This window comes from Bombina bombina, chromosome 2 (genome assembly GCF_027579735.1).
Source record: "Bombina bombina isolate aBomBom1 chromosome 2, aBomBom1.pri, whole genome shotgun sequence".
Lineage (NCBI taxonomy): Eukaryota > Metazoa > Chordata > Amphibia > Anura > Bombinatoridae > Bombina > Bombina bombina.
In genome coordinates this window covers 760,604,144-760,723,789 of record NC_069500.1, presented here as the reverse complement: position 1 = coordinate 760,723,789, position 119,646 = coordinate 760,604,144, and the positions used below count along the sequence as shown (strand labels likewise).

Here is a 119,646-nt window from a genome sequence, read left to right as displayed (position 1 = left end):
TTTCGGCCTGTGGGCATATTTCAGGATGGCTTTTGATGACTAGCCTGGAGTCATCGATGGAGAGACGCCGCCCGGATTCATCTTTGGTGAGTACCATCTTCGGGGGTTTAGTGTTAGGTTTTTTTTGGGTGTTTTTTAAAAAAAAATAGGGTTTGTTTTTTTCTGGGCAGCAAAAGAGCTAAATGCCCTTTGTAAATGTGTGTCTTTGTGTTGGGGGGTATCTCAGCATATAAGTGTCTGTGTGTGAGAGAGTGTTCAAATCTACCCATCTTTCTATGCACTTATAGCTAGGAGATTACAGTGGCTAAGAGGTTAAAGTAATATGGCACTTACTGAACAAATGAAAGATTTTGAGCCTGATACAGATTCATGGGCTTTATGGGTAGAACATTTATAGCACTAGTTAACTGCTAATGATATTTCTGTGGGAAAAAAAAGAAGCAGTTTTCCTGAGAAGCATTGGTGCAAGATTTATGAGACACTGAGGGCTAGATTACAAATGAACGCTATTGATTGCGTTCAAGTGATATCGAGTTTTCGAATCCGTTTGTGCGCAAGTTAAATTCCACCTGTATTACAAGCTGAAAGTAAATGTTTACTCGTGAGCGGGATCATGATTTACTTTAGAACAGAGCTTTCCAAACTTTTCATGTTGGTGACACACTTTTTAAACCTACATCAATTCGCGACACAGTAATTCAGTTGTAACTAACTTGTTTTAAGAGATACGGACACATACATAAATTATATAATAACGAAATATATTTACAAGTAACAGTATTAGTCAAAGGGAAAATTAAACTCATTTTTCTTATGTTCTTTTTTCCTGTGGCTGCCCATATTTCCCTCTCCCCAATGGGTGCACGCAAACAAATCTCCCCAAAACTCCAAGAGCCAGAAGAGCATTTGAATGAATCCCTTCACTAGATTACAAAGAATTTGTCATAGGAAGAACATTGAAGGGCTACAGTTACTTAATAAAGTCTATGGGGGATATTTATCAAAGGTCCGCCAGACCTCGCTGAATGCGGAGAGCAATACGCTCTTCGTATTCAGCATTGCACCAGCAGTTCTTGTGAGCTGCTGGTGCAACACCGCCCCCTGCAGATTTGTGGTCAATGGGCTGCCAGCAGGGAGGTGTCAATCAACCCGACCGTACTTGACCAGGTTGATTTTCGTTGATGTCTGTCCGCCTGCTCAGAGCAGGCAGACAGGGTTATGGAGCAGCGGTCTTTATGCAGGCTCGCCAGAAACACAGGCACTCAAGTTCCATCCGGGGCTTGATAAATGGGCCCCTATGTGATTATCCAATAATACCATACCAATAGATTTAAACATTGTGTGCTGTTCTCTAAAGTAAAGGATAATCATAAGACAAAGGAATGGAAATGGAATTGACAAAATAATTCTTTAAGATTCTTCCGTCTGACTCTTAGAAGCTTTCTTAGAATTTTAAATTAAATTTCAAGCCTTTTTAGGAATCAAACAGCTCCTAGTGCTCCCACATAATTATTAACATACATAGTGGCCAAATTATTAATCCCCAAATGCATCTGTTTCCTTCAGGCTCGCCGGAAACAGGACTTAAGGAGCAGCAGTCTTAAAGGGACAGTATACACTCATTTTCATATAACTGCATGTAATAGACACTACTATAAAAAATAAGATGCACAGATACTGATATAAAATCCAGTATAAAACTGTTTAAAAACGTACTTAGAAGCTGTCAGTTTGGCTCTGTTGAAAAGGTAGCTGGAAAGCCCACTGCAAGTGGCAAATAAGACACTTCCCCCTCCCCCTTCTTTTGCATATGAAAAGACCCTTTACACAAACAGGAGCAAGTTGGAGAAGGTAGCTGACGGTATTCTCATAAAACTTTGGGGCTTGGTTAGGAGTCTGAAAATCAGAGCAATGATATTTAAAAATAAGCAAAACTATACATTTTTTAAAAATGTCCCTTTAAGACCGCTGCTCCTTAACTCGTCCACCACCTCTGAGGCGGCAGACAACAATCCACCCGATCACATACGATCTTGCTAGCGACCAATTGTGGAAGGGACTTAACCGACTATCTCTCGGTAGACAGCTACTTACAATTATTGCAAAAAATGTACGGGCTTGTAGTTGCTGATAGGTACCAGATACATCAGTATTAGTTTGCATACTTGATCGTTATACTGATGTATCTGGTACCTATCAGCAACTACAAGCCCGTACATTTTTTACAATGATTGTAAGTAGCTGTCTACCGAGAGATAGTCGGTTAAGTCCCTTCCACATCCCCCATTTGTGGGCATCATGTAATCATAGTCAGTAGTTTATTAGGGATCCTTTTTCTACTCGGTGGACATCTTACAATGGGCCTCTGACATTGCTTGTATCTGCTTAATTTTTGGAAGCCACGATCTAATGTTTCATTGTATCATTTTTGAACTGACACATTGAAGTGTATTAATATCCAGATTCTCCGACAGTACCACTTTGATTTTAATGTTTTTATACTCATCCCTTGTAGGATGCTGTTTTTTACATTTGTGAATTAAATGTTAAGTTTTATTTTCTTGGTCCCTCTTAGCGGATTTACCTATGTGTTTAAGTGTGTGCCCATAAAGTGGTTACTTTTTTTTTTACAGACCACTAGAGCACCCCCCTCACTCCTCAGTGGGATATGAGTGTATGGGTCAACTATGAGATATTATCTGAATATATGAAATAGTTTTGTGCCATGTTGATAGATATATATTTAACTATATCTGTAAGAATAAATAGAACATATTCTGCTATGTGCAAAATATTAGATTATGAAATATGCAATATTACGTTCTTATGTTGCACTTTAGAATAACCGCAATTGTGTTTGCGTGACTTGGGGATGTTAATTTTTTTTCCAACTTTTAATGCTCCATTGAAGTCTATGAGGAAATGTTTGCTTTTGCGACTTCTCAAAGTCTATTTGCTACCTTGCCTTTGCGAGCGCGAGAGTGCAAACTTTTTTCTTTCATCTCGTAATATGAGGGAAAATCAGCGAGCGCAAAAAAATAATTCTAGTGGTTTTAACACTTGAACGAGAGCGCAAACTACCGCTCCTCTCGTAATCTAGCGCTAAGAGATTTATTACACCCTGATAAACCTGCTTCAAAGAGTCTCTCATATTTACTATCAAGACTCATTTCCAACCCAAACCTTTAGAGATATTTGAGAGATTTAATTTTACAGCAGATGACAGGAGCAGAGAGAGATTATTTCTAGTTATGTCATCTTATTAAGGAAACTTTCCAGTACATGCAGATTTGGCCAACATCCGCCCATTGCCCTATGTGAACAGTTTGTAATGGGCATCGCCAATGAAGCAGTTCTAAAAGGTATTCTCTGAGGAAGACTGAACAATTAAGAGGGCAGTGGACATTACAATAATTATGGAACAGGCATCAAGGGATGCCAACGTCTTGCAAATAAGAACAGTTCAAAGTTCAGAAACAGTTTTAGTCATATTTAAATCAGTGGTTACACAGTATTTAAATGGATACTAAACCAAAACATTTTCTTTATTGATTCAGATAGAGCATGCAATTTTAAGCAACTTTCTAATTTAATTCTATTATCAATATTATTCATTCTCTTGCTATCTCTATTTAAAAAGCAGGAATGTTAAGCTTAGAAGCCGGCCCATTTTTGGTTCAGAACCTGGGTTATGCTTGCTTATTGGTGGCTAAATGTAGCCACCAATAAGCAAGCACTATCCAAAGTGCTGATCCTTAAATGGTCCTGCTCCAAAGCTTTATATTCCTCATTTTAAATAAAGATAGCAAGATAATGAAGAAACATTTAAAATAGGAGTAAATTAGACAGTTACTTAAAATTGCATGCTCTATCTGAATCATGAAAGAAAAAAATAGGGTTAGTGTCCCTTTAAGAATTTCAAAGTACAAAGGACTGTCAAAAACAGTGATAGAAAGAGAAACACAACAATTTGCATGCTATGGGAGTGGAGATACCTCTCATAACGCAAGATCTTTACATGTCATAACAAGGCCACTTACAAAGAGTTTGTAAAGGTAATTCACAAAAAAGTGTAAAAACGTCACAACCAGAAAGGAAAAACACATACTGTGTACAATTGTTGACTCAGATGAACAGTCACCAATATAGAACTTAAAGATTTACAAATTAGGCACTACACAATCAGTTTGTACAATGTATGTGCAAGTAGAGGGTAGCTAGTTCACTAAGGATATTCATACAGGTACAACAGTCTCTGTAATACATTTAAAAGACTGGAAAAATTTGAAACGAAAAGTTATTATATATGAAACGTACATTCGTCTGCAGGCGTATTTAAAGGAATTATTAGCACCTGTGGGATGTGTTAAGGTGAATGTCTTTTTGAATGGAGAATCTAAGATTTTGTCACTTTATGTGTTGAGAGAGGGAGGACCTCCACTTTATGAATGGATCCATGCTTTAGGAATGCCCGATATTTCAACAAAGCTATGAAATAGTCTTCAACATTCTACAACATCTAAAAGTTGAGTAAGAGAACTGAGGAAAAAAATTGGTCCAGTATTTGATGGACAATTGGGTACCATAAAAGATAAATATGTAACACTGAAGCTGACGAAAGGGGCCACCCCTTCATTTTTCAAGGCAAGCACAGTTCCATTTACGTTAAAAGCTGGTGTTGAGGCAGAATTAAAAAGACCGTAAGAAGTGGGTATTATCACCAGAGTGCACAGGAACAAATGGGCCTCACCTATCAAAGAAAAAACCCTATTAAGAGAATAGGGAAACGTATGCTCTTTCTACACATAAAGTATATATTTTTCCTCTTAAAATGTAACTTTTACTAGTTGTAGTTAAAAGGCAGCAGAAATAGAAGTTGTATCTAGCGTGCCAGAAAAATAGTTAAAAACACAACTCTGTAACTGTGACTTGTATAAGGTACTTCAATGTTGCTGATTTTAGGTTGTCTATCACATATGTGCACCCCTCTGAGGAAGCGTATAAGTAAAACGCGACCGCGTCAGGGGCTTTGTGTTTATTTTAACTGCACTCTGTTAATTTCAGACTGTCTACTAATTTATATTTTTATTTGTTGTTGTAACATTTGGGGCATATTGTGGGAAGGATGGGGAAGGGATATATAGCATATTTAGTGTAAAAAAAAGTGGCTCATCTACCCTAATATAGGGCAATACAGGACACAGTTCCTAAATAGAGGCTCTTACATTTACCTAATATCGTTTATTTTTCCCCTCCTCCTCATATGTGATACACTACCTAAAATCAGCAACATTGAAGTACTTTATACAAGTCACAGTTACAGAGTTGTGTTTTTAACTATTTTTCTGGCACGCTAGATACAACTTCTATTTCTGCTGCCTTTTTAACTACAACTAGTAAAAGTTAAATTTTAAGTGGAAAAATATATACTTTATGTGTAGAAAGAGCATACGTTTCCCTATTCTCTTAATAGGGTTTTTTCCTTGATTTAAATGTTGTAATATGCTCTAAGCACACTCCCAGCCAGTTACCTCCTTCTATAATATAGACAACAAGGTCAGCTGGGAGACAATAGAATCTTTGCCTTTTCCAGCAAAATCTGGAATCGCTTCCCTTTGTTTTATTATTGGGCCTCACCTATCGTTCCAATACTCAAATAAAGAATACGAAAATAAGAATCTGTGGTGATTTTAGGATGGTTTTAAATACACAGTTAGAAGTGGATAAATGTCTCCTAAAATTGAGGATTGGGTTGCTTCTTTGGCAGGTCTAAAATAGATCTAAGGCATGCTTATCTCCAGTTACAAGTACATCCAGATTGTTGTCATCTGCTGACAATCAACACACACACAGGGGCTTGTTTCAATACAAAAGAATGGTATTCGGCATAGCATCAGCCTCAGCTATATGGCAGAGAAGGACAAGTTGCTAGCTGGCATCCCTGGAACACTGTGTCTCCTAAATGATATGCCTGTTATAGGGCGAACACAAAGGGAACATAAGAAAAATCTGGATGCTGTTATAGAAAAACTAATGGAAGATGGATTAAAAATCAACCTGGAAAAAAGTGAATTCATGAAGGTCAGGTTAAAATTCTGTGCTCATGTAATAGATATGACAGGGCTGGATACAACTGATGAGAAGATACAGGCCTCTATTTATCAAGAATAAAAAAAGAGAAGCGCTCAACCTGGAAACGAACAATAGCATAATAGCTTGTTCTATGGCTAGTTACCACCCAAGAAGCAGCCTCTTTTTGCTCAACATGTGCCTTTCACAGAGAAAAACTTTCCTGAAGCATATCAGTCTGATCCTGACTTCACAGTACAGTCTAGCCCCGAAATACCAGGCAATCCTTCTCTGAACGAGAGAAACAGCAAAACCCCAGACGTACGTTTCGGCCTATTGTGGGCCTCGTCAGTGAGGTGCAGCCATATCCCTCTAGGCACACTGAGCAACGGGTCCACGTCTGGATTCCCGCATCACACTTAGGGAGACTTCCCAAAATGTCATAATTTGCATAAATAAAAAAAAAGAAGCGCTCAACCTGGAAACGAACAATAGCATAATAGCTTGTTCTATGGCTAGTTACCACCCAAGAAGCAGCCTCTTTTTGCTCAACATGTGCCTTTCACAGAGAAAAACTTTCCTGAAGCATATCAGTCTGATCCTGACTTCACAGTACAGTCCAGCCCCGAAATACCAGGCAATCCTTCTCTGAACGAGAGAAACAGCAAAACCCCAGACGTATGTTTCGGCCTATTGTGGGCCTCGTCAGTGAGGTGCAGCCATATCCCTCTAGGCACACTGAGCAACCGGTCCACGTCTGGATTCCCGCATCACACTTAGGGAGACTTCCCAAAATGTCATAATTTGCATAAATAAAAAAAGAGAAGCGCTCAACCTGGAAACGAACAATAGCATAATAGCTTGTTCTATGGCTAGTTACCACCCAAGAAGCAGCCTCTTTTTGCTCAACATGTGCCTTTCACAGAGAAAAACTTTCCTGACGCATATCAGTCTGATCCTGACTTCACAGTACAGTCCAGCCCCGAAATACCAGGCAATCCTTCTCTGAACGAGAGAAACAGCAAAACCCCAGACGTACGTTTCGGCCTATTGTGGGACTCGTCAGTGAGGTGCAGCCATATCCCTCTAGGCACACTGAGCAACGGGTCCACGTCTGGATTCCCGCATTACACTTAGGGAGACTTCCCAAAATGTCATAATTTGCATAAATAAAAAAAGAGAAGCGCTCAACCTGGAAACGAACAATAGCATAATAGCTTGTTCTATGGCTAGTTAGCACCCAAGAAGCAGCCTCTTTTTGCTCAACATGTGCCTTTCACAGAGAAAAACTTTCCTGAAGCATATCAGTCTGATCCTGACTTCACAGTACAGTCCAGCCCCGAAATACCAGGCAATCCTTCTCTGAACGAGAGAAACAGCAAAACCCCAGACGTACGTTTCAGCCTATTGTGGGCCTCGTCAGTGAGGTGCAGCCATATCCCTCTAGGCACACTGAGCAACGGGTCCACGTCTGGATTCCCGCATCACACTTAGGGAGACTTCCCAAAATGTCATAATTTGCATAAATAAAAAAAGAGAAGCGCTCAACCAGGAATTCGAACAATAGCATAATAGCTTGTTCTATGGCTAGTTACCACCCAAGAAGCAGCCTCTTTTTGCTCAGCATGTGCCTTTCACAGAGAAAAACGTTCCTGAAGCATATCAGTCTGATCCTGACTTCACAGTACAGTCCAGCCCCGAAATACCAGGCAATCCTTCTCTGAACGAGAGAAACAGCAAAACCCCAGACGTACGTTTTGGCCTATTGTGGGCCTCGTCAGTGAGGTGCAGCCATATCCCTCTAGGCACACTGAGCAACGGGTCCATGTCTGGATTCCCGCATCACACTTAGGGAGACTTCCCAAAATGTCATAATTTGCATAAATAAAAAAAGAGAAGCGCTCAACCTGGAAACGAACAATAGCATAATAGCTTGTTCTATGGCTAGTTACCACCCAAGAAGCAGCCTCTTTTTGCTCAACATGTGCCTTTCACAGAGAAAAACTTTCCTGAAGCATATCAGTCTGATCCTGACTTCACAGTACAGTCCAGCCCCGAAATACCAGGCAATCCTTCTCTGAACGAGAGAAACAGCAAAACCCCAGACATACGTTTCGGCCTATTGTGGGCCTCGTCAGTGAGGTGCAGCCATATCCCTCTAGGCACACTGAGCAACGACTCCTTGCCCAATGTGCTTAGAGGGATATGGTTGCACCTCACTGACGAGGCCCAAAGGAGGCCGAAACGATCGTCTGGGGTTATCATGTTCCTTGTTCAGAGGAGAATTGCCTGGTATTTCGGGGCTGGACTGACCATGTCGGCGGGATCAGACTGATATACTACAGGAAAGTTTTCCTCTGTGAAAAGCACAATTGGTCAGAAAGAAACTACTACCAGGTGGCAACCGGGCCAATGAACAAGCTATTGATGCTGCTGTTCGTTCCTGGCAGACTGCTTCTCATTCTGTTTTGCATATGTAAATATGACCCTGGGGATAGTCTCCCTAAGGGTGATGGGGGAAACCAGATGTGGACTCCTTGCCCAATGTGCTTAGAGGGATATGGCTGCACCTCACTGACGAGGCCCAAAGGAGGCCGAAACGATCGTCTGGGGTTGTCATGTTCCTTGTTCAGAGGAGAATTGCCTGGTATTTCGGGGCTGGACTGACCATGTCGGCGGGATCAGACTGATATACTACAGGAAAGTTTTCCTCTGTGAAAAGCACAATTGGGCAGAAAGAAGCTACTACCAGGTGGCAACCGGGCCATAGAACAAGCTATTGATGCTGCTGTTTGTTCCTGGCAGACTGCTTCTCATTCTGTTTTGCATATGTAAATATGACCCTGGGGATAGTCTCCCTAAGGGTGATGGGGGAAACCAGACGTGGACTCCTTGCCCAATGTGCTTAGAGGGATATGGCTGCACCTCACTGACGAGGCCCAAAGGAGGCTGAAACGATCGTCTGGGGTTGTCATGTTCCTTGTTCAGAGGAGAATTGCCTGGTATTTCGGGGCTGGACTGACCATGTCGGCGGGATCAGACTGATATACTACAGGAAAATTTTCCTCTGTGAAAAGCACAATTGGGCAGAAAGAAGCTACTACCAGGTGCCAACCGGGCCATAGAACAAGCTATTGATGCTGCTGTTCGTTCCTGGCAGACTGCTTCTCATTCTGTTTTGCATATGTAAATATGACCCTGGGGATAGTCTCCCTAAGGGTGATGGGGGAAACCAGACGTGGACTCCTTGCCCAATGTGCTTAGAGGGATATGGCTGCACCTCACTGACGAGGCCCAAAGGAGGCCGAAACGATTGTCTGGGGTTGTCATGTTCCTTGTTCAGAGGAGAATTGCCTGGTATTTCGGGGCTGGACTGACCATGTCGGCGGGATCAGACTGATATACTACAGGAAAGTTTTCCTCTGTGAAAAGCACAATTGGTCAGAAAGAAGTTACTACCAGGTGGCAACCGGGCCATAGAACAAGCTATTGATGCTGCTGTTCGTTCCTGGCAGACTGCTTCTCATTCTGTTTTGCATATGTATATATGACCCTGGGGATAGTCTCCCTAAGGGTGATGGGGGAAAGTAGACGTGGACTCCTTGCCCAATGTGCTTAGAGGGATATGGCTGCACCTTACTGACGAGACCCAAAGGAGGCCGAAACCATCGTCTGGGGTTGTCATGTTCCTTGTTCAGAGGAGAATTGCCTGGTATTTCGGGCTGGACTGACCATGTCGGCGGGATCAGACTGATATACTACAGGAAAGATTTCCTCTGTGAAAAGCACAATTGGGCAGAAAGAAGCTACTACCAGGTGGCAACCGGGCCATAGAACAAGCTATTGATGCTGCTGTTCGTTCCTGGCAGACTGCTTCTCATTCTGTTTTGCTCTATTTATCAAGGTCTGGCAGACCTGATCCGACAGTGCGGATCAGGTCCGCCAGACCTCGCTGAATACGGCGAGCAATACGCTCGCCGTATTCAGCATTGCACCAGCAGCTCACAAGAGCTGCTGGTGCAACGCCGCCCCCTGCAGACTCGCGGCCATTCGGCCGCCAGTAGGGGGTGTCAATCAACCCAATCATACTCAATCGGGTTGATTTCTGGCAATGTCTGTCCGCCTGCTCAGAGCAGGTGGACAGGTTATGGAGCAGCGGTCTTTGAGACCGCTGATTCATAACTGCTGTTTCTGGCGAGCCTGCATCAAGCTCCATATCAAGCTCCAGATCTTATTGGGACTTCTTAACTATTATCATATATTTCTGCCCAATTTAGCAAGCATATTGCATCCTCCTCAATGCCCTTTTGAACCAGAAACTACTAAAGATAAGGAACTGGGGGAAGTAATACAGTATGTGCAGAAGGGATGGCCTAAGTCAGTAAGATTAGAAATCAAACCATACAAAAATAGAGCTTGTGAATTAACATTGAGAGAAGGCTGCTTGTTTTGGGATGACAGAGCAATTACACCTGTTAAAGGGACACTGAACCCAATTTTTTTTTCTTTCGTGATTCAGATAGAGCATGATATTTTAATCAACTTTCTAATTTACTCCTATTATCTATTTTCTTTTGTTTGCTTGCTATCTTTATTTTAAAAGCAGGAAAGTAAATCTTAGCAGCCAGCACATTTTAGGTTCAGCACCATGGATAGTGCTTGCTTATTGGAGGCTTACATTTACCCACCAATAATCAAGCATAACCCAGGTTCTCAACCAAAAATGGACCGGCTCCTATGCCTCACATTCCTGCTTTTTAAATAAAGATAGCAAGAGAACGAAGAAAAATTGATAATAGTAGCAAATTAGAAAGTTGCTTAAAATTGCATGCTCTATCTGAATCCTGAAAGAAAAAAATTGGGTTTAGTGTCTTATTATATGAAGGGCATCCTGGCATTGTGCTAATGTGTGGTAGCCAACCATAGATGAGGATATAACTTAAAATGCTCAAGGTGTGCACAAACACAAAGGATGATGACTAGGGGAGCAGTGCAGCCTTGGAAATGGTCACTAAACCCTTGGGAAAAGATCAATGTGGACTTTTCTGACCATATTGATGGAACTTACTATCTTGTCATTATAGATGCCCACTCACAATGTCCATAAGTATTTCAGATAAAGCAAACAACATCACAGGCTACAATAAAAGTTTTAGAACACGTTTTTGCAACATTTGGATTTCCAAGGAAATTGGTCTCAGACAATGGACCACAGTTTGGGCTAGATTACGAGTGGAGTGCTAACTGTTGCATATGAGGGAAAAGGGGTTTATCACGGCTCTTTGCGTGCATCTTAATTAGCATGCGTAATATGAATTGAAAGTAAACGTGTTTGCTTAAACGCAATTAAATGTAACGTTTATGTGACATCATCAACCATAAAAACTTTCACGTCAATCACATATTTGGCGACGTGCACAAAAACCAGCGTCACCATTTTTTCTCAAAAACGATCACAAACCCGGAGCAGCACACAAGTTATGCACGTTTTTTACTCCCATAGACTAACATAGAACTGGCGTCTGCAGTCAGTATCACAAAGGCAGCGCATGAACTTATGCTCGCAGACTGGATATATTTTACCCAGGAAGGCTGGACAAACACCTAACGCAAGTGCACTCACATACATTCAGGTGCACAAACATTTAACCCTTGCATGGCGACTTAATAAATCCAACCAGTAGCCTTCCTCACATCTGCAGCCTTAAAACACCTGAAAGCCAATGAAAACCCTGATTACCCACCATGTTTCCCTTGCTGTTTCTGAAACGTGAGAGGGATCGTTTGGAAAGGCACTTTTTGAATTTTTACATGTGAAGTTAACACAATCACTCCTACTCTTTGATCTCCAATTACGTGTGCAATATACTGGCATAAAGTACTGGCAAACCCCAGAAATGTGGAGTTGGGCACATTTTTGAACATCGCCAGTTTGGCCTACTTACGTTAGTATATCATATGGCGGCGTGTGTTATGTGATTCATCCGATGTGAGAAGTAAACTTACGGCGACGTGGGTTTCAGCAGTTAGCTGAAACGTACGTGAACTATGTGATCAGACTGATATACTACAGAAAAAGTACAGCAGTTCCACCCCTTGCTCTCTCTCTATCCCCCCTCACTTTTGCTCTCTCCCCCTCTCTTTTGCTTTCTCTCTCCCCCCTCTCTCTATTTTGCTCTCTCTCTCCTCCCTCTCTTTTGCTCTCTCCCCTCTTTCTTTTGCTCTCTCTCTCTCCCCCTCTCTTTTCCTTCCTCTCTTTTGCGCTCTCCCCCCTCTCTTTTGCTCTCTCTCCTCCCCCCTCTCTTTTGCTCTCTCTCCTCCTCTCTTTTGCTGTCTCTCTCCCTCTCTTTTGCTCTCTCTATCCTCCCTCTTTTGCTCTCTCTATCCCCCCTCTTTTGCACTCTCTCTCTCCCTCTCCACTTTCTTTTGCTCTCTTTCCCCCTCTCTTTTGCTGTTTCTCTCCCTCTCTTTTGTTGTCTCTCTCCCCCACTCTTTTGCTCTCTCTCCCCCGCTCTTTTGCTCTCTCTATCCCCCCTCTTTTGCTCTCTCTCCCCTCTTTTGCTGTCTCTCTCCCTCTCATTTGCTCTCTTTATCCCCCCTCTTTTGCTCTCTCTCTCCCCCTCTCTTTTGCTCGCTCTCTCCCCTCTCTTTTGCTCTCTCTATCCCCCCTCTTTTGCTCTCTCTCCCCCCCTCTCTTTTGCTCGCTCTCTCCCCCTCTCTTTTGCTCACTCTATCCCCCCTCTTTTGCTCACTCTATCCCCCCTCTTTTGCTCTCTCTCTCTCCCCCCTCTTTTGCTCTCTCTCTATCCCCCCTCTTTTGCTCTCTCTATCCCCCCTCTTTTGCTCTCTCTCTCTCTCTCTCTCTCTCTCTCCCCCTCTCTTTTGCTCTCTCTCTCCCCCTCTATCTTGCTCTCTCCCCCCTCTATTTTGCTCTCTCTATCCCCCTCTTCTGCTCTCTCCCTCCTCTTTCTTTTGCTCTCTTCCCCCTCTCTTTTGCTGTCTCTCTCCCCCTCTCTTTTACGCTCTCTCTCCCCCTCTCTTTTGCTTTCTTCCCCCTCTCTTTTGCTGTCTATCTCCCCCTCTTTTTTGCTCTCTCTCCCCCCTCTTTTTTGCTCTCTCTCCCCCCTCTCTTTTGCTCTCTCTCCCCCCTCTCTTTTGCTCTCTCTCCTCCTCTCTTTTGCTGTCTCTCTCCCTCTCTTTTGCTCTCTCTATCCTCCCTCTTTTGCTCTCTCTATCCCCCCTCTTTTGCGCTCTTTCTCTCCCTCTCCATTTTCTTTTGCTCTCTTTCCCCCCTCTCTTTTGTTGTTTCTCTCCCTCTCTTTTGTTGTCTCTCTCCCCCACTCTTTTGCTCACTCTATCCCCACTGAATTAGAATAAAAACACTCTTGTATCACAATAAAAGCTACAAAATGAAGGGGGAATAGTAACATGTAGAAGAAAAAAATACAGTGCAGTAAAGTAATGATAAGTAAATTGAATAACCAGCAAAATGCACTCAATGTTACGTAGGTTATTCAAATAATCTTTACTTCAAATGTATTAAGTGGTCATTTTTTGAGGTACTCCGTCATCATGCAAATAAAGGATAAATAGTAGTATTTTGAAATAGTAAATAAAGGAGCTTATAAAGGAGCTTTCTAGTTAGGTATGTAGACCAGGCCTGGCCCTGAAGCTATATATAGCCTAATTGTCAGTGAAAATAAAAATAAATAATAATATAAATAAAAAAATTAAAAAAAATTATTTTTTTCAATGCATCTCGGAGGAAACCATAGCACTAAGACAAATGGATACCCCGTACACATGTGCAATAATAAGCCATTTTAGCTAACACTCAGGAGTTTTAAATAAAATGGACATTTAAGTATCCAGTATTTTTGTGAAGATTGTACTGGAGAACCTGCAAAAATACTGGGCTGTCCGGTTGAATACTGGAACCTGGCATTCCTAATCTTGTTTGCTGTCGAGATCACATATATATGGCTATTATATATATTTATATATATAAATATTAGGACTGCCCACTAGTAATCGAGTATACAAGAGCAATGAAGAAAGGCTTGATGAATCTAGACCATATATACATACGTACATCCAAAACTTTTAAAGGGACACTCAACTCAAAATTAAACTTTCATGATTCAGATAGAGCATGTAATTTTTAACAACTTTCCAATTTTCTTCCTTTAACAAAATGTGCACAGTATTTTTATATTTACACATTATGAGTCACCAGCTCCTACTGAGCATGTGCAAGAATTCACATAATATACGTATATGCATTTGTGATTAGCTGGTGGCTGTCACATGATACAAAGTGTGGTCCAAAAACAATAGAAAAAAAAGTGACTGTGAATGGCTAGAATTTGACAAGTACTTATCTGAGGTTGAAAACAGGCAGAAAAAGATCATAAAGTAATAAACCACTAAGTTAGAATGAAAGATACAAGCAATTGTGAAATTCCTACTTTTAGATTCATTTAATCCAAATAAACTGAAAACTTACTTTATAGATATAATTTATTTGCAGCAGTGTAAACAGAATACATTCATCAGAGAGAAAGGTACAGCTGAAGGAACTTAGGAAACCGGATTCCAGGCACTCTTTAAGCTCTTCTCAGAATCTAAAAGAAACTAATGAGATGTAAAGACTACAGATGAGATAGGGAGAGACTTAGAGTTCAATGATCTAAAGCCTTCTTCTATTGCAAGTTGATCTAAGACAGTGTTTCTCAACCGCGGACCTCAAATACACCTAACAGGCCAGGTTTTCATTATAGTTGAACTAGAGTACAGGTGAAATAATCAGCTGATGGTTGAGAGTAGGTTAGTAACCATGGTTACTGATGAGCTGATTATTTCACCTGTGCTCTAGTTCAGGTATAATGAAAACCTGGCCTGTTAGGTGTACTTGAGGACCGAGGTTTAGAAGCACTGATCTAAGACAAGAGGTCCCTCAAAGAATTTTAGAAAGGCAAATTTTATCTTGAGAGCTGTTTATCTCGCTATGCAGAGTTCTTTATATAAAGGAGAGGTATGTGCAATATAATGCTAAAAAAAAGCCCCCAAAGAGTTTGCATGAGTTCTCTCCATGCTGGGATGCTTTTTTAATCACCAGGCCTTTAGTTTTATTAAAGCATAATGGTAAGGGAGAATATAATTTTTTTAATTTCCTCTTCCTGGAAATAATTTATTGACCTAACTAGTCCGGAAGTTTCTTTAATATTATCGGAAAGGAAGTTATGACCAATGTTAATAAATAGATAGAATGATGATGATACCCAAATGTAGAAGTCCACAAATTATTTGAAGAGAAAATATTTCACATTTCATTTTGTAATACAGAATCAAGTAAACATAAAATCACTAGAGTTATTGAATCTACTAAGTGCATCATTATAAAATTACAAATGCAATGTACTAATTGGGTAATCGTAATACATACATACAATATATATAAATATATGCTATAATGATCACAAATATATAATACTTTGGAGCCGGTTTATGGAGTCATAAGGAACACCCATGAACCTATGGGCTTGCTAGATTTTCCAATAGTTTTATATGCACAGAGGCAATTTTCAGAAGTACACTGAGCCGTCCTTTTGATCAAATGCCTGGATCTGTTGTTTGATGTGGGTTAGTTTCTCCTTTAAATATCTGCAGCGTTCTTGTTTCTCCTTAAATGCTGGATTCTAGGGGAAAAAATAAATAGTATTGTCCATGGATTACTAAAATGTCCTTATTCCTAGATCATACAAATCAATAAGCATTATTAAAATAACATGACAAGCAGTGTTTCTCGTATTACATGAAACACCTTGTAATTACAAGACATTTCTATTGAGTCGCTAAAGAATAAAATATTAGCCAAATGTAAACATTTTTAAAACAAAGTAACATCTTGTTTGCTATGATTGCTTTTCAATAGCCAGACTCTACCCCCACGTGCTTTATGTGGAGCAGTCAATACGTTACTGGAATAGATATAGCTAGCTACAGTCATTATGGGGTTGATTATTATCTATCTGTGATTTGCTTCCAAAATGAATTTTTGCTTTCTATCAGAATTGGTTGTTAATAAACTAGAAGATCACTTGAAACTAACAATATCCCTTTCACACACTGAACCCATTTTTTTTCTCTTTAGTGATTCAGATAGAGCATGCAATTTTAAGCAACTTTCTAATTTATTTCTATTATCAATTTTTCTTCGTTCTCTTGCTATCTTTATTTGAAAAGGAAGACATCTAAGCATTTTTTGGTTCAGACCCTGGACAGCACTTGTTTATTGGTGGGTGAATGTATCCACCAATCAGCAAGAACAAGCCAGGTTGTTCACCAAAAATGGGCCGGCATCTAAACTTACATTCTTCTATGCAGGTACAATATTGCAGTGGAGTGGGTTTACACTTTACAGTTTCAGAAATTTTAAAATCCATTATAAGAAGATAAAGTAAGCTAGGGGTAGATTTATTAAGCTAAGACCACTGCTCCGTAACTTCTCTGCATCTGATCAGGATGATTGACACCCATGCAAGCGGTCGATTGGCCGCAAATGTGCAGTGGGCAGCATTGCACAAGCATTTCACAAGAAATGCTTGTGCAATGTTAAATGCTGACAGCGTATGCTGTCAGCATTTAGCTATGTCGGACGGACATGATCTGCTACAGCGAATCATGTCTGCTCAACATATGATAAATCTACCCCATGTCTCCATTTTGTTTTTAAGATCACACCAAACCAGAAACTGCACTTTAACAAACAACGAAGATAAATATCGAAGAAAATAATACTTGTCAAACGTTAAAAGCAGTTTGTGGATGATGGTGAAACTTTACTTTCCTGGACAGCTTTCAAGGATCTTGATTGTAACTGCAACTCAGAAACAAGGAGAACCAAAATGGTGTGATATATTCAGAGCAGTTGTAGGCACTACATGGAAAGAACTCCCTAGAGATAGTAGATGTACAGGCAGTCCCCAGGTTACGAACAAGATAGGTTCTGTAGGTTTGTTCTTAAGTTGAATTTGTATGTAAGTTGGAACAGGCACTTTTTTTAGGTGAAACTCTAGCCAAACATTTTTTTAGTTTTGGATAGCATAGGATAAAGTTTGTTTTGCTATCTGTGCCCCTGTTCAGAAAATTTCACATCACTTTCTGTCCTTGTGACAACTCGATTTTCAGTCATTTGGATTATCCTGGAAAGAAGGATTGTCGATAAAGCTCTATTTTCTTTGTTTGTAAGTACGAGTTGTACTTAAGTCGGATGTCTGTAACCCGGGGACTGCCTGTATATGCTTTATTTGTCTTCGGAATCATCCAGGATGACCACAGACGGACAGCAAAGTCTATGTCATTAAAAGGTTCTTTAATAAAAACAGATCCCAGCTTTGAAATAAAATCTATGCGCGTTTTGGCAGATAATCAGCCTTTTTCAAGAGCACATAAAATGGTAAAAGAGCTGTATCACCAGAAACAATAGCAATCCGTATTTATACCACCTATCACCTTTAGGGGTCAATTTGTGATTGACCCCTATTTTAGAAAATCCTTTAAATATCTGTAGTGTGCACTTGCAGTTATCAAAAACAAACCATTTTCAGAGTTAAGTTACAAGAAAAGGGGCAAAAATAACTAATACAAGTATATAGTAAAGTTTTTTAACTACAGATAATTATTTTTTATATTGCAATTGCAAACTATATAAAACTATATAAAAGCATGATATGTAAATAATCTGTAGATAACAAAAGGAAACAGAAGTGTCACATGGCCTATTATTGTTTGATTAGGTGATAAAATATATGTATATGTGGTATATTGCACTCACATTAAATAAAGCACCCCTTGTGGTGCAAGTGAAGCAGACTGGGATCACAAAAGTCACCCAGCAGACTGACCTCCGGTGTTAGTACTGTAATCTGTACATGATGTAAAAAGACACACACGCCAATATGGCCTAGTATTGTAGGGTACAACAGGAAATAGTATAATAAAGGTTGAACTCACATGTGGTAGAGCACCCCTCTTGGTGCAAATGTAGCAGGCTGGGATCAAACAGTCACCCAGCAGACTGGCCTCCGGTGTAACAGGAAACTTTAACAGCTCATCAGTGGAGTCCAAAAATTGTAAGAAACATCAAATAAAAATAATAATAAAAGTATGGCAGCAAGTGGTAAGTTTACAAACTTACTTTATTAAAAATTGATAAAATCGGGGGGCGAATCTGCCACAAAATGGAGAGGACGTGATTCCTTGCAGCTCCGCAGTTATTACCTAATAAACCCTATCTGGAGAGCCTCTACTCCCTATCTATTTCATGGCACCTAGTTGATATGTTTCTACCTACTTAGGAGAACACTTCTTGGACTCCCATCTACTTCCACCACTGGACATATTGTCTATGGGCCCGCCGGCCTTTAGGCCTGGATAACGCTCCTTCAACTAATAAGAGGACCCAGAGATCTCGGATAGGTGATTCCTCATTTACCTACTTTTTATCCCTCACTTGTTTGGTGGTTCATCGTAGAGAATGATCCTGTTCTCCTAACATGCACCGGAGCGGTTGGACTATCCACACCCGACACCTAGGAAGATAGTCACAAGGCCTGGGCTGCGAGTGGCAGTAAACTAGCAAGATTACAATCTCCGTTCACACTGCTGGGCTATTAGATACAGTGAAAAGGAGTCTGCTCTTTACCGCTTCTTGATCCACAGCTCTGTTTATCTCCCCCAACGAATATTGTGATCCAGCACGGTTCAGATTGGGGAGAAGCCTCAGGAGCCCTATTACCCACATGGCCCAGGAAACATCACTCTTACCCTCCTCGCAACTGAGACACAGATCCAGATCCCAGACCAGAGGCTATAGCAGCTTGGCTTTGTCTCCTACAATAGTCTACAGCACTATATAGGACACGCTTACACCGGAACGTTTATCACTTAGTTTAGATGGCATCCCACAATGATTACAAGTGGTCCTATCAAAGAGGTTAAATAATAAAGGGGACAACTAAGGTTGTACTATTGTCACACTTTATCTTGCATGACTCAAATCCAACTACCTTGCCACAATTACCATCCACTATGGAGGCTTGCATCATTAACATGCTACACAGCTTAATCATCAAGCTTGACCATCACCGGCACGCTCTCACTCAGGAGATAAGATCTGCCTTCAGGACATGTCAGAAGTAAAAATGATAGATGACAGCAGCCAGTTTGCTTCTGATTCCTCAACCCAAAGTCAGCTATGTGAAGTTGCTCAATCTAAAGGAGACACAACTGTTCCTGAGTCATATGAGGCACAAGTACCCTCTAATAAATAAAGCTCTAAGAGTTCCTGGCCAGATCCTCAAGTGACATCTCCAGAAAGATCACATTCTTGGCCCAATTACACCTCTTCAGCTGAACGAACAACTTGGCTCTTGCTTATATGGAAGGACTTAGATCTTCACACATTATATCACTCCCAGAAAAAATGGTCTTCCTGGCATTACCAAGAAACTATGCTGGACAAGAACTTTCAATGAATGTTGGAGATCTCTTATGTGAGAGCAGGAGTTGGATAGCTAATTAGACGCTAGACTAGCTCAACTACTAGAGGATAGAGTCATAGTTTTCATGTTAGTAATTGATTACGTAGTTTTATTAAATAGGCCTGTTATATGTTATGGTCTTGGATGGGGGATTTTTTTTTTACATAGTTGTTATCTACCTACTATAACCCACAAGTCTGGTAGCGGTTAAGTCTTAGAGACATGGGCTTGATCATTGTTAAAATGCGAGTACATTATAAGCCAGCTACCTTGTCTTTGATATTTTCTGTTTTGCATAGTCACCATATATTTGAAATGCCCTTGCAGTGACCGATCACATATAGGATCTTTTTATGATGACAGAGATGTTGGAAACCCCAGACCTGTAAATGTGTACGGGACAAATACTTTTAGTCAGTTATGTGTATGTTTGTTTCAGTATTAATATAAGTATACCTCCACATATGATAATGCCTAAAGTTTATTGTATACATGCTGAATGGGTATATTTACAATACTTACACTGTTCCTTTTAATAATAGGGCCTTTCAACTTGCTGTCTCTCTCAAGTATGGAGGTATATGTCGTAATACAAAGTGGGATCATGCATCATAAACTTCTATATATCACTAGATATCACTAGATGCTTACAGGTGTAACAATAATGTTTTTACCCATTCCACATAACTAATCCAACATTGGTGTAAGCAATAAAGGTATTCTCCTAATAGCCCATAAATACCTACTCCAATCCTGCGGTTGGCTGCCGTAATAGCTGGTCTCTGAAATATTTATATAACTGTATCAATAATAATCTGGATCCTGATATCTAATTTATTTAGGTACTCCCATCAGTCAGCACTCTAGTCCTATTTTTAACTTGCCCTATGACATAGCTTGGATCACTTTAGCTCCAGTATTAATGGGCAAACAATATAGCAGCTATATTTAAACTCATTTTTACGCAAATGTTAACAGCACCCCTTTTTTGCCATATCATAGTAGCCTCATATGTGATATATGATTTTTAAGACTTATCACGTATATATTCACAACTTCAGAAAGTCCACTACTTTACCTATTCTATTGCTGCTTAGTATGATGGACCCTCACTCTCTTAATGCCCAATATTCTACCTATCTTAGGTTATACTAGCATCCTACTACACTTTACCTTTCAAAGGGGTTTATCTACTGAGCTTTATGTTATATGATCCCATATATCACTCTATTGTATTGATAGTTTTACAATCTAGCTATATTTAACATTATGAGCTAGTCCAAAGTTTCACGTCTTAACCTTTACCCATTAGCCCTATGCTCTTAAGATGGAACGTATGTAAACTCATACACCATGCGTATCACCATACAATGTTTTCTAGCTTATACATTAATTCTTGTACCACACAGAAGGCAATTAACTACCAGGGAATTATTCTGAAACATAGATTACGAGTCTTGCGTTAGCCTTAAAAAGCAGCGCTGAGAGGTCCCAACGCTGCTTTTTAACGTCCGCTGGTATTACGAGTCTGGCAGGTACAAGCTCACCGCTCACTTTTCTTCTGCGACTTGAGCTTACCGCAAATCCCCTTATGTCAATTGCGTATCCTATCTTTTTAATGGGATTTGCCTAAAGCTGGTATTACGAGTCTTGGAAGAAGTGAGCGGTAGACCCTCTCCTGTCAAGACTCCTACAGCATTTAAAAGTCAGTAGTTAAGAGTTTTATGGGATAACGCCGTACATTAAGGTAGGAAAAATCCTGATTGGAACAGCCAATAGAAAGCGAGCTCAATCCTATTGGCTGATTGGATCAGCCAATAGGATTTTTCCTACCTTAATTCCGATTGGCTGATAGAATCCAATCAGCCAATCGGAATTCAATGGACGCCATCTTGGATGACGTCATTTAAAGGAACCTTCATTCTTCGCTTGGACTTCGTTTGAAGAGGATGGCTCCGCGTCGGCTGGATTGAAGATGGACCCGCTCCGCTCCGGATGGATGAAGATAGAAGATGCCACCTGGATGAAGACTTCTGCCGCTTGGAGGACCTCTTCTGCCCGGATCGGATGAAGACTTCTGCCCCTCTGGAGGTCCACTTGTGCCCGGCTGGGTGAAGACGGCTCAAGGTAGGGTGATCTTCAGGGGGGTAGTGTTAGGTTTTTTTAAGGGGGGATTGGGTGGGTTTTAGAGTAGGGTTGGGTGTGTGGGTGGTGGGTTTTAATGTTGGGGGGGTATTGTATTTTTTTTACGGGTGAAAAAGCAGATTACTTTGGGGCAATGCCCCGCAAAAGGCCCTTTTAAGGGCTATTTGTAATTTAGTATAGGGTAGGGAATTTTATTATTTTGGGGGGCTTTTTTATTTTATTAGGGGGATTAGAGTAGGTGTAATTAGTTTAAAATTCTTGTAATTCTTTTTTTTTTTTAATGTAATAATTTAGTTTAATTTAATTGTAGTTAATTGTAGGTAGTTTAGGTAATTAGTTTAATTATAGTGTAGTGTTAGGTGTAATTGTAACTTAGGTTAGGATTTTTTTACAGGTAAATTTGTACTTATTTTAACTAAGTAGCTATTAAATAGTTAATAACTATTTAATAACTATTGTACCTAGTTAAAATAAATACAACGTTGCCTGTAAAATAAATATAAATTCTAAGCTAGCTACAATGTAACTATTAGTTATATTGTAGCTAGCTTAGGGTTTATTTTATGGTTAAGTATTTAGTTTTAAATAGGAATAATTTATTTAATTATGGTAAATTTATTTTGTTTAATTTAAATTATATTTAAGTTAGGGGGGTGTTAGGGTTAGGGTTAGACTTAGATTTAGGGGTTAATAAATTTATAATAGTTGCGGCGACGTTGGTGGCGGCAGATTAGGGGTTAATAAATTTAATGTAGGTGTCGGCGATGTTGGGGGGGGCAGATTAGGGGTTAATAAATATAATGTAGGTGTCGGCGATGTTGGGGGCAGTAGATTAGGGGTTCATAAGTATAATGTAGGTGGTGGCGGTGTTCGGAGCGGCAGATTAGGGGTTAATAATATAATGTAGGTGTCAGCGATAGCGGGGGCGGCAGATTAGGGGTTAATATGTGTAAGATTAGGGGTGTTTAGACTCGGGGTTCATGTTAGGGTGTTAGGTGCAGACATAAAATGTATTTCCCTATAGGAAACAATGGGGCTGCGTTAGGAGCTGAACGCTGCTTTTTTGCAGGTGTTAGTTTTTTTTTCAGCCAGCTCAGCCCCATTGTTTCCTATGGGGAAATCGTGCACAAGCACGTTTAGCCAGCTCACCGCTGACTTAAGCAACGCTGGTATTGAGGTGAGATGTGGAGCTAAATTTTGCTGTACGCTCACCTTTTTGTGGCTAACGGCAGGTTTAAAAAAACCTGTAATACCAGCGCTGTCTTAAGGGAGCAGTGGGGAAAAAAAGGCTTGTTAGCACCGCACCCCTGTTACCGCAAAACTCGTAATCTCGGTGATAGTTTCCTAATAACTAGGATATACTCTCATCCTATTACTAAGGGTACCTACAGTATATGTCCAGTATCTTATTGGTCTTCTTGTTTTACAGTGACTGGTACTTACCCCATGGTTAATTTCTATCAAAGAGGAATACTACTTAGTCCTATATCTGGAGAAAATTTTAACTAGTGGGCTTACTCTTAATCATTATAACATATTTATCTATGTATGCATATTATAACTTTGTATTTTAACAATCCGTTTGCCTGAATATGATGTTGTATCTGATACTTGAGTAGTCAAAGTCGTATGGTGACACCCTTTTCTCTATGGAAATGTATTAATGATGACCTTTAGGTTTAATTAATGTACCTCAGGAAAATGCTACTAGGAGAGTTATCTTAAATGGCATTTAGCCTTCCCTAATTCCGAAACATAATACGGTTTAGTAGAGTTTTATTTGTCATCTTCTATTTACCTTCCGTACCCATAGTAAATGCCCTCCTCTCACTCTCCATAATACTCTACCATTTTATCTTTATAGCTCCGCCCCTCCTACTCCTTCTCCCCTCTATTTTAAGAGGCTTTTGCCCGCTGAATTCTCCCACTCCCCCATATACTATGGCCTAGGTGTGGCCAAAACAAAAGCTATTTACCCACATATTGCCATCATTAGTTCAGATAAAAAAAGAACATCTCTTCTGGCGATATGGGGAACATATGTCATATAAAATATTATAAACTGAAGTTCCATCCTATTCAGCCCAAACCCTTCCCAACGCCTCATTGCAGCATGATATGTGATAGTAATGTATACTTGGCTTTAATCATCATTGTTTTTGGACAAACCTTGTATGTTATTTTATTTTTGTCTTTCTCACAACTTCAATAAAAAATTATTTAAAAAAAAAAATTGATAAAATCAAGCAACACATTTCTCAACCAAACAGTGGCTGTTTCATCAGGCTTCATACAAACAGTAAAAAAACCCACTTGCCATATATACCATATAGAACAAGAACAAAGAGCAACACCTGGTGCTGACCAATTAAAGGTGTCATAGTAACCAAACTAAACAACCCATAATAACATATTAAATAGAATATAAGTATACAGTTCACCTGGAAATATACAAAATGAATATAACAAGTTGTTAATATAATAGACATTCAAAACAGAAAAGCAATCAAAATACATTCTGTACAAAAAGCCTCCATCCCATCTACTACCAGAAAAATATTACTATTAAAAAACGCCATATATAAAAAGTGTTTCATATTGCTACATGTCAATATATAACACAATGCACCATAATTAAACCATTAGTTTAAAGAGAGGCAACACAGTGAGCTTATGTTATCACTATAAATGGATAAGGATTTTGTAATTACTTACACCATGTCAAAATGTTTGTTGGTGTAGTCACTAACCGTGGCACTTGTTTCTAAACATCCAAAGATTGTTTGAACTATACTAGAAGTGTGATATTTCATGATGGATTACCAGTGTGCACTTTTACTTCAATACATAAGTGCCAGTAAATGGAAACATGTATATATGTGTATATTTTATCTGTGTTACGGGACTGGAGGGGACGGGACCATATGTAGACCATATGTAGAAGAGATCTGTATTTTGATAGGGTGCAATGAAAGACGTCACCTTCACCAGCTGCAATAATAACATTGTGGTGTCTTACACGCCCATTTCAGTGACGTGTTAGCAGTCAAATCAATGGTTAGGATACAAAAAGGCTTTGTAATGGTAAAAACAAAATCTGACGTAAACACTTAAATCGGTCTATAAAACCTTACTATTATTAGAAATGATTCAATGATGATAGATAGTAACTCTATCTTAAATGTTACGGTGTGTAAAAAGGGCGGGACCATATCTCTGTGGGGTCTGCATTCTAATAGAGAAAGTGATTGGAACGTTAATGTATAAGAAAGAAAAATTAGGAGAAAAATATGAGGTAGTATAAACACACATGATTATATGTGAAAATGTTAAGACATGAGTGTGATGGAACTAAGACAAAGAATGAGATAAAATAGATAGCTTAGTAAAACTGGTATCTGACATACCTATTTACAAAAGTGAGTACACCCCTCACATTTTTGTAAATATTTTTTATATCTTTTCATGTGACAACACTGAAGAAATGACACTTCGCTACAATGTAAAGTAGTAAGTGTACATTGTCCCCTCAAAATAACTCAACACACAGCAATTAATGTCTAAATCGTTGGCAACAAAAGTGAGTAAACCCCTAAGTGGAAATGTCCAAATTGGGCCCAAAGTGTCAATATTTTGTGTGGCCAACATTATTTTTCAGCACTGCCTTAACCCTCTTGGGCATGGAGTTCACCAGAGCTTCACAGGTTGCCACTAGAGTCCTCTTCCACTCCTCCATGATGACATCATGGAGCTGGTGGATATTAGAGAACTTGCGCTCCCCCACAGTTGCTCAATAGGGTTTAGGTCTGGAGACATGCTTGGCCAGTCCATCACCTTTACCCTCAGCTTCTTTAACAAGGCAGTGGTAGTCTTGGAGGTGTGCTTGGGGTCGTTATCATGTTGGAATACTGCCCTGTGACCCAGTCTCCGAAAGGAGGGGGATCATGCTCTGCTTCAGTCTGTCACAGTACATATTGGCATTCATGGTTCCCTCAATGAACTGTAGCTCCCCAGTGTCGGCAGCACTCATGCAGACCCAGATCATGACTCTCCCACCACCATGCTTGACTGTAGGCAAGACACACTTGTCTTTGTACTCCTCACCTGGTTGGCGCCACACACGCTTGACATCATCTGAACCAAATAAGTTTATCTTGGTTTCATCGGACCACAGGACATGGTTCCAGTAATCCATGTCCTTAGTCTGCTTGTCTTCAGCAAACTATTTGCGGGCCTTCTTGTGCAAGAGGCTTCCTTCTGGGACGACAGCCATGCAGACCAATTTGATGCAGTGTGTGGCGTATGGTCTGAGCACTGACTGGCTGACCCACCACTCCTTCAATCTCTGCAGCAATGCTGGCAGCACTCATACATCTATTTCCCAAAGACAACCTCTGGATATGACGCTAAGCACATGCACTCAACTTCTTTGGTTGACCATGGAGAGGCCTGTTCTGAGTGGAACCTAACCTGTGAAACTGCTGTATGGTCTTGCCCACCATTCTGCAGCTCAGTTTCAGGGTCTTGGCAATCTTCTTATAGCCTAGGCCATCTTTATGTAGAGGAAAAATTCTTTTTTTTCAGATCCTCAGAGAGTTCTTTGCCATGAGGTGCCATGATGAACTTCCAGTGACCTGTATGAGAGAGTATGAGAGCGATAACACCAAATTTAACACACCTGCTCCCCATTAACACCTGAGACCTTGTAACACTAACAAGTCACATGACACCGGGAGGGAAAATGGCTAATTGGGCCCAATTTGGGGCGTACTCACTTTTGTTGTCAACGGTTTTGACATTAATGGCTGTGTGTTGAGTTATTTTGAGGTGGCAGCAAATTTACACTGGTATACAGGCTGTACACTCACTACTTTACATTGTAGCAAAGTGTCATTTCTTCAGTGTTGTCACATAAAAAGATAAAATAAAATATTTACAAAACTGTGAGGGGTGTACTCACTTTTGTGAGATACTGTATTTGTGAATAAATGCCTAAAATGCGTGCATATATATAAAATAATAAACACATATATATATATATATATATATATATATATACAGTATATATATATATATATATATATATATATATATATATATATATATACACACACACACACATACACACAAGAAACATCTGCACACATATACATAACACACATAATTATGATTAATATAATAGTAGATAATGTGAAGTGATGTCAACTACATAAGTGTTGTGCCTATGGGCTTTATAAATACATAATTGCTGTGATATGATAGATTGGTATAGATAAATAACCTATAAATACATGTAAGTGAGACATGTCTCTATTGAATGAGGCATATTAGTGTCTATTGCAAATATATATATATATATATATAAAAATGTATAGATTAACCCCTTAGTGACCAGAGCACTTTTCCATTTTCTGTCCGTTTGGGACCAAGGCTATTTTTACATTTCTGCGGTGTTTGTGTTTAGCTGAAATTTTCCTCTTCCTCATTTACTGTACCCACACATATTATATACCGTTTTTCTCGCCATTAAATGGACTTTCTAAAAATACCATTATTTTCATCATATCTTATCATTTACTATAAAAAAATTATAAAATATGAGGAAAAATGGAAAAAAACACACTTTTTCTAACTTTGAACCCCAAAATCTGTTACATATCTACAACCACCAAAAAACACCCATGCTAAATAGTTTCTAAATTTTGTCCTGAGTTTAGAAATACCAAATGTTAACATGTTCTTTGCTTTTTTTGTAACTTATAGGGCCATAAATACAAGTAGCACTTTGCTATTTTCAAACCATTTTTTTTTTCAAAATTAGCGCTAGTTACATTGGGACACTGATATCTTTCAGGAATCCCTGAATATCCATTGACATGTATATATTTTTTTTTAGAAGACATCCCAAAGTATTGATCTAGGCCCATTTTGGTATATTTCATGCCACCATTTCACCGCCAAATGCGATCAAATGCAAAAAATCGTTCACTTTTTCACAATTTTTTTCACAAACTTTCAGTTTCTCACTGAAATTATTTACAAACTGCTTGTGCAATTATGGCATAAATGGTTGTAAATTCTTCTCCGGGATCCCCTTTGTTCAGAAATATTAGACATATATGGCTTTGGCATTGCTTTTTGGTAATTAGAAGGCCGCTAAATGCCACTGCGCACCACACGTGTATTATGCCCAGCAGTGAAGGGGTTAATTAGGGAGCATGTAGGGAGCTTCTAGGGTTAATTTTAGCTTTAGTGTAGTGTAGTAGACAACCCCAAGTATTGATCTAGGCCCATTTTGGTATATTTCATGCCACCATTTCACCGCCAAATGCGATCAAATTAAAAAAAACGTAAAATTTTTCACAATTTTAGGTTTCTCACTGAAATCATTTACAAACAGCTTGTGCAATTATGGCACAAATGGTTGTAAATGCTTCTCTGGGATCCCCTTTGTTCAGAAATAGCAGACATATATGACTTTGGCGTTGCTTTTTGGTAATTAGAATGCTGCTAAATGGCGCTGCGCATCACACGTGTATTATGGCTAGCAGTGAAGGGGTTAATTAGGTAGCTTGTAGGGAGCTTGCAAGGTTAATTTTAGCTTTAGTGTAAAGATCAGCCTCCCACCTGAAACATCAGACCCCCTGATCCCTCCCAAACATCTCTCTTCCCTCCCCTACCCCACAAATGTCCCCGCCATCTTAAGTACTGGCAGAAACTCTGCCAGTACTAAAATAAAAGGAAAATTTGGGCTTTTTTGTGCATTTTTTTTTGCATATTTACATATGCTTCTGTGTAGGATCCCCCTTAGCCCCCAACCTCACTGATCCCCCACCAAACAACTCTCTAACCCTCCCCCTCTGACTTAATGTGCGCTATCTTGGGTACTGGCAGCTGTCTGCCAGTACCCATTTTAGTGAATAATATGCTTTTTTTTTTATTAAAAAATTTCCCTTTTCTGTAGTGTAGCTTCCCCCCCCCCCCCCCAATACCAACCCCCCCACCCCTCCCAGATCCCTTAGATGCTTTGGAAAAAAAGTATTTAATTTTATTTGACAATTTACTTTTAAAAAATTTTCTGTAGTGTAGCGGTTCCCACCCGCTCCCGCCCCATGCACGCGCCCGCCCGCCACCCCCCGTGCACGCGCGCGCGCCCGTGCGTGCCCCCGAAGGCTCCGCCCCCGATCCCACCCCCTCCACCTTCCAGATCTCACCGATGGCCGCCCACCCGCCTCCCAAGTCGGCTCCCACCCACCAACGATACCGGCCATCGATGCATCGGATGGCCAAGGGGGGTTATTGCAGGATGCCTCCATATCGAGGCATCACTGCAATAACCGGAAAGCAGCTGGAAGCGAGCAGGATCACTTCCAGCTGCTTTCCAGACCAAGGACGTACGCCACACGTCCTCGGTCATTAACTGCATTTTTTTTGAGGACGTGTGGCGTACGTCCTTGGTCGTTAAGGGGTTAAATAGCATATATAAAAGTGAAGTGGTGTATTAGTGAGAAAATGGAGTGTGTGTGGGAGTGAAATATATCACCAATAAATGGGGCGTAATAGTGTTAAAAATTAATAAATTAATTAATAAATATTAATAAATATGTATGCTTAAGCAGAGTGATGTATAAAATCTGATAGAAATGTGCAAGATAATAAATATACAGAGTGTGTAAGTGGTAAGACCAATGTGGGGTAGTCGAAGAACAAAGAACAAAAGTTGCTAAATCCACACATTCGTTTAAACCTTCTGGGGTCAGGGTATGTAACTTGTGGATACAGTATGTCTCCCTGTGTCTCAGAAGCAGCATAGGATTATGAGTATTTCTGGAAATTTGTTCAATCTGAAAAACAGATAATGTTTTGGTGCTTCCCGTATGGGCATATGTACAATGTCTTGAGACACTATGTTTCAAAAATTTATTTTTAACATTGAGAATGTTAATCAGATTTTTCTACCTTAATTCTGATTGGCTGATAGAATCCTATCAGCGAATCGGAATTCGACGGACGCCATCTTGGATGACGTCATTTAAAGGTACCTCATTCCTCGTTCAGTCGTCGTGCCGGATGGATGCTCGCGGCGGAGGAGCCAAGAAAGAAGATTGAAGATGCCGCTTTGCTTGAAGACATCGCCGGATGGAAGAAGACTTCTCTGCCGCTTGCTTGAAGACATCGCCCGGATGGAAGAAGACTTCTCTGCCGCTTGATTGAAGACATCGCCCGGATCGGATGAAGAGTTCTGCCCGGCTGGGTGAATACAAGGTAGGGAGATCTTCAGGGGGGTAGTGTTAGGTTTTTTTAAGGGGGTTTGGGTGGGTTTAGAATAGGGGTATGTGGGTGGTGGGTTGTAATGTTGGGGGGTGGTATTGTGTGTTTTTTTACAGGCAAAAGAGCTGTTTTCTTTGGGGCATGCCCCGCAAAAGGCCCTTTTAAGGGCTGGTAAGGTAAAAGAGCTGTTAACTTTTTTAATTTAGAATAGGGTAGGGAAATTTTTTTATTTTGGGGGGCTTTATTATTTTATTAGGGGGCTTAGAATAGGTGTAATTAGCTTAAAAATCTTGTAATCTTTTTTTATTTTTTGTAATTTAGTGTTTGTTTTTTTGTAATTTAGTTTAGTTTATTTAATTGTATTTTAGTTTAGATATTTGAAGTTTATTTAATTTATTGATAGTGTAGGTGTATTTGTAACTTAGGTTAGGATTTATTTTACAGGTAAATTGGTAATTATTTTAACTAGGTAGCTATTAAATAGTTATTAACTATTTAATAGCTATTGTACCTAGTTAAAATAAATACCAAGTTACCTTTAAATAAATATAAACCCTAAAATAGCTACAATGTAATTATTAATTACATTGTAGCTATCTTAGGGTTTATTTTATAGGTAAGTGTTTAGATTTAAATAGGAATATTTTAATTAATAATATTAATATTAATTAGATTTATTTTAATAAGAATTTAGTTAGGGATGTTAGAGTTAGATAGGGTTATTATACTTAATATATATATATAATATAATAACGATATTAACTATATTAACCCTAATATAATTAGGGTTAATATAGTTAATATATATAATATAATAACTATATTAACTATATTAACCGTAATATAATTAGGGTTAATATAGTTAATATAGCTGGTGGCGGTGTAGGGGGATTAGATTAGGGGTTAATGTGTTTAATATAGGTGGCGGCGGTGTAGGGGGATTAAATTAGGGGTTAATATTTTTAAAATAGATGGCGGTGGGGTAGGAGCTCACTTTAGGGGGTAGGTAAGGTAGATGGCGGCGGTGTAAGGAGCTCACTTTAGGGGGTAGGTAAGGTAGATGGCGGCGGGGTAGGGGCTCACTTTAGGGGGTAGGTAAGGTAGATGGCGGCGGTGTATGGGAATCACATTAGGGGGTATGTAATGTAGCTGGCGACGGTTTAGGGGGATCACATTAGGGGGTTATACTTTTAATGTAGGTGGCGGCGGGGTCCAGGAGCGGCAGTTTAGGGGTTAAATACTTTATTAGGGATTGCGGCGGGGGATCGCGGTTGACAGGTAGATAGACATTGCGCATGCGTTAGGTGTTAGGTTTTATTTAGCAGGTAGTTTAGGGAGTTACGGGGCTCCAATAGACAGTGTAAGGCTTACTACGGCTGCATTTTGTGGCGAGGTGAAAATGGAGTAAGATTTCTCCATTTTCGCCACGTAAGTCCTTACGCTGTATATTGGATACCAAACTACGCGGGTTTGGTATACCTGTCTATGGCCCAAAAAACTACGGGCGAAGGCAGAAATATACGAGCGTAACTTCTAGGTTACGCCGTATATAGGATACCAAACCCACGCAAAATTCGGCGTTGACGGCTTTTGTGGGCGACGCTGCATATCGGATCGGGCCCCTGGTGTTGTGACACTTAAATATACCACAACTGGGTACTTTGGACGAACGTCTAAAAGACGGTTGCATGGTATATGAACCTGATACTCTTTTAGATCAATTGATTGAAAATTACCAACATATTGACTTTAAACCTAAATCCAGTTTCAATCCTCCAAGAATTAAAAATTCACTTATTAGTATTTTTCAATCAATGGTTCTGAAAGATTTAGAAAAACTCCCCAAAAAACTCAAATACAGACAATGAGGCCCATTTATCAAGCTCCGAATGGAGCTTGAAGGGCCGTGTTTCTGAAGAGTCTTCAGACTCGCCAGAAACAGCAGTTATGAAGCAGCTGTCTAAAGACCGCTGCTCCATAACCCTTTCCGCCTGCTCTGAGCAGGCAGACACACATAGCCGGAATTCAACCCAATCAAGTACGATCGGGTTGCTTGACACCTCCCTGCTGGCGGCGTGACACCTCCCTGCAGGGGGCGGCGTTGCACCAGCAGCTCTTGTGAGCTGCTGCTGCAATGCTGAATACGGAGAGCGTATTGCTCTCCGCATTCAGCGAGGTCTTGCGGACCTGATCCGCACTGTCGGATCAGGTCCGCAAGACCTTTGATAAATTGGCCTCATAACCTTAGCTCTGGTGAACAACATGCTATAAATACTTTAAAAGATAACAAACATATAGTAATCGCCAGGTAGATAAATGGGGCGGTATAGTCCTTCAAAACACTGTGGACTATATAGCAGAAGCTGACCGTATCCTTAATGATACCAGCTATTATAGGCGCTTACCTAATAACCCAACTGCTGTCTTTTCCAAAAAATGACATTCCCTGCTACAAGAAGGCCTCGAGGAGGGTATTCTCACAAAAAAGAAAGAGATTATTTATATCCTAAATATCCTAATACAGCTTTTTACTATCATTTACCAAAAGTGCACAAAAATGCACAAAATCCTCCTGGACGCCCTTTAATAGCTGGTATTGGAAGTCTTACAGATAATTTATCTGCTTATATTAATTTCTTTTTGCAAAAACATGTTATAGCTTTGCCGTCCTTTATTAAAGATTCTACAGATCTATTAAATAAACTCACCAATCTAGGAATTATGAAAATCAATGAAGCAGTGTTAATTTCGTCAACTAAAACTAGACTAAAATGACTATAAAACTAAAGAAATTCTAATGACTAAAATACGACTAAAACTAAAATGGCATTTTAGTCAAAAGACTATAACTAAAACTAAATCAAAATTACATTTTAGTCAAAAGACTATGACTAAAACTAAATCAAAATTTGCTGACAAAAACATTTTATGCAAGGTGTTATAATCAATCCATATCCAATTTCTGCTCTTTTGTAAAATTTACAAAACTTAATTTTATTAAATTTTAAGAAAAATAAAGATGTGTTATATACCACAACAGTTAAATCTGTTAAATCTATATTGCATGTTCAAACCTTAATACCATAAATAAAAACAGGTTAATAAACCTTTACTCCGGGAGTAAATAATGAGTTTGGAAGTTCTAGAGCAGTGCTAATATCGTTGCTGAAAATTTTTCGAATTTGTGAACAATCAATTGATTCTTCCTATAGAAATAAATATAACCTATGAATTTGGGTTTAAGTTATGCTGTGCCTGTGCTAGCTGCAGAAACATTTTGTTGAGTTACTTGATACTTGTTTTAATTATTAACAGAGAACTGTTAAAGTTTTAATATTGTTTAAATAATGCATTACACTTTAACTACACCCCTTAGATTTTAGTCAACTAAAATCTACTGGAGATTCAGTCAACTAAAACTAGACTAAAACTAAAACAATTCAGATGACTAAAATACGACTAAAACTAAAATGGCATTTTAGTCAAAAGACTAAAACTAAGACTAAATTGAAACTTGCCATCAAAATTAACACTGCAATGAAGATCTATGGTGGATTACTAGTGATGTGAGTTCCTTATACTCTAATATCCCTCATGATAAAGGCCTATTAACTATCCTATCTTATTTAAAAACTGATATATATATGCCAGCCAAACAACAAAATTACATCAGTGAACTCATTCATTTCATTTTACATCACAATTATTTCAAATATCAGGGATGTTTTGATTTACAGATCAAGGGTACGGACATGGGCACCAGATCTCAGCATAAAAGGCGTTATCATCAGCCATATTGATTCTACCAGTATTTATAATTGTTTTTATTATTATATTGTATTGTATTTTACCCAACACTGTAATTTGCTATCATTTGTAACATGGATCCATGAACTACTATCAGTGTATATTGTTTTTTTATTATTTTAATTATTGTGTGGAATAAATAATTTTTAATTTCATATTCTACCAGCTTATCTTAGCCTATTTTGGCGTTCCCTACCCTATCCTCAGCCTTCTTTTTGCGCTCACCTCTACCTTGCATACACCAGATTTGCCCTCAGATTTGCCAACCTTTATATGGGTCACTTTGAGGACACTTGTATCGAAAATTCCTCTGTGGGGGCAAGTCTGGTGTTCTATGGCCGCTACATTGATGATTTGATTTTTTTGTATAAGGGGTCTCACAAAGAAGCAATTAGATTTAGCAACTCTCTTAATTCTAACGATTATGCTTTGGAGTTTACAAGTAATATTCAATCCACAAGGATTGATTATCTTGATTTGACACTATCATTCTCATCGTCTGGCCACATTATGTCTGAAACTTGTGGATTGCAATAGCTTCTTAGATTTTAACAGCACCCATTATCTAAGCTGGAAGAGGAATGTCCCGTATGGACAATTTAGGCGAATACGAAGGAACTGCAGCACTAGGGAGACTATATATCACAAGCAATTATTCTTAAAGATAGATTTCTTGAAAAGGGATATCCTTTAGACCTTATACAAAAAGGCTATCTTAGAGCATTACATGAAGATAGAACTAAATATTTCATTAAAAACACAAATAAGAATATTAAACAGAATCCAACAACTAAGAAATCATCAGATGAACAAAATACTCCTTTGTTTATAACTGGCTTTAGCAGCCATCATTGTGAAATTAAAAGAATCATCTCAAAACATTGGTCTATCATATGTGATGATCCTTTTTTGAAAAATCAAATTTCTGTTAAACCCAAAATAGTTTTTTAGAAGAGCCCCTACAATTAAAAACAAATGGGCACCAAGCAAAATAGTTAGGGACAAAATATATCTGAATAAAACGATGACCACCAATACTAGTATTAATAAAAAAAACTTATTGGGGGAATTTTATACCCAGTTGTGGTATATTTAAGAGTCACAAATCCAGATGTAATATGTGTAAAATTGTCAAAAGTGACACTAAGATTTTTCAGTCTAACATCACAGGAGAAAAGTTTGCTATTAAGAAGTGCCTCACATGTGAGTCTACTTATGTTATATATTTAATACAGTGCTTATATGGGGCCCAATATGTAGGGCGTACAAGCCGCAAAATGAAAAAACGTTGGAGTAAACACATTCTCAATGTTAAAAAGAAATTCTTTAAACATAAGTGTCTCAAGACATTGTACATATGCCCATATGGGAAACTCCAAAACATTATCTGTTTTTTCGATTGAACAAATTTCCAGAAATACTCATAATCCTATGCTGCTTCTTAGACACAGGGAGACATACTGTATCCACAAGTTACATACCCTGACCCCAGAAGGTTTAAACGAATGTGTGGATTTAGCAGCTTTTGATCTTTGTTCTTCAACTAGCCCACATTGGTCTTACCCCTTACACACTCTGTATATTTATTATCTTGCACATTTCTATCAGATTTTATACACCACTCTGCTTAAGCATGCATATTTTTTAACACTATTATGCCCCATTTATTGGTGATATATTTCACTCCCACACACACTCCATTTTCTCACTAATACAACACTTCACTTTTATATATACTATTTTATCTATACATTTATATATATATATATATATATATATATATTTTTTTTTTTTTTACCCAAGACACCAATATGCCTCATTCAATGGAGACATATCTCACTTACATGCCAATCTATCATATCACAGCAATTATGTATTTATACATAATTATGTATTTATAAAGCCCATAGGCACAACAGTTATGTAGTTGACATCACTTCACATCATCTACTATTATATTAATCATAATTTTGTGTGTTATGTATATGTGTGTAGATGTTTCTTGTGTGTATGTGTGTTTATATATATATATATATATACAGTATATATATATATATATATATATAGATATATATATATTTATATAATATAATTTATATATATGCACACATTGTAGGCATTTATTCACAAATACATACATAGGTATGTCAGATACCAGTTTTACTAAGCTATCTATTTTATCTCATTCTTTTTCTTAGTTCCATCACACTCATGTCTTAACATTTTCACATATAATCATGTGTGTTTATACTACCTCATATTTTTCTCCTAATTTTTCTTTTTTATACATTCTCATATACGTGCTAATGAGCATCTATTAATATTATGCTAGCTTTCTACCTTATGTATGTTATCTTGTTTTTAGTTATTGATTACTCATCACACAACACGTCTTAGAGAGGGACATTTGTAATAGGATCATCTATTCCACGAACATCTGTTTACATCATGCTATATTTGTTTTTAGCCCCCTATCACATAATATGTCTCAGAGATGGGCGTATACCACATTACGTTCTATTCACCTATTGTTATACTGATACAGAACACGTCACAGGGATGGGCATGTATAGTGAATATTAGTAACGTTCCAATCACTTTCTCTATTAGAATGCAGACCCCACAGAGATATGGTCTCGCCCCTTTTACACACCGTAACATCTAAGATAGAGTTACTATCTATCATCATTGAATCATTTCTAATAATAGTAAGGTTTTATAGACCGATTTAAGTGTTTACGTCAGATTTTGTTTTTACTATTACAAAGCCTTTTTGTATCCTAACCATTGATTTGACTGCTAACACGTCACTGAAATGGGCGTGTAAGACTCCACAATGTTATTATTGCAGCTGGTGAAGGTGACATCTTTCATTGCACCCTATCAAAATACAGATCTCTTCTACATATGGTCCCGCCCCCTCCATTCCCGTAACACAGATAAAATATACACATATATACATGTTTCCATTTACTGGCACTTATGTATTGAAGCAAAAGTGCACACTGGTAATCCATCATGAAATATCACACTTCTAGTATAGTTCAAACAATCTTTGGATGTTTAGAAACAAGTGCCACGGTTAGTGACTACACCAACAAACATTTTGACATGGTGTAAGTAATTACAAAATCCGTATCCATTTATAGTGATAACATAAGCTCACTGTGTTGCCTCTTTTTAAACTAATGGTTTAATTATGGTGCATTGTGTTATATATTGACATGTAGCAATATGAAACACTTTTTATATATGGCGTTTTTTAATAGTAATATTTTTCTGGTAGTAGATGGGATGGAGGCTATTTGTACAGAATGTATTTTGATTGCTTTTCTGTTTTGAATGTATTTTATATTGACTACATGTTATTTTAATTTTGTATATTTCCAGGTGAACTGTATACTTATATTCTATTTAATATGTTATTATGGATTGTTTAGTTTGGTTACTATGACACCTTTAATTGGTCAGCACCCACAACAGGGGTTGCCCTTTGTTCTTATTCTATATGGTATATACGGCAAGTGTTATTTTACTGTTTGTATGAAGCCTGATGAAACAGCCACTGTTTGGTTGAGAAACGCGTTGCTCGATTTTATCAATTTTTAATAAAGTAAATTTGTAAACTTGATATTTTTATTTGATGTTCCTACCATATTTTTGGATAAACTGATGAACTGTTAAAGTTTCTTGTTACACCGGAGGCCAGTCTGATGGGTGACTGTTTGATCCCAGCCTGCTACATTTGCACTAAGAGGGGTGCTCTACCACATGTGAGTGCAACCTTTATTATACTATTTCCTGTTGTACCCTACAATACTAGGCCATATTGGCGTGTGTGTCTTTTTACATCATGTACAGATTACAGTACTAACACCGGAGGTCAGTCTGCTGGGTAACTGTTGTGATTCCAGTCTGCTTCACTTGCACCACAAGGGGTGCTTTATTTAATGTGAGTGCAATATACCACATATACATATATTTTATCACCTAGTCAAACAATAATAGGCCATGCAGTACTTCTGTTTCCTTTTGTTATCTACAGATTGCTGCCCTTGGATTGTAACCCTGATCCACCCACAGATAGCTGCCTGGACCTGTTACGTGAATTGTCTTTGGGCTTTCACCCTTTTATTTTACCAGATTCTATGGGACTTTTGGTACATTTTGTTTGTTTCATTTTGTAGCGTTGTTACATCAAACTGCAAATTACCATTGTGTATAATTAGATAGGCTGGTCCACTGCCTGGTCATCTGCTTTGAACCCATATTTACTGTTTTGAGCTCAAATGTATTGTAATATGAATTGTTACACTAATTGTTTGTTTCTCTGACCAAGGGCGCCCCCTATATATATTCTTCAAATAAATAATGTATCAATTGGAGGCATTTCCTGGTGATGTGCAATCATGCTGCCTGTTCTTACTACTTCTTGACCAGATCTCACTTTGTGCAATTTAAATAATTGCTCTTCAGTAAAATAAAGGATGCAGTGTACAATGGACCAAATAAGGACCCTCTAAATTTCCTTAATGTCTCATAACCAACTGAAGATGGTCACTGTGTTTTCTTCTTGTCTGTACACTTGATGACCATTGCCTAAGGGGAGGAGAAGAAGTTAAAGCCCCATGCCCATGCCCACAATTACATCATCCTAACCAATGAAATTGTCCCTTAAATATGTTTTTGAGTCCATCACATTATACAGATTACAGCACTGTTGCAAAATTTCACACAATGTTTGTCAGAAGAAGGAAATGTGAATAGACAGCATCAGGAAGACACACATACACCCCCCAACATATAATTCTGTGACTGAGGGGCTCAGGATCCAGTGCTCCAATGCTGGGCCTGTTTCCTCTTGGGCAAGGGTTTTGGTGGTCTCTGTTTTCTCTTGGGACAGAATCTGTTTCTTTCTGGGTGGGGAGCACAGTTTCTTTTAGAGAAACTGGGACATAAATAGTGTTAGAAAAGATAAGGACCTCTGTATAGGGCGACCAATTCAGAACATTTATTCACAAACCTTGGGGTAATCGAGAGCTCTGGTCATAAACACATTGAGTTATAACATCAACAAAGATTTTTCTTCTTTGTATCAGTTATCTCTGTATCATGTTTCAAAGACAAGGGGTTTACCTGTTTAGCAAGGCTATAACACAGCAGGCTTGGTTCAAGTAAAAACAGACTTTATTCGTATATACATTAAAAGTTACGGGGTACAGCAGGGCTCAAGGGGGGCCCAAAACAAACAATCTGATGCTTTCCTAAATGTTTGAGAATGTGTAGTCCCTGACAAAGTGCCTACGGGCAGGAAACCCGTCAGATTGTTTGTTTCGGGCCCCCCTTGAGCCCTGCTGTACCCTGTAACTTTTAATGGATATACGAATAAAGTCTGTTTTCACTTGCACCAAGCCTGCAGTGTAATAGCCTTGCTAAACAGGTAAACCCCTTGTCTTTTAAATTGGACTTTTTCCATCAGGAGCTTTGGAGTGGCTCCTTACCTGTCAGCTTGGTGTCTTCACAGAGACCCAGTTTGCGGTGAACGACGTACAGGTAACTATTACCTTTGCTTGTGTTGGGACTTAGTAATTACTGTTTCTGACATTTCACGCAATACTATTGTTGCCGATTACAACATATGTTTCACTATTGCCCGCATTCTGTGAGAATCTCCTCGACCAATGTTACTTAAATACTTAAAAATACTCATTACTGACATTTGAATCACGGACTTTACTTATTATCTGTGTAATACCTTGTCACAACAAAAGTAGCAACATTTCTTCAGCTTTCTGCCTTGTCAACACGGTTGCATACTTTGTTTTAAATCTTTGTATCATGCTCAGATGAATTTTATTCACAACCTACAAGCTTAAAGAACTTTAGTACATGGTACAATGTAGCTGAACATTAATGTTATCATAAACACTGTGTATGTAATCCTAAATTTGCTTTCCCACGTGCGTTCTTACCCCTGGCTTAAAACTTACATTCTTCTTCTGCTCATATTTTTCAGTGATGGCTTTAATCCTCTCTGGTGCCTGTGGGATATAAGAACAAAGAATCCTTGATTGGCTGATACGCGTAGTAGTAAAGGTGAGGACTGACACAGCAAACTAGAGTCTATTTTACTTTACCTAAAAGGACATTTTTCTAAATAACGCATTTCTGCAAGATTCAACATAAAAGTGTGTTTGTGTCCTCTAAAATTATCTCTGTTATCAGATCTCTATATATGCATAAATAGTTTGTGTGACAGAATCTAGATGTATATGATTTTATAAAAACATCACAATATGCACCAGGTAAATACAACATTTAGTACCACACCATGCCATGCCACTCCTATTGAAATACTTGTTATCTAATACAGTGTAAACATAAGCATATGCAAACAGTCATTATCAGCTCTCTACCGAACATAATCTCCTTTATTTAAAGGGGGCGGGGTGAACTCAAGGATGGTCTGCAGATTTACAGCACAAAATAATATGTTCTGACCATGATAGCATGATGCATCACTATAGACAATCCAATCCAATCCAACATATATTTTTATAACTATATAGCAAATAGTTAGGTAGGAATGGTCCCCTATTTCCCCCCACATTTATTATTCTTAAACTGGGTTTTATGGGTTAGAAACCTGATGTTTTTATATTGACCACATGATAACCAAAGGCTCTTTTAAATGAGAGACGGCATGACCCTGTAGGCTGAACGGGAGAATATTAAAGAATCATCTGTTGCCAGGGCCAGACATCAGGCATGTAAAAACCAGCTAGGAGCCTGGTCCCCTCTGCCCTATGCATGCCCATTGCTCAGGTACTATAAGAAACAACATTCATGTCTCCTGCAATGCAAGTGCATCCATCTTGTGCATAGCAGGAGACATGCTGTTTGCTATCTACAACTACTGAGTTACATGTGTAACATGATATATTCAGCGGCCATATGGAATAAGGATAATGTGTCAATGCGTCTTCTTTTTCCTATGTTACTGCCAAGTGTGCAAGTGTCATTCAACAGCTATAGAAAACAAGAACTAAGTCCCTTGCAATACACTAAGCTCTGTTAGTGTTTTTTGTTAACACCCATTCCTTCCCAACTGCAAAGGATAACAATGTGTCGTCATCCTGTACTAGGCGATTTCCCCATCTATATATACCTATAACTGTATATATTCATTTAGATATATAGGTATAGATATATATTTTTTCAAAAAAATATACAGATATATATATATACTGTGTGTATGTATATATATATATATATATATATATATATATATATATATATATATTTAAAATGAAAAGAATAATTTCTTCTGAGTGAAGAACATAGGAATTTAAAGTATTCCTAATGCACCTTTGGCTTTAGTGCAGTTGATCTAGCGCAGTTTCTGGTGGAGTGATAAATGGAAAAGGCTTTCCTTAGCGCACCCCATAGAAGTATATGGGGAGAGGGAGTGGTCGTGCTATAAAATTTTATCCCTCCACTTGTAATGTAAGCCTTTATTTGTAAACAAATGTAATATTTTTTTTAAGATAGAAATACTTGAAATACCTACGTTCTTCACTTAGAAATGTATGTTCTTTTTATATTTAAAAAAATAAATAAATAAATAAGTAAATAGATAGATAGATATATGGATAGATAGATAGATATATATATAAATATAAAAAGAAAATTTTCTTCTAAGTGAAGAACATAGGTATTAAAAATATTCTTAGCACGGCTTCTGCTAGCGCAGTTATCCTAGCACACTTTCGGGTTAGTGCTCAAGCGAAAAACAGAAAAAGCTTTTTTTTAAAGCATCCCATAGAAGTCTATGGGGAAAGGGAGTCTGTGTTGTCATATTATGCAACCTCCAGATGATACCGCACGTGAGTCTTTCGTTTGAGCGATAACTTTTTACTTTCAACTTTTAATACCAGCGCAAACATAGGAGCGATACCGATTTAACTTGAGCAGTGTTAGTACTCAACAGCTCTAATATTTCTGCGCTCCACTTGTAATCTAATCCTAAAACTGCTCTAGCACAAGAGTATGGAATGGCTTAGCAGTAAAGGGGTTACATTTTTTTCTTAACCATGGTTTCTTGATATTTTGCAAAGTTTATGAAAAACACTATGGTGTTGTCTTTTTTTAGCAAAGTGCATCAGCTGTGAGTTTGCAGGTTCTACAGATAAGTCATATTTTTGTGATTCAGACAGAGCATACAATTTAAAAAAGGTAAAAATAGTGTTGCTATCTAGTGTTCTTGCAAATGGATAACATTCTTGCAAAACAGCTGCCGTATAGTGCTCCAGAGACTTACATGCTCCTGAGCTCCCTGCTTTTCAATAAAAGATAGCAATGGAGGAAAATTGATAATAGAATTAAATTAGAAAGTTGTTTAACCCCTTAATGACCGCAGCACTTTTCCATTTTCTGTCCGTTTGGGACCAAGGCTATTTTTACATTTCTGCAGTGTTTGTGTTTAGCTGTAATTTTCCCCTTACTCATTTACTGTACCCACACATATTATATACCGTTTTTCTCGCCATTAAATGGACTTTCTAAAGATACCATTATTTTCATCATATCTTATAATTTACTATAAAAAATATATAAAATATGATGAAAAATGTAAAAGAAACACCTTTTCTAACTTTGACCCCCTCAAACAGCTCTCTTCCCTCCCCCACCTTACAATTGTCACCACCATCTTAAGTACTGGTCAGGGGCGAAACTACAGGGGGTGCAGAGGTCGCAATTGTGACTGGGTTCCCAAGGGTGGAGGCTCAGCTTAAAAAAAACAAAAAAAAAACGTTGACCTGCCACTGCCTGCACTGATATCATGTGAGTGTGACATGATGCTTCACTAGTGGCTCTGTCTACAGGCGTTAGTATTTCTGTTTTACCCATTGGTGTTTCTGTGTGTGGGTGTGTATGTATGTGATTGTGTGTGTATTTATGCATGATTGTGTGTGTATGTTTGTGGAACCAGCAAATTACAGACCTTGTTACTACAGCATGGGGGGAGGGGGTAAACAGTGTCATTATACAGTACCACTATATACAGTACAGGGGGGCTGGACTATGTTACAGACTACTGTGGTCACTTTATAAAATACTGGGGCGGGTAGGGTCAGGCCAGCCATCTCACCAGCAGATCCCAGACTGTGTCACTGACTCACTATATACAGTACTGGTTCATTAAACAGTGTCACTATATACAGTAATAGGGGGTCAGACCATCTCACAGACTGTGGGCACAGGGTACCTCCTTTTGCAGACATGTAATCTCATATTATTTTTCTGTGTTAAATGTTAAAAAAAAAGATATGTATCAAATTCACTTTTTTTGGGGGGTGGGGGGCCCTTCTTAGATTCTTGCACCTGGGCCCTGTGGTTTCTAGTTATGCCTATGGTACTGGCAGAAAGTCTGCCAGTACTAAAATAAAAACAAAATTTATGCTTACCTGATAAATTTCTTTCTTTCTTGACACGATGAGTCCATGGATCATCATCCATTACTGTTGGGAATATCACTCCTGCCCAGCATGAGACGGCAAAGAGAACCACAGCAAAGCTGTTAAATATCACCTCCCATTCCTCCCACCCCAGTCATTCGAACAAAGTAAAGGAGAGAAAGGAGAGAAAGGAAGTAACAAGGTGCAGAGGTGTCTGAAGTTTATAACATACTAACAACCTGTCTAAATAACAGGGCAGGCCGTGGACTCATCAAGAAAGAAAGAAATTTATCAGGTAAGCATACATTTTGTTTTCTTTCTAATGACACGATGAGTCCACGGATCATCATCAATTGCTGTTGGCAATCAATACCCAAGCTAGAGTACACAGATGATAAGGGAGGGACAAGACAGGAAACCTAAACGGAAGGCACCACTGCTTGAAAAATCTTTTTCCCAATAGCGGCCTCAGCCGAAGCAAAAGAGTCAAATTTATAGAAGTTTGAAAAAGTGAAAAGAGAGGACCAGGTTGCAGCCTTGCAAATCTGTTTCATAAAGGCTTCATTTTGAATGCCCAGGAAGAGGAAACAACCCTCGTGGAAAGACCGTTACTCCCTCGGGAGGCTGCTGTCCAGCAGTTTCATAGGCAAAGCAAATGATACTCTACAGCCACAAAGAAAGAGAAGTAGCCGTAACTTTTTGTTCCTTATGTTAAACAGAAGACTGATGAAAATCCTTAGTTGCCTGTAAATAGAATTTTAGTGCACGTACCACGTCAAGATTATCTGATAAAAAATAAGGTAAGGAGACTCATACTGTAATGCAGAGAGCCCTGAAACTCTACGATCAGATGAAATAGCAACAAGAAACAAAACTTTCCAAGATAACAACTTAATATCTAAGGAATACATCTGCTCAAACAGAGCCCCTTGAAGAACTTTAAGAACTAAATTAAAACTCCAGGAGGAGTAACTAGTTTGAATACAGGCCTGATCCTGACCAAGGCCTGACAAAACGATTGTACATCTGGGACGTCCGCCAGACGTTTATGTAACAAAATAGATAAGGCAGATATTTGACCCTTTAGGGAATTTGCCTATAATCCCTTCTCCAAACCTTCTTGGAGAAATGACAGAATTCTAGGAATCCAAACTCTACTCAAAGAGTAGCCCTTGAAATCACACCAGTATAGATATGTACGCCATATCTTATGGTAAATCTTCCTAGTCACAGGTTTACGAGCCTGAATCATGGTCTCAATGACCGATTCCGAAAATTCCCGCTTGGAAAAAATTAAGCGTTCAATCTTCAAGCAGTCAGCTTCAGAGAAACTAGGTTTGGATGAAAGAAGGGTCCTTGAAATAGAAGGTCCTTCCTCAAAGGAAGTCTCCAAGGTGGAAGAGATGACATGTCCACCAGGTCTGCATACAAACTCCTGCGAGGCTACGCCAATGTAATGAGGATCACTGACGCCCTCTCCTGCTTGATTCGAGCAATGACTCAAGGTAGAAAAGCAAACGGAGGAAATAGGTATGCAAAACTGAAATTCCAAGGTACTGCCAGAGCATCTATCAGTACAGCCTGAGGGTTCCTTGACCTCGACCTGTACCTCGGAAGCTTGGCATTCTGCCAAGAAGTCATGAGATCCAATGCCAACTGACCCCATTTGAGAATCAGGCTGGAAAACACTTCCGGATGGAGTTTCCACTCCCCCGGGTGAAAGGTCTACCTGCTTAGGAAGTCCGCCTCCCAGATGTCCACTCCTGGAATGTGGATCACTGACAGACAGCAATTGTGGGTCTCTGCCCACTGAATGATCTTGACTACCTCTGTCATGGCCAAGGAACTCCGAGTTCCTCCCTGATGGTTGATGTAAGCCACTGAGGTTATATTGTCCGAATGGAACCTGATGAACCGGGCCGAAGCTAACTGAGGCTAGCATTGAAGATTGCTCTCAATTCCAGAATGTTTATGGGTAGAACAGACTCCGACTGAGTCCATGTTCCCTGAGCCTTTAGAGAGCTCCAAACTGCTCCCCATCCCAGAAGGCTAGTTTCTGTTGTCACAATCACCCAGGAAGGTCTGCAAAAGCAGGTTCCCTGGGAGAGATGATCCTGAAACAACCACCAAAGTAGAGAATCAATTGTCTCCTGTTCCAACTGTAATAGCGGAGACAGGTCTGCATAATCTCCGTTCCACTGCCTGAGCATGCTTAACTGCAAAAGTCTGAGGTGGAAACGGATGAACGGGATAATGTCCATTGCCGCTACCATCAGCCCAATTACCTCCATGCACTGATCCACTGATAGCCGAGGAGAGGACTGAAGTGCTAGGCAAGAATCGGAAATCTTGACTTCCTGACTTCTGTCAGAAAATTTTTCATTGATGAGGAGTCCATTATGGACCCCAAGAAAACTACCCTTATAGTTGGAACTAAGGAACTCTTTTCCGAATTCACCTTCCATCCATGAGACCGCAGGAAATATAACAACATTTATGAGTGTGATCTTGCTTGTTGAAAGTAAGGCACCTGAACCAGATATCGTCCAGATAAGGTGCTACTGCAATGCCCCGCAATCGGAGCACCGCCAGCAGGGATCCCAGAACCTATGAAAAAATTCTGGGAGCCGTGGCAAGACCGAATGGAAGAGCCACGAACTGAAAGAGTTTGTCTAGAAATGCAAACCTTAGAAACTTGTGATGGTCCCTGTGGATGGGAACATGCAGGTATGCGTCCTTTAAATCCTCTGTGATTATAATTGACCCTCTTGGACCAGAGGATGAATGGAACGAATAGTTTCCATATTGAAAGACGGCACTCTGAGAAACTTGTTTAGATTTTTGAAATCTAAAATTGGTCTGAAGGTTCCCTCCTTCTTGGAAACCACAAACAGATTGGAATAGAATCCAAGACCTTGTTCCTGCCTTGGAACAGGAACAATCATTCCCAGGTCGGAGAGGTCCCGTACACAGTGCAAGAACGCCTCTCTTTTTGTCTGGTCTACAGATAATCTGAAAGCAGAAACCTGCCCCTGGGAGGAAAGGTTTGTATCCCTGGGACACAATGTCTACCGCCCAGGGATCTTGAACATCTCGAACCCAAGCCCGAGCAAAGAAGGAAAACCTGCCCCCCCAAGATCTGGTCCCTGATCGGGGGCAGGCCCCTCATGTTGTCTTTGACCCAACAGCAGGCTTCTTGGATTGTTTTCCCTAGATCCAAGACTGATTGGGTCTCCAGGAAGGCTTGGACTGCTCCTGCTTGGAGGAGGGAGTGAAAAGATTTTCCTTGAAATTCCGAAAGGAATGAAAATTACTCTGACGTCCTTTTTGTTTATTTCTCTTATCCTGAGGGAGGAAATGTCCCTTACCTCCTGTAATATCAGAAATTATCTCTGTCAAACCAGGCCCAAACAAGGTCTTTCCCTTGTAAGGAATCGCCAAAAGTTTAGACTTAGATGACACCTCCGCAGAGATTTTAACTATAAAGCTCTGCGAGCCAATATGGCAAAGCCTGAAATCTTAGCTTCCAGCTTAATAACCTGAAGGGAATCATCTGTAATAAAGGAGTTGGCCAATTTAAAGGCCTTTATCCTATCTTGGATTTCTTTGATGGGAGTGTCTGTCCAAATAGAATTAGACAACGCATCAAAACAGTATGCTGCCGCACTAGTGACAGTAGCAATACAAATCGCATGAAGCCATTGTAAACCCTGAGCAATCCCTCTAACTTCTAATCCATAGGATCTTTAAAGAAGCAACTATCCACTATGGGAATAGTGGTTTTCTTGGCTAGCGTGAAAATTGCCCCTTCCACCTTGGGTACCGTCTGCCCAGACTCCTTGATAGAGTCTGCTATAGGAAACTCTTTTAAATATAGGGGAAGGAGAAAAAGGGTCTCTTCCCATTCCTTAGCAATAATCTCTGTAGCCCTATCTGGTACAGGAAATACTTCCACCATGGAGGGCACGCCAAATTACTTGTTTAGGATTGACTATGACAGTAGTATCGGAGTCGTCCAGGGCAGCTAAACCTCCTTAAGTAGTAAACAGAGGTGCTCTAGCTTAAATCTGAAGGATACAACTTCAGTATCAGAGGAAGGAATTACACTGAATCTGAGATCTTACCCTCAGGTGATACCAAAATATCCTCTTCTTCAAACTTATAAGAGGGAAAGTTTGGAATAGATACAGTCGTGACAGAAACCATACACACTGATGTTTTACATTTCCTCTTGCGCTTTCCCTATAGCAAGGGAATTTGGAGGAAAAGCATGGCACTGTATTATTAATAAAAAAAATTGGGACACCTGAGGGGAAAAAATGCGGCATATTTTGAACATTGTCAAAAAACTCCTAACCAATAGTGGCTCAAAAGCCTAAAATTGTGTGTTCTCTCAACACATGAGGAACAGAAAAGGACTGACGGACTATATAATCATTTAAACAAAAAGGATATCTGTAATCTATAACAGTCTTGATCCCTCTTAACAGAAATAAAATAAAAACATATAAAATTTTACTAAACTTTTATACAGAAAAAAACGTTACTGTCTCTTAAAATTTTAAAAGTAACTGCTTTATTTTTGATGAACCGCAAAAAAAAGTAACTTTTAATTTTGAACTGAAAAACAGAATTGCTTTATTTTTACAAAATAACGATTCAACACACTTCAAATAGCTTTTACACCTCAGCTTTAGCTCTGCTGAGTTGTCCACCTTGTTGGATTACCGGAGATAAAGAAAACCGGAACCAAAACAGAGCTGTTGCAATTAATGTTAAACTATCTTTTAATCCGTTTTAACTAAAAACGGCAAGTAGCCAGATTTCTCTCATTCAATACCGTAATAGAGAGAAAATATGTGCGCAACAAATAATTCTACCGCCACACAAGCCCCGCTCATCGTGGGAGTGTCAAAATTAACGTGTCAGTCGACATTTTATGTGAAGCTCCGTAATAAATAACTAACAGAGTATCACCAACATTGAGCCTATCTCCTCAAGTCCCCAGTGCCTGCAAATGCTGCTTTATATAATCCCCTTATTATTATTCCAGGAAAATAATAAAATGCCATATTTTTTCCCTAATGAATAAAGTGCCTAAACTTTTTCTGAGTCCTTTTTTTCTTTACTAGCCCCAGAAAAAAGTAAAGTTAGCACTTACCTCATAAATCTGCCAGGCAACAAGGCAGCTCACTAGGTTTGAGAGGTCCTCTCCCTCACATGGACCTGTGGAAAAAGATATAAAGACTGAGTAATCTTACTCAGGCTTTCAGGATTAGGGTAGCATAAATATATGGGAGGCGCAGTTCCCATTGCTCTAAAGCCACCACTGCTCTACTGAGGAGACTGATATGGACTACGGCTACACCCCAGAATAAAGCAGCACAATCTTGTACTACTTAAAAAATAATAAACTCTTGATTGAAGAATCTTTTACTAACACCTAACTTTACCACTTCCTTGCTCTAATGTAGGCAAAGAGAATGACTGGGGTGGGAGGGAAGGGAGGTGGAATTTAACAGCTTTGCTGTGGAGCTCTTTGCCACCTCCTGCTGGGCAGGAGTGATATTCCTAACAGTAATTGATGATGATCCGTGGACTCATTGTGTCATTAGAAAGAAAAGCATTTTTAATTTGTTTTAAAAAATGTTTTCCCCCCAATTGATTCTGCAGTGTCGGATCCCCTCCTAGCCCCCAACTCCCTGATCCCCCCCCCCATACAGCTCTCTAACCCTTCCCCCTCTACCACCCTCTAAAATAGTGTATTTCTTTTTTATTACATTTGATATTTTCTGTAGTGTAGCTGCCCCCCTCAATAACCTCCCTCCCTCCCCCTCCCAGATTCCTTGCCCAACATTTAGAGAGCCCCGCCATTTCTATACAAATGTTTGTTTTTTGCAAAAATTTGCAATCGCTGCAGGAGCGCGCGCACCCATACCCACCCTTCTCCCCGACCGCTTCCGTCGAGTGTCGGTAACATTGCAGTGTAACTAATATACCCACAAGACATGGATGGTCCGCCCACCCGCCTCCCATCTGCTGCTCCCACCCACCAATGATCGGAGCCATCAATGCCCGATGCAGAGAGGGCCACAGAGTGGCTCTCTCTGCATCGGTGGCTAAACTTCCAACCACCTTTGAAGTGGTTGGAAGCAATCTAGATCTCTTCCACCGCTTGATACCCCTGAGGATGCACGTCGTTGGTCACTAACTAACTTTTTTTGTAGAACGTACCTTGTACATCCTTGGTCCTTAAGGGGTTAAAATAACATTTTCTATCATGAAAGAAACATTTTGGGTTTCATGTCCCTTTAAATCATGTTAACACATGTGAACTTCATGCTGCTTAATTTAATACTTATAAGTGACCTATTAGATTCTCTCCATGACAAAAAGAGACAAGAGGAACATATAAGTAAAAGAATGACGTAACTAGACCAACTTCATAGCATACCATTAGGAGGTGCTTTATTTCACATATCCTATATCGGTTTCTTATTTGCATAAACACACCCAGATCCAAGCCTTTTTCACACAAGCACAACTGAATCTTATTGGATTTAGGTGCCCAATACAATGTGACTCTGCCTGAAATGTCTATTACACACAACCATATCCAGATTAATGTATGGTTACACAAAAAACATTACCTTTTGACTAATCAGTGGCCTAGATTCATAGGGGGTACATTTTAAGACCACTGCTCCTTAACTCGTCCGCCACCTTTTAGGTGGCGGACTGCAATCATCCCGATCAGATACGATCAGGATGATTGATACCCCCTGCTAGAGGCCGATTGGCAGGGCGCGGCATTGCACAAGCATTTCACTAGAAATGCTTGTGCAATTTTAAATTCCGACAGCGTATACTGTCGGCATTTAGCGATGCAGAGATATATATATGTCTGCCCGGGGTATGATACATCTACCCCAAAGACTCTGTTAAAGGGACGCTGAACCCAAATTGTTTCTTTCGTGATTCAGATCGAGCGTGTAATTTTAAGCAACTTTTTAATTTACTCCTATTATCAAATTTTCTTCATTCTCTTGCTATCTTTATTTGAAAAAGAAGGCATCTAAGCTAAGGACCCAGCCAATTTTTGGTTCAGACCCTGGACAGCACTTGTTTATTGACGGGTGAATTTATCCACCAATCATCAAGAACAACCCAGGTTGTTCACCAAAAATGGGCCGGCATCTAAATTTACATTCTTGCTTTTCAAATAAAGATGCCAAGAGAATCAAGAAAACTTGATAATAGGAGTAAGTTATAAAGTTGCTTAAAATTGCATGCTCTATCTGAATCACAAAAGAAAAAATTGGGGTTCAGTGTCCCTTTAAGGTTGCTGTACAAATGAGATGATCTTAGAAATTAATTGAGCATTGTTTACCCTATATTTTCCACCAATTTATTAGTGGGTGTTCTTGCCGTTAAAATCTATTTTTGAGGTGCCCAATATATGATATTTTTACGATTCAAATGAAAACTTGCTGGCAACATGGAAAAGCAGTAATTAAAACTGCAACAACTAGGCAGCACGCTTAAAAAATAAGTTATGCAAATGTTTGTAATTGTATAATATGTGCATGTCTGTTTTATAACGTAAAGTAAGCTCACTGGATAGAATGAAATGTGCTCAGCACGTTCTAGAGGCGTGGGCAGGATATTTTGCCTACACCTTTGCGCAGCAAGCATGCAGTATTTATAAAGACTGTCTCTTTGAATATCTCATGTCACAGTCATATCTCATGAATTTTGAAAGCTGACCTGGTTATCTCGTTTTTATTTTCCTTTTGTTTCAAGGTTTTTTTTATTTTTACAAATGTTAAAGTGGGCTTTGTTTTCTATTTGTTTTTTTCTGTAAGGTTTTAAAGATGTTTTTTGAAGCTGATATCCATACAGTGGAACAGGTTCTATGTGCCCACCAAGGGCGTAACTAGACCTCACTGTGGCCCAGGGCAAAGGGTGTGCCAATTTTAGTGCCCTTTCTGGCTGTTTGCAGTCAGCAGAAGCTGAGCTGTCAGTCACATATGCACACAATGTGCTGCTTCTCAATCCTCATAGTAGCAGGTTTTTTGGTACAGTAAAACTGTGACAGCCGCCATATTGTACAGGCAAATCCATACCCCTTATAGCCACACCACTACTGAATGCAGGACCAAATGTGCCCCATAGAAGAGCGGGTCTGGTCTCAACTGAGACCTCTGAGACGCCTGTTGTTACCCCCCTGGCGCAGATGGTTACATGTCAAGTATGGTTCGGTTTATTAAAAAAGAGCTTATGGGGCATATTTATCAAAGCGTCAATCTCAGTGCATTTGCCGGCGTCAATACGCTTGCACATCGCTGCCGCGGATCACATACGATCCCCTTATTTATCAAAATAACTGTAAAAAACACGCACGTCAAAGTACGGTGGGATGAGCATCGGACTGTTGTTAACTAACAGTCATCGATGTCACAGTTATTCGGGTTTTTCCCAACTTTATTTGTATTATTTCATTACTGTCCATGAACAAGCACATTTCTCTAAACCTAATCTTTTATTTTTCATCTGTTATTTTCCAAGAAATAGCTACATTTATACCTCAACAAACAATATCTTATAGGAAGTTATTTTTATATTTATTTGTTATATGATACTTTCACATAAATGAATGTGTATTTGTATTTCTAGAAGTCATGATATGCTTTTATCTCTTTTTTTTTTTATAAATGATTATTAATGCTAGAATTTGTACACATATCTTTGCACATACTTGTGTGTGTGTGTGTGTGTGTGTGTATATATATATATATATATATATATATATATATATATATATATATATATATATATATATATATATATATATATATATATATATATATATATATATATATATATATATATGTGTGTGTGTGTTATGTCAGAAATCTTTTGCAAACATATTTACATGTCCCTAAGTTCCTTTTTTTGTTCTAAACAATGTTGTCTGTCATATCTCTGTGTTTATTTATACCACAATATGTATATATTGTAAATGTATTATTATTATGAGCAGGAATAATTGTGAATATAACATGTAATCAGGGTATCTTATGCATTTATTTGCAATCAATGGATATTTTAAGAGCTGGGCCAGTTTTCTCTCTGCACCTGTCTAACTCCTCCTGATTGCAATCTAGTTTTAAAAACCACCCCTTCACAGGTGTTATAAAATTGGCTGGCATATAAAATGACATTTCTTACTGTAAAAGAAATTCAAGAGAAGGACGAAATACACTGAAAATAGCATGATAGTAAAGAGGTGATTTTAATTCCTGCTGTATCTGAGACGTGACAGTTTAATGTTAGGTGGGCTATCCGTTTGAGCTTTCAGTTTAAGATTATATTGAATTAAACATCAATTAGAATTTTAAAATCATTGTCTAAAATATTACACTGTGTGTCCTAATGTCAGCATCAATGTTTATCTTTAATACTAATTTCACATATACATACTTTCAAAGTATAATACACAATGTAACAATACACAATGTAACATGTCACTTACAAGTTCTGATGAGTGATCAATGACACAAGTATCGAGCAATTTGATTCATTAGTGATAGTTTATAATGAATATTTGAATCAGATTGGCTGATGTCATAAATCATGTGATTATGCATATTCCAATCAAAAGTTGTTGAAAAATTCACTAGTGTGTGGGTTGTTTAGGAGTTTGCGTCATAATTGGTGCGAAAAGTGTTGAGTCAAATTTGGCGCGAAGTGGAGAGTGTGACTTATATTACATGGCTTAAAGATGGTGCACATAGATTTTTCCAAAAAATAAAAAGGAAGTTAGCTATATTATATTGTGTATTTATTTCATTTTTATCTCTATATCTATTAGTGCAACAAGTTTGGGGCAAAATTTTGTACCAAATATGGAGAAATAATATTGTCCCCTTGCTTTGTAATGAGAGACAAAGTTGTAGCATAATTCATAAGTAGTAATGTATGTTACATTTTTATCCCTATATCTACTAGTGCACCAAATGTGGAGCAATAATATTGTTTGATTTAGAAAGGGTATATCATTTTAATAACGTTTCTAATTTACTTTTATTATGTAATATGCTTCATTCTCTTGCAGCATCGAACATAAGCTTTCTGTGTTTTCAGACTCCCATTGAGTTCTATGGCATTCGCGACATCAAGGGTGGGCAGATTGAAAACTAGGTACGCTGTGTTGGAATACACACGAGCGTACCTGTTAAATGTTTGATAAATTGGGAAATGGGTCAAATAGAGTCAAATCTGAATTTGAAACATCTGTAATGACGCAAGCATCGATCTGCGCCGGATTGAGATCGCGAGATCGTATATTACATCACAAATTTCAACATTTGCCGATCTTGACGCTTTGATAACTACGGCGGATCAAATTTTGCAACAAATACAATGCAGGATTCAAACGTATTTTCAGTTGACGCTTTGATAAATATGCCCCTATCTCACAACTTGTGGCAGGAACGAGGGGCAGGTGCAAATCTTTACGGGTTTGGGATGCTGCAGCAAATTTATTCGGTAAGATATTTATTTCACTCAATTTTATTAAAGCTAGGCCGATATACCCATAATTCACAGAAATACAACTAGTGCCTGCTTAAGGTCTATATGCACTAAAATCCTGCTGGATCATGCCTCATATACACAACATAAATGACTCCACATCCTTTTCACTGAAAAACAACCACCTTTTATAAGATTTCATTATTTTTTACATACAACTACAAAAAATATTTTGGTCCGTCCAGGCTCACTGTTGTACTTGCATTGCCCTATGTGCATAATTACACAAAATATCCAATATCCACAAATCCATGTAAATTTATAGATTTATAAAAAATAAATCAATAAACGTACACAGAGTAAAAACAGATTAACAGCCACAATGGGCTGTAGTGAGTTTTGTGAATATTTAAATTAGTAGTGCTCAAAATGTTGCATACTGGGTTTTACAAGGGGAAGGCTTTGGGTCTGGTTCAGTGTTTAATTTGATTTTCTAATTCTGTTTTTAAGACATGTTCTTGCACAGTGTAATGCAGGTCTCTTATCAGCAGAGAAGCAACCAGCAGCCAATGTGTGATGCCTGGAGTGGGATGTAATACCTAGGGGAACCATTTAACTGCTGCTTTTTCTTCTGACAGGCACTGAAGGAAGCTGATACATTTAACAAGGACAGACCAGGTTACAGATGGGTCCTGTTAGTGGTGTGGGCAGTATATATAACCCAAACCACTCATTCAACAGCATATACCGCAGAAGGAGCATTCTGGTTCATTGCCCCATCAGCCTGCACCAGTGGTGGCCTCTCTCTAATCCCCTCACTATCTATAAACCACGCGCTCATACATTAAATGGACATTCTCGTTAAAAGAATGCTGCAGTTCTATAGACCCAGCATGCAGCTTTACATGGATCTGCAATACATGTGCATTAATAAAGGCTGCTTTAACTAAGAGATTAGCACTGTCTAAACACCCCAGTGCTGATCTCAGAGCATGCACAGCTGCTGTCAATCAAATATAGCTCAGAGCGAGCATAGTATATCTGATCCAATCACTGAGACAGTGGGTAACAAAAAATGGAAAGTGGCCTTTTTAAAGGGATTGTAAAGTTTAATGAATAAAATACTTAGCTTTGCGTTATGGTAAACGCTGATCCTCCACCCGCAGTTTCTGCTTTCATTAGCATATAGATGACGATCCGGCCAGAGGGGGTCCCACAACGATTGGAGGAAGCCGGATTCGTCATTGATCTGCTAAAGAAAGCAGGAGCTACAGTCGGAGGATCAGCGGTCTGTTTACCATAATGCAAAGGTAAGTATTTTTAAAAATAAGCGTCTTTGTAAAGTTTAATGATTATGATACCGGTCACTTATTCACTAAACTTTACAATCACTTTAACTTCACACATATTTAAAGGGTTTGTTATACTATATTATACTTTATCCTCAAACATTTATTAACCTCTCCCACTCTCTAACTCTGTTACCCCCTCTCACTTTTTAATTCCTCTTTTTTATCCCTATCTATAGAGGGACAGTAAAGTAAACATTAAAGGGAAAGTCTAGGCCAAAATAAACTTTCATGATTCAGATAGGGCATGTAATTTTAAACAATTTTCCAATTTACTTTTATCACCAATTTTGCTTTGTTCTCTTGGTATTCTTAGTTGAAAGCTTAACCTAGGAGGTTCATATGCTAATTTCTTAGACCTTGAAGGCCACCTCTTTTCAGAATGCATTTTAACAGTTTTTCACCACTAGAGGGTGTTAGTTCATGTATTTCATATAGATAACACTGTGCTCGTGCACGTGAAGTTATCTGGGAGCAGGCACTGATTGGCTAAACTGCAAGTCTATATATTCACCCAGGGAGTTAGGAAAACAGCACCTTTGTCTTTCTTTTTCAAAGGACTTGCCAGGTCCCAAAACAATCCAAGAACAAAGTATATTCCAGCCTCCAAAATTCTTTAAAAGAACCTTTATTTCCACATGTTTGTTGCTGAGGACCCTATGTGGAAATAAAGGTTCTTTTAAAGAATTTTGGAGGCTGGAATATACTTTGTTCTTAAACTGCAAGTCTGTCAAAAGAACTGAAATAAAGGGGCAGTTTGCAGAGGCTTAGATACAAGATAATCACAGAGGTAAAAAGTATATTATTATAACTGTGTTAGTTATGCAAAACTGGGGAATGGGTAATAAAGGGATTATCTATCTTTTAAAACAATACAAATTCTAGTGTAGACTGTCCCTTTACACTTAAAGGGACACTGAACCCAATTTTTTTTCTTCCATGATTCAGATAGAGCATGAAATTTTAAGCAACTTTCATATTTACTCCTATTATCAATTTTTCTTTGTTCTCTTGCTATCTTTATTTTAAAAGCAGGAATATAAATCTTAGCAGCCAGCCCATTTTAGGCTCAGGACCATGGATAGTGCTTGCGTATTAGAAGCTGACATTTACCCACCAATAAGCAAGCATAACTCAGGTTCTCAGCCAAAAATGGTCCGGCTCCTATGCATCACATTCCTGCTTTTAATAAAAGTTAAAAATAAAATTAAAATACTTTGGTTTGTGGGGCCAAACTGGGTATTGGCAGACAGCTGCCAGTACCTAAGATGGCGGTAATTAGGTAGGGGAGAGGGTTAGAGAGCTGGAGGGGGGGATCAGGGAGGTTGGTGCTAAGGTAGGGGTCCATCACAACTAAAATATTTTATTATTTTTATTTAAAAAAAAAAAAAAACTCTTTTATTTAGTACTGGCAGATTTTCTGCCAGTACTTAAGATGGCGGGAACAATTGTGGTGTGGGGGAGGGAAGAGAGCTGTTTGGGAGGGATCAGGGGGTGGGATGTGTCAGGTGGGAGGCTGATCTCTAAAATTAACCCTGCAAGCTCCCTACAAGCTACCTAATTTAACCCCTTCACTGCTGGGCATAATTAACGTGTGGTGCGCAGCAGCATTTAGCGGCCTTCTAATTACCAAAAAGCAACGCCATATAAGTCTGCTATTTCTGAACAAAGGGGATCCCAGAGAAGCTTTTACAACAATTTCTGCCATAATAGCACAAGCTGTTTGTAAATAATTTCAGTGAGAAACCTAAAATTGTGAAAAATGTAAAGTTTTTTTTTTTATTTGCTCGCATTTGGCGGTGAAATGGTGGCATAAAATATACCAAAATGGGCCTAGTTCAATACTTGGGGTTGTCTACTACACTAAACTAAAGCTAAAATTAACCCTACAAGCTCCCTAATTAACCCCTTCACTCCTGGGCATAAAACACGTGTGGTGCGCAGCGGCATTTAGCCTTCTAATTACCAAAAAGCAACCACAAAGCCATATAAGTCTGTTATTTCTGAAAAAGGGGATCCCAGAGAAGCATTTACAACCATTTATGCCATAATTGCAGAAGCTGTTTGTAAATAATTTCAGTGGGAATCCTAAAGTTTGTGACAAAATTTGTGAAAAAGTGAACTTTTTTTTTTTTTATCGCATTTGGCGGTGAAATGGTGGCATGAAATATACCAAAATGGGCCTAGATCAATACTTTGGGATGTCTTCTAAAAAAAAATATATACATGTCAAGGGATATTCAGGTATTCCTGACAGATATCAGGGTTCCAAAGTAACTAGCGCTAATTTTGAAAAAAAGTGGTTTGGAAATAGCGAAGTGCTACTTTTCTTTATTGCCCCATAAATTGCAAAAAAAGCAAAGAACGTGTAAACATTGGGTATTTCTAAACTCAGGACAAAATGTATAAACTATTTAGCATGGGTGTTTTTTGTTGATTGTAGATGTGTAACAGATTTTGGGGGTCAAAGTTAGAAAAAGTGTGTTTTTTTCAATTTTTTCCTCATATTTTATTATTTTTTTTTTAGTAAATTATAAGACATGATGAAAATAATGGTATATTTAGAAAGTCCATTTAATGGCGAGAAAAACGGTATATAATATGTGTGGGTACAGTAAATGAGTAAGAGGAAAATTACAGCTAAACACAAACACTGCAGAAATGTAAAAATAGCCATTGTCATTAAGTGTAAGAAAATTGAAAAATGGTCCGGTCATTAAGGGGTTAAAGGGATTAGATAGAGTATGACATTTTTGAATTTACTTATATTATTCATTTTGCTTTGTTCTCTTGGCATCCTTTGTTAGAGTAATCCTAGGTGATCTTAGGAGTGTTCATGTGTCTTTAGCCAACTGGCAGCTGTGTTTGCAACAGTGTTTATAGCAATGTTATACACTTTTGCAAACACTGCTGCCATAGCCTGCTAAACACTTGTGCAGCTACTAAGATCTTATCATCCTACCTAGGTTTACTCTTTAACAAAAGATACTAAGGGAATGAAGCAAATTTGATAACAGAAGTAAACTAGAACATGAACGTTTAATTTTGACTTTACTGTCCCTTTAAATTAAGGTTTCCCCCACTCTGTAACCCTATTCTTTTTAACCCTAATCTCTCATAGCTAGATTACAAGTGGAGCGCAACTAATAGCGTAAGGGTTTGTTATCCTAACAGCAGCCTTGTGTAAAGAGTAAAGGACAATATGGTATTACAAGTAAATATATAACTTACTTTTTAATATAGATATGAAATTCATATTCCCGCCCACTTCAAAAGTCAATTTTTTCTGTGAGCTAATGGTTTGAATTGTTCTCCAATCAGCGCTCTAGCTACAACAAAAGTGCCATGTGGGGAGAGTGCTAATTGGAGAACAATTCAAACCGTTAACTCACAGAAAAATTTACTTTTGAAGTGGGCGGAGGAGCTCGGGGTATTTGAATTTCATAGCTATATTAAAAAGCAAGTTACAGCGCAACGTCATTACAACTGATGAATTAAATTCCATCTAAAATATCACTAACATTCCGGATCTGATTTTAAAAAGGGGAAAGTTTACCATCACTTTAATCATCTTTTAGCGTATTTTTAATGGTGTCAATGCATCTCATTTGCACTATTTCACCTGCTCAGCTTATGTAAAATTATTTCTTGTGTAGAAGTGTTTATTTAAACCACTTTTCAAATGCAGTTTTATATATATATATATATATATATATATATATATATATATATATATATATATATATATATATATATATATATATATATATATATTTATATTTATATTTAGATGTGCACATCTTTATATAATTTAATTATTTTTTTTTGCATTAATAAATGGGTATTTAAAGTTTTAACACATTTTTTACTGCAAACGTTTTATTGTTCTATTTTATATAAGTGCTGTTCTGAAATCTGAAGTCTTTAGTATATTTTTTGTATTTTATTTTATTTCCACTCCTGCAATTGTATGCACCCATATATTATAGTGTTTCATCACTATAATGTGCCCAACAGTTTTTTTTTTTTAGCAAGCCCTATACTTTGAATGGATAATGCAGGGTGCACTATTATTGCTCATATTACAAGTGGTGAGTAACGTGTTGCCCTTGAACACAACACAAAATAGCGTTAAAAAATGTAGCGCTCTTGGAGACCTGAAATACATTTTTAACTGTTATTGTGATTAAATTGAACTTACTTTCATGTTAAAACAAAGCTTCAAACCAAATATAATGTATATTCCCCCCCCACAAATGACATAATTATATCAAGCCCCTAACAATGGTTGTGGTTTCTGTGAAATATTTTGATCTATCACATTGTTTCAAATTTGCATATTTATTATCTCTATGCGCGTTCCTGATTGGCTCATTGGCTGTGTTCTGCTCAGGAGCTGCAATGCATATGGCTGAGGAGCAGGATATTACCTAGGTGTTTAACCCATGTGCAGGGTTTAAATACATAGTAATATATAGGATCAGTAATGCATTTTTGTCCCCTTAAAGGGAAAGTAAACATCTAATAATGACAACATTTTTCTGCAGTCTTTCTATAGATTAACATATCAGCAGAGACTCAGAGGCCTAGTTATCAACGTGTCTACTTACCTGCCATCGCCGGCCCCAATACGCCCGCCTAAGCTCACCTACCATCGCCGCCGCGGACCTGAATACGCTCGCCAAAGTTATCAATAAAGCTGTCAAAAAGCCGCGCACCAAGTACGGGGCGATGAGCAGCCGACTGTGATAGTTATCACTCATCCGATCTCGCTGCTCTTCGGCTTTTTCCCAGCTTTATTGCTAGCCTGTCACTAAGCGCCCACACTAAACTACACTGTTCTACCCCCTATACCGGCGCCCCCGGAGCCCCCCGCAACTAAATAAAGTTATTAACCCCTAAACCGCCGCTCCTAGACCCTGCCGCAACTATAATAAATGTATTAACCCCTAAACCGCCGCTCCCGGAGCCCACCGCCACCTACATTATACCTAGTAACCCCTATCCTGCCCCCCCTATACCGTCGCCACCTATAATACATTTATTAACCCCTATCCTGCCGATCCCGGACCCCACCGCAACTAAATAAATTGTTTAACCCCTAAACCGCCGCTCCCGGACCCCGCCGCCACCTATATTAAACGTATTAACCCCTAATCTGCCCCCCCTACACCGTCTCCACCTATAATAAATTTATTAACCCCTATCCTGCCCCTCCTACACCGTCACCACCTATAATAAATTTATTAACCCCTATCCTGCCCCCCCTACACCGCCGCCACTATAATAAAATTATTAACCCCTAAACCTAAGTCTAACCCTAACCCTAACACCCACCTAACTTAAATATTAATTAAATACATCTAAATAAATATTATTCTTATTAACTAAATTAATCCTATTTAAAACTAAATACTTACCTATAAAATAAACCCTAATATAGCTACAATATAACTAATAGTTATATTGTAGCTATTTTAGGATTTATTTTTATTTTACAGGCAAATTTCAATTTATTTTAACTAGGTACAATAGCTATTAAATAGTTATTAACTATTTAATAGCTACCTAATTAAAATAAAGACAAATGTACCTGTAAAATAAATCCTAACCTAAGTTACAATTAAACCTAACACTACACTATCATTAAATTAATTAAATAAATTAACTACAAATACCTACAATTAAATAAACTAACTAAAGTACAAAAAATAAAAAAAACTAAGTTACAAAAAATAAAAAATAAAAAGTTACAAACATTTTAAAAATATTACAACAATTTTAAGCTACTTACACCTAATCTAAGCCCCCTAATAAAATAACAAAGCCCCCCAAAATAAAAAAAATGCCCTACCCTATTCTAAATTACAAAAGTTAACAGCTCTATTACCTTACCAGCCCTTAAAAGGGCCTTTTGCGGGGCATGCCCCAAAGTATTCAGCTCTTTTGCCTGTAAAAAAAAAATACAACCCCCCCAACATTAAAATCCACCACCCACACACCCCTACTCTAACCCAAACCCCCCTTAAATAAACCTAACACTACCCCCCTGAAGATCATCCTACCTTTAGCCGTCTTCAGACAGCCGACCACCGATGGAACAGAAGAGGACATCCGCAGCGGTCGAAGTCATCATCCAAGGGGCACTGAAGAAGTCTTCCATCCCATTGAAGTCATCATCCAAGGGGCGCTGAAGAGGTCTTCCATCCGATTGAAGTCTTCATCCAGACTGCGTCTTCAATCTTCATCCATCCATCCGGAGCGGAGCGGAGCCATCTTCAGACGAGCCGACGTGGAGCCATCTTCTTCCACCGACGACTTCCCGACGAATGACGGTTCCTTTAAGTAACGTCATCCAAGATGGCGTCCCTCGAATTCCGATTGGCTGATAGTATTGTATCAGCCAATCGGAATTAAGGTAGGAAAATCTGATTGGCTGATTGAATCAGCCAATCAGATTGAAGTTCAATCCGATTGGCTGATCCAATCAGCCAATCAGATTGAGCTTGCATTCTATTGGCTGTTCCGATCAGCCAATAGAATGCAAGCTCAATCTGATTGGCTGATTCAATCAGCCAATCAGATATTCCTACCTTAATTCCGATTGGCTGATAGAATCCTATCAGCCTATCGGAATTCGAGGGTCGCCATCTTGGATGACGTCACTTAAAGGAACCGTCATTCGTCGGGAAGTCGTCGGTGGAAGAAGATGGCTCCGCGTCGGCTCATCTGAAGATGGCTCCGCTCCGCTCCGGATGGATGAAGATTGAAGACGCCGCCTGGATGAAGACTTCAATCGGATGGAAGACCTCTTCAGTGCCCCTTGGATGATGACTTAGGCCGCTGCGGATGTCCTCTTCTGTTCCATCGGTGGTTGGCTGGCTGAAGTCGGCTAAAGGTAGGATGATCTTCAGGGGGGTAGTGTTAGGTTTATTTAAGGGGGGTTTGGGATAGAGTAGGGGTGTGTTGGTGGTGGGTTTTATGTTGTTGGGGGGGATTGTGTTTTTTTTTTACAGGCAAAAGAGCTGAATACTTTGGGGCATGCCCCGCAAAAGGCCCTTTTAAGGGCTGGTAAGGTAATAGAGCTGTTAACTTTCGTAATTTAGAATAGGGTAGGGCATTTTTTTATTTTGGGGGGCTTTGTTATTTTATTAGGGGGCTTAGATTAGGTGTAAGTAGCTTAAAATTGTTGTAATATTTTAAAATGTTTGTAACTTTTTATTTTTTATTTTTTGTAACTTAGTTTTTTTTATTTTTTGTACTTTAGTTAGTTTATTTAATTGTATTTAATTGTAGGTATTTGTAGTTAATTTATTTAATTAATTTAATGATAGTGTAGTGTTAGGTTTAATTGTAACTTAGGTTAGGATTTATTTTACAGGTACATTTGTCTTTATTTTAACTAGGTAGCTATTAAATAGTTAATAACTATTTAATAGCTATTGTACCTAGTTAAAATAAATTGAAATTTGCCTGTAAAATAAAAATAATTCCTAAAATAGCTACAATATAATTATTAATTACATTGTAGCTATCTTACGGTTTATTTTACAGGTAAGTATTTAGTTTTAAATAGGAATAATTTAGTTAATGATAGTGTAGTGTTAGGTGTAATTGTAACTTAGGTTAGGATTTATTTTACAGGTAAATTTGTCTTTATTTTAACTAGGTAGCTATTAAATAGTTAACAACAATTTAATAGCTACTGTACCTAGTTAAAATAAATTTAAATTTGCCTGTAAAATAAAAATAAATCCTAAAATAGCTACAATATAATTATTAGTTATATTGTAGCTATATTAGGGTTTATTTTATAGGTAAGTATTTAGTTTTAAATAGGATTAATTTAGTTAATAAGAATAATATTTATTTAGATATATTTAATTAATATTTAAGTTAGGTGGGTGTTAGGGTTAGGGTTAGACTTAGGTTTAGGGGTTAATAATTTTATTATAGTTGCGGCGGGGTCCGGGAGCGGCGGTTTAGGGGTTAACATATTTATTAGAGTGGCGGCGGGGTCTGGGAGCAGCGGTTTAGGGGATAAAAAGTTTATTAGAGTGGCGGTGGGCTCCGGGAGCGGTGGTTTACAGGGTAATACATTTATTTAGTTGCGGCGGTGTAGGGGGGGATAGATTAGGGGTGTTTAGACTCGGGGTACATGTTAGGGGGTTAGGTGCAGACATCTCCCATAGGAATCAATGGGATATCGGGCAACAGCGAACATGAACTTTCGCTATGGTCAGACTCCCATTGATTCCTATGGGATCCGCCGCCTCCAGGGTGGCGGATTGAAAACCAGGTACGCTGGGCCGGAAAAGTGCCGATCGTACCTGCTAGTCATTTTTGCCGAACTTGTGTGTGGAACATCTGGAGTGACGTAAGAATCAATCTGTGTCGGACTGAGTCCGGCGGATCGAAGCTTACGTCACTATATTCTACTTTTGTCGGCAGCAGGGCTTGATAACTAAGGCGAATGAGCCTCGCCACAAATACGCTGCGTTATTCCAGCGTATTTGAGGTTGACGGCTTGATAACTAGGGGCCTCAGTGTTATTAAAATAGCTTAAAACATTGGTTATTGCAATTGTTTTTCAATGGTCAAACTCCACCAGTTTTTTTATTGGGAGGAGGAGTTTTGGTCCGAAATAAAAAAAAAACCCCCAATGATGTAGCATTGTGTATGACAAGGATTCTCTGAAATACTTCTGTAGGTTTACATCTAAAATACTTCTAGTGTATACAAAAGCTTTATGTGTGTGTTTCCATTCATTCAAATTTACCTTCTGGCTCTGAGGTCCACTTTTTAGTTTGATCATCATGGCGTCTAACTCTTTAAACTTCAGCATTGCAGCTCTCACCTCTCGATGCAGTTCTTTATACTCAGCATACTGATCGTTGAAAACAGCCTTGTATCTTTCTTTCTCTTCAAGATTCATAATCTCTGGATATTTCCTGCAGAACAAAGAACAACAAACAATATAAGTTGCATCATCAACCAGTGTTCATGATCAATCAAAAAATCCTATTCTGCCAAGGGAAGCTGATACCTGAAAAAACGGTTTCACTTTATCATGCAGATACAACATATAAAGATGCCGTATAAAGTATAGTGTAGAACATATATGTGCACACATAAAAAAAGTTGTTTTGGATTAACAATTTGTTTGTGATCAAAAATCCTTTTGTTCGCTATTTCCTTTGGGAAACATCTACAGGAGAGTAACCTAAATATAAAGTTAAAGTGGTAGCTAGTGCTACTGCTACAAGTTTTAAATGGGGTCACAACTGGCCAATAACAAAAGTGAATTTTAAATACTTATTGGATGACACTGCAATAAATCACCCGACAAGGAAATTGCTAAATATTGAATAGTGTAAATTTGAACTTTTTGAAGTCTTTACCGCCTCCAAAAATACTTTGCCGCCTACAGAGAAGCCTTGCCCGCCTTAAGAGTAATGTTTTTAACAGTATGAATTAATTAAATACCCTTTTTTGTCCCTCTTGCATGCATTTGATTTGTTTGTTTTTGATAAAGGGACGTTCATTTATCATTTTTGGACAGATGCAAAAATATGTCAAAATAATTTTTGGCAAAGTGAATTTGGTCTAACCTGAAGGACCATGATAGCTGAAGAATCAACACTTTTTCTCTTACACTTTAGCTCTAATTTTCCTATTAATTTCCTATCTAATATTTCATGCCAGGTTTTGTCCACTCTTCTTCCTGCCCCTTCTCTCTATTCCCTCACACAGTTTGATGTGGTATATTAGGATGCTTACAGTACATAATCTGCTACCACATAAGGTTTGGGTCTGTGCCCTGTGGGGATAGAGTAGTTTAGAGCTCCACTGTCACTGCCCTTCTCTGAGAAATGGATCGTCTTGATGACTTTGCTTTTCATATCACCCAGATGCTGAACCTCATCCTCGAACATTATCCTCTTGGGCTTGTGTATTCTCTGAAAGCAGAAAGTTAGAACTTGCATATAAATTGTCATCTAATAGACAAAACTGATAGAGAAACATTTTGGGCGATGGGTGGTTTCCAGTACTACTGGTGGATATGTACTGCTGTATCTTTAATGAAGGGATGCAGAAGTATGTGTGTTGGAAGGCTGATGGTGAAGAAAGATGATGTTTTTTGAATGTACAATATTGATATTGTTAAAGGGAAGTTGAGACTTTTATTTGAGATGTTGTGTGGATAGATACTCCATATGGCCAAATGTATAAGGAAACCCCTACTAATTACTGAGTTCAGGCGTTTCAGCAAAAAACACTGCTAACCAGTGCCTAAAATCAAGCAGAAAACCATGACATTTCCATAGATTGAAAGTACAATGGGTCATACTGAAGATCTCAGTGACTTTAAATGTGGCATAGGATGCCAACTTTGCCACAAATCAGTTCTACCCTAAAAGACCTGTCAACTTTGAAGTGGAAGAATCAAAGGGGACAAAAAACAGTCTAGTAAAGAAGTGGTAGACCACAGAAGCTCACAGAGCGGGGCTGCTGAGTGCCGAAGCTTGTACCACATAAAAAACCCTATAATCTGTTGCATCACTCACTACAGAATTCCAAACTGCCCCTTGAAGCAACAACAGCACAAGAGTTGTTTCCATGGATGGGCAGCTGTACACAAGCCTCACATCATTAAAGACTATGTGGAAATTGTTTGGAAATGTCCTTTCCTATTCCAGCATGACTGTGCCCTGTGCACAAAGCGAGGTCCCTGAAGACATGGTTTGATTTGGTGTGGGGCAACTTAAAGGGATATGAAACCAAATTGTTTTCTTTCATGAGAGCAGGCAATTTTAAGAAACCTTTACTCCTATTATCATTTTTTCTTCGTTCTCTTGTATACATATTTAAAAAGCATGGATATAAGTTTAGGAGTCGGCCCATTTTTGATTCAGCACCTGGGTAGCACTTGCTGATTGGTGGCTAAATGTAGCCACAAATCAGCAAGCGCTAACCAGGGTGCTGAACCAAAAATGGTCCGGCTCCAAAGCTTACATTCCAGCTTTTTCAAATAAAGGTACCAAGAGAACAAGGAAAAATTGATAATAGGAGTAAATTAAAAAGTTGCTTAAAATCGCACGCTCTATCTGAATCGTAAAAGAAAAAAAAAATGGGTTTCATATCCCGAATGGAGCTTGATGCCCCTGTTTCCACGTGAGCCTTCAGGCTCGCCGGAAACAGCAGTTATGAAGCAGGGGTTTAAAGATCGCTGCTCCATAACTTGTCCCCCTGCTTTGAGGCCGCGGACATCAATCCGCCCGATCCTATACGATCAAGCTGATTGACACCCCCTGCTAGCGGCCGATTGGCCGTGAATCTGCAGGGGCCGGCATTGCACAAGCAGTTCACAAGAACTGCTTGTGTAATGATAAAGGGCGACAGCGTATGCTGTCGGCATTTATTGATGTGCGGCGGACATGATCCGCTATATCGGATCATGTCTGCTCACACCTTAATAAATAGGCCCCATAGGCCTTGATTACATGTGGAGTTCAATCAATAGCACAGGGTATTATCTTGTGCTCTGCCTCACACAAAGAATAATGCACAATCTGCTATCTTAAAGGGACACTGTACCCAAATGTTTTCTTTCGTGATTCAGATAGATCATGCAATTTTAAGCAAATTTCGAATTTACTCCTATTATCAATTTTTCTTTGTTCTCTTGATATCTTTATTTGAAAAAGAAAGTCCAGAACCTTTGACAGCACTTGTTTATTGGTGGATGAATTTATCCACCAATCAGCAAGAACAACCCAGGTTGTTCATCAAAATGGGCTGGCATCCAAACTTACATTCTTGCTTTTAAAATAAAGATACCAAGAGAATGAAGAACAATTGATAATAGGAGTAAATTAGAAAGTTGCTTAAAATTGCATGCTCTATCTGAATCACAAAAGAAAACATTTGGGTTCAGTGTCCCTTTAACCAAAGCTTTTTAAACCAGCCAAAACGTTTTTTAGCAAGCAATATACTTTAAATGGACAGCACTTGAATTACAAGTGGTGAGTTAAGTGATGCGCTCATGTGGAATCCATGGACCGAAACCCAATTTTTTTCTTTCATGATTCAGACAGAACATGTGACTTTAAACAACTTTCCAATTTTTTTCTATTATCTAATTTGCTGGATATCCTTAGCTGAAAAACATATCAGGGGCGGCAATGCATTACTGGGACCTAGCTGCTGATTGGTGGCTATTTGCTACACATAAATGCCTCTTTTCATTGGTTCACCAGATTTGTTCTGCTAGCCCCAGAAGGTGCATTGCTGCTCATTCATAGAGCTTGTGCATTATCCAACATGAATATGACACGAGGACTGCATACTAGCAATGTTAAAGGGATATGAAACCCACATTTTTCTTTCATGATTCAGATAGAGTATAACATTTTAAGCAACATTCTGATTTACTACTATTATCAATTTTACTTTGTTCTCTTGATATCTTTAGTTGAAAAACCAGAAATGTAACTTAAAGGGACATTAAACACCAAGTAAATGCTAGATAGAATGATACATTCAAAGAAAAGATTAGCTTGAGAATAACATAGATGTATTTTTTTAAAGTTTCATTAACTGTTTAAATAGTGACAAAATAAGTGTAAAGTTTTAGAGGCTAATTTATCAATGTCTGTCCGACATGATACGCTGTAGCGTTTTATGTCCGACAGACATCGCTGAATGTTGACAGCATACGCTGTTGGCATTTAACAATGCACAAGCAGTTCACCAGAACTGCTTGTGCAATGCGGTGTAAATCAGCCTGATCGTATATGATCGGGCGGATTGAAGACCGCAGCCTCAGAGGCAGTGGACCAGTTAAGAAGCAGTGGTCTTAAGACCGCTGCTTCATAACTGCTGTTTCCGGTGAGCCTGAAAGCTCGGGCGGGAACAGGGGCATCAAGCTCCATTCGGAGCATGATAATTCGGCCCCATAGTGTCTATAAGACAATAGGAACTGCCATGTTGTAACTTAGGTTACATTCTCTGCTGTGGCCAATTAGGGACAGTTATAAATAGGTCACTAGAGTGTGCAGCCAATGGCTGTGTGGAATATAACAGTGTTCTGCACTTTCATTTCTAATAAGAACTGAAAAGTTTACAATTTCAGAATGGAATTACAAGAAAAGGAAACAAAATAAATATTGAAAGTATATTCCATACTTGTTTTTATATATACGATTTATCATTTTATATTACTATCTCAAAGTGTTTAATGTCCCTTTAAGAGCCGGCCCATTTGTGGTTCAACACTTTGGGTAGGGCTTGCTGATTGGTGGCTACATTTAACTACTAATCAGCAAGCACTACCCATGTGCTGAACCAAAAATGGGCCAGTGTTCTAACAGAATAGCAAACATGTCAGATCAGCAAACGAATCAAATGGACAGATCAGCTATCTGATCAAAAATACTCACCGCACATGCGCTCCTCTGCGTAATCATATTCCAATGCCTGCATGTCACAACCCATCAGATTTTATGTTGTAAGTGTGGTCGCGCGCACTAACAACATAGCCATCAGATTGTTGGACACTTGTTAGAGCGCATGCGTCTACAAGCGCCTATATATATATATATAAAACCTGCTACAAATTATATATACATGGGCATTACGCTCCTCCACGTAATCACATTTATTCCAAAAAATAAAAAGTATTCAACAATCTGATGTCTATGTTCTTAATATACACAGCTGCAAATTAAATACATTGTAATATATATAATCATTCCTTACATTTTTTTTAATTTGCACTTAGGCACAGCTGGTACACTTATAGTTAGTGTGGTACCCCTAGGTACAGCTGGTACAAGATCAGATCAGATTGTTGGACACTTTTTATTTTTTGGAATAAATGCCCATGTATATATAATTTATAAAAAACATGCCCAGTAGATGCAGTTTGTGACAGGTTTAATTTATATATATATATATATATATATATATATATATATATATATATATATATATATATATATATATATATATATATATATATATATACACGTATATATATATATATATAAAGCATGCGCTTTAACAAGTGTCCAACAATCAGATGGCTATATTGTTAGTGCGGGTGGTCGCACTAACATAGAATCTGATAGGTTGTGAAGTGCAGGCATTGGAATGTGATTACGCGGAGGAGCTCGTGCGCGATGGGTATTTTTGATCAGATAGCTGGCGGAATGTCACTTCCCTTTGATGATCTGATATGTTTGCTATTCTGTTAGAACACCGACTTCTAAGCTTACATTCCTGCTTTACAATTAAAGATACTAAGAGAAAGGATTTTTTTTATAGTAGGAGTAAATTATAAAGTTGCTTAAAATTGCATGCTCCATCTGAATCATGAAAGGAAAAAAATTGGGTTTCATATCCCTTTAATGCTTTAATGAAGGGAAATGTGTGCAGATAAAGGACACAAGGTTAGATATACTATGGATGAATTGGGAGGGAGCAGAATGTATATCTGAGTGATGGAGATGAAGAAAGGTTATCATAGGAAACAACGGGTAAGGATAGATAGATAGATAGATAGATAGATAGATAGATAGATAGATAGATAGATAGATATAGATAGATATATGTGGCATAGATGTGATGACAGAGGAGAGATTTATAATGTGGTATTTGAATTAAGATGTGAGGAGGAACGAGAGAGGTATAAGATAAATGGATATGGTGAAAGATGTAAGTTGCAGATATGGCTGAAAGGTAAGACGCTTGTACACTTGTGAAAAGGGCAATATTTGGGAGATATAGGGTTTTTTAGGGTCCTAAAAGTTATTAGTAAGAGAGTAACAAAAATTATTATTAGATGTATATACATATTCTGGTGCCCCATAAAAGATACACAGCTTTTCCAACATGACATGAAAGTCAGAATTAAACGTTGATGATTCAGATAGAGAATGCAATTTTAAGAGGCTTTTGCATTTACTTTTTTTTCTCAATCTTACATTGTTCTCTTAAAAACCTTTATTGAAAAGAAAAACCTAGATAGGATCATCAGCAGCAATGCACTGCTGGCAGCTAGCCGGTGAACAGTGACTACACATATACGCCTCTTGTCATTGGCTCACCAGATGTATTCAGATAGCACCCAATAGTGTACTGCTGCTCTGGAACAGATTTTAACTATATGTTTAACTCCTTAGCAGGAGTTAAACACACAATTCAATGCAATAAATAATATATTTAAAAAATGCTGTTTATGACCATTTATCTCCTTTCTTATATTTTGTACCAACGTAAAGCATTCTATCACTTTGCTAAAAAATATCTTTATCCCATAATAAACTTGATTAAGCCCTCCCTCACCTGGGCCTTCCTTGCTTGCCTGCGTCTCTCCTCATGCCTCCACATTTTGAGACACACCAAGGAGCTGACCAAGTACAGAAACATATTGAAGAAAAGAAAAGCTATTGCAGCCACCTGCCCCCCTTCCACCCTACAAAAGGCCACCATCAATGGGTTGACAGCAAACACAGAGTAGCAGAGGCCCCCACGATTGATGTCATTGACATAAGCAATACCAGCTGCCATGTACAGTAGAAACATGATGATGTTGATGGCAAATTCTGTGAGAGGCCACCAGTGGGAGTCTAAAAGGATAGTCCGATAGTACATGGTCAGGCCCAACCCCAGCATAATCAAGGTGGTTAGCAATACCAGACTTGCCACAACTATCACAAATGGAGTCATTGGGCCATAGTAGCTGTAGCCACCAGGCAATGTTCTTTGGAGTTGTGTGCCAAAAAGGTTATACCATTGGTAGTCCTTCTGGATATAGGCACAAGTACAGGCAAATACCATCCCACCCAAAAGCAACTGTACTCCTGCCAGGATCCTGAGTAAACCAGGCCATGACTTCATGTAGGAATATTTTAGGTTGTATGCTTCTACCTTTTCTCCATAGTTTGATGAATGGTGGCTTTTCTTCTCCAAGAAACCTGGGGATTTCTTGGCTTCTATCACCTGGTTCTTTTCTAGGCTGCTCAATGTCCTAGTGTGAACATCATTTCTATCCTCAAAACTTGTGTCTCTACTGTCATCAAGGAGGGGTGTAACAGGTGGGGAGCATTGCAAACCTTCAGAAGCCTTTAACGTAAAAGGCTTTTCCTTGGTTCTGCTCTTCCGAAATACATTTTTCCAAGAACTAGGGAAGAAACGTCTTATCGGTTTTAAGCCACTAGAAGCTATGGTCTCCAAACCTTGCTGATGTGGAGCTGTTCCAATCACTGAGTGAGGCTCCTTGTCGTAGTAATCAAATGAAAAACTAGGGGCGTCCCCCCATTTTGGTGTCTCATCCCAAAACCGTGCCCCTAGTTTGTAAGAGTCCTCTGAGGTATCTGCTGGCCATATCATTGGTTTTCTGTTTTTTTCTTTCTTGAAAACTGAAGGAATAGACGCCATAGCAATCATTTCAGTGTTGCTTCATAACAACTGCTGCTGAAAATACATCTGTAAGATTCTGTTCTCTTCCATATCCCAAAGGAAGAGTTGCTCCAGTTTATGAACTCACGTGATACATCCAACTTTCCTTCACAGAGAGAAATGGACAGACGGGAGGAATAAAAGGAAATAACTGAGCCAATGTGATTCTGGCTGCCTTGTGGTCTCACATAGCTGGTAGCAAAACAGTTATTTTAGTTTATAATTACAATAATGTTCTGAATTTAAATTGCGTGTCATAGGAAGAACTAAGAGGAAAAACGTAAAAGGGAGGAGGTGCTTGAATGAGAGAGAATAAAGAGCTCAAGATAAAAAATAACAAGTGGAAAAAGGTGAAAGGATAAAGAGAATGCAGGGATTGAAAGGGGAGGGATTAAAAGATAAAAGACACCGTCATAAGCAGACAAAAGTTTTTTCCTCTGGAGATAATTTGTTTGAGATGCATTTGCAAGAATCCGCTATCCTTGTGCGAAAAGTGCTACAGAGTTCATACTGTGGCTTTTCTGCTTCAAAGACCAGCACAGTCAGCTGCAAGGCTCTTCTCACTGTCCCCAATCTAACACAGGCTAGAGAGTTTCCGTCAGCCAGACTGTTATCTGGGAGTTCTGTATATTTCTATTACCGATTAACTGCAGGGAGGGGCAGCTCAAACAACAGGAAAATCTTAAAGCGACAGCCAAGAAAAGTAACAAAAAAATAAAATAAAAAATAACTACTGTGAGGAAAGTAGAAGCAACGTTTCCTTTCTCTGCCAGAACACTGCAGATATTCAGCAGGAGTTTGCTTAACATGATTAACTATTACATAAATCTGGTGCAGGTAGGAATGATTGCTCTCAGTACAGGGAAAGTAATCAGAGAAACTCTGTTACTAGCAGCCTCTGCATTAAAGCTGTTGTTACGTTATAAGATAGTATAAGGGTAGCATAAGACCCATTATAAGATAGTGTGACACACTATCTGAGGTCTGTTCTCCTGATAACACCATGGATTAGTGAGCTCACACTAAAAAACAAAAACCAAAACTATGTAAATCTCTTCCTCTGCAATCACCCAGACTCAGAAATCTGTAACAATTTTACATACATAGGGCTAGATTACAAGTGGTGCGGTATATATATTTTTTGCAATTGCGAAAACTTCGCTAGAGTTAAAGTGACAGTCAAGTCCAAAAAAACCTTTCATGATTCATATAGATTATGTAATTTTAAACAACTTTCCAATTGACTTTTATCACCAATTTTGCTTTGTTCTCTTGCGGCTAGATTTAGAGTTTTGTCGGTAAGGACCCGCGTAGCTAACGCTGGCTTTTTTCTGGCCGCACCATAAAAATAACTCTGGTATTGAGAGTCCACAGAATGGCTGCGTTAGGCTCCAAAAAAGGAGCGTAGAGCATATTTAACGCCACTGCAACTCTCGATACCAGAGTTGCTTACGGACGCGGCCAGCCTCAAAAACGTGCTCGTGCACGATTCCCCCATAGAAAACAATGGGGCTGTTTAAGCTGAAAAAAAACCTAACACCTGCAAAAAAGCCACGTTCAGCTCCTAACGCAGCCCCATTGTTTGCTATGGGGAAACACTTCCTACGTCTGCACCTAACACTCTAACATGTACCCCGAGTCTAAACACCCCTAACCTTACACTTATTAACCCCTAATCTGCCGCCCCCGCTATCGCTGACCCCTGCATATTATTATTAACCCCTAATCTGCCGCTCCGTAAACCGCCGCTACTTACATTATCCCTATGTACCCCTAATCTGCTGCCCCTAACACCGCCGACACCTATATTATATTTATTAACCCCTAATCTGCCCCCCACAACGTCGCATCCACCTGCCTACACTTATTAACCCCTAATCTGCCGACCGGACCTGAGCGCTACTATAATAAAGTTATTAACCCCTAATCCGCCTCACTAACCCTATAATAAATAGTATTAACCCCTAATCTGCCCTCCCTAACATCGCCAACACCTAACTTCAATTATTAACCCCTAATCTGCCGACTGGAGCTCACCGCTATTCTAATAAATGTATTAACCCCTAAAGCTAAGTCTAACCCTAACACTAACACCCCCTAAGTTAAATATAATTTACATCTAACAAAATGAATTATCTCTTATTAAATAAATTATTCCTATTTAAAGCTAAATACTTACCTGTAAAATAAATCCTAATATAGCTACACTATAAATTATAATTATATTATAGCTATTTTAGGATTAATATTTATTTTACAGGTAACTTTGTAATTATTTTAACCAGATATAATAGCTATTAAATAGTTAATAACTATTTAATAGTTACCTAGTTAAAATAATAACAAAATTACCTGTAAAATAAATCCTAACCTAAGTTACAATTAAACCTAACACTACACTATCATTAAATTAATTAAATAAAATATCTACAATTACCTACAATTACACCTAACACTACACTATCAATACATTGATTAAATACAATATCTACAAATAACTACAATGAAATAAACTAACTAAAGTACAAAAAATAAAAAAGAACTAAGCTACAAAAAATAAAAAAATATTTACAAACATAAGGAAAATCTTACAACAATTTTAAACTAATTACACCTACTCTAAGCCCCCTAATAAAATAACAAAGCCCCCCAAAATAAAAAAATGCCCTACCCTATTCTAAATTACTAAAGTTCAAAGCTCTTTTACCTTACCAGCCCTGAACAGGGCCCTTTGCGGGGCATGCCCCAAAGAATTCAGCTCTTTTGCCTGTAAAAAAAACATACAATACCCCCCCCCAACATTACAACCCACCACCCACATACCCCTAATCTAACCCAAACCCCCCTTAAATAAACCTAACACTAAGCCCCTGAAGATCATCCTACCTTGTCTTCACCATACCAGGTTCACCGATCCGTCCTGGCTCCAAAATCTTCATCCAACCCAAGCGGGGGCTGGCGATCCATCATCCGGCGGCTGAAGAGGTCCAGAAGAGGCTCCAAAGTCTTCATCCTATCCGGGAAGAAGAGTAGATCCGGACCGGCAACCATCATCTTCCAAGCGGCATCTTCTATCTTCATCCGATGAGGAACGGCTCCATCCTGAAGACCTCCACCGCGGATCCATCTTCATCCGGCGACGTCCAACTGAAGAATGACGGTTCCTTTAAGGGACGTCATCCAAGATGGCGTCCCTCGAATTCCGATTGGCTGATAGGATTCTATCAGCCAATCGGAATTAAGGTAGGAATATTCTGATTGGCTGATGGAATCAGCCAATCAGTATCAAGTTCAATCCGATTGGCTGATCCAATCAGCCAATCAGATTGAGCTCGCATTCTATTCGCTGTTCCGATCAGCCAATAGAATGCGAGCTCAATCTGATTGGCTGATTGGATCAGCCAATCGGATTGATCTTGATTCTGATTGGCTGATTCCATCAGCCAATCAGAATATTCCTACCTTAATTCGGATTGGCTGATAGAATCCTATCAGCCAATCGGAATTCGAGGGACGCCATCTTGGATGACATCCCTTAAAGGAACCGTCATTCTTCAGTTGGACGTCGCCGGATGAAGATGGGTCCGCGGTGGAGGTCTTCAGGATGGAGCCGGTCCTCATCGGATGAAGATAGAAGATGCCGCTTGGAAGATGATGGTTGCCGCTCCGGATCTACTCTTCTTCCCGGATAGGATGAAGACTTTGGAGCCTCTTCTGGACCTCTTCAGCCGCCGGATGATGGATCGCCAGCCCCCGCTTGGATTGGATGAAGATTTTGGAGCCAGGACGGATCGGTGAACCTGGTATGGTGAAGACAAGGTAGGATGATCATCAGGGGCTTAGTGTTAGGTTTATTTAAGGGGGGTTTGGGTTAGATTAGGGGTATGTGGGTGGTGGGTTGTAATGTTGGGGGGGGGTATTGTATGTTTTTTTTTACAGGCAAAAGAGCTGAATTCTTTGGGGCATGTCCCACAAAGGGCCCTGTTCAGGGCTGGTAAGGTAAAAGAGCTTTGAACTTTAGTAATTTAGAATAGGGTAGGGCATTTTTTATTTTGGGGGCTTTGTTATTTTATTAGGGGGCTTAGAGTAGGTGTAATTAGTTTAAAATTGTTGTAAGATTTTCCTTATGTTTGTAAATATTTTTTTATTTTTTGTAACTTAGTTCTTTTTTATTTTTTGTACTTTAGTTAGTTATTTAATTGTATTTATTTGTAGATATTGTATTTAATTAATTTATTGATAGTGTAGTGTTAGGTTTAATTGTAGGTAATTGTAGGTATTTTATTTAATTTATTTATTGATAGTGTAGTGTTAGGTTTAATTGTAACTTAGGTTAGGATTTATTTTACAGGTAAATTTGTAATTATTTTAACTAGGTAGCTATTAAATAGTTCTTAACTATTTAATAGCTATTGTACCTGGTTAAAATAAATACAAAGTTACCTGTAAAATAAATATTAATCCTAAAATAGCTATAATATAATTATAATTTATATTGTAGCTATATTAGGATTTATTTTACAGGTAAGTATTTAGCTTTAAATAGGAATAATTTATTTAATAAGAGTTAATTTATTTCGTTAGATAAAAATTATATTTAACTTGGGGGGGAGTTAGTGTTAGGGTTAGACTTAGCTTTAGGGGTTAATACATTTATTAGAATAGCGGTGAGCTCCGGTCGGCAGATTAGGGGTTAATGTTTGAAGTTAGGTGTCGGCGATGTTAGGGAGGGCAGATTAGGGGTTAATACTATTTATTATAGTGTTAGTGAGGCGGATTAGGGGTTAATAACTTTATTATAATAGCGGTGCGGTCCGGTCGGCAGATTAGGGGTTAATAAGTGTAGGCAGGTGGAGGCGACGTTGAGGGCAGCAGATTAGGGGTTAATAAATATAATATAGGGGTCGGCGGCAGATTTGGGGTACATAGCTATAATGTAGGTGGCGGCGCTTTGCGGTCGGCAGATTAGGGGTTAATTTTTGTAGGTAGCTGGCGGCGACGTTGTGGGGGCCAGGTTAGGGGTTAATAAATATAATACAGGGGTCGGCGGTGTTAGGGGCAGCAGATTAGGGGTACATAAGTATAACGTAGGTGGCGGTCGGCAGATTAGGGGTTAAAAAAAAATTAATCGAGTGTCGGCGATGTGGGGGGGCCTCGGTTTAGGGGTACATAGGTAGTTTATGGGTGTTAGTGTACTTTAGAGCACAGTAGTTAAGAGCTTTATAAACCGGCGTTAGCCCAGAAAGCTCTTAACTACTGACTTTTTTTCTGCGGCTGGAGTTTTGTCGTTAGAGTTCTAACGCTCACTTCAGACACGACTCTAAATACTGGAGTTAGAAAGATCCCATTGAAAAGATAGGATACGCAATTGACGTAAGGGGATCTGCGGTATGGAAAAGTCGCGGGTGAAAAGTGAGCGTTAGACCCTTTTTTTAATGACTCCAAATACCGGCGGTAGCCTAAAACCAGCGTTAGGAGCCTCTAACGCTGGTTTTCACGGCTACCGCCAAACTCTAAATCTAGGCCTTGGTATTCTTAGATGAAAGCTAAACCTAGGAGGTTCATATGCTCATTTTTTAGACCTTGAAGGCTGCCTCTGCATTTGACAGTGTTTCACCACTAGAGGGCGTTAGTTCATGTGTTTCATATAGATAACATCTAATCTAATAGCCCTATCAAAATAAAAAGCCCCCCCCCAAAAAAATAAAATAAAAAAAAAACCCTAGCCTACAATAAACTACCAATGGCCCTTAAAAGGGCCTTTTGTGGGCATTGCCCCAAAGAAATCGGCTCTTTTACCTGTAAAAAAAAATACATACACCCCCCAACAGTAAAACCCACCACCCAACCAACCAACTCCCCCAAATAAAATACCTATCTAAAATAACCTAAGCTCCCCATTGCCCTGAAAAGGGCATTTGTATGGGCATTGCCCTTAAAAGGGCATTTAGTTCTTTTACATGCCCAGACCCTAAAAATAAAACCCACCCAAAAAACCCTTAAAAAAACCTAACACTAACCCCCGACGATCCACTTACAGTTCTTGAAGTCCCGCTTGAAGGATCCATCATCCAGGCGGCAAGAGGTCTTCACCCGGGCGGCCTCTTTCATCTTCATCCATCCGGAGAAGTCCTCATCCAGTCGGCAAGAAGTCTTCATCCAGACGGCATCTTCAATCTTCATCCATCCTGCGCGGAGCGGGTCCATCCTGAAGACATCCGGCGCGGAGCATCCTCTTCATGCGGTCGCCACCATAAGTTGGAACTTCAATGCAAGTGACATCATCCAAGATGGCGTCCCTTGCATTCCTATTGGCTGAAAGATTTCAACCAGCCAATAGGATTAGAGCTGCTAAATTCCTATTGGCTGTTCCAATCAGCCAATAGGATTTGAGCAGCTCTCATCCTATTGGCTGTTCCAATCAGCCAATAGGATTTAGCTCTCATCCTATTTTACCTGTAGATTTTAGGTGGCGGCGGGGTCGGGGAGCGGCGGAATAGGGGTTAATAACTTTTATTTAGGTTGCGGCGATGTGGGGGACGGCAGATTAGGGGTGTTTAGACTCTGGGCTTATGTTAGGGTGTCACAAGGGCACAGTCGCTCTTTTTATTGTTGCTTACTCTGTTGTTCTGTATCGTTTGGCTGGTCTTTATTTTTCCCAATGAAATTAGTATAAATTTACTTATGATATATTTTTATACTCTCACCTTTATACAGTATAATATGCACTTAGGGTAAGGCAATCTTTTTGTGTACAACTTTGTTTGCATTTTTGTAAAAATCTTTAGCCATGTATCTGTATGTATCTCTATGTTAAAGGGCCACTGTAAGTAAATATTTTCTATGCCTGTTACTAACTAACTACCCCAAATACGCTTTTTATCAATAGCATTTCATTAACATATCTCTACCGTATAACAGAAATCTTGTCTGCAAATTTAATTGTTTTCCAAACCCACTCCGTGGGTATCCTTTGCTCTGTACCAATCCGTTTACAATACCTAGGTTTCAAATGGCGCTTTAAACACAAAGTTATTGGTTTAAGTATTTTGAACATGCAGTGCTGAAAATAGTGGGCAAGATAACGTGACATCATCGGCGAATAAAATATATAACTTTTAGAACGTTATGAAACTTCGTTTTGGCGAAAATATAGGTCAGTAGGTTTTAATTAATGTTTATTAACTTTAATATGTTAGTTGTTTAGCTTAAAAATTATAACAGAAAGTAATCCTTGAAAGTACTTTGGCGACTTTTTTTTTCTAACACCTGAGATCTCATATCTTTGAGCCTTTATAACTTTTTTGTGAAATATTTATTTTACATTTTTTGATGTTTTTTTCAACTTTTTAGTTTCAAAAAACAGTTAACCACAGCTCTGAGATCGTGGTAAGTAAGGATTGACTAGCACACTCGTGATTTTGCTCAACATGTAATTTCAGCACAATTAAAAATGCTCGCAAAAAGACGATTTCACTTGCGCAAAACTTGTAATCTACCCCTTAATGTGGGTTTGTCACATTAGCACAAAAATGATAAGTAAATAGTTAAAGATCTTAACAAAACTAGGTTTCATAAATTGTATTCAGTGTCTATATGCACAACCGCTACATAATCTATAATCAGATGATTTGAAAATCAAAATGGCATTATATTTATCAAATGGATAGCAAATCAGTATTGTATTTTTATTACACAATATATTTTGGTGTTCACATTGAGTAGTAATAAATAAATAAATCTAGGGTTAAAGTAAATACACCTATAGTAGTAATAAATACTAAGGAGCATCTCATTTTCAGGTACACAGAGAAATACGTTAGGAAAGTATCTCTTCATGTTAAATGTTTTTAAAAGCTGTCGGTTCTGCTGCAGTCTCATAGAATGTTATGTTTATCTATGCAGCCCAGTCACTATAGCTCATACTCTATATATTCTTCAGTGAAAGGACTACATAAAATAATTAAGGAAAAATTGGAGACGTTTTCAATTAATGTTTGTAATGGTTTTTTTCTTTTTCTAGTCCTCCTGAGCAGCGATCAGTGAAGAGGTTAAATCAGAAGGTGTTTACTGTAACGTTCAATGGCGATGAATAAATAAAAAAACAATTGTAATGGAGTCCAATAGAGGGCAGCATGACATAGCCTGTAACAGGGTTGTCCCTGGAATGGATAGTTTTTGTCTGGCCCCTACTTCACTAAATTGTTTAGTATCGTCTGAAACATCACGATAAGGATGTTGGTTTCTTATTCAAGCTGTTTCTTATTTGTGATATTTAGTTTCTTATTCATGGAAGTTGGTTTCTTATTCAAAAATTTTTTTGTCAGACTGCTTTAAAATTACTTTAAAAAAATAATTAAGGTTATATTTAAATAATAATATGATTCATATGATGTAGTTACACAGAGGTGAATTCCCTTGATACAACAATTGTATATACAAACTGGACACAAAGGGCATTCATTGGCATCAATACAAATATTACAATTTTGAACAAGTAACTGATATTTACAAAGGGTTAATGACCATTTGGCCACTGATTTACTGTTATGTAGGGTAGATCCCCTTCCATGACATGCAATTGTTTTTAGCCTGGCCCAATGGTGTTTTGGGCACAGAAATTGATGCCAACCCTGGCATAAGTGCTGTAATTCCCATTGTTAAATAAGTAACTGATATTTTCAAAGGGTTAATGACCATTGGGCCACTGATTTTACTGTTAATATTTGTAGGATAGACCCCCCTCCATGACATGCAATTGTTTTTAGCATGGTCCAATTGTGTTTTGGGCACAGAAATGGATGCCAACCCTGGCATAGGTGCTGTAATTCCCATTTTTGAATAAGTAACTGATATTTTCAAAAGGTTAATAACCACTGGGCCACTGATTTTATGGGTAATATATATAGGGTAGATCCCCCTCCATTACATGCAATTTTTTTAGCCTGGTCCAATGGTGTTTTGGGCACAGAAGTCGATGCCAATCCTGGCATATATGCTGTAATTCCCATTTTTGAATAAGTAACTGATATTTTCAAACGGCTAATAACCACTGGCCACTGATTTCACTGCAAATATAGACAGGGTAGATCTTCCTCCATGACATGAAATTGGTTTTAGCCTAGCCCAAATGTGTTTTGGCCAAAGAATTGATGCCAACACTGGCATAAGTGCTTTAATTCCCATTGTTAAATAAGTAACTGATATTTTCAAAGGGTTAAACTTAATGACCATTGGGCCACTGCTTTTACTGTTAATATTTGTAGGATATATCTCCCTCCATGACATGCAATTGTTTTTAGCCTGGTCCAATTCTGTTTTGGGCACAGAAATTGATGCCAACCCTGGCATAGGTGCTGAAATTCCTATTTTTTTAATAAGTAACTGATATTTTCAAAGGGTTAATAACCACTGAGCCACTGATTTTACTATTAATATTTGTAGGGTAGTTCCCCCTCCATGACATGCAATTGTTTTTAGCCTGGTCTAATGGTGTTTTGGGCACAGAAATTGATGCCAACCCTGGTGATGTAATTCCCATTTTTGAATAAGTAACTGATATTTTCAAAGGGTTAATAACAATTGGGCCACTGATTTCACTATTAATATACACAGGGTAGATCCCCCTCCAGGACATGCAATTGGTTTTAGCCTGGCACAGTGTTGTTTTCGGCAAATATTTTGATGCCAACACTGGGATAAGTGCTGTAATTCCTATTGTTGATTAAGTAACTGATATTTTCAAAGGGGTAATGACCACTGGGCCACTGATTTTACAGGTAATATATATAGGGTAGATCCCCCTCCATTACATGCAATTGTTTTTAGCCTGGTCCAATGGTGTTTTGGGCACAGAAATTGATGCCAATCCTGGCACAGGTGCTGTAATTCCCATTTTTTAATAAGTAACTGATATTTTCAAAGGGTTAATAACCATTGGGCCACTGATTTCACTATCAATATACACAGGGTAGATCCCCCTCCATAACATGCAATTGGTTTTTACCTGGCCCAATGGTGTTTTGGGCACAAAAAATGATGCAAACCCTGACATGGGTGCTGTAATTTCCATCTTTGAATAAGTAACTGATACAGGTGGCCCTCGGTTTACAACGGTTCAATTTACACCGTTTCAGAATAACAACTTTTTTTCCAGTCATGTGACTGCTATTGAAAAGCATTGAGAAGCAGTGCATTTATTAAAATAGCCAGTAGGTGGAGCTGTCCGCTTGTGTTGCAGCAAAGCCAAGCAAGCTGAAATTAATCAGTTTAACCAGACCTGAGCTATCGAGCAGATTTAAAAGTAACAAGATCTTCCTGTCTATAAATCAGTCCAGATTGGAATGCATAGAAAGAACTGTTTGCAGAAAAATGCAAGTGAAGTCTGTGTTGTGCGATTATTTTATTAGGTTTATAATGCTGTTTAGCAAATGTTTTTGTTCATTTAACTTAGTTTAATTATATATTCTGTGTTGTGTGATTATTTTATTAGGTTTATAATGCTGTTTGGCATTTAAAGTCTTCATTTCAAAGCTTTAAAAATAATGTATTAGGTGTTACTTATGACAATTTTGAGAGGGGCCTGGAACCTAACTCCCTCACTTCCTATTGACTTACATTATAAATTGGGTTTCAATTTACAACGGTTTCGATTTACAACCATTCCTTCTGGAACCTAACCCTGGCGTAAACTGAGGGCTACCTGTATTTTTAAATGGTTTATGACCATTGGGCCACTGATTTTACTGTTAATATATATAGGTTAGATCCCCCTCCATGACATGTAAATGTTTTTAGCCTGGCCCAATGGTGTTTTGGGCACCAAAATTAATGCCAACCCTGGCATAGGTGCTGTAATTCCCAATTTTTAGGTAACTAAAAATGGTGTTTTGGGAACAGGAATTTATGCCAAAACTGACATAGGTGCAGTCATTCCCATTTTTTTAACCATTAACCACCCATTTTTTAACCATTGGGCCACTTATTTCACTATGAATATATGTAGGGTAGATCCCCCTCCATGACCTGAAATTGTTTATAGCCTGGACCAATGTTTTTTGGGTAAAAAGGTGCTGCAATTTCCATTTTTGAATAAGTAACTGATATTTTGAAAGGGTTAATAACCATTGGGCCACTGATTTCACTATGAAAATACACCGGGTAGATCCCCCTCCATGACATGAAATTGTTTTTAACCTGGCCCAATGTTGTTTTGAGCACAGAAATTGATGGTAAAATTGGCATAGGTGCTGTAATTCACATTTTTTAATAAGTAACTGATATTTCCAAAGGGTTAATAACCATTGGGTCACTGATTTTACTGTTAATATAGGCTAAAAACAATTGCATGTCATGGAGGGGGATCTACCCTCTATATATTAACAGTAAAATCAGTGGCCCAATGGTCATTAAACCTTTGAAAATATCAGTTACTTATTCAAAACGGGAATTACAGCACCTATGCCAGGGTTGGCCTCAATTTCTGTGCCCAAAACACCATTGGGCCAGGCTAAAAAAAATTCATGTCATGGAGGGGGATCTACCCCGTGTATATTTATAGTAAAATCTATGGCCAAATGGTTATAATCCCTTTGAATATATCACTTACTTATTAAAAAATGGGAAATACAGCACCTTTGCCAAGGTTGGCAACAATTTCTGTGCCAAAACAACCATTGTGCCAGGATAAAAATAATTGCATGTCAAGGAGGGGGATCCACCCTACATGTATTAACAGTAAAATCAGTGCCCCAATGGTCATTAACCCTTCAGTTACTTATTCAACAATTGGAATTACAGCATCTATGCCAGGGTTGGCATCAATTTCTGTGCCCAAAACACAATAAGGCCAGGCTAAAAACAATCACATGTCATGGAGGGAGATCTACCCTGTGTATATTAACAGTTAAATCAGTGGCTTAATGGTTATTAACCATTTGAAACTATCAGTTATGTATTCAAAAATGGGAATTACAACACCTTTGCCAGGGTTGGCATCAATTTCTGGGCACAAAACACCATTGGGCCAGGCTAAAAACAATTGCATGTCATGTAGGGGGATCTACCCTGTGTATATTTATAGTTAAATCAGTGGCCAATGGTTATTAACCCTTTTAAAATATCAGTTATGTATTAAAAATGGGAATTACAGCACCTTTGCCAGGGTTGGCATCAATTTCTGGGCCCAAAACACCATTGGACCAGGCTAAAATCAATTGCATGTCATGGAGGGGGATCTACGATGTGTATATCCATAGTGAAATCAGTGGCCCAATGGTCATTAACCCTTTGAACATATTTGTTACTTTTTCAACAATGGGAATTACAGCACCTATGCCAGGGTTGGCATCAATTACTGTGCCCAAAACACCATTGGGCCAGGCTAAAAACATTTGCATGTCATGAGGGAGGATCTACCCTGTGTATATCCATAGTGAAATCAATACCCCAATGGTTATTAACCATTTGAAAATATCAGTTGCTTATTAAAAAATGGGAATTACAGCACCTTTGCCAGGAGTGGCATCAATTTCTGGTCCCAAAACACTATTGGGCCAGGCTAAAAACAATGATTGTCATGGAGGGGGATCGACCCTGTGTTTATTCATAGTGAAATTAGTGGCCCAATGGTTATTAACCCTTTGAAAATATTAGTTACTTATTCAAAAAATGGGAATTACAGGGGGCAGAGTCAACAGCTAAAGGAACAAGACGTGTTAGTGCAGAGCTCTCGGCTCAAACTTAAATAAAAAGAAGATTTTATACATATACATGTCCCATAGACACTAAAGATGGAACCCTAAAGTGTTTAGAAGTTATCAAAAAGAAGAGTGCTTGATTGAATACCCCTGACTGGTAAATACAACTGAGACAATCAGTATTCTTATCAGCAAGTTCCTTATTGCCCTTAAGGTGCCACATCATGTACTGCGGTATTGCTATACCACTAGAGGCTGAGTTGACCAGTCAGAAGGAGCCAATACCCGCTCTCGCTCTGGGCAGTAAAAGTAGTTGCGTATCTGCCATCACGTGCAGTAGGTTCAAAACGTCTAAACCAGGAAACTGAATGTTTGTCCTCCGCTTGCGTATGAGTATCGTTGCATATTACCGTGGCTGTAAGAGCTTTGTATAATGGCTGCGTTAGGCTATAGAAATGATCTTGAAAGAGCTGAGCCATCTTGAGCTGCCACATATCTAAGGCCGCCCCCATGAAGATGATTATAATCCTTGTGTAGTTGCGCTCTCCAGTCCAGCCGAGGAGATGTTGGAGGTGACGATCCTTCACAGTTGTCGATGGTGCACATAGTCACTGCCAATATGGGAGCCAAGCACGGATTGCAAATATCCTACTTCCAATTAGGTCACCCTACAAGTCACAAAGATGATTTCTATGTGCAACAACTTCATCTTCTACCATTCCGAGGATATGGGAACTATCTGCAGGCCTTTAAGGACATTAAAGCAGGGGTAGGCTATTTAAATTTTGATCATATAGAAGGGTACCATGCTCTTGCACCCATGACTGTTTCTACTACTTTCTCAAAGTGACTTGGAATGGGGAGACATGTCGCTGCTTACTCACCCACAGCTTCTATACCTAGATAAATTGACTGTGATGATGGAATAAAAGCTTTAAAACTGAGGATTTTGTATATGAAAAACATAATTTATGTAAGAACTTACCTGATAAATTCATTTCTTTCATATTAGCAAGAGTCCATGAGCTAGTGACGTATGGGATATACATTCCTACCAGGAGGGGCAAAGTTTCCCAAACCTCAAAATGCCTATAAATACACCCCTCACCACACCCACAAATCAGTTTAACGCATAGCCAAGAAGTGGGGTGATAAGATAAAAGTGCGAAAGCATAAAAAAAAATAAGGAATTGGAATAATTGTGCTTTATACAAAAAAATCATAACCACCACAAAAAAGGGTGGGCCTCATGGACTCTTGCTAATATGAAAGAAATGAATTTATCAGGTAAGTTCTTACATAAATTATGTTTTCTTTCATGTAATTAGCAAGAGTCCATGAGCTAGTGACGTATGGGATAATGACTACCCAAGATGTGGATCTTCCACGCAAGAGTCACTAGAGAGGGAGGGATAAAATAAAGACAGCCAATTCCGCTGAAAAAAATCCACACCCAAAATAAAGTTTAAATCTTATAATGAAAAAAACTGAAATTATAAGCAGAAGAATCAAACTGAAACAGCTGCCTGAAGTACTTTTCTACCAAAAACTGCTTCAGAAAAAGAAAACACATCAAAATGGTAGAATTTAGTAAAAGTATGCAAAGAAGACCAAGTTGCTGCTTTGCAAATCTGATCAACCGAAGCTTCATTCCTAAATGCCCAGGAAGTAGACACTGACCTAGTAGAATGAGCTGTAATCCTTTGAGGCGGAGTTTTACCCGACTCGACATAAGCATGATGAATTAAAGATTTCAACCAAGATGCCAAAGAAATGGCAGATGCCTTCTGACCTTTCCTAGAACCGGAAAAGATAACAAATAGACTAGAAGTCTTTCGGAAATTCTTAGTAGCTTCAACATAATATTTCAAAGCTCTAACTACATCCAAAGAATGCAATGATCTCTCCTTAGAATTCTTAGGATTAGGACACAATGAAGGAACCACAATTTCTCTACTAATGTTGTTAGAATTCACAACCTTAGGTAAAAATTTAAATGAAGTTCGCAACACCGCCTTATCCTGATCAAAAATCAGAAAAGGAGACTCACAAGAAAGAGCAGATAATTCAGAAACTCTTCTAGCAGAAGAGATAGCCAAAAGAAACAAAACTTTCCAAGAAAGTAATTTAATGTCCAATGAATGCATAGGTTCAAACGGAGGAGCTTGAAGATCCCCCAGAACCAAATTCAAACTCCAAGGAGGAGAAATTGACTTAATGACAGGTTTTATACGAACCAAAGCTTGTACAAAACAATGAATATCAGGAAGATTAGCAATCTTTCTGTGAAAAAGAACAGAAAGAGCAGAGATTTGTCCTTTCAAGGAACTTGCAGACAAACCTTTACCCAAACCATCCTGAAGAAACTGTAAAATTCTCGGAATTCTAAAAGAATGCCAGGAAAAATGATGAGAAAGACACCAAGAAATGTAAGTCTTCCAAACTCGATAATATATCTTCCTAGATACAGATTTACGAGCCTGTAACATAGTATTAATCACAGAGTCAGAGAGACCTCTTTGACTAAGAATCAAGTGTTCAATCTCCATACCTTTAAATTTAAGGATTTGAGATCCTGATGGAAAAAAGGACCTTGTGACAGAAGGTCTGGTCTTAACGGAAGAGTCCACGGTTGGCAAGAGGCCATCGGGACAAGATCCGCATACCAAAACCTGTGAGGCCATGCTGGAGCCACCAGCAGAACAAACTAGCATTCCTTCAGAATCTTGGAGATTACTCTTGGAAGAAGAACTAGAGGCGGAAAGATATAGGCAGGATGATACTTCCAAGGAAGTGACAATGCATCCACTGCTTCCGCCTGAGGATCCCTGGATCTGGACAGATACCTGGGAAGTTTCTTGTTTAGATGAGAAGCCATCAGATCTATTTCTGGAAGTCCCCACATTTGAACGATCTGAAGAAATACCTCTGGGTGAAGAGACCATTCGCCCGGATGTAATGTTTGGCGACTGAGATAATCCGCTTCCCAATTGTCTATACCTGGGATATGAACCCCAGAAATTAGACAGGAGCTGGATTCCGCCCATACCAGTATTCGAGATACTTCTTTCATAGCCAGAGGACTGTGAGTCCCTCCTTGATGATTGATGTATGCCACAGTTGTGATATTGTCTGTCTGAAAACAAATGAACGATTCTCTCTTTAGAAGAGGCCATGACTGAAGAGCTCTGAAAATTGCACGGAGTTCCAAAATATTGATTGGTAATCTCACCTCTTGAGATTCCCAAACCCCTTGTGCTGTCAGAGACCCCCACACAGCTCCCCAACCTGTCAGACTTGCATCTGTTGAAATTACAGTCCAGGTCGGAAGAACAAAAGAAGCCCCCTGAACTAAACGATGGTGATCTGTCCACCACGTCAGAGAGTGTCGTACAATCGGTTTTAAAGATATTAATTGAGATATCTTTGTGTAATCCCTGCACCACTGGTTCAGCATACAGAGCTGAAGAGGTTGCATGTGAAAACGAGCAAAGGGGATCGCGTCCGATGCAGCAGTCATAAGACCTAGAATTTCCATGCATAAGGCTACCGAAGGGAATGATTGTGACTGAAGGTTTCGACAAGCTGAGATCAATTTTAGACATCTCTTGTCTGTCAGAGACAGAGTCATGGACACTGAATCTATCTGGAAACCTAAAAAGGTTACCCTTGTCTGAGGAATCAATGAACTTTTTGGTAAATTGATCCTCCAACCATGATCTTGAAGAAACAACACAAGTCGATTCGTAAGAGATTCTGCTAAATGTGAAGACTGAGCAAGTACCAAGATATCGTCCAAATAAGGAAATACCACAATACCCTGTTCTCTGATTACAGACAGAAGGGCACCGAGAACCTTTGTAAAAATTCTTGGAGCTGTCGCTAGGCCAAACGGCAGAACCACAAACTGGTAATGCTTGTCTAGGAAAGAGAATCTCAGAAACTGATAGTGATCTGGATGAATCGGAATATGCAGATATGCATCCTGTAAATCTATTGTGGACATATAATGCCCTTGCTGAACAAAAGGCAGGATAGTCCTTACAGTTACCATTTTGAATGTTGGTATCCTTACATAACGATTCAATATTTTTAGATCCAGAACTGGTCTGAAGGAATTCTCCTTCTTTGGTACAATGAAGAGATTTGAATAAAACCCCAGTCCCTGTTCCAGAAATGGAACTGGCATAATTACTCCAGCCAACTCTAGATCTGAAACACATTTCAGAAATGCTCGAGCCTTCGCTGGATTTACTGGGACACGGGAAAGAAAAAATCTCTTTGCAGGAGGCCTTATCTTGAAGCCAATTCTGTACCCTTCTGAAACAATGTTCTGAATCCAAAGATTGTGAATTGAATTGATCCAAATTTCTTTGAAAAAACGTAATCTGCCCCCTACCAGCTGGGCTGGAATGAGGGCCGCACCTTCATGTGGACTTGGGAGCTGGCTTTGGTTTTCTAAAAGGCTTGGATTTATTCCAGACTGGAGATGATTTCCAAACTGATACCGCTCCTGTGGATGAAGGATCAGGCTTTTGTTCCTTATTGTGACGAAAGGAACGAAAACGATTATTAGACCTAAATTTACCTTTAGATTTTTTATCCTGTGGTAAAAAAGTTCCTTTCCCTCCAGTAACAGTTGAGATAATAGAATCCAACTGAGAACCAAATAATTTATTACCCTGGAAAGAAAGGGAAAGCAAAGTTGATTTGGAAGACATATCAGCATACCAAGTTTTAAGCCATAAAGCTCTTCTAGCTAAAATAGCTAGAGACATATACCTGACATCAACTCAAATGATATCAAAGATGGCATCACAAATAAAGTTATTAGTATGTTGAAGAAGATTAACAATGCTACGAGAATTATGATCTGTTACTTGTTGCGCTAAAGCTTCTAACCAAAAGGTTGAAGCTGCAGCAAAATCCGCTAAAGATATAGCAGGTCTAAGAAGATTACCTGAACATAAGTAAGCTTTTCTTAGAAAGGATTCAATTTTCCTATCTAAAGGATCCTTAAAAGAAGTACTATCTGCCGTAGGAATAGTAGTACGCTTAGCAAGAGTAGAGACAGCCCCATCAACCTTAGGGATTTTGTCCCAAAACTCTAATCTGTCAGATGGCACAGGATATAATTGCTTAAAACGTTTAGAAGGAGTAAATGAATTACCCAAATTATTCCATTCCCTGGAAATTACTTCAGAAATAGCATCAGGGACAGGAAAAACTTCTGGAATAACTACAGGAGATTTAAAAACCTTATTTAAACGTTTAGAATTAGTATCAAGAGGACCAGAATCCTCTATTTCTAATGCAATTAAGACTTCTTTAAGTAAAGAACGAATAAATTCCATTTTGAATAAATATGAAGATTTATCAGCATCAACCTCTGAGACAGAATCCTCTGAACCAGAGGAACCATTATCAGAATCAGAATGATGATGTTCATTTAAAAATTCATCTGAAAAATGAGAAGTTTTAAAAGACCTTTTACGTTTACTAGAAGGAGGAATAACAGACATAGCCTTCTTAATGGATTTAGAAACAAAATCTCTTATGTTAACAGGAACACTCTGAGTATTAGATGTTGACGGAACAGCAACAGGTAATGTAACATTACTAAAGGAAATATTATCTGCATTAACAAGTTTGTCATGACAAACAGTACAAACAACAGCTGGAGGAACAGATACCATAAGTTTACAGCAGATACACTTAGCTTTGGTAGCTCCAGCACCAGGCAGCGATTTTCCAGTAGTATCTTCTGACTCAGTGTCAATCTGGGACATCTTGCAATATGTAATAGAAAAAACAACATATAAAGCAAAATTGATCAAATTCCTTAAATGACAATTTCAGGAATGGGAAAAAATGCCAGTGAACAAGCTTCTAGCAACCAGAAGCAATAAATAATGAGACTTAAATAATGTGGAGACAATAGTGACGCCCATATTTTTTTAGCGCCAAAAAAGACGCCCACATTATTTGGCGCCTAAATGCTTTTAGCGCCAAAAATGACGCCACATCCGGAACGCCGACACTTTTGGCGCAAAAAAAAACGTCAAAAATGACGCAACTTCCGGCGACACGTATGACGCCGGAAACAGAAAAAAGTTTTTGCGCCAAAAAAGTCCGCGCCAAAAATGACGCAATAAAATGAAGCATTTTCAGCCCCCGCGAGCCTAACAGCCCACAGGGAAAAAAGTCAAATTTTAAGGTAAGAAAAAATTGATTTATTCATATGCATTATCCCAAATATGAAACTGACTGTCTGAAATAAGGAATGTTGAACATCCTGAGTCAAGGCAAATAAATGTTTGAACACATATATTTAGAACTTTATATAAAAGTGCCCAACCATAGCTTAGAGTGTCACAGAAAATAAGACTTACTTACCCCAGGACACTCATCTACATGTAGTAGAAAGCCAAACCAGTACTGAAACGAGAATCAGTAGAGGTAATGGTATATATAAGAGTATATTGTCGATCTGAAAAGGGAGGTAAGAGATGAATCTCTACGACCGATAACAGAGAACCTATGAAATAGACCCCGTAGAAGGAGATCATTGAATTCAAATAGGCAATACTCTCCTCACATCCCTCTGACATTCACTGCACGCTGAGAGGAAAACCGGGCTCCAACTTGCTGCGGAGCGCATATCAACGTAGAATCTAGCACAAACTTACTTCACCACCTCCATAGGAGGCAAAGTTTGTAAAACTGATTTGTGGGTGTGGTGAGGGGTGTATTTATAGGCATTTTGAGGTTTGGGAAACTTTGCCCCTCCTGGTAGGAATGTATATCCCATACGTCATTAGCTCATGGACTCTTGCTAATTACATGAAAGAAATAAGATATGCACTGACATACCCACTATAAAAGTTCCAATGTTAAATGTGCATGTTTGGGGCACATACTATAGTAGTTTATATATTTTAACTTACAATTTACGGATCCTTGGGGCTTCAGGGTATTTAGAACATGCTATATGTAATGAGGATTGACATGGTATGTAGTGGGGCATCTATCTCCTTTTTATTTTATTATTTTTGCGATAGACCTATTACAAGGATTGAACTCACTATATATAAAGAGCTAAGGAATATTAAACTGACGTAGAATGTCATGGACTATATGTTGAAAGGTGGGGATTATTGCATATTACATGTAGCGTATATATCAAATAATGCATCTTACCTTGCCATGGGGTATAGGGCCCATACCCATATGGTAAGGGTATTAGATATAAGATTGAAAGGACCCTACTAGCAGACTGGGTTAGTTACTCTATATAATTGTGTATACATACATAGAAATTGTGTGGCATTTTTTAACTGCATAATTGGTTATAATATAAATACCCACGATGCACTTTATCATATATAATATTCTATGATTTTTTATTTTTCTTCTTCTCATCATATGCTCGCAAGGCTTGAAGAGGTCCTGTTTAGATATATTTTAATACTACTCAGATATATATTCTACCTCAGTAGAGTGTCAACATTTAAAATTATGGTCATGCAGGTTTGAGAATGGTCTGTATACTTTTTACACCTGATTAATATCTCCTTATTACATAACTTTAATATATATGGTTTAACAATAGCCCAGTGTATATGCCATATAAAGGTCTTTCCCTATAAAGTTTAGCTGATCTAGAGATGGCTTATTTTACTTTAGTGACTCCGTATATCAGCTATTTTACATATAGTAGCACTAGCATATTGGTAACCATCAATATTGTTACAGTTACTCCAGCCAGTTATAAGTTTAGGGTCAAACTGTCCCCACACAATAAACCCGTTAACCACATATTAATCCATGTAGGTCATCTCTATTTAATATTATGCCTTGCACTCACGTTGCTTAAGCTATCTCTCTCTATGCTCCTACCCCCCTATTCACTAATATACTTTGGCATTTCATGTATGCTCAAAGTATTATTTCGCATTTTCTCTCGCAACAGCAATTCCAATTATATTTTTTAATATATATGTATTATTGTTACAACATTTATATATCGGCTCTGAATCTCTAAGGTTCCTGCTGTTGGCATAAACCTGTATCTATTTGTTAGTGATGGAACAGATATAATTGTATACTTTTACTAATAAGACTGATTCAACCTTTTCTTTATTTTTAAATGTAGGTGACATTTACGATACTGTTTATTTGATATGTTAAGTCTCAAATATAGTAACTTGATTCAAGTGCTATTATTTCTTGACTGTCACACGTCATAATGGGTTACAAGTTACATTTCTCTTGCATTACATGAAAATAGTTTTTCTGTGTTTGTTTTTTTCTCTTATTTTTCTTGATTTATTAAAATATGAGACATACTTTTTATAGGATTGAACTTATCTGTGATGGAACGGACATATTGCGTACTTTTTACTAATTGGATTGATATATCCTATCTTTTCTGTATTCATATGATATTGTTTATTTGATATGTTATGTCTTAAATCTCAATAAAAAAAAAAAAAAATATATATATATATATATATATATATATATATATATATATATATATATATATATATATATATATATATATATATATATATATATATATAGGAATTACAGCACCTTTGCCAGGTTTGGCATCAATTTATGAGCCGAAAAAAACATTGGGCCAGGCTAAAAACAATTTGTATATCATGGAAGGGGATGCACACTACATATATTAACAGTTAAATCAGTGGCCCAATGGTCATTAACCCTTTAAAAATATAAGTTACTTATTATACAATTGGAATTACAGCACCTATGTCAGGGATGGCATCAATTTATGTGCCCAAAACAGCATTGGGCCAGGAGGGGGATCTACCCTACAAATATTAACAGTAAAATCAGTGGCCCAATGGTCATTAACCCTTTGAAAATATCAGTTTCTTATTCAAAATAGGAATTACAGCACCTATACCAGTGTTGGCATCAACTTCTGTGCCCAAAACACAATTGAGCCAGGCTAAAACCAATTTCATATCATGCAGAGCGATCTACCCTGTGTATATTTATAGTGAAATCAGTGGCCCAATAGTTATTATCCCTTTGACTATATCACTTATTCAAAAATGGGAATTACAGCACCTTTGCCAGAGTTGGCATCAATTTCTATGTCCAAAACACCATTGGGCCAGGCTAAAAACAATCGCATGTCATGGAGGGGGATCTACCCTACAAATATTAACAGTAAAATCAGTGGCAAAATATCAGTTACTTATTCAACAATTGGAATTACAGCACCTATGTCAGGGTTGACATCAATGTATGTGCCCAAAACACCATCAGGCAAGGCTAAAAATAACTGCATGTCATGGAGGGGGGGTCTACCCTGTGTATATTTATAGTGAAATCAGTGGACCAATGTTCATTAACCTTTTGAAAATAGCAGTTACTTATTCAAAATGAGAATGACATCACCTTTGCCAGGGTTGGCATCAATTTCTGTGCCCAAAACACCATTGGACCAGGCTAAAAACAGTTGCATGTTATGGAGGGGGAATCTACTCTACATATATTAACAGTAAAATCAGTGGCCAAATGGTCATTATCCCTTTGTAAATATCAGTTACTTATTCAAAATTGTAATATTTGCATTTGCACTTTGTTTGTATATACAATTGTTGTATAAAGGGAATTCACCTCTGTGTAACTACTTTAATTTTTATTAGCAGTCTGACAAAAAAATTTGAATAAGAAACCAACTTCCATGAAGAAGAAACTAAATATCACAAATAAGAAACAGCTTGAATAAGAAATCAACTTCCTTATCGTTGAAAGGTATTTTCAAGCTTTTTCTAGGGAATCCCTGCCACCATATTACTTATTCCAAGACTTTATCAGTAGATTATCGACCTCCTGGTCTGTAAAATTAAAGGTCTATGATATCGCTAGGGAAATATAGAAGTGGCTGAAAAAAAGAGACAAAAAAGGGGAGAGAAGAGTAAGGTGTTGCATACTTTGTTTTCTTCAGATTACTTTCCTCATGATCCAGTGCAATATTGTCATATTCTCTCATGGTCCTCCCAAGAGACATCTTTAGGCACAAATCAAACTCCACTTAAGAAGGACATATGGGCAGGTTTGATGGTGTTTCCTATACAGTGTTTGTCACTTTTCCTTTCTAGAAAAAATGGTGCTGTTCATCCCCTGAGACAGATTACCACATCCATGTTCGGTTAATTTCTGCCTAAAGGATGTCAAACGTGGCAGTTAGATCTAGTTTTCTCCTTCCTGCACAATAAGCCCCTGTGCTTGGTATTCCATACAGTATCCTGTGCACAGTGGAAACAGGAGCCATGACAAGAACCTGGCCCTGATACTACACACCATGCACAGGGGAAACAGGAGCCATGACAAGAACCTGACCCTGATACTAACCACCATGCACAGGGGAAACAGGAGCCATGACAAGAACCTGGCCCTGATACTACACACCATGCACTGGGGAAACAGGAGCCATGACAAGAACCTGGCCCTGATGCTACACACCATGCACAGGGAAACAGGACCCATGACAAGAACCTGGCCCTGATACTACACACCATGCACAGGGGAAACAGGAGCCATGACAAGAACCTGGCCCTGATACTACACACCACGCACAGGGGAAACAGGAGCCATGACAAGAACCTGGCTCTGATGCTACACACCATGCACATGGGAAACAGGAGCCATGACAAGAACCTGGCCCTGATACTACACACCATGCACAGGGGAAAAAGGAGCCATGACAAGAACCTGGCTCTGATGCTACACACCATGCACATGGGAAACAGGAGCCATGACAAGAACCTGGCCCTGATACTACACACCATGCACAGGGGAAACAGGAGCCATGACAAGAACCTGGCCCTGATACTACACACCATGCACAGGGGAAACAAGAGCCATGACAAGAACCTGGCCCTGACACTACACACCATGCACAGGGGAAACAGGAGCCATGACAAGAACCTGTCCCTGATACTACACACCACGCACAGGGGAAACAGGAGCCATGACACGAACCTGGCCCTGATACTACACACCATGCACAGGGGAAACAGGAGCCATGACAAGAACCTGGCCCTGATACTACACACCATGCACAGAGGAAGCAGAAGCCATGACAAGAACCTGGCCCTGATACTACACACCATGCACAGGGGAAACAGGAGCCATGACAAGAACCTAGCCCTGATAATACACACCATGCACAGGGGAAACAGGAGCCATGAGAAGAACCTGTCCCTGATACTACACACCATGCACTGGGGAAACAGGAGCCATGACAAGAACCTGGCCCTGATACTACACACCATGCACAGGGGAAACAGGAGCCATGACAAGAACCTGGCCCTGATACTACACACCATGCACAGGGGAAACAGGAGCCATGACAAGAACCTGGCCCTGATACTACACACCATGCACAGGGGAAACAGGAGCCATGACAAAAGCCTGACCCATGCAGAGGGGAAACAGGATCCATGACAAGAACCTGGCCCTGATGCTACACACCATGCACAGGGAAAGAGGAGCCATGACAAGAACCTGGCCCTGATACTACACACCACGCACAGGGGAAACAGGAGCCATGACAAGAACCTGGCCCTGATACTACACACCATGCACAGGAGAAAAAGGAGCCATGACAAGAACCTGGCTCTGATGCTACACACCATGCACATGGGAAACAGGAGCCATGACAAGAACCTGGCCCTGATACTACACACCATGCACAGGAGAAAAAGGAGCCATGACAAGAACCTGGCTCTGATGCTACACACCATGCACATGGGAAACAGGAGCCATGACAAGAACCTGGCCCTGATACTACACACCATGCACAGGGGAAACAGGAGCCATGACAAGAACCTGGCCCTGATACTACACACCATGCACAGGGGAAACAAGAGCCATGACAAGAACCTGGCCCTGACACTACACACCATGCACAGGGGAAACAGGAGCCATGACAAGAACCTGTCCCTGATACTACACACCACGCACAGGGGAAACAGGAGCAATGACAAGAACCTGGCCCTGATACTACACACCATGCACAGGGGAAACAGGAGCCATGACAAGAACCTGGCCCTGATACTACACACCATGCACAGGGGAAACAGGAGCCATGACAAGAACCTGGCCCTGATACTACACACCATGCACAGAGGAAACAGAAGCCATGACAAGAACCTGGCCCTGATACTACACACCATGCACAGGGGAAACAGGAGCCATGACAAGAACCTAGCCCTGATAATACACACCATGCACAGGGGAAACAGGAGCCATGAGAAGAACCTGTCCCTGATACTACACACCATGCACTGGGGAAACAGGAGCCATGACAAGAACCTGGCCCTGATACTAAACACCATGCACAGGGGAAACAGGAGCCATGACAAGAACCTGGCCCTGATACTACACACCATGCACAGGGGAAACAGGAGCCATGACAAGAACCTGGCCCTGATACTACACACCATGCACAGGGGAAACAGGAGCCATGACAAAAGCCTGGCCCATGCAAAGGGGAAACAGGATCCATGACAAGAACCTGGCCCTGATGCTACACACCATGCACAGGGAAACAGGAGCCATGACAAGAACCTGGCCCTGATACTACACACCACGCACAGGGGAAACAGGAGCCATGACAAGAACCTGGCTCTGATGCTACACACCATGCACATGGGAAACAGGAGCCATGACAAGAACCTGGCCCTGATACTACACACCATGCACAGGGGAAAAAGGAGCCATGACAAGAACCTGGCCCTGACACTACACACCATGCACAGGGGAAACAGGAGCCATGACAAGAACCTGTCCCTGATACTACACACCACGCACAGGGGAAACAGGAGCCATGACAAGAACCTGGCCCTGATACTACACACCATGCACAGGGGAAACAGGAGCCATGACAAGAACCTGGCCCTGATACTACACACCATGCACAGAGGAAACTGAAGCCATGACAAGAACCTGGCCCTGATACTACACACCATGCACAGGGGAAACAGGAGCCATGACAAGAACCTAGCCCTGATAATACACACCATGCACAGGGGAAACAGGAGCCATGAGAAGAACCTGTCCCTGATACTACACACCATGCACTGGGGAAACAGGAGCCATGACAAGAACCTGGCCCTGATACTACACACCATGCACAGGGGAAACAGGAGCCATGACAAGAACCTGGCCCTGATACTACACACCATGCCAGGGGAAACAGGAGCCATGACAAGAACCTGGCCCTGATACTACACACCATGCACAGGGGAAACAGGAGCCATGACAAAAGCCTGGCCCATGCAGAGGGGAAACAGGATCCATGACAAGAACCTGGCCCTGATGCTACACACCATGCACAGGGAAACAGGAGCCATGACAAGAACCTGGCCCTAATGTTACACCCCATGCACAGGGAAAAGGGAGCCATGACAAGAACCTGGCCCTGATGCTACACACCTTGGACAGGGGAAACAGGAGCCATGAAAACAACCTGGCCCTGATGCTACACACCATGCACAGGGGAAACAGGAGCCATGGCAAAAATCTGGCCCTGATGCTACACACCATGTACAGGGGAAACAGGAGCCATGAGAAGAACCTGGCCCTGATGCTACACAACATGCACAGGGGAAACAGGAGCCATGACAAGAACCTGGCCCTGATACTACACACCATGAACAGGGGAAACAGGAGCCATGACAAGAACCTGGCCCTGATACTACACACCATGCACAGGGGAAACAGGAGCCATGACAAGAACCTAGCCCTGATACTACACACCATGCACATGGGAAACAGGAGCCATGACAAGAACCTGGCCCTGATACTATACACCGTGCATAGGGGAAACAGGAGCCATGACAAGAAGCTGGCCCTGATACTACACACCAAGCACAGGGGAAACAGGAGCCATGACAAGAACCTGGCCCTGATACTACACACCATGCACATAGTTGCCAACAATTCAAAAAAAATTCCAGGGACACTTTGCAGCAGAGCAAGCAAGCGGGTTACTGGAGTATTGACGACCTACTGTTCAACTGCTCCGCCCACTCAGTTCTGCAATCAAAACACACCCATTTGAAAGTAATAGTATAATTTAGACCTCCATAGTTTATTATACAGATTACAGCACCAAGCTCTTACACCTACCCAGTCTCTGGACACATTCTTGGCATATGGTTATTTTTACAACACAGCATCAAAATTAGAAAGACAAATAATATGTGAACCCATTCAATAATAATAACAATATTCCATTAGTAATGAATTATATTTAAATAATACACTATATCTATTTATCATCTATCTATCTGTATATGTGTATGTATATATACAGTATATGCAAACAACAAATGTTGTGAAAAGGAGATTTTCAGGGACATTTCCAGGGACAAAAAAAATCCAGGGACATACAACAAAATCCAGGGACTGTCCCTGGAAATTAGGGACTGTTGGCAACTATGCATGCACAGGGGAAACAGGAGCCATGACAAGAACCTGGCCATGATGCTACACACCATGCACAGGGAAATAGGAGCCATGACAAGAACGTGGCCCTAATGCTACACCCCATGCACAGGGAAACAGGAGCCATGACAAGAACCTGGCCCTGATGCTACACACCATGCACAGGGGAAACAGGAGCCATGACAAGAACCTAGCCCTGATGCTACACACCATGCACAGGGGAAACAGGAGCCATGACAAAAACCTGGCCCTGATGCTACACACCATGCACAGGGGAAACAGGAGCCATGAGAAGAACCTGGCCCTGATGCTCCACAACATGCACAGGGGAAACAGGAGTCATGACAAGAACCTGGCCCTGATGCTACACACCATGCACAGGGGAAACAGAAGCCATGACAAGAACCTGGCCCTGATACTACACACCATGCACAGGGGAAACAGGAGCCATGAGAAGAACCTGTCCCTTATACTACACACCATGCACAGGGGAAACAGGAGCCATGACAAGAACCTGTCCCTGATACTACACACCATGCACAGGGCAAACAGGAGCCATGACAAGAACATGGCCCTGATGCTACACACCATGCACAAGGGAAACAGGAGCCATGACAAGAACCTGGCCCTGATACTACACACCATGCACAGGGAAACAGGAGCCATGATAATAACCTGGCCCATGCACAGGGGAAACAGGAGCCATGACAAGAACCTGGCCATGATGCTACACACCATGCACAGGGAAATAGGAGCCATGACAAGAACGTGGCCCTAATGCTACACCCCATGCACAGGGAAACAGGAGCCATGACAAGAACCTGGCCCTGATGCTACACACCATGCACAGGGGAAACAGGAGCCATGACAAGAACCTAGCCCTGATGCTACACACCATGCACAGGGGAAACAGGAGCCATGACAAAAACCTGGCCCTGATGCTACACACCATGCACAGGGGAAACAGGAGCCATGAGAAGAACCTGGCCCTGATGCTCCACAACATGCACAGGGGAAACAGGAGTCATGACAAGAACCTGGCCCTGATGCTACACACCATGCACAGGGGAAACAGAAGCCATGACAAGAACCTGGCCCTGATACTACACACCATGCACAGGGGAAACAGGAGCCATGAGAAGAACCTGTCCCTTATACTACACACCATGCACAGGGGAAACAGGAGCCATGACAAGAACCTGTCCCTGATACTACACACCATGCACAGGGCAAACAGGAGCCATGACAAGAACATGGCCCTGATGCTACACACCATGCACAAGGGAAACAGGAGCCATGACAAGAACCTGGCCCTGATACTACACACCATGCACAGGGAAACAGGAGCCATGATAATAACCTGGCCCATGCACAGGGGAAACAGGAGCCATGACAAGAACTTGGCCCTGATGCTACACACCATGCACAGGGGAAACAGGAGCCATGACAAGAACCTGGCCCTGATACTACACACCGTGCGCAGGGGAAACAGGAGCCATGACAAGAACCTGGCCCTGATACTACACACCGTGCACAGGGGAAACAGGAGCCATGACAAGAACCTGGCCCTGATACTACACACCATGCACAGGGGAAACAGGAACCATGACAAGAACCTGGCCTTGATACTACACACCATGCACAGGGGAAACAGGAGCCATGGCAAGAACCTGGCCCTGATACTACACACCATGCACAGGGGAAACAGAAGCCATGACAAGAACCTGGCCCTGATACTACACACCATGCACAGGGGAAACAGGAGCCATTAGAAGAACCTGTCCCTGATACTTCACACCATGCACAGGGGAAACAGGAGCCATGACAAGAACCTGTCCCTGATACTACACACCATGCACAGGGGAAACAGGAGCCATGATAAGAACCTGGCCCATGCACAGGGGAAACAGGAGCCATGACAAGAACTTGGCCCTGATGCTACACACCATGCACAGGGGAAACAGGAGCCATGACAAGAACCTGGCCCTGATACTACACACCGTGCACAGGGGAAACAGGAGCCATGACAAGAACCTGGCCCTGATACTACACACCATGCACAGGGGAAACAGGAGCCATGACAAGAACCTGGCCCTGATACTACACACCATGTACAGGGGAAACAGGAGCCATGAGAAGAACCTGTCCCTGATACTACACACCATGCACAGGGGAAACAGGAGCCATGACAAGAACCTGTCCCTGATACTACACACCATGTACAGGGGAAACAGGAGCCATGAGAAGAACCTGTCCCTGATACTACACACCATGCACAGGGGAAACAGGAGCCATGATAAGAACTTGGCCCATGCACAGGGGAAACAGGAGCCATGACAAGAACTTGGCCCTGATGCTACACACCATGCACAGGGGAAACAGGAGCCATGACAAGAACCTGGCCCTGATACTACACACCGTGCACAGGGGAAACAGGAGCCATGACAAGAACCTGGCCCTGATACTACACACCGTGCACAGGGGAAACAGGAGCCATGACAAGAACCTGGCCCTGATACTACTCACCATGCACAGGGGAAACAGGAACCATGACAAGAACCTGGCCTTGATACTACACACCATGCACAGGGGAAACAGGAGCCATGAAAAGAACCTGGCCCTGATACTACACACCATGCACAGGGGAAACAGGAGCCATGACAAGAACCTTGCCCTGATGCTACACACCATGCACAGGGGAAACAGGAGCCATGAGAAGAACCTGGCCCTGATGCTACACAACATGCACAGGGGAAACAGGAGCCATGACAAGAACCTGGCCCTGATACTACACACCATGCACAGGGGAAACAGGAGCCATGACAAGAACCTTGCCCTGATGCTACACACCATGCACAGGGGAAACAGGAGCCATGAGAAGAACCTGGCCCTGATGCTACACAACATGCACAGGGGAAACAGGAGCCATGACAACAACCTGGCCCTGATGCTACACACCATGCACAGGGGAAACAGAAGCCATGACAAGAACCTGGCCCTGATACTACACACCATGCACAGGGGAAACAGGAGCCATGAGAATAACCTGTTCCTGATACTGCACACCATGCACAGGTGAAACAGGAGCCATGACAAGAACCTGGCCCTCATACTACACACCGTGCACAGGGGAAACATGAGCCATGACAAGAACCTGCCCCTGATACTACACACCATGCACAGGGGAAACAGGAGCCATGACAAGAACCTGGCTCTGACGCTACACAACATTCACAACGGAAACAGGAGCCATGACAAGAACCTGGCCCTGATGCTACACACCATGCACAGGGGAAACAGGAGCCATGACAAGAACCTTGCCCTGATACTACACATCATGCACAGGGGAAACAGGAGCCATGACAAGAACCTGGCCCTGATACTACACACCATGCACAGGGGAAACAGGAGCCATGACAAGAACCTGGCCCTGATACTACACACCGTGCACAGGGGAAACAGGAGCCATGACAAGAACCTGGCCCTGATACTACACACCATGCACAGGGGAAACAGGAGCCATGACAAGAACCTGTCCCTGATACTACACACCATGCACAGGGGAAACAGGAGCCATGATAAGAACCTGGCCCATGCACAGGGGAAACAGGAGCCATGACAAGAACTTGGCCCTGATGCTACACACCATGCACAGGGGAAACAGGAGCCATGACAAGAACCTGGCCCTGATGCTACACACCATGCACAGGGGAAACAGGAGCCATGACAAGAACCTTGCCCTGATACTACACATCATGCACAGAGGAAACAGGAGCCATGACATGAACCTGGCCCTCATACTACACACCGTGCACAGGGGAAACATGAGCCATGACAAGAACCTGGCCCTGATACTACACACCATGCACAGGGGAAACAGGAGCCATGACAAGAACCTGGCCCTGATACTACACACCATGCACAGGGGAAACAGGAGCCATGACAAGAGCTTGGCCCTGATACTTCACACCATGCACAAGGGAAACAGGAGCCATGACAAGAACCTGGCCCTGATACTACACACCATGCACAGGGAAACAGGAACCATGATAAGAACCTGGCCCGTGCACAGGGGAAACAGGAGCCATGACAAGAAATTGGCCCTGATGCTACACACCATGCACAGGGGAAACAGGAGCCATGACAAGAACCTGGCCCTGATACTATACACCGTGCACAGGGGAAACAGGAGCCATGATAAGAACCTGGCCCATGCACAGGGGAAACAGGAGCCATGACAAGAACTTGGCCTTGATGCTACACACCATGCACAGGGGAAACAGGAGCCATGATAAGAACCTGGCCCATGCACAGGGGAAACGGGAGCCATGACAAGAACCTGGCCCTGATGCTACACACCATGCACAGGGGAAACAGGAGCCATGACAAGAACCTGGCCCTGATACTACACACCGTGCACAGGGGAAACAGGAGCCATGACAAGAACCTGGCCCTGATACTACACACCGTGCACAGGGGAAACAGGAGCCATGACAAGAACCTGGCCCTGATACTACACACCATGCACAGGGGAAACGGGAACCATGACAAGAACCTGGCCTTGATACTACACACCATGCACAGGGGAAACAGGAGCCATGACAAGAACCTGGCCCTGATACTACACACCATGCACAGGGGAAACAGGAGCCATGACAAGAACCTGGCCCTGATGCTACACACAATGCACAGGGGAAACAGGAGCCATGACAAGAACCTGGCCCTGATGCTACACACCATGCACAGGGGAAACAGGAGCCATGACAAAAACCTGGCCCTGATGCTACACACCATGCACAGGGGAAACAGGAGCCATGAGAAAAACCTGGCCCTGATGCTACACAACATGCACAGGGGAAACAGGAGCCATGACAACAACCTGGCCCTGATGCTACACACCATGCACAGGGGAAACAGAAGCCATGACAAGAACCTGGCCCTGATACTACACACCATGCACAGGGGAAACAGGAGCCATGAGAAGAACCTGTCCCTGATACTACACACCATGCACATGGGAAACAGGAGCCATGACAAGAACCTGTCCCTGATACTACACACCATGCACAGGGGAAACAGGAGCCATGACAAGAACATGGCCCTGATGCTACACACCATGCACAGGGAAACAGGAGCCATGACAAGAACCTGGCCCATGCACAGGGGAAACAGGACTCATGACAAGAACCTGGCCCTAATGCTACACACCATGCACGGGGGAAACAGGAGCCATGACAAGAACCTGGCCCTGATACTACACACCATGCACAGGGGAAACAGGATCCATGAGAAGAACCTGTCCCTGATACTACACACCATGCACAGGGGAAACAGGAGCCATGACAAGAACCTGTCCCTGATACTACACACCATGCACAGGGGAAACAGGAGCCATGACAAGAACATGGCCCTGATGCTACACAGCATGCACAGGGAAACAGGAGCCATGACAAGAACCTGGCCCTCATACTACACACCGTGCACAGGGAAAACAGGAGCCATGACAAGAACCTGGCCCTGATACTACACACCATGCACAGGGGAAACAGGAGCCATGACAAGAACCTGGCCCTGATACTACACACCATGCACATGGGAAACAGAAGCCATGACAAGAACCTGGCCCTGATGCTACACACCATGCACAGGGGAAACAGGAGCCATGACAAGAACCTGGCCCTGATGCTACACAACATGCCCAGTGGAAACAGGAGCCATGAGAAGAACCTGGCCCTGATGCTACACACCATGCACAGGGGAAACAGGAGCCATGACAAGAAACTGGCCCTGATACTACACACCATGCACAGGGGAAACAGGAGCCATGACAAGAACCTGGCCCTGATGCTACACACCATGCACAGGAAAACAGGAGCCATGACAAGAACCTGGCCCTGATGCTACACACCATGCACATGGGAAACCGAAGCCATGATAAGAACCTGGCTCTGATGCTACACAACATGCACAACGGAAACAGGAGCCATGACAAGAACCTGGCCCTGATGCTACACACCATGCACAGGGAAACAGGAGCCATGACAAGAACCTGGCCCTGATGATACACACCATGCACATGGGAAACCGAAGCCATGATAAGAACCTGGCTCTGATGCTACACAACATGCACAACGGAAACAGGAGCTATGACAAGAACCTTGCCCTGATACTACACAACATGCACAGTTGAAACAGGAGCCATGACAAGAACCTGGCCCTCATACTACACACCGTGCACAGGGGAAACATGAGCCATGACAAGAACCTGCCCCTGATACTACACACCATGCACAGGGGAAACAGGAGCCATGACAAGAACCTGGCCCTGATACTACACACCATACACAGGGGAAACAGGAGCCATGACAAGAGCTTGGCCCTGATACTTCACACCATGCACAAGGGAAACAGGAGCCATGACAAGAACCTGGCCCTGATACTACACACCATGCACAGGGAAACAGGAGCCATGATAAGAACCTGGCCCATGCACAGGGGAAACAGGAGCCATGACAAGAACTTGGCCCTGATGCTTCACACTATGCACAGGGGAAACAGGAGCCATGACAAGAACCTGGCCCTGATACTACACACCGTGCACAGGGGAAACAGGAGCCATGATAAGAACCTGGCCAATGCACAGGGGAAACAGGAGCCATGACAAGAACTTGGCCCTGATGCTACACACCATGCACAGGGGAAACAGGAGCCATGACAAGAACCTGGCCCTGATACTACACACCGTGCACAGGGGAAACAGGAGCCATGACAAGAACCTGGCTCTGATGCTACACAACATGCACAACGGAAACAGGAGCCATGACAAGAACCTGGCCCTGATGCTACACACCATGCACAGGGGAAACAGGAGCCATGAGAAGAACCTTGCCCTGATACTACACATCATGCACAGGGGAAACAGGAGCAATGACATGAACCTGGCCCTCATACTACACACCGTGCACAGGGGAAACATGAGCCATGACAAGAACCTGGCCCTGATACTACACACCATGCACAGGGGAAACAGGAGCCATGACAAGAACCTGGCCCTGATACTACACACCATGCACAGGGGAAACAGGAGCCATGACAAGAGCTTGGCCCTGATACTTCACACCATGCACAAGGGAAACAGGAGCCATGACAAGAACCTGGCCCTGATACTACACACCATGCACAGGGAAACAGGAGCCATGATAAGAACCTGGCCCATGCACAGGAGAAACAGGAGCCATGACAAAAACTTGGCCCTGATGCTTCACACCATGCACAGGGGAAACAGGAGCCATGACAAGAACCTGGCCCTGATACTACACACCGTGCACAGGGGAAACAGGAGCCATGATAAGAACCTGGCCCATGCACAGGGGAAACAGGAGCCATGACAAGAACTTGGCCCTGATGCTACACACCATGCACAGGGGAAACAGGAGCCAAGACAAGAACCTGGCCCTGATACTACACACCGTGCACAGGGGAAACAGGAGCCATGACAAGAACCTGGCCCTGATACTACACACCGTGCACAGGGGAAACAGGAGCCATGACAAGAACCTGGCCCTGATACTACACACCATGCACAGGGGAAACAGGAGCCATGACAAGAACCTGGCCCTGATACTACACACCATGCACAGGGGAAACAGGAGCCATGACAAGAGCTTGGCCCTGATACTTCACACCATGCACAAGGGAAACAGGAGCCATGACAAGAACCTGGCCCTGATACTACACACCATGCACAGGGAAACAGGAACCATGATAAGAACCTGGCCCATGCACAGGGGAAACAGGAGCCATGACAAGAAATTGGCCCTGATGCTACACACCATGCACAGGGGAAACAGGAGCCATGACAAGAACCTGGCCCTGATACTATACACCGTGCACAGGGGAAACAGGAGCCATGATAAGAACCTGGCCCATGCACAGGGGAAACAGGAGCCATGACAAAAACTTGGCCTTGATGCTACACACCATGCACAGGGGAAACAGGAGCCATGATAAGAACCTGGCCCATGCACAGGGGAAACAGGAGCCATGACAAGAACCTGGCCCTGATGCTACACACCATGCACAGGGGAAACAGGAGCCATGACAAGAACCTGGCCCTGATACTACACACCGTGCACAGGGGAAACAGGAGCCATGACAAGAACCTGGCCCTGATACTACACACCGTGCACAGGGGAAACAGGAGCCATGACAAGAACCTGGCCCTGATACTACACACCATGCACAGGGGAAACAGGAACCATGACAAGAACCTGGCCTTGATACTACACACCATGCACAGGGGAAACAGGAGCCATGACAAGAACCTGGCCCTGATACTACACACCATGCACAGGGGAAACAGGAGCCATGACAAGAACCTGGCCCTGATGCTACACACAATGCACAGGGGAAACAGGAGCCATGACAAGAACCTGGCCCTGATGCTACACACCATGCACAGGGGAAACAGGAGCCATGACAAAAACCTGGCCCTGATGCTACACACCATGCACAGGGGAAACAGGAGCCATGAGAAAAACCTGGCCCTGATGCTACACAACATGCACAGGGGAAACAGGAGCCATGACAACAACCTGGCCCTGATGCTACACACCATGCACAGGGGAAACAGAAGCCATGACAAGAACCTGGCCCTGATACTACACACCATGCACAGGGGAAACAGGAGCCATGAGAAGAACCTGTCCCTGATACTACACACCATGCACATGGGAAACATGAGCCATGACAAGAACCTGTCCCTGATAATACTCACCATGCACAGGGGAAACAGGAGCCATGACAAGAACATGGCCCTGATGCTACACACCATGCACAGGGAAACAGGAGCCATGACAAGAACCTGGCCCATGCACAGGGGAAACAGGACTCATGACAAGAACCTGGCCCTAATGCTACACACCATGCACGGGGGAAACAGGAGCCATGACAAGAACCTGGCCCTGATACTACACACCATGCACAGGGGAAACAGGATCCATGAGAAGAACCTGTCCCTGATACTACACACCATGCACAGGGGAAACAGGAGCCATGACAAGAACCTGTCCCTGATACTACACACCATGCACAGGGGAAACAGGAGCCATGACAAGAACATGGCCCTGATGCTACACAGCATGCACAGGGAAACAGGAGCCATGACAAGAACCTGGCCCTCATACTACACACCGTGCACAGGGAAAACAGGAGCCATGACAAGAACCTGGCCCTGATACTACACACCATGCACAGGGGAAACAGGAGCCATGACAAGAACCTGGCCCTGATACTACACACCATGCACATGGGAAACAGAAGCCATGACAAGAACCTGGCCCTGATGCTACACACCATGCACAGGGGAAACAGGAGCCATGACAAGAACCTGGCCCTGATGCTACACAACATGCCCAGTGGAAACAGGAGCCATGACAAGAACCTGGCCCTGATGCTACACACCATGCACAGGGGAAACAGGAGCCATGACAAGAAACTGGCCCTGATACTACACACCATGCACAGGGGAAACAGGAGCCATGACAAGAACCTGGCCCTGATGCTACACACCATGCACAGGAAAACAGGAGCCATGACAAGAACCTGGCCCTGATGCTACACACCATGCACAGGGAAACAGGAGCCATGACAAGAACCTGGCCCTGATGCTACACACCATGCACATGGGAAACCGAAGCCATGATAAGAACCTGGCTCTGATGCTACACAACATGCACAACGGAAACAGGAGCCATGACAAGAACCTGGCCCTGATGCTACACACCATGCACAGGGAAACAGGAGCCATGACAAGAACCTGGCCCTGATGCTACACACCATGCACATGGGAAACCGAAGCCATGATAAGAACCTGGCTCTGATGCTACACAACATGTACAGCGGAAACAGGAGCTATGACAAGAACCTTGCCCTGATACTACACAACATGCACAGTTGAAACAGGAGCCATGACAAGAACCTGGCCCTCATACTACACACCGTGCACAGGGGAAACATGAGCCATGACAAGAACCTGCCCCTGATACTACACACCATGCACAGGGGAAACAGGAGCCATGACAAGAACCTGGCCCTGATACTACACACCATACACAGGGTAAACAGGAGCCATGACAAGAGCTTGGCCCTGATACTTCACACCATGCACAAGGGAAACAGGAGCCATGACAAGAACCTGGCCCTGATACTACACACCATGCACAGGGAAACAGGAGCCATGATAAGAACCTGGCCCATGCACAGGGGAAACAGGAGCCATGACAAGAACTTGGCCCTGATGCTTCACACCATGCACAGGGGAAACAGGAGCCATGACAAGAACCTGGCCCTGATACTACACACCGTGCACAGGGGAAACAGGAGCCATGATAAGAACCTGGCCCATGCACAGGGGAAACAGGAGCCATGACAAGAACTTGGCCCTGATGCTACACACCATGCACAGGGGAAACAGGAGCCATGACAAGAACCTGGCCCTGATACTACACACCGTGCACAGGGGAAACAGGAGCCATGACAAGAACCTGGCTCTGATGCTACACAACATGCACAACGGAAACAGGAGCCATGACAAGAACCTGGCCCTGATGCTACACACCATGCACAGGGGAAACAGGAGCCATGACAAGAACCTTGCCCTGATACTACACATCATGCACAGGGGAAACAGGAGCCATGACATGAACCTGGCCCTCATACTACACACCGTGCACAGGGGAAACATGAGCCATGACAAGAACCTGGCCCTGATACTACACACCATGCACAGGGGAAACAGGAGCCATGACAAGAACCTGGCCCTGATACTACACACCATGCACAGGGGAAACAGGAGCCATGACAAGAGCTTGGCCCTGATACTTCACACCATGCACAAGGGAAACAGGAGCCATGACAAGAACCTGGCCCTGATACTACACACCATGCACAGGGAAACAGGAGCCATGATAAGAACCTGGCCCATGCACAGGAGAAACAGGAGCCATGACAAAAACTTGGCCCTGATGCTTCACACCATGCACAGGGGAAACAGGAGCCATGACAAGAACCTGGCCCTGATACTACACACCGTGCACAGGGGAAACAGGAGCCATGATAAGAACCTGGCCCATGCACAGGGGAAACAGGAGCCATGACAAGAACTTGGCCCTGATGCTACACACCATGCACAGGGGAAACAGGAGCCAAGACAAGAACCTGGCCCTGATACTACACACCGTGCACAGGGGAAACAGGAGCCATGACAAGAACCTGGCCCTGATACTACACACCGTGCACAGGGGAAACAGGAGCCATGACAAGAACCTGGCCCTGATACTACACACCGTGCACAGGGGAAACAGGAGCCATGACAAGAACCTGGCCCTGATACTACACACCATGCACAGGGGAAACAGGAACCATGACAAGAACCTGGCCTTGATACTACACACCATGCACAGGGGAAACAGGAGCCATAACAAGAACCTGGCCCTGATACTACACACCATGCACAGGGGAAACAGGAGCCATGACAAGAACCTTGCCCTGATGCTACACACCATGCACAGGGGAAACAGGAGCCATGAGAAGAACCTGGCCCTGATGCTACACAACATGCACAGGGGAAACAGGAGCCATGACAAAAACCTGGCCCTGATGCTACACACCATGCACAGGGGAAACAGAAGCCATGACAAGAACCTGGCCCTGATACTACACACCATGCACAGGGGAAACAGGAGCCATGAGAAGAACCTGTTCCTGATACTGCACACCATGCACAGGTGAAACAGGAGCCATGACAAGAACCTGGCCCTCATACTACACACCGTGCACAGGGGAAACATGAGCCATGACAAGAACCTGCCCCTGATACTACACACCATGCACAGGGGAAACAGGAGCCATGACAAGAACCTGGCTCTGACGCTACACAACATTCACAACGGAAACAGGAGCCATGACAAGAACCTGGCCCTGATGCTACACACCATGCACAGGGGAAACAGGAGCCATGACAAGAACCTTGCCCTGATACTACACATCATGCACAGGGGAAACAGGAGCCATGACAAGAACCTGGCCCTGATACTACACACCGTGCACAGGGGAAACAGGAGCCATGACAAGAACCTGGCCCTGATACTACACACCGTGCACAGGGGAAACAGGAGCCATGACAAGAACCTGGCCCTGATACTACACACCATGCACAGGGGAAACAGGAGCCATGAGACGAACCTGTCCCTGATACTACACACCATGCACAGGGGAAACAGGAGCCATGATAAGAACCTGGCCCATGCACAGGGGAAACAGGAGCCATGACAAGAACTTGGCCCTGATGCTACACACCATGCACAGGGGAAACAGGAGCCATGACAAGAACCTGGCCCTGATGCTACACACCATGCACAGGGGAAACAGGAGCCATGACAAGAACCTTGCCCTGATACTACACATCATGCACAGAGGAAACAGGAGCCATGACATGAACCTTGCCCTCATACTACACACCGTGCACAGGGGAAACATGAGCCATGACAAGAACCTGGCCCTGATGCTACACACCATGCACAGGGAAACAGGAGCCATGACAAGAACCTGGCCCTGATGCTACACACCATGCACATGGGAAACCGAAGCCATGATAAGAACCTGGCTCTGATGCTACACAACATGCACAACGGAAACAGGAGCCATGACAAGAACCTGGCCCTGATGCTACACACCATGCACAGGGGAAACAGGAGCCATGACAAGAACCTGTCCCTGATACTACACACCATGCACAGGGGAAACAGGAGCCATTACAAGAACCTGTCCCTGATACTACACACCATGCACAGGGGAAACAGGAGCCATGACAAGAACCTGGCCCTGATACTACACACCATGCACAGGGAAACAGGAACCATGATAAGAACCTGGCCCATGCACAGGGGAAACAGGAGCCATGACAAGAAATTGGCCCTGATGCTACACACCATGCACAGGGGAAACAGGAGCCATGACAAGAACCTGGCACTGATACTATACACCGTGCACAGGGGAAACAGGAGCCATGATAAGAACCTGGCCCATGCACAGGGGAAACAGGAGCCATGACAAGAACTTGGCCTTGATGCTACACAAAATGCACAGGGGAAACAGGAGCCATGATAAGAACCTGGCCCATGCACAGGGGAAACAGGAGCCATGACAAGAACCTGGTCCTGATGCTACACACCATGCACAGGGGAAACAGGAGCCATGACAAGAACCTGGCCCTGATACTACACACCGTGCACAGGGGAAACAGGAGCCATGACAAGAACCTGGCCCTGATACTACACACCGTGCACAGGGGAAACAGGAGCCATGACAAGAACCTGGCCCTGATACTACACACCATGCACAGGGGAAACAGGAACCATGACAAGAACCTGGCCTTGATACTACACACCATGCACAGGGGAAACAGGAGCCATGACAAGAACCTGGCCCTGATACTACACACCATGCACAGGGGAAACAGGAGCCATGACAAGAACCTGGCCCTGATGCTACACACCATGCACAGGGGAAACAGAAGCCATGACAAGAACCTGGCCCATGCACAGGGGAAACAGGAGCCATGACAAGAACTTGGCCCTGATGCTACACACCATGCACAGGGGAAACAGGAGCCATGACAAGAACCTGGCCCTGATACTACACACCGTGCACAGGGGAAACAGGAGCCATGACAAGAACCTGGCCCTGATACTACACACCGTGCACAGGGGAAACAGGAGCCATGACAAGAACCTGGCCCTGATACTACTCACCATGCACAGGGGAAACAGGAACCATGACAAGAACCTGGCCTTGATACTACACACCATGCACAGGGGAAACAGGAGCCATGAAAAGAACCTGGCCCTGATACTACACACCATGCACAGGGGAAACAGGAGCCATGACAAGAACCTTGCCCTGATGCTACACACCATGCACAGGGGAAACAGGAGCCATGAGAAGAACCTGGCCCTGATGCTACACAACATGCACAGGGGAAACAGGAGCCATGACAAGAACCTGGCCCTGATACTACACACCATGCACAGGGGAAACAGGAGCCATGACAAGAACCTTGCCCTGATGCTACACACCATGCACAGGGGAAACAGGAGCCATGAGAAGAACCTGGCCCTGATGCTACACAACATGCACAGGGGAAACAGGAGCCATGACAACAACCTGGCCCTGATGCTACACACCATGCACAGGGGAAACAGAAGCCATGACAAGAACCTGGCCCTGATACTACACACCATGCACAGGGGAAACAGGAGCCATGAGAATAACCTGTTCCTGATACTGCACACCATGCACAGGTGAAACAGGAGCCATGACAAGAACCTGGCCCTCATACTACACACCGTGCACAGGGGAAACATGAGCCATGACAAGAACCTGCCCCTGATACTACACACCATGCACAGGGGAAACAGGAGCCATGACAAGAACCTGGCTCTGACGCTACACAACATTCACAACGGAAACAGGAGCCATGACAAGAACCTGGCCCTGATGCTACACACCATGCACAGGGGAAACAGGAGCCATGACAAGAACCTTGCCCTGATACTACACATCATGCACAGGGGAAACAGGAGCCATGACAAGAACCTGGCCCTGATACTACACACCGTGCACAGGGGAAACAGGAGCCATGACAAGAACCTGGCCCTGATACTACACACCGTGCACAGGGGAAACAGGAGCCATGACAAGAACCTGGCCCTGATACTACACACCATGCACAGGGGAAACAGGAGCCATGACAAGAACCTGTCCCTGATACTACACACCATGCACAGGGGAAACAGGAGCCATGATAAGAACCTGGCCCATGCACAGGGGAAACAGGAGCCATGACAAGAACTTGGCCCTGATGCTACACACCATGCACAGGGGAAACAGGAGCCATGACAAGAACCTGGCCCTGATGCTACACACCATGCACAGGGGAAACAGGAGCCATGACAAGAACCTTGCCCTGATACTACACATCATGCACAGAGGAAACAGGAGCCATGACATGAACCTGGCCCTCATACTACACACCGTGCACAGGGGAAACATGAGCCATGACAAGAACCTGGCCCTGATACTACACACCATGCACAGGGGAAACAGGAGCCATGACAAGAACCTGGCCCTGATACTACACACCATGCACAGGGGAAACAGGAGCCATGACAAGAGCTTGGCCCTGATACTTCACACCATGCACAAGGGAAACAGGAGCCATGACAAGAACCTGGCCCTGATACTACACACCATGCACAGGGAAACAGGAACCATGATAAGAACCTGGCCCGTGCACAGGGGAAACAGGAGCCATGACAAGAAATTGGCCCTGATGCTACACACCATGCACAGGGGAAACAGGAGCCATGACAAGAACCTGGCCCTGATACTATACACCGTGCACAGGGGAAACAGGAGCCATGATAAGAACCTGGCCCATGCACAGGGGAAACAGGAGCCATGACAAGAACTTGGCCTTGATGCTACACACCATGCACAGGGGAAACAGGAGCCATGATAAGAACCTGGCCCATGCACAGGGGAAACGGGAGCCATGACAAGAACCTGGCCCTGATGCTACACACCATGCACAGGGGAAACAGGAGCCATGACAAGAACCTGGCCCTGATACTACACACCGTGCACAGGGGAAACAGGAGCCATGACAAGAACCTGGCCCTGATACTACACACCGTGCACAGGGGAAACAGGAGCCATGACAAGAACCTGGCCCTGATACTACACACCATGCACAGGGGAAACAGGAACCATGACAAGAACCTGGCCTTGATACTACACACCATGCACAGGGGAAACAGGAGCCATGACAAGAACCTGGCCCTGATACTACACACCATGCACAGGGGAAACAGGAGCCATGACAAGAACCTGGCCCTGATGCTACACACAATGCACAGGGGAAACAGGAGCCATGACAAGAACCTGGCCCTGATGCTACACACCATGCACAGGGGAAACAGGAGCCATGACAAAAACCTGGCCCTGATGCTACACACCATGCACAGGGGAAACAGGAGCCATGAGAAAAACCTGGCCCTGATGCTACACAACATGCACAGGGGAAACAGGAGCCATGACAACAACCTGGCCCTGATGCTACACACCATGCACAGGGGAAACAGAAGCCATGACAAGAACCTGGCCCTGATACTACACACCATGCACAGGGGAAACAGGAGCCATGAGAAGAACCTGTCCCTGATACTACACACCATGCACATGGGAAACAGGAGCCATGACAAGAACCTGTCCCTGATACTACACACCATGCACAGGGGAAACAGGAGCCATGACAAGAACATGGCCCTGATGCTACACACCATGCACAGGGAAACAGGAGCCATGACAAGAACCTGGCCCATGCACAGGGGAAACAGGACTCATGACAAGAACCTGGCCCTAATGCTACACACCATGCACGGGGGAAACAGGAGCCATGACAAGAACCTGGCCCTGATACTACACACCATGCACAGGGGAAACAGGATCCATGAGAAGAACCTGTCCCTGATACTACACACCATGCACAGGGGAAACAGGAGCCATGACAAGAACCTGTCCCTGATACTACACACCATGCACAGGGGAAACAGGAGCCATGACAAGAACATGGCCCTGATGCTACACAGCATGCACAGGGAAACAGGAGCCATGACAAGAACCTGGCCCTCATACTACACACCGTGCACAGGGAAAACAGGAGCCATGACAAGAACCTGGCCCTGATACTACACACCATGCACAGGGGAAACAGGAGCCATGACAAGAACCTGGCCCTGATACTACACACCATGCACATGGGAAACAGGAGCCATGACAAGAACCTGGCCCTGATGCTACACACCATGCACAGGGGAAACAGGAGCCATGACAAGAACCTGGCCCTGATGCTACACAACATGCCCAGTGGAAACAGGAGCCATGAGAAGAACCTGGCCCTGATGCTACACACCATGCACAGGGGAAACAGGAGCCATGACAAGAAACTGGCCCTGATACTACACACCATGCACAGGGGAAACAGGAGCCATGACAAGAACCTGGCCCTGATGCTACACACCATGCACAGGAAAACAGGAGCCATGACAAGAACCTGGCCCTGATGCTACACACCATGCACATGGGAAACCGAAGCCATGATAAGAACCTGGCTCTGATGCTACACAACATGCACAACGGAAACAGGAGCCATGACAAGAACCTGGCCCTGATGCTGCACACCATGCACAGGGAAACAGGAGCCATGACAAGAACCTGGCCCTGATGATACACACCATGCACATGGGAAACCGAAGCCATGATAAGAACCTGGCTCTGATGCTACACAACATGCACAACGGAAACAGGAGCTATGACAAGAACCTTGCCCTGATACTACACAACATGCACAGTTGAAACAGGAGCCATGACAAGAACCTGGCCCTCATACTACACACCGTGCACAGGGGAAACATGAGCCATGACAAGAACCTGCCCCTGATACTACACACCATGCACAGGGGAAACAGGAGCCATGACAAGAACCTGGCCCTGATACTACACACCATACACAGGGGAAACAGGAGCCATGACAAGAGCTTGGCCCTGATACTTCACACCATGCACAAGGGAAACAGGAGCCATGACAAGAACCTGGCCCTGATACTACACACCATGCACAGGGAAACAGGAGCCATGATAAGAACCTGGCCCATGCACAGGGGAAACAGGAGCCATGACAAGAACTTGGCCCTGATGCTTCACACTATGCACAGGGGAAACAGGAGCCATGACAAGAACCTGGCCCTGATACTACACACCGTGCACAGGGGAAACAGGAGCCATGATAAGAACCTGGCCCATGCACAGGGGAAACAGGAGCCATGACAAGAACTTGGCCCTGATGCTACACACCATGCACAGGGGAAACAGGAGCCATGACAAGAACCTGGCCCTGATACTACACACCGTGCACAGGGGAAACAGGAGCCATGACAAGAACCTGGCTCTGATGCTACACAACATGCACAACGGAAACAGGAGCCATGACAAGAACCTGGCCCTGATGCTACACACCATGCACAGGGGAAACAGGAGCCATGAGAAGAACCTTGCCCTGATACTACACATCATGCACAGGGGAAACAGGAGCCATGACATGAACCTGGCCCTCATACTACACACCGTGCACAGGGGAAACATGAGCCATGACAAGAACCTGGCCCTGATACTACACACCATGCACAGGGGAAACAGGAGCCATGACAAGGACCTGGCCCTGATACTACACACCATGCACAGGGGAAACAGGAGCCATGACAAGAGCTTGGCCCTGATACTTCACACCATGCACAAGGGAAACAGGAGCCATGACAAGAACCTGGCCCTGATACTACACACCATGCACAGGGAAACAGGAGCCATGATAAGAACCTGGCCCATGCACAGGAGAAACAGGAGCCATGACAAAAACTTGGCCCTGATGCTTCACACCATGCACAGGGGAAACAGGAGCCATGACAAGAACCTGGCCCTGATACTACACACCGTGCACAGGGGAAACAGGAGCCATGATAAGAACCTGGCCCATGCACAGGGGAAACAGGAGCCATGACAAGAACTTGGCCCTGATGCTACACACCATGCACAGGGGAAACAGGAGCCAAGACAAGAACCTGGCCCTGATACTACACACCGTGCACAGGGGAAACAGGAGCCATGACAAGAACCTGGCCCTGATACTACACACCGTGCACAGGGGAAACAGGAGCCATGACAAGAACCTGGCCCTGATACTACACACCATGCACAGGGGAAACAGGAGCCATGACAAGAACCTGGCCCTGATACTACACACCATGCACAGGGGAAACAGGAGCCATGACAAGAGCTTGGCCCTGATACTTCACACCATGCACAAGGGAAACAGGAGCCATGACAAGAACCTGGCCCTGATACTACACACCATGCACAGGGAAACAGGAACCATGATAAGAACCTGGCCCATGCACAGGGGAAACAGGAGCCATGACAAGAAATTGGCCCTGATGCTACACACCATGCACAGGGGAAACAGGAGCCATGACAAGAACCTGGCCCTGATACTATACACCGTGCACAGGGGAAACAGGAGCCATGATAAGAACCTGGCCCATGCACAGGGGAAACAGGAGCCATGACAAGAACTTGGCCTTGATGCTACACACCATGCACAGGGGAAACAGGAGCCATGATAAGAACCTGGCCCATGCACAGGGGAAACAGGAGCCATGACAAGAACCTGGCCCTGATGCTACACACCATGCACAGGGGAAACAGGAGCCATGACAAGAACCTGGCCCTGATACTACACACCGTGCACAGGGGAAACAGGAGCCATGACAAGAACCTGGCCCTGATACTACACACCGTGCACAGGGGAAACAGGAGCCATGACAAGAACCTGGCCCTGATACTACACACCATGCACAGGGGAAACAGGAACCATGACAAGAACCTGGCCTTGATACTACACACCATGCACAGGGGAAACAGGAGCCATGACAAGAACCTGGCCCTGATACTACACACCATGCACAGGGGAAACAGGAGCCATGACAAGAACCTGGCCCTGATGCTACACACCATGCACAGGGGAAACAGGAGCCATGACAAGAACCTGGCCCTGATGCTACACACCATGCACAGGGGAAACAGGAGCCATGACAAAAACCTGGCCCTGATGCTACACACCATGCACAGGGGAAACAGGAGCCATGAGAAAAACCTGGCCCTGATGCTACACAACATGCACAGGGGAAACAGGAGCCATGACAACAACCTGGCCCTGATGCTACACACCATGCACAGGGGAAACAGAAGCCATGACAAGAACCTGGCCCTGATACTACACACCATGCACAGGGGAAACAGGAGCCATGAGAAGAACCTGTCCCTGATACTACACACCATGCACATGGGAAACAGGAGCCATGACAAGAACCTGTCCCTGATAATACACACCATGCACAGGGGAAACAGGAGCCATGACAAGAACATGGCCCTGATGCTACACACCATGCACAGGGAAACAGGAGCCATGACAAGAACCTGGCCCATGCACAGGGGAAACAGGACTCATGACAAGAACCTGGCCCTAATGCTACACACCATGCACGGGGGAAACAGGAGCCATGACAAGAACCTGGCCCTGATACTACACACCATGCACAGGGGAAACAGGATCCATGAGAAGAACCTGTCCCTGATACTACACACCATGCACAGGGGAAACAGGAGCCATGACAAGAACCTGTCCCTGATACTACACAAAATGCACAGGGGAAACAGGAGCCATGACAAGAACATGGCCCTGATGCTACACAGCATGCACAGGGAAACAGGAGCCATGACAAGAACCTGGCCCTCATACTACACACCGTGCACAGGGAAAACAGGAGCCATGACAAGAACCTGGCCCTGATACTACACACCATGCACAGGGGAAACAGGAGCCATGACAAGAACCTGGCCCTGATACTACACACCATGCACATGGGAAACAGAAGCCATGACAAGAACCTGGCCCTGATGCTACACACCATGCACAGGGGAAACAGGAGCCATGACAAGAACCTGGCCCTGATGCTACACAACATGCCCAGTGGAAACAGGAGCCATGACAAGAACCTGGCCCTGATGCTACACACCATGCACAGGGGAAACAGGAGCCATGACAAGAAACTGGCCCTGATACTACACACCATGCACA

The 119,646-nt window shown here is 41.5% G+C and overlaps 1 protein-coding gene across 2 annotated transcripts; it reads right to left on the bottom strand.

Moving 5' to 3' along the window:
* Positions 1-14,571: 14,571 nt before the first annotated feature.
* On the bottom strand, positions 14,572-72,268 carry OCEL1 (occludin/ELL domain containing 1). Of its 2 annotated transcripts, none has more exons than XM_053702875.1 (5): positions 70,528-72,268; positions 64,960-65,138; positions 63,959-64,130; positions 39,827-39,877; positions 14,572-15,767 (listed from the first exon to the last, which is right to left on the bottom strand). In XM_053702875.1, exons 1-5 carry the CDS (start codon positions 71,629-71,631, stop codon positions 15,654-15,656), a joined length of 1,620 nt encoding a protein of 539 aa, XP_053558850.1. In that variant the 5' UTR covers positions 71,632-72,268; the 3' UTR covers positions 14,572-15,653. The 2 variants fall into 2 exon arrangements, with proteins under 2 accessions (XP_053558850.1, XP_053558851.1); XM_053702876.1 differs by having other exon boundaries at positions 71,113-72,260.
* Between the last annotated feature and the right edge of the window lie 47,378 nt (positions 72,269-119,646).

Bases quoted from the DNA above. Each gene is read 5' to 3' on its own strand.
- OCEL1 (XM_053702875.1), bottom strand. From the start codon at position 71,631: ATGATTGCTATGGCGTCTATTCCTTCAGTTTTCAAGAAAGAAAAAAAC. The intron at 64,131-64,959 runs GTAAGCATCCTA...TTTGTTCTGCAG, and splicing joins GTGGTAGCAGATTATGTACT to GAAATATCCAGAGATTATGA. The intron at 15,768-39,826 runs GTAAGTTTTAAG...TTTTTCCCCTAG, and splicing joins AATATGAGCAGAAGAAGAAT to AATCCAGCATTTAAGGAGAA.